The sequence below is a fragment of the Corvus moneduloides genome, chromosome 2 (genome assembly GCF_009650955.1).
Source record: "Corvus moneduloides isolate bCorMon1 chromosome 2, bCorMon1.pri, whole genome shotgun sequence".
NCBI classification, from domain to species: Eukaryota; Metazoa; Chordata; class Aves; order Passeriformes; family Corvidae; genus Corvus; species Corvus moneduloides.
Window position 1 is genome coordinate 88724069 of NC_045477.1, and position 130295 is coordinate 88854363.

General features: G+C 41.5%; 2 protein-coding genes, 1 long non-coding RNA gene and 1 other non-coding gene across 6 annotated transcripts; 2 read left to right on the top strand and 2 right to left on the bottom strand.

Moving 5' to 3' along the window:
- Nucleotides 1-1873: 1873 nt before the first annotated feature.
- SLC9A7 (solute carrier family 9 member A7) lies at nt 1874-82497 on the top strand. Of its 3 annotated transcripts, XM_032100250.1 has the most exons (17): nt 1886-2280; nt 34771-34970; nt 36270-36347; nt 37012-37088; nt 37613-37725; nt 39047-39152; nt 39424-39565; nt 42934-43039; nt 43389-43477; nt 43590-43703; nt 46052-46163; nt 47484-47637; nt 64283-64342; nt 69063-69126; nt 71625-71707; nt 74894-74999; nt 80731-82497. In XM_032100250.1, exons 1-17 carry the CDS (start codon nt 2007-2009, stop codon nt 80977-80979), a joined length of 2127 nt encoding a protein of 708 aa, XP_031956141.1. In that variant the 5' UTR covers nt 1886-2006; the 3' UTR covers nt 80980-82497. The 3 variants fall into 3 exon arrangements, with proteins under 3 accessions (XP_031956143.1, XP_031956141.1, XP_031956142.1); XM_032100252.1 differs by lacking the exons at nt 74894-74999; nt 80731-82497 and adding an exon at nt 74582-74862 and having other exon boundaries at nt 1874-2280; XM_032100251.1 differs by lacking the exon at nt 64283-64342 and having other exon boundaries at nt 1888-2280.
- On the bottom strand, nt 49478-60873 carry LOC116440026. The gene is made up of 2 exons (XR_004238378.1): nt 59131-60873; nt 49478-50090 (listed from the first exon to the last, which is right to left on the bottom strand). It is a non-coding gene; the product is annotated as an uncharacterized LOC116440026 (long non-coding RNA).
- LOC116440500 lies at nt 78646-78830 on the top strand. The gene has a single exon (XR_004238653.1). It is a non-coding gene; the product is annotated as a U2 spliceosomal RNA (small nuclear RNA).
- A 13388-nt stretch (nt 82498-95885) lies between the features above and the next one.
- Nucleotides 95886-103080, bottom strand: CHST7 (carbohydrate sulfotransferase 7). Its single transcript, XM_032100261.1, has one exon. It carries the CDS (start codon nt 102682-102684, stop codon nt 101281-101283), a length of 1404 nt encoding a protein of 467 aa, XP_031956152.1. The 5' UTR covers nt 102685-103080; the 3' UTR covers nt 95886-101280.
- Between the last annotated feature and the right edge of the window lie 27215 nt (nt 103081-130295).

The following is a 130295-nucleotide window of genomic DNA, read 5'->3' on the forward strand; positions in this document are numbered from 1 at the left end:
TTTGTCTATTATCATTAAGTATTAAAATAATTGCCTGGATATTTCTCATTGTTGCCTGGAGAGCAAGAGGCATAGTATGCAGAGAACTGTTGAAGAATAAAACACAGGTTACTGGTGGAAGGCTTTGCAGAAAGTAATTTAAGACCCTGACTGCAGCTCAGCTGAGAGGTGGATAAAATTACAATATACATGGAAACTGTCTCCTTAAAAAGAGGCATCACTTAGTGACAGACTTTGCCCAGCACTATGCAGCACATAAAAACCAGACCCAGAGGAGAGCCTGTTATTGCTACTCAGTTTTTAATTTTACAACTTTATTAGCATTACACATACTTAGCACGGTAGTGCAAAACTCTAGTCTGCTGTGAGGCCTGTAGGTTGTTATATCCTAAAGGTATATGTTACATTGTATGTAGATTGTATATCCTAAAGATACACAGTAAATATTTAGTGGCATAATGCTCTTATTGTACCAGAAATGTTAATTTTGAATGTGAGATTTAACATAAGTCAGTCTTGAGGCAGTAATTTTTAATGGTTCTCATAGGTTTAAGGTCTTCAAGGGAAATTACTGCTTTTCATCTCTAAGAGGTTTACAAATGATGGCACTATCAAAGTAAACTTTCAGCCCTGCACAATCAAATATTAAATATAATTGCACCTAATTACACTGGATTTTTAAGGTTTTTAAGAAGAGTTTGCGTAAATACCATATTTAAAAGGACTACATATAAATAGAAGTGTAGATTTACATAGCTGTCATCTTGAAATATATATAAAAGGGAATTCCTAAACAATAGCATATGACACAAAGACAATTTCAGATTCATTAGCAGGAGAAAAAAGTTTCTTGTAACTAGAGCACCCTAATAAACAACTACAGAAACATGGCAACGATGTTAAGAAAGAGCGCATCACTAAAGGAGATAAGACCTAGCATGTAACTAATTAAACACGTGGCCAAAGTAGTTGTGCTTTCTTTTTATGCAAAATAATGGATAAATACACGTTAGATGTTGTGACTGAAAGTAACAACTCTGGGAGAAACGCCCCAGGAGCAGAAATATCAGCATTGCTTACACCACCACTGGAAGCTGGGGGGTGTTCCTCTGGTAGCCAAAGGCAAAGCACCCTCCTGCCGAAGGTGATAAAACAAAAAACCAAAACCAACCAACCAACCCCCAAAACAAAAACAAACCCAGTTTTACAGCTGTTTGTATTTCTTTAAACCCAAACAATTTCATTACTCAGTATTTCATCTTTTAAAGGTGTTGCGATTCATTTAAGGAAAAAAAAAAAACTAAAGGAGAAAGTGTTGATTTGGGGTTGCTTGCAAAAAGTGACTTTTCTTTCCTTCCCTTAAATTGAGATTATTTTTAAAACAGTAAACATATGTTGTTTTTTACTGAAAAGAAAAAGATTTCAAGTGAAAATTGCTGACTAGCTCTCTATTCATTTCCTACAATTGTCTTGCCTTCTAAAAGCAAATGTCCAGTAGGATGTACCTGGATGAAAACCTTCAAGTTGGCAAGGTGGTCTCTGGGGTGATGATTTCCAACACCGCCCCGGTGTCAGAGCCGCTCACAGGTTCTACTTTCACCGCGGGGAGGGAGAGCGGCACCGGCACCGCAGCTCTGCCCGCGCCGCCGAGGCGGCACCTGGAGCTCCCGGAGCAAAACCAGCCCCGCGGGGGCGGGGGGGGAAATCCCACCCACCCCTTCACCTCCGCCGGGCGGGGCAGGCCGGGCCGGGAACTGGAGAAGCAGCGACACTGCGTCCTCACGGCGAACCAGCATTCGCTGCCCGGCCGAGGCGAGCGCCGGCGGGGCTGCGCCTTTAAGGGGCTGGGGGAGGCGGCGGCGGCGGCGGGCGGGCTCCTGCGCGCCGGGGTCGCCCCTCTCGCCGTCCTTCTTTCCTTCCCCCGCCAGCCAGGCGGGCGGTGGGCAGTGCCCGCGGGCCGCCGCCGGAGTGAGACGGGGCACCGCGACATCCCGGCTCCCGCAGCCATGGCCGAGTCCCTGCGCCGCCGGCTCCCGCTGCTCCTGCTGCTCCTGCTGGCGGCCGGGGGGCTGCGAGCGGCGGAGCGGAGCGGCGGCAGCAGCAGCAGCAGCGCCATGGAGGAGCTCGCCACCGAGAAGGAGGCGGAGGAGAGCCACCGGCAGGACAGCGTGAGCCTGCTCACCTTCATCCTGCTCCTCACCCTCACCATCCTCACCATCTGGCTCTTCAAGCACCGCCGCGTCCGCTTCCTCCACGAGACCGGCCTGGCCATGATCTACGGTGAGTCCCGCCGGGGCCGCGGCACCGCCCGCGCCTCAGCCCCAGGTCTCAGCCCCGGCAGGTGCCGGGAGGGGCCGGGGGTGGCGGCGGGCCCGGTACCGGCCGTGCCCCTCCGTGCCGCCGGAGGAGCACCGAGCCGCTGCGGCTGGCGGGCGGCAGCGCCCGGGTAGGCCAAGCCCCGGGCAGGGGGAGCCCCTCGCCGCAGAGCTCGACAGTCTCCGCCGGTGCTCCTGGGTCCCCTCCCCTCGCCGGTGCTTTTCCTGGGGCTGGGGACAGAAGGACACTGAGGGGGAACACGCGGTCCGCAGCCTCCCGTGCGGCAGCGGAGCGCTGTCCTGCGGGAAGGTGCGCCCCACCGCCGTGGCCGTGCTGCCGGGGACAGCACTCCAGTGACCCTTCCCGCTGCAGAAAGGCAGCTGGCCGGCAGTACACTTCAGCAGCATGGAGTGCGGAGCCGTGCAAGTCATCGCGGCGATGACTTTGGAAAGCGCCATCGCGCTGTCCTCGCCGTGCTGTGGCCGCACAGCGCGGAAAGGAGCGTGTTTAGCCTCCGGGTTTGGTCCCTGGCTGTCGGCGCCCTGCTGTCACTGGCGGCCCGCGTTTGCGGATCCTGGCTGACCGCAGTGCCACCAGACACCCCGACACTGTTCGCGGCTCATCCCGAGCCCTCCTCGTGGAACGAGGGCTGTACTGAGTTGAGTTCGCCCACTCCAGGCCCCTCTCCTCGGTGGATATGAGTAAAGGGACAGTAAATCCTTCAGGAGAAGTTGTCTGTCTCCCCTGCGATGTGGGGCTGATGGTCCAGAGGAGCCGGGTTCTGCTGGAAAATGTTAATGGTGCTGGTCTGCTCTCCCTGGTGCTGTGAATGCCTGGCGCAGAGGGCGGCAGGTGAGCCTGAACTGGGGACGCAGAGCCACGGTTGTATTCGCTGCGCAGTTTGCTACGCAGAGCGTAGTGGGTTGCGCTGAAGAGCAGCCATCCATTTGAAAAATTATTTGTCTGCTGGTGATTGGCTACTGCCACAAGTGCCGAGGGCACTTCTTCTCCTGCGCCAGCAGAATCTGTTCCTGCTGAATCATGTGAAACACCTGCCCGATGTTGATCGGGATAAGCATATTGAGTGTAAACATACATGAGAAATTCAGCACTCGAGGGGAGGGGGAAAGTGAAGCGTTTCCTCCGCGATGACTACTACTGCTCTTGAGAGCTATGTGACTGCTTGCAAAGCAGTGGAATTTTCCTCTGCTGATGCTTCTCTTAAACCATCCCAATTTGCTCTTAGTCACTGATCTCCTTGCTGCATTGCTGTGTACTTTACATATGCTCATTGCTGAAAACCAACAAATTAACAACTGGCATGTAAGTAAGTTATGCGTTGGCATGATAATGCTTAGCAGCTGAAGAGTGCCCAGGAGACAGTAGATTAACTGTCTGTATTGATTGGAAAAGAGACAGGGTAAGGTGGTATTGAAGGTGTTTAGGTATTACCCTAGTGTTGTCACCTTTGGAAACTTCATTTATGATGTTTTACGATCATTTCAGTGGCTTAGTTTATGCTGAAAATCTTGTGTATGTGGGTGTGCTAATGCATGCAATACAAGTGTCAGGGCATCAAGGGCATTTGGGTTTGTGTTTTGATGAGCTGCATGGGAAATGAGAAATTGTTCAACTGGAGGCATTCTGCCTCTTATTAAACTCAAATTAGTTTGCTTTAACACACAGTTCCTGATCTGTGAAAGGGGTGTTAGGTTCCCAGTTTGATGTACAAGTGCTGAAATTTTGTCTTAGGAAAGGCACTATGCTATGTCTTTTCAGCCCCACTGGCAGCATCCAAAAAAGAGTAATTGGCTCAAACTATTGCATTTTCTAGGTGTGCCCTCACTTAAATAATTTTGCTTTCATAGATCATTCCTCAATAATTTTGCTTTCATAGATCATTCCTCAATACACTTGCCTTCTAAATGAGTCCCCTTATTATATCAAAATACATGGTGTTCTGCCCCCAAACAAACTGACTCTTGCCTTGTCATGGCAAATATCCCAGGAAATGTATTTAGCGAGTTCAGTTCCTACCTAACATGATTCGCCTCCATTCTGGTAAAGCTCTGCTGAGACCTGGCTTCACTTAAGCATTTCGCAGACTTTCTCTAGAGGGAAAAGAATAACACAGCAAGTGCCATAGTAACTTTCTGTTATAGTTCTGATAACTGGGTTTAAGTCTCCTCTTCCTTCCTTGTTGCTTAAAAGACAGCAGTTAAACTGATAGATGGGTTTCTATTTTGCTGATAACTTGCTATCTAAGAAATGCACTTTTAAAAAAACTATATATGTATTTAAAGTGCATATGTTTGATTGGTCTGCCTTAAACACAAAATGATAAGGCAATATGCCAGTTTGTAGTCCTAAAAGCACAAGTATCTATTTAGCTTATAAAGTGCAAAATACAATTAAATTCTAGTGTTGAAACTACAACAAAGGTGCTGCTCTGTGGAAGTTAAATACTAGCAAATATCAGCTGCTCCAGCAACAGTATTGCTAATATTGCTAATGCAAGTTATTATGGAGCAATTAAAAAATCCAATACAATGCGAGCAAACACCAATCCACAAAAGAGAAATTAAGGAATTGAAACTTTGTTGACACATGTATTTCAACTTGTGATAATGACTGTGATGCTTGCTTTTCTTAGCATTGGTCTGAGTTGGAGGATGAAGTGTTCCGAGACATGTTTGTCCTGAAGAGGTTCACTGGCGACTTAGTTTTGCAGGCTTCTTGGTTCTCTGCTGAGAAGCATCACCGTGTGGTAGGAGCAACAGGACGTGATGGGCCGTGCACCTGGACAGCTCAGGGTGGACTTAAGGGTGGGAAGTGGTGGTGGCCCCTGGTACTCTGCTCCTTAGGAGGCAGCTGTCTGGATATGTAGATGTTTCCCAGCAGATCCAGTGGTATCACTGCCAGTAGGCAATTACTTTGTCCCTTTTCATAAGTGATAATTCAGGCAACTGGACACCCATGAATCAGCATAGGTGTCAGTCCCATCAGGTACCTGCTTGTCCGTGGGGTTGTTCTGGAATGTCGGGGGGCCACATGTGCTAGTGCTGCAGAGAAAAGTAAAAGCAAACTGAACCTGGGTACAGTGAAAGAAAAAGAATCTATGAAGAGGAATAGATTACCTTTTGTGGAACACAAATGAGAGAAAAGCTGTAACATTGTATCTGTTCTGGAATACTCTGTATCAGACTAAGTTTCTGTATCCACAGAGTAATATACAGAAAAGGTCTATTTTTAGTTCATCTGGCTGCAGTGCTCTCTGTTAGAATTCTAGTATCTATCTACTCATGCTAGAGATGACCTAACTCATCTCCACTGCCAGCAAAATAATGTTAGTCTTGGTTTTTAATAAGCCCCTTTGGCATAAGCCTCCTAATACTAGGTTTAGGATCATAACTGAGCACCCAGTTTTGAGAACATTATCCTTTCTCTGGCAACCTGCTTGTTCTTCCCGAATATTATTTTAAATCACTTTGTTACAGGCTTTTAAGGTAAGTATTGCTCAATTTTTTTGGCTGCTCAGTATGTTTTAATTGTAATACAAATCTTTTCTATGAGCTTGCTTTATGGCCCGTGACTGGGTGGAAAAACTATAAATTCTTCTTGTGAGAGAAATTTAGAAGAAATGCTATATAGCTTTTATTAACCTACATGTATTTCAAGTTTGCTCTTCAGGCAGGGGTAGTTGGATAGCTTATAAATTGCTGGTGTTTCTGAAATATCTTTGGAGTACAATTCATCTGTAGTCCTCATGACCGTGCATTTGGGTTGCTTTGTTTGTGTAGGTTAGGGTTTTGTTGTTGTTACTGTGGGTTTGGGGGTTTTGTTAATTTGTTTTTATAAGGGCAGTGTATTTAATTAAGATAAATTAGTTCATTTTTATGTTTGTTAACTTCATCTTCATGAGAAGTTCTATCAAACCAACACCAGAATACCATCTGATCATGGCATAAGCCAGAGAAGAGAGAAATGGCAACTTGGATTTCTTTTGTGTGAGGAAGCCTTTGGTGACATACCTGGCTGTTAAAGTTGGTACTGCTCTGAAGCACCGTGTAATTGTAGGAACCACACGGAGGCTGAAGGGGAAAGGTGTTCCTCTGCATGTACTGTAATTCTCATCTGAATTAGAAAGTTATCACAAACAGATGGCAGATCTGTAATACCACAGAGCTCACACGCCTGCCTGCCTTCTGCTCCTGCGTGAGTGCTCTGGTTGGGTTGGTTGGAGTGTGCTGAGCTGAGAGGAGGTAACCCATATGTGGTACACAAGCTTGTAGTCAGAGTGAGGTGGTTCCATGACAGGTTAGTGTTGCACTTATCTGGCCCTGTAGGAGCTTGAGGTTTTCCTTCTTCCCCTTCAAAATATTTCTCTTGGAACCACTTCCAGTTTTTCTTTGCTATTTTGCAATAGAAATATGTCTCTGTACAGGTCCTCCAATGATTCTCCCTGAAAGAACACAAGGACTGATCTGATCTGTAGATGCAGAGCATCTGCAGCTACTCTAGTAATTTCTGCTCTTGGCGCAAATGAGGAAATGGAAAAGGAGATGGTGAGGGAGTATACAAAAGCTATCAAGTCTAACAGGATGCCCAAAATTACTTCTCAGGTGCTGATGGTGTCCCCATCTTGGTGCTTCTTTACTTAGTCTTTGGCGTCTATGTTTTTGGGAAGAGGTTAATGGGAGAGATCAGGTCTGGATTTTCACCTGCCTCCTTTTTGTTTGGTAAAGTAGGGCTTTGTTTTAAAGATGGCCAGAGAAAAGTGACAGGGAAAGTTTCCTTGGCTGTGTTAAGAAAAATCTGTGTGGCAACTGGTGCGTAATCTTATCTCTGGATTTCACAATACTGCACTGTAAATTTTCTGTAATGAACTGTAATTGGTCATTCAAACAGCTTGAACAGTTCAGATACTGTTCTTTTAGATATTTAATTTAAAAGTATTGTGCTGAACAGAAGTGGTTATAGCTGTGTATTCCTTTGTAGTGTATCTTTAATAGTTCTTTCTCACTTCCTGTGCCATAGAAACATTAGAACACCTGAACGCTGAAATTGCCTTCACCCAAAGCAATTATCCACACAGCAGGAAGTTGCTTCTGGGTCACCTGTACCACCAGCTCTGGGCAGCATTTAGGTGTATCTGTGCAACCTTTCTTAAGTACTGTGTGTCCTGGGCTCACTAACAGAGTGACTAGAGAGAACTCTAGACTTCTGCTGTGTGTGCTCCTGACACAACTGGAAACAGATGTAAGCCTTGCCCCTGACTTACTCAAACTCTCCCTTCTCAGGGGATTGGCCTTTGACTGCAAGCCGGGATGGTTTCCTGCAGCGCACAAAGATAGCTCTGGGCTTGATTCCCTGTGACTGAAAATTGTCATGGTTCAGCTAGCTATGATCCTCTTGTGTCCTCAGTCCCCACAAATCTCACTTTGTTGTTGCATAGCAGCCCTTTCCCCACTCCTTCCTTCTGAAAGTTGGCCTCCCATACCAATTGGCTCTGCAGAGTAGTTCAAAATATCTTAGAGAGTTGGGTGAAACCTTTTCCTTGCTTCTGGTAGGGAGCTATTTCCACCCCCATCTGCTGCTATCTGTACAACCATTCTCTCCATTGGGTAGAGGTGGCAGCTTCACCCTCGACTGATTTAGAAACCAGATATGTGAAGCAGGAACCTCAGCTCCACCATTATTAGAAAAGAAAGAGGATGCAATTTGCAGTCCAGAACTATGTATCTCAGCCTATTAGGGGCCAAAAGTAAAATATTTTGCAGTTCCTATCTAGGTCTTTAACAGGTGTTGTGTACCACAGATGCTCTCTCCTTGCTTACGTGCTAAAATGCTCTGAGTCCAGCACAGGGCTGCTGAGCTGCCCCTGTGTGTTCAAGAGACAACCTCAGTATGTAACTCAAGTCTGTTGTTTCCATGCTGACAGCCATAAATACCAGCTTGTAGACTTACTTTTTTTTTTTTCCCCAGCACAGAGTACTTATTTGTGACTCAGGATTAAAGCTTTATCCCCATTAAATACTGAATATAGCCTTTCTCGCCCTGCTTTAGACTAAGTGGTGTCTACATTGAAATAATGTGATACAAGCAATTTTTTTAGAACAGTATTTATGTCGAAGGGTTTTTTACTAGTGTTGTAAAGAATACATAGTCATTCTCAGCAGTTCAGATCTTTTCTGTCTACCAGAGAGAGGTAATTTAGCTAAAATGCACTGCTTTTTTCTCCCCTGTTAAAAAGCACTTCAGCCTGCAATTAACTGTGTGAAGGGAGAAAAGCAAAATTGTAGGAAACAGTTGGTTTGTGGGTTTTTTTTACCATGTCCTGAAATCATACAATTCACTTTACTTTAGAAGTACCTTAAGGCCCTTGGGAGTTATAGTGGAAGAAACTGTTGCGGTTTTTTTTTCTTTTATTGGGGAGAAGGAGTTGAAGGCTCCCTCTAAATTAAAGTTGAGGAGATGAACTGTGTTCTTAGCCAGAGGAGATATGTGGTTTCTTGTGCTTTTTTCATGGCTTTGGTATTCCATGTTCATTTTCAAAGGCTGGGTGTAAGCTCTTCATTTCTCTTGATGCAGATGTGTGTGTGTGATACATGGAGAAAGATCACACCCCTCTCCTGGCAGAGCTCTTGTGGATGCAGTGCTGCTGCCAGGAGTGTCCGTGGGCTTGGCTACACTGCTACCCCTGATGGCTCAGCAATGGGGTAGATCTGCTGCCACAGGAGGGTCCTGGCCCTAATGCCACACTGGTGGGACTTGCAGGTCTGCTGTAGTCCGGGCTACTTTTCCACAGCTGCCACTTTCTCTGTTTGTAGCTTTTTTCAAAATGCCTCTTCCTTGTTGAAATAGGTCTGTAGTAGATGGCTTTAAAGGCAGCTGAAGGCACTCAGATACCTGTTGCATATTGTAAGTGCACACTATGAGCATATTACTGATTCCTCCTCTGTTACCTTGCAAGCTCCTTGAGGGGGGAGCTTGAACAGCAAAGCTGTGGGTCTTGGTGGGGTGGCTTTGTGGAAATATTTAAATAAAGTGGTCTGCTTAATCAGAATGCCATGTCTTTCCATAGCTGTCTTCACTTCTCCTTTAGACTTAAAAAAATAAGTTAGGATTGAGGAGATTTTTTAAAAAGTAAGTTTGACATGTTCACCTGCTCTTTTACTATGAAGTTGGGGGACTATTCTTAAAAAAAGGGGTGGAAACAAAGGAGCATGGTACAAATGTATTCTAAAATGCAATTAACTTGTCTATGCATAAGATGACAGTCTTCAATGTGCTGGCTGATTTTGGAAGCGTGGTGTGTGCACCTGCATGTCTTCCCATCAGTAGCTATCTGAAGAGAAAGCTGCTTGTGTGGCTTGGTGTCACCTTCGTGTGAGAGCCTTCCCTGTGTCAGCTCTGCAGCAGGACACGCCGTGTCCATGAGCAGTGCCAACACACTGTGAATGTAGTTATTGCTTCTGAGGCTTGGAGGCTGTTCCATTAATTCAAGAATTGGATTAAATATGAAAACTGCTGTTAACCTTTGCCATTGCTTTGAATATGAGATACTAACAGAAAGATGTTATAACTGATGATAGTTTAAAAATAGCAAGTGTCCCACATGGATATGACTAGCTTTTGGTTTTCACTCAGAATCCATTAGAATGAATGCTATCTGCTTCCACACCAATTCTAAGAAATTATTTCCCCCACACATACACTTCTTAGCACTTGATATCAAGTCCTTCAGTAGTGAAAGGGGGACCTGCATTTTAAATGCCATATGCCTCTCTGCTGTTGTTTTACTGCTGCACAATCCTTCCTATTTCTCATTCCTTTGTGTCAGTCTTCTTTGTACTTACTTATTGTGTAATGGCCTTACTCTGAAAAGATTTTCCTTATCCATGAGACAACTTGACTCTTCTTAAAATGCCTTCTTAGTGAGTGAATTGTTAATGTTTAGCCACAGAATCCACCCTCTGCTGCAGTTAGAGAACTTGCTTTACAGTCTTTGCTGAAGAAAACCTCACACTTGTCCCTTCCAAAACTCTGCTGAGTATGGAGATCATGTATTTACATTCCTTGTATACCCAGCACTGTTACTTGCAGTCTCAGGATCTGGCTGATTAAGTAGGTGAACTACAAACTCTACTTTTATCTAGTGTGAAGTATTAAAAATTACATTTGGAGAAGTAGAGGCTTCATATGGGCATCTTTGAAAGTGATCTGGATTGGCTTTTCCATGTAATGGCAATTCACCAAAGACTTACTTAGGTTCTGGCTTGCTGATACTGTGTTTGCTTCTCTGTGTAGGAGCAATGAAGCTGATAGCTTAAAGTGGTTGAGAGAGAATACAGTTCATGCTGTATTTGTGTTTGCTACTAGATGCTATATTTAAACTGGTTATTCATGGCTTGAAATACCAACTTATTTTAATTGGCTTTTAGCTTTGCTGTGTAATTGATGCTTTCAAAGTATCCTTTAGAAGTTAGGCTCCCTAGAGGAGTTCAAAGTAGCAAACACAGAGGGCTCCCTGGCTAGCTGGGAGGAAAGGGTATTCACAGGCGTGGAGTTGGCATCACGGGCTACACCGCAGTTTTGCACTGTCTGGAAAATACAAGAATAACACGGAAGAAGAAAACTGGTGTAAAGGTTTATTTCTGTTGGGGAAGTGCCACCTGATTGTTTCTCCTGGGTTATCTTTGGTATTTTAATTTATTATTATGTAATGTTACATATTAAGAGAAGAGGAGGCTGACTGTAAGTGACCTTCCACAAGACATGCCTGGCAGGGCTGGCTGTAGCATCCTCTCCTGGCTCACAAAATTCAAGCAGGCACTTCTGCTTGTTCAGTTTGTCTTGAAGACTTATACTTTGACAGTCACCTTTATACTGCTGCACAGCATAAAAGGTGTGGCTTTGTCATTCCTGTCTGCAATACTGGTGTCTTACAGGGAACGTATCCCCACCAGACACGGGTTACAATGAATCATTCTTGGAAGAAGATGGGTATTTTGAAGATGTGTTTTGTGTGAAATAATGTTAAATCTGGAATAGACTTTTATATAGGTAACTGAGTGCCAGGACACTGTTTCAGGTTAAGCTTTATTGCTTTTGGTCTCTGCACAGTAGTATGTCTGACTTGGCAAAAATTTGTTTATGAATTTCATTTTTATATCTGGAGACTTTTGACCTTCTTTCAACCATGTTCACTTGTGTTAAAGCAATGTGTATACACACACACAATCTCTTTCTGATTATCTTTTACAGAGATACGTAGATATAAAATTAATCTTTTCCTCAGCACTGCATGACTGAAGAGTTAGTGAGTGATTTCCTAATGATGATCTGCTTGTTAAGCTGCAGTAACAAAATATAATTGCAGCATACTCTGATTATACATGTGCCTGCACGAAACAGAAAATGTCAACATAGATATCTTGGTGATACTTAGTACTTGATTATGTCCCCCATTTCCTCAGGGAGCCATAAAAAGGGTTTATTGCTTTTGCTGGCAAATGCTTGAGTATACTTATTTCAGCATTTTCATTTTTTGATCCTAATGGCTTTGGGATCTCTTCCAAAGTACAAAAGATGGGACAGTGACATCTTTCTGTTCTCTGTACTTCAAACACAAATATCTAATCTCGTTGCATCAGGTGCTTATGATGTTAGATAGTGTTTTGTCAAACCTAATTATGGACAGGGGAAACTTTGCGTTAATTGTTGTTCATATAGATGACATAGCCCCTCTCCTAAAGACTGAAATTTGGGGCAGGAGGTATAAGCACAATCTGCTTTGCATTTATGATCACTTTATTCTTAGCCTGTGGAAGCTAAGGCCCCCTATCAGGCTCTCAACCTTCTAGGAACTGCTTAAACTTAGAGTTATATTCTTAAAACAAAAAACAGACAAACCTAAAATCTGTCTCTGAAGCATTAGGTTTGCTAAGCTCACTAGCCAAAGTCAGAGGTGGTCTTTACTTCTCTGTTAGCAGGCCACAAGTTGTTTTTCTGCATTAGGTACCTAATTAGGTAACTCTGCCTCAATTCTAAGAGGCAGTTGAGATTCCCACAACTTTTGGAGCATGGTGTCTATACAAATTTTGTTAGCCTCCTTTTGCTCTTCTTTCTTCATTCTCATGATGCTGGCACGTTAAGTCTTGCTCTCCAGTGGTTCCTGTGGGTATTACTATTGTCGTGTATTTTAGCTCTCCTAGAAATTGTATTATGCTGACTGCCTGCTTTTTTGTGGGAATCTCCTAACACTCTTTCCTTGTTACTTCACTTCTCCCCACAGTGCATCCAATAGCTTATTTTAAAGCTGACAGCCTGGATTCCTCTCCATACATCAGACCTACTTTTTTTTTTTTTTCTCCCAATCTAAACTAAAAAGCTTTGCTCACTTCCCTGCCTCATGGAAATGTGAGGATTGGCTCAAGATCAGAATGGCTGAAATAGCTTATCATTTCTATCTTCCTCCTGCAACCACATGAAGACATCACTGTGACTGATTCCCCCGACCACAGATGAAACTGTCTGTGCCTTGTCTTCGCCTATAAGCTGTGTAGGTCGAGGTAACATATGAGTAAAGTAGTGTCTCTCTACACATCTACAGTCCAGGCTTTCATTTCAACATTGGCTCCTTTGATGTTCTGGTTCTCAAGGCACAGGAGAATTTTGTTCAGATTAAACTTTTGCTGTTTGTGTTATAAGAAACTTTTTTCCTTAGCCTTCTCATGCTTTGTTGCTGTGTTCTCAGCTGTCCTCAGTAAAGTGAAAGATAAAGATGCCTCTCTCTCTGTGACCATTTAATCATAACAAGAATCAAACTAACATTTTTCAATTTGCTAATAGACTGTGTCCGGACCAAGACCTAGTTTTTAGTTCTTATACTTTAAAAAAATGCTTAAAGTTTGACTCATGAGCAACATATGGATGTCCCAGCTATGAGAAGAAAACTTGGACCATTGAGACTATTTACCACCAGGGTTATATTATAGAATTTTCCTTGACAGTCAGCAAGGAAATTTGAGGTAATTTGTAATGTTTATATTAAGTAACAAATTTGTAACAAGTTTGTAAAAAACCCCATCTCTCAGTGATCTAAAGCTTCCAAGCTCTTCAGAACCCTTAATTGTAGAAAAGGACAATGCATAAGAAAAATAATTTGAGCTTTTATAATTATGTCAAAGTGCCAGAATCCAAATGATGCAATACGTGCATGGCATTTTTGATCCTTGAACAGATCACATTTGACCCATGTGTGTGCACCCACACACAGCATGCACAGCTCAGAGTTGAATTGCTCACTTTCCAGAATAGCCTGTTCTTGTCTAATACTCTATCTGAGCACAGAGACAGATTTCTGATGCTTCACTTGATTGGAAACAGTGTTTTCTTGCATTTGATTTAGTATAGAGAATACACCATTTTACATGTGGATATGGTATTTTTTTAATGGCACCAGAAAAACTTGTCAGCTAAAACTCAGGTTCTTCTTTCTGTTGTCCTGATACATAAACTGAGTGTATGTTGTGTGGAGAATATAAAAAGTCTGTGAATCATATACTGAGATAAATATATGACTGATGGAAAGCTGATACACCTGAAGTTAATAGTTAGGTGTACTCCTAAATTTAACTGTTTTCATTGTAGGTTGTTTGCCTGTTACATTGTATTTGCCTTACTGGTTGAGAGACTTGAAACAGCAGCTTGTTGACAAATGCAGATTTATGGGAAGTTCCTGCTCAAACAGGGCAGCGGTTCCGAGGCGGTGGACTGGTGCAACAAGGAGGGTGTTCTAGAGCTGTTAAAAAGGTTTGGGAAGACATTATTTATTTCTGTTATCAGCCGTTTGCCAGAGGTCCATTCCATAATGCTGGGCTTCAAAGTTAAGGAAAATTAATTTGAAAACAATGCCCTATTTTTAAAATGTCTGAGATGTCTGGAACAAAGCTCATTTTCATACTGTAACTTGAACTGACCAAGTTCCTTGGAGTAGGAGTTACTACTGGGATGTCACATTTGCAGGACATGTTCTGTTAGACAAGTAGTTGTATTGGCCAGGAAAATTTATCTATGACTTAGGGTTTCATGGGCTTGAGGATGAAGCAGTCTTGTTGTAAGTTGCAGTGAGCAGGAGGTCAGCCAGTACCGAAGAAGTCACCTAACCTGGCCAGAAGTTGCAGAACATATTCCTGCAGCAACAGGTACCCCAAGGAGAAATGCTTGGCTGAACTGTGTCTGCAGAAGGAGATGTAGCCAAGGTGAAGGCAGAGGACTCAGTCAGGCTTATTGAAATGGACTGAGATGCTGGCTATGGGAAGACAGAAATATTTGGGGGGGGATATGGATTTTTTTTTAGGGGTGGAAAATCAATGGCTGAAAAACTAGAAGCATCTCTGCAAAGAACAAAATATTCTGATTTACTAGACTAGTTTTCCTTGCTATATTTCTGTGCTATTTGTTTGACCTTTATATTTGGTCTGTGGGTCACAGTCCAGTAACCTCAAACCTTTGAGGTAATAAATAGGAAATCCTGAAAAAGAACACTTTCTCTTAGGAATTTAACTGAGGAGGGGGCTCCTGGCTGTGAATGGGTTTAGGCTGTTGAGATATATAATGACAAAGGTCTTCAGAAGCCAATGTCAGTTGCACCATCTCTGAACCACCACAAGTAAATTGTTCAGCCCTCAAAAATATTTTTAGTCACCTGTTTATGCTGCTGCTTTTTTTCTTTGTACTTCTGCTTGCTTGGTACACCTACAGGAACAGCGTGATAGCAGGGAGTAGGGGAATAGTTGGGCTACTGATGTTCATCAGCCTGAAGTTAGAACCCAGTTTTTATAAAAAATTTTTATAAACTGCATGTTTATATGGGATGGAAAAACAGTTCCTGTGTGTATTTACAGCTCCATGAAATACGAAGTATCCAAGCATTGTAAAACCTTTTGATTTTAATTTTTGCCTTTCAAAGATGGAAAATTATACTAGATCTGAAGTGCAACAGGAAAGGTTTGCACAAGATCGCTTGGGAAACTCACAGCTGATTCAGATCGTGAGCTGTGATTCTGTCTTTACTCAGTGATTTCCATCAGCGTTGTCTTTACAGTTCCAGGAAAAGCGGAACCTCTACTCTGAAGCAGTCAATGCTGTGCATGCTCTTTGCTCTTAAGGATCACACAGGGCCCCAGCTAAACACGATCTGACTTTGCAGATCTACCTGTGCCTGCAACACGCCCATACTCTTTTCTTTATCGTCGCGATGCAAAGCGGGTAGGCTGCCATCTCTCTTCGGGGACAAGTGTGAATTAGAGAGCATGGGGCTGCTGGAGTGCCCTTCTCTGTGGCTGGGTCTTAACCTGGCACAGAGGAGAGGAGTGACTTCTTGTGGCCTTTTTTTCTAGTCAACAGTTATAAAAAGAGCTGACTAATTTTTTTTCTTTTCAAGGGTGTCTGAGTATTGGTAAAACAATTAATGGGGGGTTTCCTGGGTGCTGTGTGGGGTTTTTGGTGTTTGCCACAAGTGTCTTAATATTGGGCATTGTGTGCATTACTCGTGTTGCAAGATTCTCTCAGTCCTTTATTTCCATTTGATTTGGTGCAAATTTTTAGTTACTGTTATGGCAGAAAAATTGTGGTCCACCTTGTTAACTTTCAGTTGAATTTAATGGTGAATTTTCCACTTAGACTGCTGGAAAATATGATCTTTTACTCAGGGAGTAATCAAAACTGAATCCAGTCCTCAAAGGAAATATTTTAGTACTGACCAGTCATTATGCAGGATAATGAATATGTGGATTTTATATATGTAGTGATATTGTCTGCCATTTTTTTTTAATTGTTATGTTTGTGGTCTAAAACTTGGCAGCCTGACACTCTGAGTGTTTTCCCAAGGATCTGGCAGTTCAGTCTGTCAGTATTTAGCATGAGCAGTTGGGCGCACCTTTTGTCAATGCTTTGCTATTATAACAAATGTGACACTTTCTCCTGCACCCATCTGGATCTCATAGCCTAAAACGTTATGGTCGCAATGATAATGCTGTGCTCATCCCCAAAGTTCTATTGTTCCTTTTGAAATATTACAGCCATTTATTCCAGAAGAATATGGGAGGCTGAAGAGTCTATTTGCTTTCTCAGGATAATTATCTCCAATCCCAAAACTGGTTCTCTATACTTTCGTCTAATAGCTAGGTAACACTTCGCTGTAAGGAGCAGTTATCCAATTTGATCTCCCATTTATTGTTGCTTAACCTGCTCATATTTCATAACAATTCCTCTTGCTTAAATTGATACAGCTTGTTAAAAGCTTTGCAAAAAAAATATGTCTTTTTACTGGGTTGCATTTGCAATTGTGTAATATATTTTTAGAATTTGGGAGAAATTTTTTTGTTTGTGTTGGGTTCTAGCAAAAGCACGGTGAAGCTGGTTTTGCCTGCTGCTGAGGAAAGGCTCACTGAAGCAGTAATTCTCTTGAGGTCCTTGGCATGAATAGGCATTGCAGTAATAATTTTTCTTTTCTAAAGAACTATTTTAATTGCTGCAGCTTCAGAACACATCATTGTCAGGACCTGACATGAACATACTTTTGTACAGAAGCAACAGAAATCTCTGCAATACCTGCACCAATGTTTCAGCGTATCTGTAACCTCTTCTATATTTTTGTCATTCCTTCTTTCTGTGAGTTACTGATGCCTAAATAAAAAGGAGTGGGGAAAGGTAGCTTTTCTCTGTATTTGGGAGGGAAGGTACTGTGAAACAACTTTATTCATACAGAAGCACATGTGGTTTTTTAAATACAGCATTTAAATGCTGCAGTGCTTCATAAACCATTTTGACTCAATTTCCACCATTTTCCTGTTTTGTTTGTAATATGTATGTTTTCTAGCCGACAATTGTACAGATCAGCAAATCTTCAGTGCGTGCTCTGAAAGCTTGGATTTCCTTTGGATGGATTCTCATTATGGCCCTATTGCCATTCTTTACAATCTGAAGAAAGCCTGCATTCATAAGGATTACTGCATCTGCAAAGGATGAAGAATAAGTAGGAATGATGAACTCCAGCGGTCATGAATGGGCAGATTGTCCCAGGCATTTATTCAGTTGTCAGTATATCGTGGAGTATTTGGGCTGAAAAAAATGTTAGCATTGGGTGACATACTCATTTTATTAAAAGCATAGTAGAGTACTCAGAGAAGGTGTATAATCCAAGACACACTAGTACAGCACATGCTGTCTCTCTTCCTAAGTGTGATTGATTTGTTTATTTCTCACTGAAAGCTTGTAATTTTAGATTTTAATTCTACTTTCCATTGCTAGCTGTGCTTGTCTTATCAGACAAGTCTTATCAAAAAGGTGCTTGTAATTCTGAGTGGGATGCTGCACTGTGTTATGCCAGGAGCACTGAACAAGAAACACTTTGCTGTGCTGGCTGAAGATCAGAGTTGATTCTGGAGTCTGAAATGTTCCCTGTGTTTCTCAAATATAAATAGTACTGTGACCAAGAGCTGTGTGCCTTCAGATTCCAATTTGCCCTTGATGTTGTAGGTGTTGGTAAATGCAGATTTTTTTCCATCATGTTTGGATAAAGAACTTTAGCAATTTTATCCTCAGTAATAAAAGTCTCTTCTGCATAAGATATTAATCAGGAGTAAACGGTCACTGGGCAGTTGCTGTACTCTTACGTGGCATGCAGCACTTCCCAGTGCTCCGTTACCGGAGCAAGTCAAGGAATATCTCATGTTAACAGTCTGGTTCAACTACAACCAGCACTTCAAATAAATAAAACATAGGAAGATACTTAAAATAGAGAATTAAAGTGAAATTGTTTGGTAAATGTTTTGGAGACTATGTGTGAGTAGTGTGTCTGGCACAGGCATGTCTTGACTGCCTGGGGCTTCTGATTTCATTGGCAGTAGCTGGTTTAGCAACTGCACAAACCAAATATAACACCTGTTAATGCTGTAGAAAAATACAGCATTTCAGTGAGTGTCATTTATTACATACAGTATTAATATTCTGGTCTGAAAAAGGTTTCCTTGCCTTTGAGATTTCACTGTGGAATCTCGTCCGGTTGAGTCAACAAGTAAATATAGGGACTTTGATACAGCTACTGAAGTTGTCAACGTTAGTGGTGCTTTTTGAAGACAATCTTCTCTGAACAGTATTTTGCTACTGGTAGTTTGTTACTGACAACTCTTGCATGAAGGCCTTTGAATAGCAAACTAAGAACTTGAAAACAGCAGCTGTTTCAGAGAGAGGGAGAGAGAGGAAAGGAAGCAAGCCCTTTTCCCTTGATGAAGACACAGTACTAGATGAGACACCTAGGTGCATATTTTGAATACAGTTTTCTTCAGATTTTCAGTGAAATTATTTTGTATGCACTTGCCATTTTTAGGATCTTTGCTAGTACTAGACTTGAGCACACAGTGGTGTGCTTTTTTGCAGTTCTCTGCTAATGTACGTGTGTTCCCTGGTTTGACAGGAATTGGTGTGACTGCATTTCCTGATATCAGGACATCTGTGATTATTGCTCATAGATGTTGTTAATTGAATATTTGCACTTCTGTAGACATCAGTTGCCCAGCTGTTACCTGTCAGGCTGGATTTGTATTACCATAGCCATGTCACAGATAACATTTTTTTCATGTTCCTACTTGATGATTTTGACAGGTCACACTGAAGGACTGGACTGTATAGTATGTGTGTATCAACCAGCTTCCATGCTACTTCTGTCACAGAAAACTGAATAACAATGTCCAATATTACTATATCCCATGTTCATGTGGACTCCTAGGATATTTCACCAGGTCTTGGAATACTGTAAAAATAATGACTGTCCTACTCACACTCTGAAAGTGTACCAGATCAACCTGCGCACTGCTTCTGTCCATTCTGAGAAAATGCATCATTGTGTTCGTGCCACTGTGCCTCAACCATGTTTCAGCTGTACTAGTCTAACTTGTGCTTTATCTTGGACTCAAGGGTGTTGTGTTTCTAGCAGCAGTGAGGATCAGCTCCTAGATACTGTTGGAGATAGTGTATCCAAAATAGCAAATTACCTTGAAATTAGCAGCTGACTTGAAAGGTCTGCTTTACTCCTGGTGGTGTCTGTCAGCTTCTGGAAGAGAGTTTGAATGTGGTGTATATCAAGCTGTAACCATGTAACATGTGTCTCTGAAGGAGAAGTTTTCTTCCTTCCTTCTCCTATTCTTTGGGAATGTGATGGCTACTCCCGAGGTACCCATGAACATTAAACCCTGCAGTGTGTTTCCAGGGCAGTGCTATGACCTCACCTTGCAGGTGAGGTGTTGTGGCAAGGAACAAGATCTAAAGCATTCGCTGCATCTTTCAGTTGTTCCTTTCTGATGCCTGCAATTGGGATTTTCTTTTCTTATGCTCCCACATATGCTCTCATGTATCAGTGAAACTTGGAAAGCCCACTGCTCCTCTAAACCAAACCCCTAAATATTTATTTGTTCACGAATGCCAAGTCATGTCCCCTGGTGAAAAGGCGCTTGTGGTTGTTGGCCTTACCTGGTGGCTCCTATGGGTTCAAGATAGGAATCTAACTCTGCAGAGAGCATGGTTTTGCTTTAAGGCTTCGTCACTCTTGGAAGAGACCCACCTTGCTGATATCCTTAACAATTTTTAACAAACTGCACTAGGATCAAACAAATGATCCTAGTGCACAGAATCTTCTGTGAGGTGTAGCAAGGCTAATCTTAGAGCAAATCCAAGGCATGCATTGGAATGAGGCTGGGTTTTATGTTTGAGCTGTCTGACCCAGTGCAATGTTCTCATGTTCTGCCTGCTGATTCTGGGAGTGGAGACCAATTTTCTAAAACAAACTGAAATGAAGTTTATTGTGCTGTTTGTGCAGAGTGGAACACTTCAGTTTGCTTTAGAAAATTTCGTTCTGTGCAGAAACACACCACTAGAGTTAAAATAAAGCAATGGTACCAGTGATGGAGGGAAAAGAAAAGCCAGGGAATGTGGTTTTGGTTACAGCTTCTTTGCACTTTGCTTCTTGGGAAGCGTTTTTGTCTTTGTTTTGTTGTCAGTCAGCTTGCCATCACCCCCTTTTCCTCCCTCTCTGAGCTAGATCACAGTGCCATCCCTGCTCCAGCATCCATGTGTTTCCTGGTGTCCCTTGAGTCAGTGCTGTAGTTTTGATCAAGGTAAATGTGGAAGCCTAAATATACAGAGCTGTTTCTATTCTTTCATAACCAATGGCAGAATTGTGATGGAAGCCTCTTTGGAAATACTCATAATTTTGTTTGGATTTTTCTTCCTAGCATAGTAAGTGATTCTTTTAACAGCTAAAATACCTGCTCTCACTATTGCCACTTTCTGGTTTGTTTTTTAAAGAAGTCTTGACTTTCTTTTTTAAATCTCCTTTTAAAAATCTTTTATGGAGCTCTCTAGTTAAACTTTTACAGTTAATTTACTTTAAATCACAGGCATCAATGAGGCAGGACTAGAAGATATAAAATATAAATTTTATTTGACAGAACTTGCCCTGCTTTTATGAGACATTTCCTCAGAAACTGGAACTGTGAAATGTTGTTCTGACAGAAATATTTTTTACTCCTTGTCTAAAAAAAAAAAATCAAGTTACTTTTTGTGCAGTCATGCCTTTTGCAAAATCTACAGCAATATTAGATGAAGATACCACAGTGACTGCTCAGCCTGTCAGTATTGGATTGCAAAGTCTTGAGTCTTGTTGACATCTTTGCAATTTGTCTGGCCTTAATATTTAATAAGCCCCATACTCTGCAACCTCAGTGAAGGCAGTTCTTTTAAAAACCACCTTTTGCTTTTGCCAGAGTTCTCACCAGACTCTAAAGTTAGAGGTGTGCTTGCAACACCATGTCTGATGGGTAGAGCAGTAATCAATTTAATGGCTCCATGCTCCTGTTTTATTAAACCTTCAAGGAGTTTGCAGAATGAATACTTTGTATAGCACATCAAGACCTTGGGTTTGCTCCTGATCACTGGGGGCTGTGGCAAGGCTCAGGCTGCCATTTTAGGAGGATGAATATTAGGAGTGTTCAGGTAGTGCTGCAGCCTGTGTGTTCTGGTTGTCCTCTTGTTGCTGAGTGGCTCACTGGGACCTAGACTTTTCCAGAGGGAACACAGGAGATGAACGAGAGGGGCAACCCGTATCTGTCAGTGAAATGGCAACAGTGAAAGCAGCAGATAAAGGTCTGCTAATGCACTAGGAAAATGCAGCTGAGCCTGCTCCATAAAGACAAATTTTTGTATTTGTCTCCAGTAAAAAGCCATGGGGAATCTTGGAGAAATACAGTCTGAGTAAACTTGTTTAGGCAGCATCTGTGAACATAGGGGTTCTTTCATTCCAAACTTCTGATTTGAGCTCTGTTTTTGTCTTTGTATACACCGGAGTCAATTTTTAGGACTGCTAATCATCAGCAGGTTCCCACCAGTTGGACTTACTTGTCATAGTGGAAAGTGTTCATCCTTTGCATTATGAATGTAAATTTGCTAGCTTGACTTGGAGGCTGTTGTTGAAACTGTTGCCTCTTCTGGTTTTTGGGCAGTCTAAGTAAAGAATCTGACATCCTTCGTTCCGCAAACCCTTAGCCAGTAGGAAGTAATGCACAAATTAGAAGTATTTGTCATTACATTGGCATATTTCACCAAGGAAATCTGTGCTATAGTTGATAACATTTTGAATTACTTTTGTGTAAGAAGCTGGGTAGCTGAAATGGAAAAGCTCTTTATGTGGTTTGGGAGTTTTCTAAACTCTTCCAAAACATTTCAGTCTTTAAACCCATGGAAGTGGCTTCTTTTAGGTCTCAAAAGGTTTTTTAGGTTTTAGCAAGTGACATTCAGCGGACATCTAAAGTACAAAAAAAAGTAATTTATCCTTTTTTTTTCTTTTTTCCTGGAGTCTTGAGTAAATTTTTGGTCATTTCTTTTCCTCTGAAGTTATAACAGTTGCAAGTTGCAGATGCTTTGTCCTAATAGGTCTTTAAATTTTGTATCTGAGCTTGAACTTTTAGATTTGTTTGTCAGACTTAAGTCGGTACTAACTCTTCAAGACTGTAATTTGTTTTGTTTGCAGCTGCATACTCTTCTTTTTCCCCCCACCCAGCATGATGAACAGCCTGAAAGAGAAATGTGTGGGAGCTCTCACAAACTGCTAATGGCTTTTAAAAGGCAAATCGTTAAATCAGAACTCTCTTCAAGTGCACCAGGGATTTTGTGTCTGAAAAAAATGAACTTCATTTATTGCACATCTGTGGCTTTTTTAACACGAATTCCACAAAAGAGATTCAGTGTCTGCCTATGAGGTGTATGTGAACTCAACTGTAATACTTTGAGACATATTAAAACATATCTTCTGAGGTGTAAAAAGTATCATGTGCTGAAAATGCTCTGTTGAACTGGAAGCCTCAAGCAGAGGGCTGAAAGGAAAAGTTATTGCTCTTTTGACTTGGTGCTTTGAACGCCAATGGGAGAAATGGGAAATCCGAGGCTGACTTATCTTTGTTTTAACACTTGGCTGCTTGGAAGAGGAAGAGATGACAGCTGTTACCTGCTGGCTCTGGGCAAGAGCCATTCACCACTTCTAGTGGCTTCCCTAAATGTCAAGGTATACGGGGTGCTGGTACCAAAACTAAGCTTGGTGGAGGCAAAATAGAAGCTTGCAATGAGTTGCCCTAGATACTTTACCTCCACTGAAGTAAATCTGGGGTCTTTATGTGCTAGCTACTGGTCCAGCTTTTGTGCTGTGAGGATATTAATAAGTGCACACACACTGCCATTTAATTGCAAATTCACAAGGTAAAAAAATCTTGTAGTAAGTACTTTTTAAAGTTTTAAGAGGAGTTTCTCCAAGTATCTAATTAGTCATCTATCTCTTAACCATGTTTTCCAGCAGCAGTAGTACTAGCACGTAATTTTTAAAAACAAAAATCCAGTTGCATGTTCTCTGAGGTAGCTAGCTCTCTCCATGAGCAGTGTTGATGGATGTAGAAGGTCTCAGCACTTAGGGGAGGGTGGAGTAACCTTTTATCTATACATACCATTGTTTTGTGGTTTTTTTTTTTCTTCTGTCAGTTTCAACTACTTATCTGATACCAGGGCCCTAACAGGCACGTTGCTATTAAACGAGGTACTTTTTCTGTGGTTTGGGATGGCCGTTGCAGGCTGGGTAAAATGCATTATAAGGTATTACACGTTGCTGTCCCTGGCTCTTGTATTATTCTGTGATGCATTTTCTTAGTCTAAGAAAAGAGTATCTTTAGAGAAGTGAAATTGAATAGAAGCCAGAATTAGCTGATACTGTATTTTACTTGAAAAATCTAAATGGAAAAGTGAAAAGAAAAGGCTGTGAAGGTTACATCTGAGCAGTGATGTGGCACGTTACTTAAACTCATGGATACAAAAAAGGTGAAGGATGTGCATGGTGGGCAGCCGTGCTTGGTTTCCTGGCCTGCTACTCTCTGTGCTACCTCTTGAGTGTGGGTGCAAGTCCATCCCCTGTCCTCTAGTTTTATGTCAGGTGGGAGTTGTTCATACTTCTAGTGGCAAATGTATAAATTCACAGGCTTTTGTAATTATCATGTGCAGTTAATTATCTAAAGAGAAAGTTGACTGAAGCAATTTTCTAATTGAACTGGTTAAACATAGTTTTATTGATGAAAATGGATATTTTTGAATTCATATAAATCATGTCACAAGAAAAAACTTAGGGAAGTTTGGAGGGTATTTTGGTGATGCGTATCTGAAACAGCCCCGAAAGTGCTATGATATGAAAAAAGTGAAATGAATATCCTTCTTCTGGCTTGGTATCTTCCTGACAGGGCACTCATCTACCTTGGGATGCAAGAATTGCTTTATAGTGATTATTTTGCACATGTCCAAACCCAAAATTTTAGTGTAGGGCTGAGAGCTGTTGTGTTGAAACTGTGTGAGAAAACCTGCTGTCTCAACATGAGAACTTCTTATGTTTGATCTTGAGGTTCTTGATCTTGTTCAAGAGAATATGCAGGGGAGAGGAATGAATAGCCAAAAGGCAGCATAGATAAAAAAAATATGCTTTATGCACTTGAAATGGCTTGTTTAAGAGGAAGCTCGTGGGATCAGTCTTTGGAATGGAGTTTTACTACCTACCTTTTTCTGTCCTGCTGAGGGGTCTTGCACCAAATCCCTGTGGTGTCAGTGGCTGCCCTGGATGTCTGTGGATTACATTATTCTATGTAGCAGCAATTGGCTGCTCTTCACTTCTAGTAACTCTGATTTTATTAGCACTCATCTGACACCTTTGGCCTGGAGGAGACGTGAAATCATAGGTTCCCATCCTCTTCTGTGCCACTGGTGAGTCATGCTGGAGTTAGAGTTGAGGTGGAGTGCAGAGAAGAGATGAAATGGATGTGATTGCTTGGGCACCATGTTAGCACCACTGGTGATAAAAAAGGTGTAAGGCATAGCAGAAATGTCAGGCTGCAGCAGCACCTGGGATCTGTTTGGAGCAGGCAAGGAGGCATCGGTGTGCAGTGGGAACAGAAGAAGTTAGTGGCTAGGAACTGTAGGGTGAGCTCAGATGGAAAAAGGTAAAGCTTGTGCCAATTTAGGAGGAAAGAAGGAAGGTGGTAACAGGCTGTGAAGGGGGTTGGGAATTGCAGCTGTGGGACCTCTGGACAATTGTAAGCAGGCTGAGCTTTTTTGTTACAGCTCAAAGTGCATTTTCTTCTTCTCCAACTCATGTGAATCAGTCAGGAAGACAGAAGTGTCATGAAACTGCTCATGCACTGCAGGCCATGGCAGAAGTCATTTGCTGGCTTCTGCAGTTAGTACTAAAACAACTGCTTAAATTTCAAACTACAGAGGAAAACAAGTAATAGTAGATTTCTTTGCTCCTCTGGACAGCTGTCCATAAGGTTCTAGAGGAGCATTTGCCAGCTTTTTTTTTGGTTCAAAGCACATATAGTGGGATGGATGTTAGAGCAGCTGTACAGTGGGATTGAGAATTGTGGTGTGGTTGTGGGAAGGCCGTGGTCAATGAAGTGCCTGTGCTCAGAGCAGTCACCCAGAAAGGAGAAATAGGGGGAACATGTGGCTTATTGGCTCTGCTTTGGGAGATGTCTGTAAGGGGCAGGTTGCTCCTATGTGACAGGATAGATCTTCTGTTGGATTGTATATGTTTGGATGTTGTAATAACAAGGCTTCTATGGTCAGACATAATGATCACAGAAAGCCAGAGTCATCATCTTGCTGCTATTTCTGTCTTTTGGGTCAGTGCATTTCTCTGTAAGCCACAAACCATTTTATCTATAAGTGCTGGTTGGTTTTCTGCCCACAGTTACGGAACATGGAGCTTACCTCAGCAAAAAATTATTTTCCTTGAAAATTCAGTTAGCTTGAAACCTTTGTCTCTTCTACATGTAGAAGGTTATGTAACTAGAAAGGGCTTGGTGCAAAAAGATCTTTGGGAAGAGAGAAGTACTGGAATGTTTTCAGTTGTCTCAAGGAGAACTTTCCTGATACAAGTTTTATTTTGTTCACCTTGTTCAAATTTCTTTTTGTTCTTTTCTTCCTAAGACTTTGTTTTGGCCCCTGTCTTAATCAGAAGTTGCCAGAAATGGTTTTTAGGATGAAGGCCTCCCTACATATCTATTACTTTCTTCAAATGAGTGAGGGCCTGAGGCTGGGATGTCAAAATACTCCTAGTGAGAAAACAGAGTTAGCTGCACTCCTTGTAGCTATTGTGGGATCTCTGAACCCAAACCTGTACCAAGATGGATGTATTTCCTGCCCCTTCCCCCTTCCTCCTCTCCTTAAGTCAAACTTTCAAAATTAAATGACAGCATCAGCACAGAGATTGTTGCTGCTTAATGAGTTTCAATTGGGTTACAGATTGAAGCCTGACTCCTTGCAATGACAGATTAATAACTCCTTCTGCTGAAGCTTTAGGAGGGGGGATAATTATTTTCTGGGCTCTTTTTTTTTTTTTTTTTTTAGACTGGAAAGCTCATTTCTTGTTAGTGCCTGAGCCAGGTGCTATTACTCTAAATCTTTTTGTAACAAAAGGTTTGACAGTAATATTTTTCAGACTCTGAGGAACTTGTGGCCTCCTGTTTGAGATCTGCTGAGTGTTCTAGCATGCAAATGGGAGAAAAAACAGTAACAGAACACAAGGATTAAGCAGAAAGCTTTCTGTTATACACCATAAAACTCCTGCTGGTCCTGCTATTAGTTCTTCTTGGTGCCTGCCAGCATGGTCACTGATGAGCCCGGGGGAAAGAATCTCAGTGTTTGGGGTTTTACTCATCTGGCTTAGAAGTCTGTATTGAAAGAAATGCTTCAGCTCTGCTGCTGCTGCAGGGGATTGGGACCAGTTGCAGTTGGCACTCTGTTAGGGAGTCACTCCTGTGTGAGGGAAGGAAAGGGAGCCACAGTGGGGCAGAGGTTGGTGTCTTTGTGATGGCCCATTGCTGCTCATGCCTCTAGGAACCTATGTGGTATTAGTACGTGTATGGCTTTCACTACTTGTGTTTTATAAATAAGGAAGGAAACTTATATTTTTAAAAGTATAAAGGAGCTTTAAAAATTTCATTTATGAAGTATTTAACAGCAAATGCTTTGTTAAATCTGTGTTGCATGAAACAATGTTTATGTGGTAACTAAACTTGCCAACACCTGAGTTTAGTTGCAGACTCTGTAATCTCTGACAAATACCTGTGCCCTTTATAACTGTGATATTTTATTTCTAAGTTGAGACTGTCTCTTTAAATTGTCTTCTCTGGCCTGTCCAAGGTCTTTCACTGAGTCATTACTGAGGCTGGGATTTGGCTCAGAAGACTTGACTCATAGTCCCGTGCTTGGACCAGAGGCCACATGTGATTACCACAGGACAGCAGCTTCTTCTGGGGCCGACTGTCAGTTCAGGCTGTTTGACAGATTGTTGTTGGGTTGGGGTGTGTGTGTTTTGTGGGTTTAGGGGTTTTTTAATGCTTTTAAACTTTTTTTTTTGGTTTTTTTCTGGAATTTAGGTTCTAGGGGAGAATACAAGGAGCAATTTTTCCTACTAGCTATCATTTTGCCACATATTTGTGGTCATATTTCTGTGGTTGCTCTATTGCTAATATGGTCTACTTGTCCCTCCAAATTATTTGGAAAAAAAAATTCTGGGGTTATAGCTCTCCTGTGCAAATGTAAAGCTGTATGTGAAACTTAATAGTTCTTCAGAAACTAACTTTTGAAAAGCCAAAGCAATCTTCTGTTTAAATCTCTTGATAGTTGTATTTTTAAGTCACTCTTTTTCTTCCTTGAACCTGTTCTTTAACCCCATCATCAGTAAGAATGTGCATTACAGAATAAAGCATACCTGCCTGCCCCTGTAGTTCATAGGTTTTTTTACCATTTTGCTATACATGTAAGTATGTAAATCACACTAACATGACACAACATAAAAAAGAGCTAGATCCCTACACTCCTGCTAGTTCTTTGGAACCAAAAGCTTGCGATGAGGCATGAGTGCACAGTGCACACATGTCTGGCAGCACAGAGCCAGCAAGTTAATTTGACATTTGGTTCTGCACAGTGTGCCAATAACCTTTTTGTATAATCTGCTTATTTAAATTCAAAACTATGCTTAGTTTGGCTCATTTTAAAAGTGAATAAAATGCTTACTACAAAGATGCCCTTGATAGCATACTGCTATGTCTGCCTACAATGAGGAAGAACTACCCGCTTGTTTACTGTCTTTTAACTTCCCTATCTAAAATAGCCCTAAGGCAATGACAAAGCCTGACCTTGAATCTGTTATTCAGAATTTTAGGGTTTGGATAGCCTCAAAATTTCTTCCAGACTTCAATAATCGGCATCCTCTGCTTTCCTTCCCTGTTGAAAAATGCTGGGTTTAATTTTTTTTTTTTTTTTCTGAAACGTACTGAGAATTTGTCATGTGCTTACACTGCTGAACATAAACTGCTTCCCATTTTTCAAAGTTTGCATCTTCTGCAGTGATGTGACAAGCTGGTGAATGTCACACTGGCAACACTGCACCATTGAGAAAGTAGATAATAGATTGGCCATGCTGAGTGCAAGACAGAATCACAGAATCACAATTAGGTTGGAAAAGACCTCTGAGATTGAATCCAATTCAGGACCAAACACCACAGTGTCAAGAGACCATAGCACTGAGTGGCAGTTTTTTCTTAAACACCTCCAGGGATGGTGACTCCAGCACCTCCCTGGGAAGTCTGTTCCAATGTCTAATCAACCTTTCTGTGAACAAATTCCTCCTAATGTCCACTTTGAACCTTCCTTGGCACAACTTGAGGCCATTGCCTCTTGTCCTGCTGCTTGCCTGGGAGAAGAGGCCAACCCCCACCAGCTGTAGCCTCCTTTCAGGTGGTTGTAGAGAACGATAAGGTCTCCCCTGAGCCTCCTCTTCTCCAGGCTGAACAACCCCAGCTCCTTCAGCTGCTCCTCACAGAATGTGTGTTCCAGACCCTTCACCAGCTCCACTGCCCTCCTCTGGACTTGCTCCAGCACCTCAATAGTCTTCTTGAACTGAGGTGCCCAGAACTGGACACAGTACTCGAGGTGTGGCCTCACTGAGGCTGAGTACAGGGGAAGTGCAGATGCTATCAGAGGCCTGGAGTTCTGCAGAAACTTTCTTAACCCTTCCTCAAGGGGTTGTACAGTGGTGTTCTTCTGCCCTCCTGTACAGGGTAGTACATTGAATGGCAAGCAAATGGTAGAGAGAGTGAGTTGCTAGTGCTTCTGGAGATGGTATGTAACATGTGATCTCTTTTCTTTTTTAATATGCAACATTATTGGCTCAGTTCTGGATCAGAAAAAAATGCTTGAATTATTTTGTACAAGTGTTGAAACTTCCTCATAAATCACTGTGAAATTTAAAGGTGTGGACTGTGAGGTTCAAAGGCTGACGCTGTAATAGGAAAAATACTTTATCTGTTGGTGTTCAGGCTATTTAAAGTAAAGCTTCCCAAGTGTGGTATCTTGATGCACACAAACATCCAGTAGAAAAGTGATCTATGTGATAAACACTGTGTATCATTATTAGTCTTTCACCTTGAAAATACATACAGGGCTTTCTTTCATCCTTCTTGCCAAGTTTTTTTTTTCAGCTTTGTTTCTTTGTCCTCAAGCTGGTAAAAAGTTCAGTTCGGAAGTAGGGAAGAAAAATCTAGACTTTTAAATATAAGAAATCCTCTTTTTCATATTCTTTGTGTGTATTTTCAAAAGCAAACAGTATTTTACTCTCTATCACCAAAGAAGCTAGTGTTCAGGTACCTAAAATGTGCTATTCTGCCTCTGTGTGGGCTGCACTAAGGGAAGACAAACCTCTGCCAAGCGAAGACTGGCTTTCACCACTGAGAGTGTTGCCCAGCTTCACAAACCTGTCAGCGGTTTGCTGTAGTGTCCCTTCCAAAATATACTATTATTGCACTAAAAAAAAGAGAGAAGTATTAGTAACAAGTGCTTTATGTGATGTATCACAATAGCTGCTTTCCTGTACTTATGTGGAATTAGCTGAATATCTCCTGGTCACCCCTTTTGCCTGCTTTTGATAGGGTCAGTTGAAGCCCAAGGCAGGTGGCAAGTCAGGGTGGACTGAGGAAGTAAAAGCAGCCCCTTCCTAGTCTGCTGTATATTTTTGGCTTTTATGATAAGACTCATTGCTATTTCTTCTGCTCTGACTTAATGAGTTAGGAGTGTAGTCTGTCATTTAAACAAAATAAAAACTCAGCTCCAAAGCAACAGAAAACCCCAAGACCTGATCCAGAAATCAATTAAGTTGATTTTAAAGAAACTTTTGCAGTATAAAGTATCTGTCTGAGGGGTCCAAATGTTCATGGGAAAGATCTCGGGAGGTAGTCTTGTCCAGCCCTTTGCTCACACCGGGCTCCCACAGCTTGGGTTGTTCATGGCCGTACTCAAGGGAGTTTTGGCTATATGCAAGGAAGGAGATTATGCAGCCTTTGTGACAGCCTGTTCTGGTGCTTGGCCACTTCACTGTTTTAAAAAACCAACCTTGCCTAATTTTTTTCGCCTGTGCTGCAACAAGTTTGTTGCCTTCAGTCCTAATCACTGTGCACTTTCCAGAAGATTCTGTCTCTCTCTTCTCTGCCTCCCCAGAGAGTAGCTGCAAACAGCAGTAAAATCTCTACCGCGTCTCCTTCAGCTTGAAGATTGAAAAGGGAGGACCCTCAATATTCAGTGCCTGGCCCTTTACCAGAAGTGTACGAAAGAAACTGTATCTAAACAGGTTTGAGCTCACAGATTGATCCAGTCCACTGATTTACAGATCAAGTTGAATTCACTGATCAAACTGTGTGATGTGAAGGGTGAATGCCTCTGGTTCCTGCAGCCAGCTGCCAGCTGGCGCTCCCTGAAACCTCAGGGCTACTTCCGCAGAGAACTGGGCTGGAAATCACACAGACCACAGCTCTCACCAGAAAAAGGTACTCATGGTTGTTGTGTGTCTTTCTAAACTCATGTTCTCACTTCAGTGACTTCTGTACTCAAACAAAACCAAAAGTAAAGATGACATTTTAAATGGTGTATTGTTAGATTGGTGTTGCCCAATCCAGTTGCATCAAAGGAGGTTTGGATTGGATATTAGGATTGTTTTATTCACTGAAAGGGTGGTCAAGCATTGGAATTGCCCAGGAAGGTGGATGAGTAACTATCCCTGGAGGTGTTTATAAGATATGTAGGTGTGGCACTTAGGGACATGGTTTAGTGGTAGACTTGGCAGTGCCAGATTAGCAGCTGGACTCAGTGATCTTAGGTATTTTCCAACCTAAATGATTCTATGACTATGTCTGAAATCTAATATTTTTCATTATCAATAGTGATTTGTTTCAGAAGGGACAAAATATTCCCAGGTTTTAATGCTTCATTTCTAGTAAGATATTCTTTGTGTGCAACCTGCATGACCAGCATTGTACAGGCAAGCTGCTGGCATAAATATTCTCTCTGTTAAAAGTGAGAAAGCAAGTCATGCATACAGGGTATTAAGAATTAGTTTTTGAGCAATGATGTAAACTTGCCCTTGCAATAGTTACCATAACCCAAAATGTTGAAAGTAAGGCGCTTCTCAAATTTTGAAGTATTTGTATCCATTTATAGTTTTTCCTCCCTTGTGACAGTCTTCCAATAAAAGGCAGTGCTGGATTTATTTGGCCTAGAGGTTTTCTTTTTGAAGAGGTAGAGTGCTCTGAAGCAGTCAGAAAAATATTTGCGTTCTTGATCTAGGTTCTCCATAAACTCTTCAGCAGTGACCCCTCAGGCAGGAGTAATACAGAGTTTATGCACTGATTCTTCTATATCCGTTCCTAGATTCCAGCAACCGTTCCTTGCTTCCAAATAAACAACAGAGCTATATTGAATTTATGCTTATGTTAACAGCCTAGAAGTAAGTCTTAGTCTAGGCTTGTTCACTGAAAAATTCCGGGTATCTCTCTTTCTATTCTGTTTTTTTCCTCTTACCTGCAACTCTGATGTTTCAGAAATGGTTGAAATCAAGTATCCAGAGAGAATTACAGAGGATGCCCTGGCCCTAGAAGGACTTTCTGAGGCTATAAATCAGGCAGTTTGTTCTGCCTGAAAAGCATTTGGGGTTTTAGTTTTTTGTGATCTTGGAGGGCTGACCGAGCTGTCTGAGCTTCGTTAATGTTGTTTTATCAAGTGAGATGGGATGTAGAAAATCACATAACAAGTCCACTAAATTTTTATCATGTAAAAGTTGTGCTGTTCATTGGAAAACTGAAAATTCTTCCATATACTTTTCCACAAAGACTTCAAATTTATTTTTAGAAAAGCACTAATAACTTCTGCCAAACATGTGCTTTAATGTTTCTATTTAATGTTTAAAACCTGTTGGTTTGGAACTATATGATATATATATATATATATATATATATATATATATATATATATTTAGCGGTATGCCTATACCTTTGTAAAGTCAGGGAGATTTCCATTCTTCTAATTCATCTTTTGAACTAACAAATGTCCAATATTTTGCTAATGAAGTTGGCCATGGAATTTGTGTGTCTTCCTTGGGCCCCTTTTATTTACATACTTATTTCCTTTAATGACTGAGCTGTGGGTGGCTTTACCCACTTGACTGCTTCTGACAGCCTTTTGCCTCAACAAAGGCACCTGCTCCAGGTGCACCTGCTGCAAGACAGCACCCTGACTCCAGGGCCCACATGTTCCTAAACTGCATGGTGCTCAGTGCAAAAAACTAATCAATTTTGGTGTTTTATCAATAGGAGGTATATGAAAATTCCCTGTACCTGTGTTACTGGCCATAGGATAGTGAGGATATGGGGTAGAATGTTTTACTTCAAATGCTAAGTACTAGTTATAAATATAATTGGTATGTTTTATTATGGAGGAAAATGTATAAGTGGATTATATCCAGTTACACAGTGCAAACCCCTCCGGCTCTCAGGTTTCTCTTCGTAATGCTATAGTAATTGGGTTTCCCATCTGCTTTTGCAATGCATTCACTAAGGACAGTCTCTGACCCTAAGAATCTATTACATCTACCAGTGTCCCCCTCTCTATTCTCAGATGAGTAGCAATATAGAATTGGCTTTGTGCCACAGCTGTGTATAAGCTCATCTGTACAGTTTTCTTTCTGCATTCTGGTTTACTACAGAATTTCTGGCTGATGCTGGTTAGATCAGCTTTTACCACAATCAGTCTTCCTGATGTATTTTGTGACCATAGCTCTTCCTAGCTGTGAGCAGTGTGAGAGCAGCAGAAAGCTTAGGCTTCTTGCTGGGTTGGTGAAGGTGTCTGTAGCCGTAACTGGTAGTGCAAGTGGCTTGAAGGTGACTGGCTGTAACCTGTCACTTTGTGCAGAGCTGTGTTTCTGCCTCATCCATCATATGTAGCTGTAAAATGCTCCAGTGGTGCTAGGAGATGCTTCTATAAATCTGTGTTTTTAAATCATCAGCATTTGAAATTTCAGTAGATTTGTCTTGCTTAAGACATTTCTTCCCCTGTGTTCTGAGTATGTGCTTCCCTTTTCTAAATAAAACGTATCTTAATATTCCGATTATTTTGGAATGATCTTGTTGCTGCTCTCTTCTCTTGATATTAGAGAAGGAAGGCTGGAAATGAGCCTCCCACTAGTGCCACAGCTGCTACCTGCTGTGGCAGGTACCTTGCACTAAAACAGTTTTGTCACTATGGACTTGAAGAGAATGGGTTATGTTCCTTGGATTGGCTTTTTGGGGGCACAGTTTGCTTACTCTTTGCACTATGTCATAACAAAAAGTCTATTTGGCTTCTTTGTTGTGTGGGGTAGATTTTTGTTTTGTTTTGTTTTGTTTTACCTCATTCATTTTCTGGTTATTACCTGTCAGCTTCATTTACTATCTGGGGAAACTATGGGTGCAGAGGTGGGGTTTACAGGGAGCAAAAACAACGTTGACTACTGACTTGTCAACAAAAGCATCAAATATTCATCTTGCAGTTGTCCGGAGCAAGGATTAAATTGCCCATCATCCTAGGGCAACAGGGGAGCCTTTAGTAAGTGGGTATCAATTTGTTTACTTGCCAGACCAAAACCCATTTTGGCTGTTCTTATATATTCTCTCTGCAGAAGTTCTTTTCTTAGTACATTGTGACAGGAATGGTTCTCAATTAAAACTTTGTGCTCCTCCAGCCCCCTGGCATTAAGTTACAAATTATTTTTGTCACTGTCTCTGATGCATTTGTTATGGATAGTATCTTCTGGTTGGATTCTCTCTGCTGGCTAAGTATTATGTTCCTGAATCCTGGATCTCTTAGGATTGCTCATTTATACCTTATTGTATTTTTTAATGTGAAATGTGGAAAATGCTTGCAAATGACACGTAGTGGCTTCTTTGTGCATGTCATCTGACTTTTAGTTTTAAAGGTTGTGGAGTACACAGAAGATTGTGCAACAGGCATTTTTTACTTACCTAGAATTGTGAGACTAAAAACTGCATCCTTGCTGCACGCATAAAATAATATGGCAAACGTTACCATTCCAGATCAGTTACGGTCACATGTTTCCAGCAGTCATTGTTTTCTGGCAATAGTGTGTTTGCTCAGTTCTTTCCTAAGGCAAGTGAAACATATTTGATGTGTCCTAATGTTTGGCCTCTCATGTGACTGGGGGTTTACACTTTTGAGATGTGAATGAGGGTGAGGAAGACAAAAACTGAAATGGAACCTTTTGTTTGTCACTTCAGTCAGGTAGCAGATTCTTCAAATTCATTGGTGGTTTTGATGTGCTCAGGGCCTCTCTTTCTCTGCAGAAAACTGATAGTAACAATTCACTTCAACGTGTTTATGATGAACATATGCTTGTAAAGTCCATCCATGATCCCTTGGATGTTGTTTGAAAATTGTAAAGGTGCAGGAGTAGCAAATCAGCCTCCTGGATTTTTACCTCTCTTCCAGGACTCATAGTTGGGGTGATCTTGAGATACGGGACTCCCTCCACAAGTGGCCATGACAAACCATTCAGCTGCTCGCAGGAGGACAGGCCCTTCACCACCCTGCTGGTCAATGTCAGCGGCAAGTTCTTCGAGTATACGCTCAAAGGGGAAATAAGCCCTGGGAAGATCCACAACGTGGAGCAAAATGACATGTTGAGGAAGGTGAGGCTACACCATTTTTTGTGCTTGGCTGAGTGTTTCTCCTTCATCTCTGCTTCCCTCCCTCCTCCCTTCTCTATCCCGTTTGAACATTAGGTAGTGTCAAGTGTCAGTATTCGTGATAGTAACAGCACTTCAATGCTGAATTCAAAAGCACCTTATGAACTATATCACTGCTGGAGAAACTCTGCTCTGTTACATGTATGTAGTGCTTCCCTAAAGGCCTTGGTTTGAAGACTTAATGTATGTTTCTAACATCTGTAGAATTCACAGAGACCAGCTGAATTGAAAAAAAAGCCTAGCACTGTCTTGTATAAATGCAATATAAGGAAAAGTATAATTTCTTAGTGAAAAGTGATTGCTCCTTGTTGGTTTGGGTTTTTTTTCCGCTAAGGTTTTAAAATCTGTTTGTTGCCAGGAAATAGTTACTACTTCCACCCTCTAAACTACCAAATCAGACAGTCTGGTATTGGAAGTGAAATTCACCCATCAGCAGCTATTCAGATGTGTTATTTGCCTTTTTATTCAGTGTCAGGAATAAATCACCTTTTGTGTGTATCAAAGATAGGCTTTGAAGTATAGGATTGTGATCTAAAAATACTTCTTTCTGCAGACTATGAAGACAGCTTAGCTGTCTATGTGTATCTGTCTGCTGTAGGTATCTCAAGTTAGCTGAAATGAGCCCTACTCTAGGAGGGCACAGTTGTAGTGTTTGTCTTCTAACCTGTGCTTAGGCAGAGAGTGAAGAGAGCCTCGTTAGTCTCACACGTGTGAAGGTCTTCTGTTTGCATTTTAACTGTTGTTTTTTGTTCTTTAGTGCAGTGTAGTCCTTGGATATCTGGAACTCCTACTGAAATACATGGAAGAGGTGTATGATGCAAATTTCTGAAAAAGTCTTGTATCTGACTTGATTGTCTCACAATAACTATTCAGTGGCTAAACTTGCATAAAAAAGTAAACTAAAACAGCAGCTGTACCAATATCAGGTATCACAATAGGAGAGATCTTCTCCAGTATAATTTCTACCAGAAATTTGTAATTTAAAATAGAGGACTGTGTTTGGGACTGCTGCCAGATTATCACAGGTAATGGATATAATGCCTGTTCTTTCTAGATATTACTTACCAACAAGAACTGCAACTTTTTGCTGCTCTGTACAAATGGAGCTGGCCAATGTTTTAGAGGGTCAACTTATCTATATCAACAGCCAAAAATAGGGGTTGTCAGAAAATGAGCAAGGAAAAAGACCTAACAATTTGTGTATGTCTGTTTCTAATTGAAATTTCATATTTTATTTTTTAGGTAACATTTGACCCAGAAGTTTTTTTCAACATTCTATTGCCTCCTATAATTTTTCATGCTGGTTATAGCCTGAAGAAAGTAAGTGCAATAACTTCTGAGGAGAATAGGTCCTTTATTTTTCATGTGAGATTGCTGATTTGTTCAGGACTGTAGTCTCCTTTCAGACATTTGCTTACAGTAAGAAAAATCTTATTTCCTCCAGAGATGGTTAGGTCATATTGTTTTAAGAGAAAATACATATATTTTTGAGTATAAATGTATTAAACTCTAGTTAATTTTGCTGATTTGTTTTCCTTTGAACCTAGCCAGACATTAATGTCAGTTTCATTTAAAGTAAAAGATGTTTTATTACGAATTGTTTTGGTCCTTCTCAAATGTCCAAAATGCAGTAAATTATGCTGAGAAGCAGACCTAACCCTGAATCCCAGTGGAGCTGTGTCGGACCCTTAATGGCAGAAGGGCCCAGATTCTGATCTTGCTTGAAGACACCATGAATCAGTGCTGCTTTCTGTCAAAAAGCTTTCTGTCAATAAGTTACATGTAGGATCTAATGCATGGCACAGATCTGGTTTATTCAATTTCTTGAAGTTGGATTGAATTTACATAGCAGTAATTGAAATGTTTCTCTGGAATGGAGGTATGTTTCTGTGTATTGATGCAGGTGAAGTAGTGTGCTATATGGTTCTGAATGGGTGACATAAATTTTCTGAAAAAAGTATATAAACCTCTTTTTCCTACACAGAGACACTTCTTCAGGAATTTGGGGTCCATTTTGGCTTACGCCTTTTTAGGAACAGCAGTCTCTTGTTTTATTATTGGGTAAGTGAACTCTGATATCAGTTCCTCTCGACAGTAAAAGTTTAAGTTGATCAAGCATGCTCTCTCTTTGCCTGTATGTATATATTTTATGTATATATATACACACACAATTAGTTCCAGATAGCTGGTCATGTTGGTTTGCTTGCCTACAATCTCTTATGCTGCTCATATTACTGTGTCTTTTATACGAATATTCTGAGTAACAGAAATCCTGAATTGCATTGGTGACCTTGGCTTGTCTCTCAAAGAATTTCACTAGAGAAATAATCTGAAGACTATTCTTACCTCAGAGCTTTTGGCCTGTGTATTGTGTTGGGTGAAATAATACTGAGGGGAATTTTGAGCAGGGAAAATTTGGTGGAAAATGGAAGAAACATGTAGACTCTGTGCTAATTGTGTGAAGATTTCAGAATTTGCTTACTGGTTTTACATGATGTCTTCTGAATCACATATTGCTTTCCCTTGGCCTGTCTGAAATGCACCAGCTTGTTTGACTTGGAATGTTTTATCTTCTTTCTCTTCAGGAATCTCATGTATGGGGTTGTGAAACTAATGAAGTTGGTGGGTCAGCTGTCTGATAAATTCTATTACACAGACTGCCTCCTCTTTGGAGCCATAATATCTGCCACTGATCCAGGTAGCTTGATGAACATTTTTTAATAACCTTCTAAAATAACCCTATTGTTAGCATTTTCGGTTGCATATTAACAGGACTCTATTTTCAGTTATGCTTTATTAGTATATCTGAGCCTCTTCTGTGAAATGCATGCAAATTCTGAGTATTTTGAAAGCTGTTCTCTGCTGATTCGTGGCTGAACTGGTATGACATCATGGTATATTTGGAGAAAAGTGTAACTCTTCTGCTCAGATACTTAAATATGTTTTTGCCCAGTGGTTTCTTGTTAAGTGTGCATCAAGTTTAAGACTGCAAATAGATGAAATGATTACATTTTCTGGATAGCAGGACTTCCTTCTTCAGCTACATTGCTTGGGGCTGGGTAATTTAAGAGCAATATTTGAGGCTTTTAGGCTCTTTAGGTGGGGGATTTTTTTTTTTCCTCTTTGAAACGAACTTCATGTTTTACAAGTTTAAGCAGAAGAATGCTTTTCTGGCCAAGTAATTTCAGCTTTGCCCAAATAATGTCGCCTTCCTCCAGAGTCAAGCAGGCTCACATTGATATCTCCTCTTGATCAGTTTGTAGGGCTGTCAAAGGTCAGGGACCAGGGTAGGGAGTGCTGAAGTATGAAGCTTGACATTTAAAGCAGTTTATTTGAGATGCTTAGTGGTGCTTAGTGTGAAAATGGGAAGTAGCTCCTGTGATTGAGATGAGCTCTGAGCAGCTGGTGGTTGCATACAATTTATGCAAAAAATCACCATGTGATTTCTGAAGTATTTCTATGGGAACATCTTCAAGATCATGGTCTTTCATCTCAGACTGAATTTTCTCGAAAGAATGGTTAAAAATATTTAGCACTCTTGCCCTTTTTAAATTACGTGGAAATTCACACCCGTGGCATAGTGTATACTTTGGGGAACACTTAGGATTATTTGTACTGTTTTACAATGGCTGAAATAATCAAACTGTGTCAACAGACCATACAGCTTTTAAAAGCAGGAAGAGCTGCACAATGTTTTTTTGATTGTCTTACATGGAACATGTTCTGAAATATTATCAGGGCTTTGGTAGAAGGGCTTTGTCTGTCCCATGCCCCTTGATCATGGGGGCCTTGCTGTGAGCACTGTGCAGATCGGAGGACAACAGACCCACCTCCTAATGGAGCTGCCCTAAAACTGATGGAGGAATTTCTTACCTGTAGGTAAACATGACTACTTTTTCCCATTTTAGTTCTGATTCTGTATTTCAGTTCCTGGGTTTTGTTGCTTTAGCCAAACTGGAAAGTCTGTTCCACAGCTCATGCAGTCATTCCAGTGTTGTTTTTCTCTTTTCTTGCTGTAGTTACCGTGCTAGCAATATTTAATGAGCTGCATGCTGATGTTGATCTCTATGCCCTTCTGTTTGGAGAGAGCGTGTTGAATGATGCTGTTGCCATTGTATTATCCTCGTAAGTAACTATGTGAATTTCTACTCTGAAATGACTAAATTACTTTTGGCATTTGTCTAAAATAAATGGTTTTTTCTGAGAAACATTCTTTTGAGTTTAAATGGATTGCCTTTAACTGAATTGATAACCATTTGCCAAGACCCCTAATGCATACATAGGCCAGAATGACATATATGCCTTCAGTATGGGATAGTCTCCCTGTAGCTCAGGTAGTGTTGTTACAGAAAAAATCTTTTCTGATGCCACTTCTCATTGTGTTCTCTCTTTCTAGATCTATAGTTGCCTACCAGCCAACAGGTGAAAATACCCATGCTTTTGATGCTGCAGCATTTTTCAAGTCTGTTGGTGTTTTCCTGGGAATATTCAGTGGTTCTTTCATGATGGGAGCAGTGACAGGGGTTGTGACAGCTCTGATATCCTTTTTCATGTTTAGTTATTCCATCTGAGATGGCACATGTGGGTATTATCAGAGCTTTCCTGTTTCCAGTTATAGCAAAATTGACTCTAGCTATTTTAATTCTGAGTGTGAAGATTCATGTGATATTTTTTGAAGTATTCATGTGACATTTTTTCTATAGAAAGACATTATAGGTACCCACAAAAATCAGCTCTTGCCAATAAAATTGAGGCCATACCAGAAGTTTTACTGATGTTGCTGCAACAAGCCAAGGGAGGGCCTTAAACAGGCATGTCCTAATAATATTTCGTTTCTTTTTATGAAATTAGAAAACCTAGGTTTTATTATTAGTCTTGAAAGACATCTCCTATGATAATTGGCATTTGATTCTGTCTTCAGTAAAAGCTCTCAGTCGTTTCTGACCCCCACAGCACTCTTTGAGTCCTGCATTTAAACTTTTTGCCAGAAATCTGATGTCATACGTCTGGGATAAGATTGTATCTCTGTGAGACTTTACTTAATAACATTATGTGCCTTGCATGATCTATTCTGTTCTCTTGATGTTTTTTCCTGGTATTTGGTTAGATCTCTGAGGTGCTCAGCAAGCAGCTTGTGTGGGTTTTGTTTTAGACTCAGGCAGGAGACCTTCACCCTGAGCTGCTCCAGAACTCATGATGCTTCTTCAGGAAAAAAATTAGGTCTTTGCTTTCCGACTTGCTAGAATAACCATATCTGTACATAGCCCAGGCCGCTTTGATCTGCCTAGACTTCTGACTGCTGACCTGAAAGGGGTAAAAGGTGATGTTTTATACAATGATCAGGAACCTGTGACTCTTAAGCAGTAATGTCTCAACTGTATCTTATATACACACTGTGCAGATTTTCCTGATGTCTGCATAATGGAAACCTTTAAGTATAACGGGGAAGATGTGCTGTTGATGCTTTAATGTTCAGTCTCAGGTCCACTGATCTGCAATTGATGTGACCCAGAACCACGATTCTTACTCTGGCTTTTAGGCTACAAGCCATCCACAGCTCTCACTGCTTAAATGCAGTTGCTGTGGGTTTTGGCTTGCTGGTTGGCTACTAATTATGGCTGAAACACATTCAGATCCACTTTGTAAAATTATGCTTCTGAAGCAGCAACTGGTGCTTGCTTTTTCTAATGGTTGTGCTCAGGAAGGTGATGTGAGGCTGTTCAGAACAAAGCCTCTGTGGTGGCATTTTGTGCATGTGGTGGGTTTTTTTTCGTTTTGTTCTGTTTTGGTTTTAGTTTTTGGTGTTGTTCTTTTTCTTTGGTTGTTTAATTATACAACTATTTTCTTTTGGAAACATCCCTAATGTCATGCAATGTTGTAGAGGTAAACTAAATTTGCATTTTACTCTTCATAGCTGATTAGAGCCTGTAAGTTATGGATTAAGTTAATAGATTGTTGTTCCTATAGTGTGAAGTACCTATACCTGTACCTCTCTGAGTAAGAGGTTTCATGCAGTCAGGCATTTCATGCAGTCTCATTCCTTTGAGAATAGATAGAATACTTGGTTCCAAATGATGCAGATAATATCCAAGGACTTATTCTGGCTTTCAGCAAGCTGTCTGTGTTTTTTTAAAAACAGCTAAGGTATAATACCACATTGTATATTCTTTCTAAATTGCAGAATCTGACTGGTTGAAAAGATGTGAAACACAAGGTGATGTCTAAAAATAAAGAAGAGAGTTAAGAAAAAAGAAAAAATTTAGTTTCAGTTAACATTTCAATTTGATCGATTATATGGAATAATAAAATGTTTTTCTTTTCTTGTCTTTCTCTCACCTTCATCTTCCTCCAAAATGATGAGCACAGGTTTTAATTTCAGATTTAATGAAATATTTTGGTATGGTTACTTACAATAACAGCAAGGGGAATAAACAGTTTGATTCACAAAACTGCCAGAAAAGACCAGAAATAAGGAATTGGTTCTGACAAGAGCCCTTGCCTAACTTCAGGGGAACAAGGTTCAGCCTCTTCCTCTCCCATGGAGTGACTGTGGCTATCCAGTTTTCTTAGGCATCCATGAACATCCCTTGAGCCAGGCACTGGGATTATCTGAGTACTCTGTGGAGAAATGGGTTCCAGTTTTTGTAATGGTGGATGATGCTGCTTCAGAAGCATGATCTTAGAAAATAGATCTGTTTGGGCAAAGTGGTGGGAATGAATTCAGCTGAGCTCAAAGGTTTTTAGAGGTGGTTTCTGTGCAGAATTAACAGCTGCTTAAAAAGTATGTTGCGTTTTATATTTGGTGTAATGCCAACATGGAGTTTTTTGGTTGTTTTTTTTTTTTTTAATGATGCTCTGGGCTTTGTTTTGAGAGCAACCTTCTGAAAAAGTAAGGTCATGGCTGAAGGTGTGTCTGGAGTATATGCTTCCCCTGTCCAAGTCAGCAGAAAATGCCAGCAAGAAGTAGGCGTGAGTGGGGGATTGGTACTGATTGCATTCAAATGAACTGTGCGTAGCTGTTTGCACCTCAGATACAGTGTGCTGCTCAGTGTTCACCTGCTGCCAGAGTAGGGCTTAGGAAAAAAACACCAAAAGAATTCTATAAATATGTGAACAACGTTTTTTTGTAGTGTGCGAAGAGCTAAATTTAACACTACTGATATCCATTCCACTTCCTCAGTAGCTGTATGAATTGTTAATTCAGTGTGTGCTTTGATGTTCCTCAGGTTTTGCTCTCCTCTGCAAGATGAACTTGCTTTTTCTTTCCATTGAAAGACTGAGTTGCTCTGAGTTGGCTTTTTCTCTAAAACACATCAGCACAAGGAGAGGAAATACATTTTGTAGGCAGCAATTGTTTTGCCTTACAAGTACTGAAGTAGCCATGCTTGCTGGAAAAGACTTATTAACAAAGCTGAGCAGAAAAATTATTGTAAATATTACTGATCTTACGGGTTGCTGTATTCAAGAACAGCCCTGTGAATTAAATGCTTCTGAATGCATTTTATGCTTTATTTGAAGGTGGGAGTAGGAGTTGTAATTGAGGTGGCAGGGGGAACAAAACATCATTCCCCCACCAATCCCCTGAAAAACCAAGGCACATACAGTCTAAAAGGAACACCGGGTATATACCCCTTCCTTGCTAGCACTTCAAAGGGAAACATAGAATAAAATATTAAGAGATGGAGCCACACTTATGCCATGGATATGCAACAAAAATATCCAAAACTGATTGTTGCAAGTTAATTCTGAAGTTTGCATTTGTGTGTTGGAATTCGCATTTTTCAGCATCAGAAGTGTTTTGCTTTCCAACAAGCACTGGCTGTTAGTACATGAAAGTGTTTTTCGTAAACACTGGGAACAGAGAAGCCGAAGGATTTCTTTTTGATGCCTTAACAAGTGACTTAACGTGACAAAGTTTACCAAGTTGCACTGCTTCCCCCTGCTGGAAACGGCTCTCTTCTTCTTGATGTCCTGGAGCACTTTCTTGCTTGCAGAAGCTTGTGGATTTACTGGTGAGTTGTTGGGATTCAAGCACATAGAAGTCCTGTCCATCTCAGCAGCCATTTTTCCACTTTTTCACTAAAGCTTTTCAATGAGAAACACGTTTGTGCTTAAAATTGGGGTTTTTGTTTTGTGTCCTGTTCAGCACCGAAGCTGCAGCTCACTGTGTAACAAAGGCTTTTGAGAGCAGTGGTTTGGTTCAGACACAATCTCCCTAACCTGGTATCTCGCTCACTTGAATGGAAGGTTCATAAAATCCCAAGGTTAAGAAAGATGTATAAGTTTAAGGGAGCTTGTGAAGGGAAAGTGTGGTGAGCTGGCAGTAAACAGGCTGACTTTTACGTGTGGCTCTGTTCACAGGTGTGGTGGCTGTCCTCTTCTGTGGAATTACCCAGGCACATTATACATACAATAACTTGTCAGTTGAATCAAGAAGTCGCACTAAGCAGGCAAGGATGTCTTTTACATTTTTTATAATGCATTGCTGTAGTAGTCCATGTACTTTTGTTTTTACAGCATCTTTTTTACTTGGCCTTTAACATGTGATGGTTTTCTCCCTAGCTCTTTGAGGTATTGCACTTCCTGGCTGAGAACTTCATATTTTCTTACATGGGCTTGGCACTGTTTACTTTCCAGAAGCACATATTCAGCCCAGTTTTCATTATTGGAGCTTTTGTATCCTTTTTCACATCATGTGAGGTTTCTCTGTTGTCTTATGTGCCCGAAAACTTGTGATGTCTTTTGGCTTTACCAAACAGAGAATGGTGACTGGCCTAAGTTTCCCTAATGTCTTGCAGGCACAATAATTTTGAGAACAAGATTTGGCTACACCTTACATCAAAGCTAAAAGGCCTCTGTGCCACACAGTTGTTGGGTCTGTACCTCAATGTTAGAAGTCATATAATTTCACTAGATAAATAAATGAATACGCTTTACTGTGTGTTTTGGCCATGGACAGTCCACACCGTTTGTGTTGTTCTTGTATTTGAACTTTGGAGACCTAGAAAAGGATCCATTTTTCTCTTCACTTCCAGTGGCCCCTTGAGAAAGTAAGGGGCAAACTTAAAATACATAAAAAGGAATGTGGGGGAATAGATCACCTTTGAACAATGGCCCAGAGGTCAGCATCCTGGGTGATGGGAGGAGAAAGGAATTGAGCTGGGGTGCAGACCATGACATGAAGGGTACACAGTTAAAGGGTCTGCCATTGTCCCTGGTTGACTACTTTGTAGTAGTCACACTCATGTAAGCTCTGCATCCTGCTGCTGTTGCAATGAATTGTGATCTCTTCACTATATTCCTGGATGCTTGAAAATTCAGCACAATTGAAAGTGTGCATGAAGAAACTTGAGCTAATCTTCCTGTCTTGATTTCCCTCATCCTGCTGTATGAGTAGAGCTACTGGCAGTGGAGGCAAAACCCGGTAAAAGGGCATATAAAGATGGCTTTGTATGAGATGTACTTATTTTCTCTTCTTTCTACTTTTTTCTGTACTACTTCTCAGGATTTATCACACTTGTCTTTATTTTCCTTCAGCCATTTACTTTTTCCGAAATAGTAATACATTTTCTCCTGTGTCACCTCACATCCACTTTTCTGACCTAAGAAATGCTCCAGAGCCCTGTGGACATTGGATAAAGACATGAACAGAATAGTTGCAGCTGATATACTAAGCAATGCAATTTTTCATGCTTGGTGTGGCCTTCCATCTCCTCCCAAGTTGTGCTGTCTGCCCTGGGTTTGTTTTCAGCAGTTGTTTCTCTTCCTACTTGTCTTTTAATACATTTTCCACTTTTTTTCTACCACTGCACTTAACCTCTGTTGCCTCTTGAGTATTTTTCTACCTTTGTGAGGAGGGCAACTAGTACTAGCACCCATGTTCTCCCTCAACACCTATGGTTCCCATTGAGTTAGCAACTTGCAGGGGTGAAATGTAGAGGCATCACCAGTTGTTGAAAGTGAAAGGCTGGACTGCAAAGGCAGAGCTAGAGCCTCAGCATTCTTGGAAAAATCTTAGCTATTACTCCTACATACATTAGTCTTGATGGCTTCTGATGTCTGATTTCTGCAGCCCTCAAAAAGACTGGTTTTAAAGTTGCTTGGAATAGTTACTCGAGGGTTATTGTACAAAGTACTAATCAAAATCTGATTTTCCTAGAAACATTCCCTGCTGACAGAATTGCTTTACTTTAGCTATGGCAACAACCCAGTGCTGTCTAGAGCTCTTATATGGTTTTATTTCTTTTTCTTGGGAGATGCATTATTCTTCTAATGTTCCCATCCCAGCAGCAAATGATCAGTGTTTGTTGGGCTTCTGGCTGTGCTGGTGTTTTACAGGATTTCAGCCCACCACTCTAGTTTTTCCTGAAGTGTTCCTTATGCAGTGGAGAGTGTTTTCAGCTTTCTGCTTCTTCACAGGAACCACGGGATGTTTTGCACCACAGTAAGGGTGCTTACCACCTACTGTCATAAATTTCTGCAATACCCTTTCACTATTCTTTTTTGACTTAATTCTAGTGCTGAAAAATGGCTTTTGGATTTATATCCTTAGTAACTCTGTACTGTTAAGTGTTTGCTAGCCAACAGGAGATGTTTGCCTCTGCAGGAGCCATAATGGGGTGGCCACTTGCTGGTGTTAAGTTGCTTTCCCCTCTGTATACAGCACTGCGTTTCTGTTGTTCCAAAACCTCAAAGTGGAATGGTGGTTGCCATAATTGTTTAAAGCGTTAATTTTCGAAGAGAAGTCCTCATTTGTACAATTGGTCATTTTAATACTATGTATAATTTCACTGTGCATTTAAAAAGTTACTTGTATTACTAAAAATTTGCATTTTGTGCAATGACTTCTCTATGCACAAGTTGCATAAAATTGGGGGAAGTCTGCTTTAGATACACAGATATAGGAAGAACACTTGATATCATGATGTAAACCTCTCACTAAAACAAAAGCTTCATGTTAAAGCCAGGTACCCAAGACTGCACACCTCAGGAAAAAGAAATCCTTAACCCTCAGCTGTAAACAGGTTGCAATCTTTTTGGGCAGAGCTGCACACATCTACCCCCTCTCCTTCTTGTTGAATTTGGGCAGAAGGCATAAGATCAGCTGGAGCTTTCAGCACATGATGATGTTTTCAGGTAAGAGCAAAAATGCTGGGCAATGCAAAATGTCTTAATTTTAACTCATAAGCAATCGACAGTGCTTCCTCCTGCTTTTATGATCCGCATTCATGCATACATAAAGGCTTATTGATAATTGCAGTATGCCATCATGTATCTTTCAGCCTTTACAGAAGGTGCCTGGAATGAGTGAGATCTTGAAATGCTACCTGCTCGCAGCAGGCAGCACCTCATGTTGGGAATAGAGCATTTTCATTTGAAGTGCTTGTGAAGGGCATGGGAGATTTGGGGTGTACCTCTTCCAAAAGGTTATTTCTAGCTGAGATGAGGCTCATGTTGTGCAGAAACAGACACCTGCTGAGAAAATCGAGGTGTATTTATGGGTGCCTTTTCCAATTTAGTTGGGCAAAGGTATTTGACTTATCATTTCTGTCACACTGTTTAAGTTTGTCATTTAAGGCAAATTATGTATTGTGTGTCTAAACATGTGCATCCTCAAGAAGTTCCAGGGAACCCTCTGTACACAAGAGGATGTAAAGAGGATGGAGCCAGGCTATTTTCAGTGGTGCCCTGTGCCAGGCCCAGAGTTAATAGGCACAAACTGGAACATGTAAGGTTTTCTGTTTGAATATTGAAACCTTTTTTATTATGTCCAAGCATTGTCCAAGTTGTCCGGAGGGGTTGTGGCATCTCCATCCATGGAGATACTCAAAAGCCATCTGGATGTGGTCCTGTGCAACCTACTGCAGGTTGAGCAGGGGTTGTTCAAACAGGGGATTTGGACCAGATGAACTCCAGGGGTTCCTTAAAACCTTAACCATCCTGTGATTCCTCTACATAAGAAGTCTGCAGATGACCCCATGCCATGGCTCGTTCTTGCTAGTGAAGTCTCATAACTGGGAGCAAGGGAGAGGGGGAAATACATAGTTTGCCTGTGATCATGTTATTAACTAGAATATTTTTATAACTGATAAAAGTGTCATATCAAGAACTCACATTTCAATTATGGATTCAACTGGAAAAGTGAATTTTCATCTGTTTTGCTGTTGTCCACTACTTGTTTGTTTCTGTCTTCCTTTTCTGTTAGTTTCTGGAAGCATTTAACACCTTTTCATAGCACTTGTGGATTCTATAAGTTGCAGAAAACCAGGGGGGCACATTCTGTTGTAAATCATCCCAGGGCATAATTTATCAGGGTATCTAAGGAATTTAAAACTTGCTGGAGCCCAGTGCTTTCTGCCTGACACTTTGTGGCAGGGAGGGAGCAAGGAAAGATGCTGTGCTATCGACTGTCACAGCTGCACTTCTGAAGCTCTGTTATTTCATTCTTTTTGATAGGTCTCAGGGGAGCCATGGCATTTGCTCTGGCTATACGAGATACTGCTACCTACTCACACCAAATGATGTTCTCAACAACTCTGCTCATCGTGTTTTTCACTGTGTGGATTGTTGGTGGAGGTACAACCCCCATGCTGTCATGGCTGAACATCAGGTTGGTATGCAGCTGTGTGCTGGGGAAACTTTACTTTTCAAGAGGCAGCTGTGCTAATTTGGTGTAGTTCTACAAAATTTGTTTGATGCTTGCTAGAAGCATTTAGAACATGATATTTTATAAAGGAAGATGCTAGTGCTGTCTGGTGAAGAAAATGTACTGATGCTGCTGGGATTCAGCCTAAAGGTGCTCTGGTGCTCTGCAAGTAGGTATCTAGGTCCTTGTCAGTCCAGTAGGATATGGAATAGTGTTGCCTGATAAAGCAGCTCTATATTGAAAAGAAAGAATTAATCTAGTCCCCTATAAATTTCATATTATATTAAGACCATTCCCTGTCCTTTGGCTCTTTGTAATGGGCCTGTTAAGGTTTTTAACTTCAGTGGATTCTTTAATGGGTGATGCTAAGCCAAATACTTTAAACAAAATCTGATGCTATCTAAGCAACTGGGGTAAATGGGGTCCTGCTGGTCTTCTGGATGTGTTTCCTCCTGTTTTGAGGAGATCTGTGAAAATGGTAAGTTGAATGATTATAGATGTTTGACTATAAATCTTGCCTAATACTTAGTACTTTTTACTGCATGTACTTTCATACTTGAGCATACGTATCAAGAGATGTGCTAGAGAATCACAAATCAATCATTGTTGAAGATGATATGTATTAAAATTCTGGAAGTTTTGGCAGTTTGGGAGACAAACATAAATAGAGGGGAATTAAAACAATACATGTTGCACAAGCCCTTTAGTGCAATTTTTATGTGTAAACTATTCGTGCTCTTTGGCACTTGAAAATTTTCTTATTTTCTAATTGTGTTAATCAGAATGTGAAGCCCACTCTTGTGATAGGATAGGAAAAAACCATCCTAGGTAAAACTGGTTTCAGTCTTTAGAACTGATCATTCTCAGGGGCTGGTAACTGCTTTTGGAAAACTTCAGTGAGCTGCTTGTTGCAATAGGTAGCAGGTGCTTTCCAGTTTGGCAAATAAAAAGGGTAGGATTCCCATAAATTCTTATGAACTCTTCTCATGGAAGATAGCATACTTCCAGCAGAACATGGATGTTTCAGTATCTTGTCTCTGACTAACAGCAAACGTTGGGAAATTGGGTTTTTCACCAGAAAGAAGCAACACTTCATGCAGTCAGGCTCTCTGCAGGTCATAACATTAATGATAGGTAATGCAACATCTGGTGTGAAGTCAGAAATAAAGCCAGTGTCAGCATAGTTGTGTCATTAAAGGTTGTGAGATACCACACCCTGATGATGTGATAGTTCTAACAGCTAGCATCCTTCAAGCTTTTTGTCCTGTTGCCTGTACCTCTTTTGTTGAGGAAGCATGGCTGGGTATTTCCTTCAAACCTTGTCACCCAGCAAGGGACAGGTGTGCTGCTGATCAGCTAAGTGAAGAGGAATTGTGTTCAGTGTGCCTGTATCAGAAGGCAGCTTCTGGGTGCAATCAACCATTACCTCTGCCACAGGGCTCTTTCAGTCCTCAGCAGTAGGACAGGACTGAATTCTTCCATATGGCCCAGCTGTTGGCCAACTGCAAAATGGTTCTGAGGTTGCAACCTTTTTTCCTCCTATCCTCCTCCATCAAAACCACGAAGCATCCAGGATTATGCACTTACTCCTTTAGCTAATCTAGTTCAGTAGTGAGGCTCCATAAGCCTGGCTGATGAGCTGGTCCTGCAGGCAGAGAGGACTAACACCATATCTATTCTAGGCTTATCCCTCAAGGTGGCTAGACTTGCAAAAGTCATTAGTGTGACCAACAAGGCAGAACATCTGTAAAGGCTATTGATTCGTTAAATCCCAATATCCACGGGCAAAAGACCCTCTAACTAATTAAAGTTAGAAAGCGGTAGGTTTATTCAGGCACAGGCAGGCAGCATGGGAGTAGCCTCCTAAAGACATGCCAGCAAAGTGCAAGGTTCTTCATTCTCTATTTATTACACAAAGTTTTACATCTTCTACATATGTATGACCCCAGCACCCCCCATCCTCCGCTTCGTATTAAAATGAGATCATTGGTCTTTCATGCGTGCGCAGCTTCTCTCTTGAATTGGGTCGGTGGTCTTGAATTGGGTCAGTGGTCCTGAAAGATGAAGTCAGGAATGTCTTCCTCGTTCCTTCCTTTTTACCTTCTTGCTGTTGGCAGGCCTTCATGACCTCTTGGCACAGATCTCCTAGCACCAAGATCTCCTACTTTTGATTAATTATTATGAAACCCAGGTGTTGTTCTTAGTTCTATTGGTTTCAATTAGTTTCAATTTATTTTGATGACAGTTCATTTATTCTGTTTCCTTCTACAAACAAAACTTAAAACAAAATATAATGGCAAATAATACATCACTTAACTCTAGCTTAAGCATCTACTAATCATTAACTTATCTTTTGTTTCTTTACTCTGTATCTTAATTAATACAAATTTCTTCTAACTCTTAGCTAAAATTTTAACCTTTTAGAGCCTTGACTCATTTCCCCACTTCTTCTTTAGGATAAGTAAATTCTTTTACTTATGTATAGATTCTTCTTCTTCTATCCAGGTTGTACGGTAGGTGTCTTTTAAAATCATACCATCTGCCTTTGATGCTGAAGTCAAGGTTGCTATTTGTCATAGCACTCTCCAATTCCAAACAAATATTACAACAGACAAAATTAAACTTACACTAACTAAAGTAAGTAAAACAATAATTGGGTGAACCAAGGCATTAAGTAAACTTGTTGCTGTTGGTGACCATCCAAAAAGCACATCCCACCATTGATGAGATGAGTCTTTTTCTAATCTTTTAAGTACTCTCTGTATGGTCTCTGTGTCATGGTGTATTGTAATTAGAGTTTTCTTTCCTGCATTTTTAACTTCTTCAAGAATTTCTTTTAATTCATTATGTTTCAATAATTGTGTGACTAAAGTTAAGTTCATTCCTATAGGCACGGGCAATATTTCTTGCACAGCAATCAAATTTGCTTTTATCTGTTGGTGCAATATAACAGATGCTTGGTAGGAAAAGTCACAACCCTCAATTTTAATAAAATTACAAATGCACAGGTTAAACTGAGTTTCATTCACAGTGATTTCATTCACCATTAGAGTAGGACATGCTGTTCTAAGGCATACACAACCTTGCCCTGCATATACAAGCAGGGTTGTTTGGTTAACAGAATGCATTTCAAAGTGACAAATGCTCTGCTCTGTACCTAAACAAATATCTTTGTCATAATTTAAACTTCTTTCACATAGAAATCCTAATTTTTCTTTTGCGGAACAGGATTCTAAGTTAATAGTTTTCCACTTTCCGTCAACTTCTTGTGCCCACATCCTCTGTTCAGAAGGATATAATACGGTCCCCTCATGATTTAACCCTAGAGCAACAATTGGATGTATCAAGCTTACTGATGCATTGTGTATAGTCAAAACAAAAGCTGTTACCATGCTTGTCACAGGGTTATAGGTAAAATTGACTAAAACCAACCAGGATTGGAGTTCCTTTTCTAAATCTGAGGCGTTATCCCAAACAATTTTATGAATTTCGGCAGGGAATGTGCTTTCTCCTCCTTCTCAAATGACTGAAGCAGCTACTGATTGCATCCACAACTGTGCTATTGTGCATCTAAGGGCTAAGGAAATGTTTTCACTAGCTGTGCCTAGGGCATTAATGATTAATTTGTGGTCATGCTCTTCTATGTCCTCCCACTCTGGCAATATTTTGGACAATTTCCATTGGCTAGTGCCCAGTGCTAATAAGGAGGATTGTAAAGGTTGTTGTAATTTAACCATATTGCTCCCAATTGCTGTCAATTTGTTCATTAATATTTCTGAATCTATTGTGTTTAAAACTCCCAGTCCTGTCCCCAGTAATCCAGTAAAATCTCTCTTTTTTCTATACATGTGGGGCATATATTTTTGCAGCCAGGTGGTCCAATCCATAAAAGAGGTTTTAAGAAATGGGGTACACTCTGGTCGAATGGTGGAGGCGTTTACTTGCATTGCTACCTCTACCCGCTTCAACGACCATTCTGGATTAACTAACAACTTTTGAATCCCTGTCTTTTTAACAGCATAAGGCCCAATATTGGTAATTATGGGAACTATGGGTCCTAAAGCAATTTGAACTGAGGCAGTTGTGGTTTCTCTTAATTTGGTGGTGCTGGTTTATTTGCTTAATCTTCAGCCTTTTGAGAAGCAGTGCAAACTTGGGTTATGTTAAAGTCAATTTTAAAATCTTTAACTGCACATCCCTCTATTTTAAGTCTGAACTCAGAACAGCTAGTTAAACATTTGTCACAGCATTCTGGGCCAATTTGGATAAATTTCATGGGTTCTTGGTGAGCTTCATGGAATCCGTCTTGAACGAATGCATATTCACATCCCCAAACATTATTTCCTTCCCAAACAGTTGCATTTGTAACTCTTAACATCTGACTCAGAGACTGACGGGAGTGAGGGTCATAAGCTTTCCCTTGGCACTTATACACACCAGTCACCTTATATGTACGTGGTATTGCACTACCTACAACAGTGGTTATAGCAATAGTCAGAAAAAATATGACCCCCCAAATTGTACCTACTTGATTATTCATTTTAAAATGGTAAGCTATTCTAACACTTTACCCACACACACTATTTACTTTCCCAAGTAAGTTTTAATTTCAGTTCGTTGTCACCAGGGTTGACTTTCCAGAATTCTTCAGGAGCTTTCTTTACTTGGGTGTGATGAATCCAGGCACTCTCTTCCTTGATCTGGATTGAAGTGAAGGTGGTGAGGAGCACCTGGAATGGTCCTTCCCACTGCGGTTCCAGAGTTTTTTCTGCAAAAGACTTGACATACACATAATCCCCAGGTTGTATATCATGTACTGGCCCATCCAATTCTCTGCTTCGAGCCCCAGCCACATGTTTCTCAATTTCTCTAGGTTGTGTGTTTAAGGCCACCGTATATCTGTGTAGGGTTTCTTCTCCTACTTGAGTGGGAGTTGTCCCCTCTTGGACCCCGTATGGTCTTCCATACAATATTTCAAAAGAACTTAGTTTTACTTTTGTTCTTGATTTGATCTGAATTCGTAATAATGCTAATGGAAGAGCCTGAGGCCAAGGTAATTTTGCCTCTTGTCCTAATCTAATAATTTGTTGTTTAATCAAATGATTCATTTTCCCCACCTGGCCACTAGACTGAGGATGATATGGAGTGTGAAGTTCTCAGTCTATGCCTAGGTGACAGCTAATTTGCTGCACAATTCTCAAAATAGAGTGTGGCCCTCTATCTGAGGACATTGTGGCTGGGACCCCAAAACACGGTGTTATTTCCTGTAACAATACTTTTGTTACTTCTTGTGCTCTGGCAGTTCTGGTAGGGAAAGCTTCTGGCCATCCTGAAAAAGTATCTATTAACATCAATAGGTATCGATACTCTTCTTTCCTGGGCAGCTCTGAGAAATCAATTTGCTATGGCTGCCCAGGCCCATAGCCTTTCCCAATCTGTCCAAACTTTGGTTTAGGAATACTCTTGGGGTTAGTTTGGAGGCAAAGACTACATTGACAGGTTACTTGAATTACTGTAGCTTGCAAATTTCTGGCTACAATTCTGTCTTTAAGTAGTTATACAAAGCGTCTATTCCCCAATGCGTTTTCTCATGTTCTTCTTTCACTAATGACCATAACACGTAAGAGGGGATTACAAGCCTTCCTTTCTCTTCATCTGTGATAGCCCACCCTTCCTGGTTATAACTTCCATTTTCCTGTGCAATAAGTTTTTTATCTTTTTTATTATACCTCGCCTTACCTTCAATGGAAGTTTGTCCATCTGGGATTAAGGCTGCTTCTCCTGCCTCAATAGTTACCTCACTTTTAGCTGCTTCTTTTGCCTTCCTGTCCGCCAGCTCATTTCCTTCTTCCAATTCAGAGCTTGCTTTCTGGTGTGCTTTGATGTGCATGATGGCCACTTTTTCAGGTAGTTGAACTGCCTCCAATAATTTTATTATTTCTTGTGCATGTTTAATGCTTTTCCCTTGTGAGTTTAGCAGTCTTCTTTCTTTTCAAATGGCCCCATGTGCACTAACCACCCCAAATGCATACCTTGAGTCTGTATAAATATTGATTTTCTTTCCTTTTGCTAGTTCTAAAGCTTGGGTTAAGGCAATTACTTCAGCTTTCTGTGCAGAGGTGTTGGTTGATAATGGTCCAGAGTGGTAACTGCATACCCAGGATGTCTTTTCCTACTGATAACATAACTGCTTCCATCAGTGAACCAGGTCTCAGTGTCCTCGAGAGGAGTGTCCTTCAGATCCAGGCGGCTGGAGTAGGTGGCTTTGATGGTCTCCAGGCAATCATGGATCACTGGTTCTCCCAGACTACCACTGAGGAAAGAAGCTGGGTTCACAATATTAGTTACCAAAATTTCTACATCATCTTGTTCTACCATTATGGCCTGGTACTTAAGGAATCTCTGTGGGGAAAGCCAGTGTCTGCCTTTCGCCTCCAGGACTGCTGACACTGTGTGGGACACTAGCACAGTCATCTTCTGGCCCGGGGTGAATTTGCATGCCTCCTGGATGTTCACTGCCACTGCCACAACAGCTCTGAGGCACCCTGGCCATCCCTTGGCTGCTGCATCCAGCTGTTTAGAAAGGTAGGCTACTGCCCTGTGATACGGGCCCAGGTCTTGTGCTAGTATTCCCAATGCAATCCCCTGCTTTTTGTGGGGAAACAAAAAGAATGGCTTACTCACATCTGGAAGTCCCAGGGCTGGAGCTCACATGAGGGCCTTCTTTAGTTGGTCGAAGGCTCGTGTAGCTTCTTTTGTCCATTGTAGGTCTCTGTTTCCTTCCGCAACCAAGCATGTAAGGGTTTAACCAACAACCCATAATTATAAATCCACAGTCTACACCACCCTGTCATGCCCAGAAAAGTTCTCAGTTCCTTTATTGTTTGGGGTTTTGGGGTCCTTGCAATCCTTGCTTCCTAGCGATCCTGTCCAAAGGTTCTTTGTCCAGCACTTGTCATAGCCCAAGTACACAACTGTTTGCCTCACCATCTGGGCTTTCTTCCGGAATACTCGATATCCCTATAGACCCAAAAAGTTTAAGAGGCTTACCATCCACTCCGCACAAGTCTCTTGAGTTTTAGTAGCTATCAGGAGGTCGTCCACATATTGTAACAGCTGTCCTTCTCCCAATGGGGTTTCCCAGCATCCCAGATCTCTTGCAAGTTGCTCCCCAAGTATTGTGGGGGAGTTTTTAAATCCTTGGGGTAGCACAGACCATGTGAGCTGAGCTTTGCATCCAGTCTCGGGATTTTCCCATTCAAATGTAAAGATTTTCTGGCTAGCCTCATGGAGAGGAAGGCAAAAGAAAGCATCCTTCAAATCTAAAGTGCTAAACCAGGTTAGTTCAGGTGTTAAACAGGTTAATAAAGTATAGGGGTTGGCAACCACTGGGTATAAGTCCTCGGTTATTTTATTAACACCTCTTAAATCTTGTACTATTCAGTATGATCCATCAGGCTTTTTGACAGGTAAAATGGGAGTATTGAATTCAGATTTGCACTCTTTTGAAAGTCTTCTCTGCAAAAAGTTTTCAATTATTTTAATTGAATAATTAAATATTTAAAATAATTATTTTAATAGAAGTTTTCAGGCTAATTCCTTCCCTGTCTTCCTTTTTCAAAGGATATTGTTTAATTCTAACTGATTGTTTTCCTTCTTTAAGCTTAACTTGTACAGGGAGTGCATTCTTTGCTCTCCCTGGTATGTTAGAAGCCCATACCCCAGGGAATACTTGATCTATTATTTTCTTGTTAGTCTCTTCTTCATTTTCAATTTTGGTTTCATTTGCTATCAACATCAAACTTAACAATTTTATGTATGGTTGATCTTTAACCTCCAAAGTAACTTCCCCATTTTTAAATACTATTTTTGCCTCTAGTTGCTCCAGTAAATTTTTTTCCAAAAGTGCTGATGGAGCATTAGGCATGTATAAAAACTTATGAATTCCCCATTGTCTCCCGAGTTTATATTTCAATGGTTTGCAAGAGTATGCTCTTTCAGATTGACCAGTTGCTCCCCTCACTACAACATAATCATCTGTTATTGGCATTAAAGCTTTATTTAGCACTGAGTATATTGCCCCTGTGTCTATTAAAAATTCAATTTCTTTTTCTTGGTTCCCTAGTTTAATTATAAGCAGAGGGTGCCCTAGGGTGGGAACCTCCAGTCCCCTTCAGTCTTCTTTAGCACGAGCAGCCACCCCCTCCCTCTTTTGGTCTTCTCTTCTTTGATTATTGCCTTTTCTTCATTCTGGGCATTAGTTCTTCCAAGTTCCAATTTTCCTGCAAAAAGTGGGCTGATTTCTCCCTAACCGGGGTGGTCCTTGCCCATGTCCCCCTCCTTCTTTTTCTTTTACTGTTGCTATTAATTTCCTCATCCTTTCCCTTATGTCCTTCTTCTTTATAGCTAAAAACTTTCCATGCTTCTTCTAGCAAAGTCTCTAAATCTCATGCTGTTGGGCCCCGTATTTTCTGAAGTTTGTGTCGAACGTCCCCTGCAGATTGTCCTAAAAATAAGCTCACCAGGTGCTGCGTCCCTTCCTCAGATTCGGGGTCTCATGTTGTATGATGACGCATTGCATCTCGGAAATGTTCTGAAAACTCAGAGGGTGTTTCAGAGGGACCTTGCTTAATTGCATATAGGGCTGACCAGTTTATGGTTTTAGGAATTGCCCTCTCCGTCCCTTTGCTATGAAATCTTGGTAATCCTCTAATCTTTCCATGTCACTGTCATCATTAGGATCCCAATGCAGATATTGGAGAGGAAAAATATCCTTAACTCTCACTTGTGTCATTTTGCAAGCGTCCTCTGCTAAGCCCTCTGCTGCTTTCAAAACTAATCATCCTTCTGTCTCTGTAAGGGCATCTAACAACAGCTGAAGATCTAACCAGTCAGGTCTATGTTGCTTAACAATAAATCTAAATTTCTTTGCAACACCTATTGGGTTGCTTTGATAATGTTTAGCAATCTTTTTCCCAAGCCTCCAGATCTACTGTCGAAAAAGGGATTTTCACTAACATTGTTTTTCCCTCAGAACTTACTGCCTCTCTCAAAGGTGCTTGTATGATTTCTTTAGCTTGTTTCTGGGTCCGGGACACTACAGGGCCCTCTGGGGAAAGCAGCTCTTCCCCGTCACTGTCACTGCTGGGCAATAGTAAAGCTTTAGGGGTCTTTTTCCAAGAGGGTATGGGTGAAGTGGAAAATGAAGCAGAAGCTGAAGTTGGGACTGGAGTTGATTCAGCTGGAGCTGGAGGTGAAATGGTAATAGCTTTAATTGGAGTAGGGGATGGAACATAAGCTGGAGTTGGGATCGAGATCAAAGTGGGGGGTGAGATAGGAGCTGGGATAGGAGTTGGTCCCCTGGGAAATGAGGTGGGGGGTGATGTAGGAGTCAATTCCTCTCTTTTAGGAGGTGGTTTAAACAAATCCCCCAGCTCTTGCTCCAGTGAGTCAGCTGGATACACTTTATCAGGGTGTGTGCAGCATTGGTTCATTGAACAGGTACTGCAACACTGTTTAGGCTTCCTCTCATTAATTTCATTATCCTTTTCTAGGGCCAATACTAAGGGATTGGAAGGGGGCTTAATTCCACGGTCCCTCTGCCACTTGGGGTGGTTTCAGAGGGAGAAAAATAAATCAGTGTAGGTTGCCTCTTCCCATCTCTGCTCTTGTTTCAAAAAAAGCATAAACTGTAATAGGGTCTCATAATCTACATTTCCAGCTGGTGGCCATCTAACACCTTCTTCGAGCTTATAAAGTGGCCACCATTGTGTGCAAAACTTGATAAGAGTCTTTCTGTTTTCTGTACCACCACAACCCACTAATTCTTTCCAGTGTGTCAGAATACATCCTAAAGGACTAGTTTGAGGGATCTCTTTACTCTGGCTAGTTCCCATTACTTTCTCTTACAGCCCTTTCTGCATGGTCCACAGCTCAGGTTAAAATCAACTTAAAGGGCTGTCAATACTGGCTACACTTTCTGCACTGGGTTACAAAACAATAACAACGTCTGGTACAAAACTCACACTGCCATAATGTCCACACACAATGCTGGCTTCTAAATGTACTAAAAATTACAGAAATTTCTACAAACACAAGCTATTCCACTCACTTTTCAAATTCCTGTATTTTGCTACCAGTTGCTCCCAATCCAAAGCTACCGAGTTACCTCTCGGGGTTTGATATAGCTTTTAAATAAAATTTTCCATTCTCGAATTCTTAGGAGTCTAATTCAAACCGATTAGGTAAATGAATTTTTATTTATCTAGTCAGCCTAAAATGTATTTAAACTTACTTTTGCTTAGGCTGCAATTATAACTTTTGACATAGGATGGCGGTATTATCTTTAAAATACACCTCAGACAGCAAATGCTGTCTATTGCTTCTTAGGGTCCGAGCCCTTTTAGCGTGAACACCGGGTGTTACAGCCACTACCGTCGCCTCGTAACCAAATATACACCCCACAATTACAATAAAAATAAAATAAAACCACAGCACACAGCGTTTGCTTTCAAACATTCACCATACACTCTTTGTCTTTCTCCAGCCGCCTCCCTGCCTCGCCGCCGTGCCTCGCTGTGGCCTTTCGTGACCACGTGTACGCCATACAGGTCACTGTTCCACTGCTCCAGTATTTCCTTTAAACATACCGTGTTGTCTGGAGTTTTAGTAGTCCGGAGTCCTTCTCTGTTGCTGGATGAACAATCCAGGCAGCAGAGCCTTCTCTCCAGGAATATTCCGGGGGTGCCCCGAGTGGTCCACCAGACCGGGCTGGTCTCACAGCCCAGCAGAACTTCCTCCGGCCTGGCTCACCAGAATGATTCGTTAAATCCCAGTATCCACGGGCAAAAGACCCTCTAACTAATTAAAGTTAGAAAGCGGTAGGTTTATTCAGGCACAGGCAGGCAGCATGGGAGTAGCCTCCTAAAGACATGCCAGCAAAGTGCGAGGTTCTTCGTTCTCTATTTATTACACAAAGTTTTACATCTTCTACATATGTATGACCCCAGCACCCCCCATCCTCCGCTTCGTATTAAAATGAGATCATTGGTCTTTCACGCGTGCGCAGCTTCTCTCTTGAATTGGGTCGGTGGTCTTGAATTGGGTCAGTGGTCTTGAAAGATGAAGTCAGGAATGTCTTCCTCACGGTAACCTGTTTACCTTCTTGCTGTTGGCAGGCCTTCATGACCTCTTGGCACAGCCCAAGATCTCCTACTTTTGATTAATTACTACGAAACCCAGGTGTTGTTCTTAGTTCTATTGGTTTCAATTTATTTTGATGACAGTTCATTTATTCTGTTTCCTTCTACAAACAAGACTTAAACTAAAATATAATGGCAAATAATACATCACTTAACTCTAGCTTAAGCATCTACTAATCATTAACTTATCTTTTGTTTCTTTACTCTGTATCTTAATTAATACAAATTTCTTCTAACTCTTAGCTAAAATTTTAACCTTTTAGAGCCTTGACTCACTATGGTACCATTCATAGAGAAGTAACTGCCCAAAGGCAACTACTGAAGCAGTTTTGAGTGTTTAGCTGTAGTTTTGGGGGGAGATTTACCCACCCTTATGAGTAAGCAGTAATTTTAACTGTCACTTGTTTGGCATGGTTAACAGACAATTAAGGGGTAAATTTCCTGTTAAGGGAAGGATAACGAATATAATAAGGGAGCTCTACATAGGAAGCATTTTAGAGAACTGCGTGGGTCTGCCTACACCTGCCTGCACTGACTTGCCAGAGATGGAGTCTCCACTTTCTGGGACTACGTGAAATCAGATTTGTGCCAGGAGGTGGCGGCCGTGTGCAACTGTAGAGAATTAGAAACTCAGTGCTGGTGAGGTACCCTCAGTGGTTCGAACGTTTTCTACTGCAAAGAAAAGTCCTGATTTTACAGGTATTTTTTTGGTTTTTTTTTTAAGGGAAAAATTGTTTCCAGATGAATTTCAAAGTTATGCCAATTATCTGTTTTCCATCCCCTTCTACCCAGCGGAAGAGGTGAACAGGAGGAGATGAAGATGAGATAATGTCCCAGTGCCTCGCTCAGCAGCAGAGTGTATAGTGCTGATGCAGCCCTGAGGCTGTGCAGTAGGTAACTTGTCCCTAGGATGCCTTCTGAGCCTTGGCACTTGCCCATTAAGTTCCATTGCCAGAGGCTGGAAATAAGTAGTGGTCGCATACAGGATTATTTAGCAGAAAAGAGATTATAAGATAAAAGGTGGTTTGCTTCCTAGATAAAGCGAAGGGGTGTAGAAAATTAGTGCCATGTGTATGTTGGACTTAAATGTCAGGATTTGTGGGCACTCCTAAGAGTCCAGTTCTGATGTGAAGGTCATACCAGTTGTATCCTGGTTAATGGAAGGAAGGAAGGAAGGAAGCAAGGCAGGCAGGCAGGCTGACTAGTCAGCCATTACCAAGTCCTCATGAGGTAGTTGGCTTTTTTTCACTGGATGTAAATAGAAGGCCCATGTCTGGGTAAGTCAGAGGAGCCAAGACAGACATCAAACCCAAAGGGGCTTATTTAAGGTGGTACCTGCATGATTTAAGTAGAACTGTACCAGGGAGCTGACTCCAGCCAGGACTGTCAGCCTGGCCTGATACCACTGAGTTCATGGGGAAGCAGCTGTGTGCATGCAAGGGGCAACGCCTTGTAAGAGACGGTCCGAAGATCCCTCATCTGCCTCATGATCATTGCCAAGGACAGAGACTGAACACAGGAGTCCTGGCCTGGCTGAGGTGGGATGTCTGCCAAGTGTTGCCTACAGGTGTGCCTGCTGGGAGCTGGTACACATTCCTGAGGAAAATTAGTGCAGGTCGCAATGGACTGCGCCGTTCTTGCTGCCCAGGCGGGAAGGACTGCGCTGAAGCGGAAAGGAATGACCTGTCTCGTATGACCTGTCCTGTACCCATTTCCCAAAGCAATGGGCCTCATAACAACGGTTGTAGATTTCCCCACCTCTTGGCCAGTTGCCCCTCGCTGTTGAAAAGGACTATAAAGGGACTTTCTAAAATAACTGAGACGAGATCTCCCCACGGAAAGAAGACTAATCTTTTGGCAGAAGACCATGAGGACTTTGTCTCATCCATTGGTAGCTATTCCCCCCTTTTCTTCCTCTTTACCCTTTTACTTTGTTTTCTTTATCTGTCTCTTTTTCTCTCCTCTATTGCATTACCATGTTGTGGGCACTTAATAAAGGTGCACTGTTCTGATTAAAACTGAAATCCCCTGTGTCCTTTTGCACTCTGAGATCTATAAACGAACCATCACGACCCTCGCTTGTATTAGCGGATTGTGACAGGCCTGCACAAGGATCCAGAGTTGCTTTGCTGTGGCTTAGAGGAAGAGGCACATGCCTTCTGGCCACACTGTTAATTGTGTAGAATTTGGGATGTATGCTTTCTTACTGTAGGTCCCTTCCCTCCCATGATATGGAATATTAAAAGTAGGTAAAGGGTGGAGAGGCTAATATGAAAATTAAGTTTTGGTAAAGTAAAAAGCAGTATAAGGAAGGAAATGGGCAAAAATACTCTTTTCTTCCTCCTGCTGTTCTAAAAATCTCAGATATTCGGATGAGCAGGTATCTTTGCAGATAGGGTAGGTTACCAGGGACCACTGACCAGGCTTTCAGGTACATCTTAGCAAAGGACCTGTGGTTTGTAGCAGAGGCTTGACTTCAGTTTACTGCTCAACTGGTTGGAAAAGTGAGGTCACAACTTCAAAATCTGAGTAAAAAAATAACGGGATCTTTAGATGCTTTTGATTTCTGCCACTTCACGCTGGGAAAATTAAAAATTAACCGCAGAAACTGGAGTTAAAGCCATGATATAATGTGTTAGAGTTCCTTGGCTGACTATCAGTGCGGCGCTTACAAGCATTTGGGTGGTAAACAGCCATATTTTCTTAGTAGCAGATTTTTTTTCCTTAGAAACTAAAACATGACTTGGATATTAAAAATAAAGTCTCATCCTTTAAGACCTAAACAAAGAAACAATTTCCTGGCTGAAACTTTAACAGTCTCAGCAAACTTGAGAGCCATGTAAATCAAAACCACTGGCAAAATTCCTCTTTTCAAAAAAATAGCTGACTTCTTGTTTCATTTATCTGTCACAGGAAAAAAAGGAACTCCTAGCATTTGTATTGCAAAACAATGTGTTTTCCATTTTTCATTAGAGGTTAGTGACCTGGTTCTTTTCATGTTGAATGAAGCAACACATAGATTAATGCCTTCCTCTTCTCCATAACCTGCAGCAAATGCAGAAGTTATTGCTTATTTTAAGGAAGTAATTTTAGTTATACTTGGCAACCTTTTTATAAATCTCAAAGCATTATACCTTACACTTTAAAATACTTTAGGTTTCTTTTTACCATAAAGCTAAAGGTTGCACAGATAATGTCAGCTTAGATATTTAGTGCCTTATGTCTGATTTGCATACACAATCTTTCAAAGATCTTTCTATTTAGTGATTTTTTTTCTGTAAAACAGAAAATTGTAAAAGAAATCTGGAGACATTAGCTCTTAGCCAGTTGCTATGTGAACTACCTATCTGGGATGGTGGTGAAACTGTTGGTGTGGTGGCAGGCTCAGGTTATACTCCATTCTCTTACCCAGGGTGGGCCAGTGATAAAATGTGCATTTCTTACATAGCACGCCTTGGTGTGCTGGGTTGGCAGGAGGCGAGTGTTGACGCTGGGATCCAGCCTCATGCTGTGTTCCAGACTGGTGTGGGAGATGTCTGATAGGAGGTTATATTCTCCTGTTTTGCAGCCTGTTTCCATTATTGTATTACTTAGATCCTTCACTGCCTTTAGCCACTCTCTGCTGCCCTTGAAGGCAGATGCACAGACACAGGGGCTGTCCCTTGCCCTCTGTTCTGAGCTTTTTCCTTGCCCATCTCTTTCTGTACTGCTTCTTCCAGTTGTCTTTCCCTATCTAGTTTTTCTATTCTTCCTCCTTTCCCAGCCTCTAGTTTTTCATCAGTCTTGAATCTCTCTTAAGAGTGGCACAGTGCAGCCTCTGAGACCCAGCCTCACCCCTGTGGGCCTTTCCCTTAGTAGGAAAGAGATTACCTCTTCATCTGGAAGTCTGGTAATAAGCATGGGAGATATTTCCTGTTCTCTGTTCTTGTTCTCTGAAACACAGCAATTCACACTAGAGAGAAAAAGTGTGGGGAAGACACTGTAAGGAGTTGGGTTGAGACACATCTAGAGCACATGGATGATATGAGTTGAACTGCCAAGCTCTGGCAAGCCTCAGCCAGCAGTTTCAGAAGTCATTGTCTTGGTTAGGTGAAGTAAACAAATACCCAAAGACATCCTAAAAACAACCTGAGACAACTTTTTCTGATTCCAAGGGTTTTTAGTGATTGGGTTTTTATTTTTTAAAAACACGGTGGTGGGAGTTCTCTTCTTTCTCAGTCATCTTCTGAGAAAAAACGGAACTCTTCCAAAATAGCTAAAATTTTCCAAAAATGCTGCACTCATTACAGACATCTGGGAAAACTTTAGTATATGAACTTGGCAAAGATACAGCAAAGAGAAAGGAGTCATAGAAGGGAAGTTATTGGGTAGTTCTTAGTTTTAGATTTTGCTGCACATGCAGAACCATCTCAGTGATGGCCTTGGGGACCAGAGTACTCTGACCTGGAGTGTATGTTGGCATGGGAAAAGAACTATTGAACCTGGAATCCAAAACAAAGCTATCTAAAGTCTGCTATTTGCCTTGACATTCAAGGATTAGATGAGTACATGCTCTTCATATCACAAGATATGGCCTTAAATATTTGGTTAGTCAAGATGACAGCTTTCAACCAGGGTGTGTACACCTGCTTTTTCTAAAGTGAGACCTCTGTGGATTTCTGATCATCTGGGCTTTTATTTCACATAAGCAATATATAGTTCTTGACACATGTCTTTGTGGAAAAATATTGGGGAAAAAACCCCACTGGCTGCTAAGGAATGTATGTGAAAAATACTGGAAGCCAAAATGCTTTCATTTGTACCTAAAACCCCTCCACAAACACAAATGAAAAAGAAAAAGCAAGGAATAAAAACTGCTGTGACTGGAGATTAAATCAAATATTGATAGTCAATTGTGAGTTAAACCAGTGGAGTGATTTAGTTCTTGTTACCAGCTGGTTTGGAGTGCTCTGAAACCCGGCAGTACTGGTGACCCCTCTCATACCTTTATCCTTCCCATGGCTACTTCCTCGGATGACTCTTTCTCTTTCAGACCACGTGCAGGTCTGAAGTGGTAGGAATTGTCTTAGATTGGCTCTGTCTGTGTGCAGCACCAAAGAGAGCTACTGAATGGGGTTTTCTGGGGGATGTAGTCTGTCATTAATACAGATGCTTTGCCAGTTGGGATCTGAATGAATGAAGAATATTGCTGGATATGATTATGCCAATCATAAATTGCTGCTGTTGCTAATTTTGTTTTTTTTGGTCACTTTGTCATTGCTCTGCCATTGTTGTTCATGTATCTTTTGTCTTTTTTTGATTGGGTGGGAGGTTTTTTTGTTGGTTTGCTTTGTTTTGCTGAAGAGCTCTGCAGAGCCCCTATCCCATGAGCATTTTGTTACTCACATTGCATTCTTGTACTGTACCAGAGTTGGTGACCATGTTCCATCGGTGGAAGAGATGAGTGAAAGCCACTGGCTGTATTTCAGGTGACACTGTGCTTTCCTTGATGCCACGTTAACCTGGTGCTTGGCTTTTTTTCATCTTTGTAACACTGAGTGTGTGCTCTTTTTCTATACTGTGGCATGGTGCTGCTGCTTCTTTGCTGAGAGTGCTGTACATGTTCCTCAACTCTGAGTCTATTCACTTATTCTGAGCTGTGGACATCACATCTTTAGTCTAAAAAAACCGAAACTATAAACCACCACGTTCTTTAACTCTGTCTGTAGATATTTAATAAAGCAAAACTAGAACCTCTGGCCTTGGAAGACTTGAGAGCTGAAAATCATGGATTTGATCTTATGACTTTTAATCACAAAGGTATTATTAAGCATTGCTTGAGGTTAATTCCTATAACTCTTCAGGTTGGAAGGAATTTCATAGATGATTTAGCCTGGCCTCTTTGGGGATGTATTTTTAAAAACAGAGATACATCAACAAGAAAACATCAGGATTCTGGCTTTTTTTTTTAGAACAGATAACATGGTTATAGAGAGAATTTAAAGTAAGATAAATCTCTAACTGACGTCTATAGGGGGATGTGTGTATATATATATGTGTGTGTGTACATATATAAAAACATACAGAATATTCATGTAAAGAAAGCTCTTTGGGATGAGGCAATGAAAAGTTTTCCATGTACCTTGTCACATTTGAAGGTTTCCAGCAAACTAGATTTTCCAGAGATATAATGTGTTAGTTTGTACAGACAATCTGAGAACTATTATCTTCAATACTCGTTCTTGGCTGTTGCCATAGTAATTACATATGCTAAATGTAATAATCCCTGGTATTTTGGTAACTTGTCATCTATGTGTTGTAGGGCCTTGGAAAAGTTTCTGAAGTATCAGAAGAAATGATGCCACACATTTTAAAATGATGTAGTAGAGAACTTGATGTAGTTCAAAATGCCTTTTTACCATTCATTTCCATCCACTTAGTTCAGTTTTGTGTGTCAGCCACTTTCTCCCACACTGTTTAAATTACTGAATTATACATAAGCCTAATGTTTGAGAGATCAAATCTAAGTAGCTGCTCTCCTACATGTGATGCTGGAGTTGTAGTTGTGGGAGAAGGACCAAGAAGGCCAGGAGGCAGTTAAGAAATGCAGTGCTTTGGTGTTGGGCATTAGGAGCTCAAGACTAGTCCCTTTGCTATTACAGAGATATTAAAGCATGAAAAGCCTTTTTTGCCTTAAAAATATATTTTCATTAGGGAGGAGTAAAGAAATACACTTAAATTGGATTAATTTTTACTATAGCATACTCTCATCTACAGATTCCCATGACCTTCCCAAGGCTGAAATAAAGGTGTCTGAATTTTACATACTAATAATTGTCTGTACTGAAGGAATAAGGTGTCTATCACATACTGAAGTGATTCAAATGGGGGAAATAAATGGATTTTTCACCAATTTTGAAACATATATGCACTGTTACTCTGAAAACACTGCTCATATTCTTCATCTGAAATCTTCTTTTTATTACTGTACTTATTTGGACACCCTTGGGGAATCCCCACACAGCTGCTGCAAAGGGCTCTCAGAAAGGGTGGAAGGGAAAACAAAGATACTTGCTGGCATCTGCACTACCTTGGCCTTGGCTGTGCCACAGCTGCTGTGCCCCTCAGTCCTCATCACAGAGGTTGTGCCTCTTCAGTAAAACACTGTTTTCACCCAGCACTTGCTCACCTGCCTTTCTGCTATGGGGTTTGAGCAAAACAGCCCAGCCTTTAGCAAGGCTGCCCTCTCTGTGCCACTGACCTCCGGGAGGGGATCTGTGTAAATCCATCCAGTAACAGTTAAATTTATAAAACAGGTTAAATAAATGAGAGCTGATACTGACCTGTACTGCACATTTAAATTACAGGAAGCTTTTAAAATATATTGAGCATGTGAAATGGATTTTTTTCTCTTCACCACAAGAAGAATATCAATGTTGAAGACATACATGCATCAGCTTTACTCATACTTTTAATTATTGAAGTAGTTAAGCAAGGATGAAGTAACTTAAGTGTTTTGGGTGCTTCTCTTCACTGTAAAGGAGGTTGGGAGAGACTTGCCTGGGTTTTGGTGCTGGTTTTTTTTCAGGTGATATAGGTGAGACTTCCTTAGAATTCTGGAGGCTGGGCCTGCAAAAAACTGTGATGCATGTCATGACATCAGGGTATATAAACCTTGAAACTTAAACAGGCAGTCTTGCTGCCAAAAAATAAAGTTTCCTATACAATTGATGCCAGAGTAGAGGATAAGAGCATATTGTTTCAAAGATACAAAAAGTAGTTGTGAGAATTCAAAATAGAAATGTATTTGGTGTTAATCTCTGAACTGAGGAACAGGCTTTGAGAGTAAAATTTTTAAAAAGTGATTTATGGAAAAGAGTGAATTATAAATATTCAAAACATAAATTCATCTGAATAATAACTTGGAAAAAAATTTAAATGAACAACTCTGTGGACATACTATTTCAATATTGAAAAGAACACCTGTAGTAAAAGGTTTTTCCTAAAACTTGAGCTATTTTAATATAGAAAAGTTCTCTTTTCCTCTTCAGCGCAACAGCGAACCCAAATACCTGGCCAGTGATACACTGTGACTTTTCACTGAACAGTGTGGTTATCCTGCTTTGGTCCTCCATTAAGCCCCATTCCCCTGGCTAAGGGCAGTTAAAATCCTCAAAACAGATGCACAGCCTTGTAAGTCAAGATGCTGAATTGTTTGGTGTTCTTATGTAGTGTGAAGTGAATAGGTAACCCAGGGAGTAAAAACTATTTGAGGAATGCAAGCTATGTTCATCGTTTGGAATGAGCTTCTTGATCTCCCCATTCACATGGTCAGCTACACAGCCAACGTGAGCCTGGCTGCTATGCATAGCACATTGAACCTTCCTCCATGTGCAGCTGGAGTTTGGAAAGCCACAAATATTTTTCTGTTATTTTCATGTGTACTTATAAAGGAATGTGAAATCTTATATATATGTGTATATATATATATATATATATATATATAGCCATACTGGGTCGGTTTCCTGGTGTTGCTTGTCAGCTTTCTGCATTAGATAACCAGTTTCCCTACCCAAAACCCCTTCTCATGTAGTGATAGCCAAAGCAGTAACATCTCAGCCCTTGTAACTTCTCAGAGCTCTCGTGTGTGGTGTTTTATTTTAGCGTGTGTTACAATCCAGTACTCAATCCATCTAACCAGTGTTCCCTTAAACTGGTGAAGATTTCTGAGGCTGGTCAGCGCCAATGGATTTCCAGGCTAAATGTGACTAAAGTTCAAGATGACTGTATATAGGAAAAGGAAGTGATGAGGAAAGAACAAGAAGCTCAGAAAAAAAAAAAATCCAAGCAAAGGACTGGGTCAGCACTAGTTTTATATGAGGCTGCAGAGCAGCCTTCTGGATTTTCCCTGAACTACATTAACTAATGTGAGGCCTTGAGCTGGCTGTGAGTTCACAAGGATGAAACTTCTCTTCTTCTATTGTACCAAAAAACGCTGCCCTGGAAGCTATTTGAAAGTGTTGTCTTTTTATTTGATCCAAGCATGGTGTCCCTGGGACACACAAGTGATATGGTCTGGCCAGCAAGGTTCCCTTGGTCTCTGGTGATCCTTAGGGCTGTTGCATAAACACCAGGGCTATAATTAGCTGACAAAAAATCTAAGTAACAAGGAAATTGCATTAAACCAGCTCAGTCTCTTCTAAGAGAGGAGAAGTGATGACATTAACAAAATCTTATTGTCTGGAATGGCTGTTGCAGGTGTTTTCCCACACTTACAATGTAACATGGTGGAACTGAAACAACACATTTGAGACTGAGAATCTTATCCAACTTTTGAGGTTGGAGGTTTAAGTTCTACAAGAGATGACAGAGATCAAGACATGAATAGGATATAAAATAGACAAGTCCAGTCTTAACAAATAGCTACCCCCAAAACAGACCAGAAAAACCTGAACATAATTACAAGGATTAAATGCCAATCTTGGATAGGAGCCCTATGTGCAAGGATGGTTCAGTAATAAGATGCTTTCTAACTAAGCAAAAGTGAGTAGACAGTTTCTTCTTAACATATTATTCTGTCAACATCCATCATCTCATTGCACAAACCCTGCCTCACTCAGATGGAAGGCTGGACTACAGGCCACTTGTTAGTCTGCTGTGGCTGTGCTGTGTTAGGTGAATGAAACTTGCAGAAAATTAATGTTGTGATTCTTTATAAAATATTTTCTGTGCTTCACATAGTGCATTAAAATTGGAGTGTGCGTGTCTTTCCAAAATAATGTATTTCAGCCATTCTCAGGTTTATCTGGAAGTTATTTGCTGTGGGAGATATTTAGGCTGGACTTTATCCTTAGTTTCTGGTTTCTTCCTGCGGGACATGAGGGATACCCTCCACTGAAGAGGATGTCATCCACTTTTAAAGGCAAAAATAGTATTTTCCAGTGTTCAAAAAAAATTGGCAGCAAAGGTAAGCAGTTAAAGTTGGTGGTGAGATGGAGTTAAAGCAGTTTCTTGAATGAAAAAGTATCTTGTTTACAGCTGTGTAACTACAGGGGAGTAATGGACAGCTCTTCCTCAATCTATTCTTATAACATCTCTGATGCAGCTTTGCCGGGTGCTTAAAGTGCTTTTAAAATGCGTTCTGCCAAACTTGCAGCATTTGCAACCCTCAGTAACACCACTTGCTTTGTTTTCCTAATGTTTCTGTAGGGTTGGGGTTGACCCAGATCAGGATCCTCCACCTACTAATGACAGCTTTCAAGTCTTACAAGGAGTAAGTAATTATATAACTTCTCTATTAGGCTGATCTTATTTTATAACTAAGACAATAAAGAACTGCAGAATGTATGCATGGATAAAACTTTTCTCTCCTAGCTGGCAAGTCAATAGGGGATTTTGCTTTATAATATTGAAGTAATGCCCACTGAAAAACATTCAGTGATGTTGGATGTAATGCTGTCATGTTCACGTTTTTGTGTATACTTAAGGCATCACAAACCTTCCCAAATCTACTAATACACTCTATATAACAGTGTGCTCTCCTCTTCCCCCACCTACCCAACATGCTTGCTTTTAGCATGCTACTGCATAGATAGTTCTTCTCAGTTCAGAGGTAATACTCTTGGCTCCTCTTCCTTAACTGATACCAAATTTTGGCCCTTGGACTTGCTTAGAATCCAAGATTAAGTTTGCTAATCTGATCTCGACTCTTGCATACCAAACCACAAGCCAGCTGGATCCTGCCTTGACTACCTATCACGTGAGTGAAGCAGAAGAAGCTCTGGAAAATTGCCATTTGTGTTCAGCAAACTGTTGCTGTGAATATTTAGCAAAGCTTTCCATGCATCAGTAACACCCCAAGAGTTGACTTTTTTCCCTAAAATATGCTATTGGCAAACAAGATCATTGGAAAAATGTTGTTCATAGCAGAATTTTCAGTTTTGCTCATCTATAAACTGAGTTGGTTCACAGGAGGAGTGAAAGATCTGGAAAAAAACAAAACAGCTCAAAAATTCCTCAGGCTTAAATTGGAGTTTCCTCTGTCCAGACCTTGGTTTGCACTCTTCCAGAGTTCTGCTTGACACTGATTGCTCAGCAGCAGAGCTGGTTGCTTATGTAGGAACCTACTAGTCGCAGTTGAATGACAGGTAACTTTGGATCTAGAGGATGCTTAGGGAGCAAGTGCTGTATGATGATAATGGTGTTCAGGCTGATTGGAGATAGATTCATGTATTTGGGATTAGCTTTCTCAGTGGTTTCTCCTATTTTTTGGTTTTTTTATCCTTTCTTTTTCTTTCCCTGTTACATGTTGTAGAGGTAAGAGTTATTTGCTCAGGAAGCATCTCTTTCATTGAAGAAACTGCACTTTGGCATCTCTGTGTTCTTTGTAAAAGCCTGTGTCCAGCACAAAAAATAGATGCTGAAATGGTGGAGCTGGCTACCAGTAAGGGTGAATTTTGTTTTGGAACTGTCTGGAAGCAACCAGAAATCCAGGCCTCAAAACACCTTTTACAGTGAAGGCCACAATTATTGCATAAAACCATGGTTAGGAAGTAGTATTGTGGTAAGATGGCTTTGGCCAGTTCAGACTGAGCTTGTCAGTAACTGAGGAATTGCTTTAACGGGAAACAGAGCATGGGTAGTCTGTTCTCATTCAGTGTCTGCTGTGGAAATACCTTGTTTGCTTTTTTCCCATGTAAACATAAAGAACTTACCCATTTGTTTCCCTCTTTAGCTGTGCATTGCATTGCTAATGTAGTCCATTAGCCAGTTCCCTCTGGATTCATCTTTCTTTCACCAAGCCAAGATCAGCAGTATGTCACAGTTAAAGAAAATACATCATTCGGGATGGGGAGGGAGTGAAAATGTACTAAGCTTTAACTCTTGGTGGATTATGGATTTTTTGCAGGTCAGAAGTACACAGTATAATCCTTCTTGTTCTTTTCTAGTAGTTTGGAAGATGATTCACACAAGGCATTCTTCTGTTTTCCTATGTTTAACTCTGGCCTCTGGCCACAAACACCCCCCCACCTGAACAACAAACAACAAAATAAAAACATAAAGCAAAACATTCAAACCCTAAACAGTAACAAAAGTAAAAACAAATGCAGCTGCAGATCAGCTGGTGTGATGATTTGCAGCACAGCTAGTTAAGAGATTATGTTTAGCACTATTAGCCCTTTCAAGGTTGATCCAGAATTTCTGAGATTTGCATGACCTCCCTCAATCATGATCTTTATATGGATTCTCTGTTAAGCTCGTTTCTTTTAAATGTGATATATTTCACCAAGTTTCTGAGAATTTATCAGATATGGTAATTTCCCTTGTTCTTCCAAGGAAGCATCAGACTTAAGAAAAAACCATCAAACCTAGAGTTAGACTTAGAGTTAAGGAAGCAAACCAAGCAATGAATAGGAATTAGTCTTGGAATATCAATGAGGCTTATTTGTCAGTTTGGAAGTTATTTCTATTTCCATTCCTATACTAACAGTGAGATAAGGTTTTAGGTTTTGGTGGTAGAGGACTTGGTAACTTGAGGTAACTTGAGTGCAATGAAGACAGCTCGGTTCGCTGCAGTTGTTTCTGGTCTTTTTAAGGAAAGTAAACTCAGTATAAAGCAAATCTCCAAACAGCTTTCTTCTGCATTCCCAGTACAGTATTGAAGTAATTTGTCTTTTCTTTTGACAGGACATTATAATATGAATTATTGGAGTGTATAATTTTTGGTTTTTCTGCCTGGAGTAATTGAATATGTTTTTATCTTACTTTTAGGATGGCCAAGATTCTGCGCGAAGGAACAGGACGAAGCAGGAAAGTGCTTGGCTTTTCAGGCTGTGGTATAGCTTTGACCACAAGTATCCTTTTGAACACACAGCTTAGTTTCAAGGCATGAAGTGTTCACTTTTTTCCTTTCTATGTACCCATGTGTAGCCTTAAGCACTTGATCTTTCTGCTGTTTGACTCTCTCAAGTATTTGACAGGCTCAAGGCACAGAACCAAAGCTTGAACTCACTGGCTCAACAGTCAGACCTTTCCTTTCCCTAATGCATGGTGTGTGACACTTGCTGGAGGACAGAAATCAGTCAGTTCCAGGAGATGAAGTACCTTCCTAAACAATAAGACAGACAATTAACTATTTCAGGTCCTCTGATTTGTTCTATTTATTTGTTCTCATTTTCACTGGTGCTCATAGCACAAACTAGTTTTCCAGTTCATTGTATATGTCTAAGCCTCGACTCATTGCTCTGCAGAGCCATCTGCTTTTGTGATGAAGTCCCAAAATCTATGGTTGATTTCGAAAGAGGAAGTTCTGGAACTAAAAAAACTACATGAGATCCAGCTCATCTCCTTAAGTATATCCAGAAATTACTATGGGTGTTAAAGCAGAGTGTCTCTGAGTGTATATAGTACTGTACAACCTTGCTGAAGATATTATTATCTTATTTAGATCACCTTGTTTAAGATTCTGAGCAATTTTTGTGTAGCTGTCCTGTATTTCCTGCTTGTGGGTTTGGGTTTGGGTTTTTTTTTTAATCTACTTAATCAGTATGTCATACAGCTGCTCTTCCTCAACAGCGTACAGTCACTTAGCAGAATAAGGCAAAGAAAATCTTGTGGCCACAGCAAGTCACTTATACCTAGAAACTCAAAGAAATTTCAATACTGAATTCCTAGTAAATTCTGGGGCAGCTAAATATATGCAATGACCTGTGATAGGTGCCTAATGTTCTTGCAGCTTGCATATGAGTCTTTTCACTGGGGTCTTGGCCTTTGATTGATGAGAGACTGCTGGGCTGGTTGGAGCACAGTAGTTTCTTTCCACGCCTTGTGCATGAGGCTTTCCCACCCAGGTAGCATGTTGAAAACATTTGGATCCTAATAGCCCTTGCCTTTTTGGGATAAAATCTATTTGTGACCAATGCTTTCAGATGCAGTAGTACTGACCCAAAGCCCAGAAGGGAGTGTATGTGCTACTTGAAATATTCATAGATGTTCGTAATTCCAAGTTAACTCTTTGAGTTCTAGTGACTGGCCTCGAAGTGCCTCAAGGTCAATTTTTATTATTAAAAGAAAAAAAAAAAGAAAAGAGAGAGACTTTGGTGTTAAAAGCGTGAAGGTATCTGACTGTGGCTGACTGCTTCTTTTTTGCCTTTTTAAGAAGGAAGCAGAGCTGGCCTCTTCCCCTTGCCTTTACAAAAGGGATGTGCCTGATGAAAGGAGTAGTTGGCAATGCTGACTTCCCTCAGCTGATGCTTACAGAGAACAGTCCCTCTCCAGCAGCTGCAGCAAGGGCAGGGGGAGTGCTTGGAGAAAATTACAGCCTAACTACCTGTTTCACAGAAACTTAAAGGATCCTGATAGTGCATTCCTTTTTTTTTTTTCAGTGGTAACTAGCAATATTTAGGAAAAGTTTCTGTGAAGTTTGTGCCAAGGAAATTAAGTGGCAGAACTGTCTTACTGTATGTTAGAGATAAAAGCCTGCTCCTTCTCCTAGAAGAAGGCATTCAGATAAGCACTGGTTAGGTGGGCTTAAATTGTACAGATTGGATGATCTTTAGAATTGAAACCTCTATATCCATGGCTAAATGTCAAAATATTTTTTGCCATGCATCCACTTGGTTTCTGGGTAGAAAGGCAGACTGTCTCCAAATTCACTCTTTGCAAGAGAGCTTAACTTGAAGAAGATGTGAGTAAGTGATGGACAAGTGTGTTCCAAAGCTCACTATTGCCTGCAGAGCTCTGTACACACGGATAAGTGGGAACTTCATTCCTGTGGAATGCAGAGTTCATTTAATGTTGTGGGCTGTTCCCTGGGTTCACCCACAACTGTTAAACATGGAGAAAACTGCAGCTGTGATGAAGTAGCAGATATCTTTAACTGGGTTTGCTTTTTCATGGCTGAGTTGCTGCTTGTCTGGCACAGGATAGCGTGGAGCCTGGGTTAGTGCAAGGGCGAAGAGCTCGTTTCTTTCCAGGAATGGGTGTAACCTCACCCTTAGTGAAGGAGGAAAGGAGGAAGCATAACTCTGCTCGAGTAAACAGCTATGCCAGGCTCTGCTACAGGGAAGGGATAGCTCTCTGCTAAAACAGCCCCCTTTTTAACCCCCACTTTGCCCTAAGCATCTTAAAGGGGTTGGGAGGGAAACTGTTCTATTTGCAAATGGACTTGATTCTCTGTGTGCTTAGAGGCCTAAGACAGTAACTAGAATGCCTGCAACTTACATATTTGTATTTAAAATAATCAGATTGATTCATGTGCTAGTGAAGATCAACATGCTGCTCTTTAACAGACACCCTGCCAGTGGGTATTTTTTTCAGGCATATCATCAGTGTGGAGTACTCATGAAAAGTATGGATTTACCTGAGAGCAGACCTGTAAAAGGGGTGTAAAGACACTTTCCTTTCTCACCCACATGTCCCCTCAGTGTAATCTAGGTAGCACTGCTTTCCTTCCACACTGTGGTACATGGTTCTTGCACACAGTTTTCCCTTTGCCCTTCTGAGACTCTATGTGGTACATGCATGTGCCCTGCAGAAATGTCTGTGAGCATTACCAGAGTAGTATCTCTGGTCACACCTCTGTGGCTCAGTAACCAGCAGATCAAGTGGCTATACTGCTTTGAGGATGTTGAATGAACAGAATTTTTTATTTCCCTATGTTGAACCACATAGGAATGTCACCTTACTACCTCTAGCTTGCAACCTTGACACCATGCTCCATTCTTCAGAGCAGAAATACCCTTGGACCTTTCAATACTAAACCACCTTTGCTTACTCCTTTTTACTCGGCAGCACAGAAGCTGGAAACATTGCAACTGTTTGAAACTCGTAAGAAGAAAGTTAGATAGTTGTCCTTGCAGAAAATGAGTGAGTAAAGAAACTGCTCTTGAAACAATCAAGGGGAAAATGTTAGGAGGGTGCTTTATGCATGCAATTATTGTATATCACAGTTCAAAGGCAGAATCCCATTTATGTACAATTGTCTCTTTATTTTCAATAGCGGTTTTTGAGCACTGGTGTGTTTTCCTTAACTACTTAAGTTATTTAAAGCCAATTCTCACTCACAGTGGCCCTCCGTTGACCACAACGCTACCCAGCTGGTGTGGCCTGATAGCCCACTGTCTGACAAGTCCCCAGGTTTATGATGTAAGTAGAACAATTCAATACTGCTTTGTTTTGTTTTTTATTTCTTAAACTTCAGCAAATGAGTGTTTTTTCTTTTTAGGTAATATCCTGGTTTCAGCTGGTCTGATAGACACACTGCAAGAAAGTGCTGGTTTTCCTAGGCAGAAAAGATTTAAGATGCTCTCCCCTGAGGCAAAAGCTTCTGTTGTTTGAGATCAGGAATTAACTTATTGTTCAAATATTATGTTAGAAAAATAACATTTAAGAATATGGGGAAATTACAGGCCTAGTCAATAACCCAGTTCAGTGAATCTCTTCAAAATATTCAATCCCTTCTCAAGAATTTGGACAAGATTCTTTGCCTGTTACTGCTAAACTTCGAGGTCCCCTTAGAGATGTCATTGACACATTTACCCAGCTGGAAAAAAACCTGGTAGCACTTCCCTTCATTGTTTCCACTGTGAAATTTAAGATCAGATTTCAGAAACTGTTAATCAGTCACTTATCTCAGTCTAGCAGGTCACTACAGTGTCTTTACAGCCATGTCTTGCAATAATTAATGCTCTATTCTCCTATTACTCTTGCAGGATCCTGATACTTGGCATTCCTATCTGTACAGTGCTTCTGAAATCTACAACTTTTCATGAGCTGCTTGTAAATAAAACCATAGTACTATGTGGGATATCTCAAATTTGCAGGTTCTCTGGGATATTAATATCTCTATGGTCAAGTTGTCTTGGACCAGTTGTCTATTAATCCTTTCCTAGAGAGTTGTGAATTCTAATTGCAGTTTTGAAATCTTTCCCTACATTTCTTTGTGGGTATCATTAGCATCTTACTTGTACCTGATAGAAAAATTCCAAAGAACTTTGAGATACCTGTTGCCCATTTGGAGCTATTAGTAATGCAAGAAATTGGCCTTGTTCCCATCTTTGCAATGGCACTGGAGGTCTTAAAACATGTCTAGATTAGAAGGCATCCTAGACCAATTAATCCTACTTGTGCATTACCCATATGTCTGTCTGTGTATGATCTTAGGAGAGCAATTGTCCAGTAACTGAGGATCTAACCAGAATGAACATGCAAGCTTTGACTTTCATTTTCTCTAATAGTTGAGCTCATCTTTGTTTTCTTTGCCCTGCCCCCCCTCCCCCCCCCCCCCCCCCCCCCCCTCATTACTCATCATTTTTGGCTACTACCAGATGTGGAAACTTATTATTTAATGGATTGGCTCAGTGATACACACACAACATTAACTTCATTAAAAATGTTTGTAAGGTTGTATACTTTGTTAAGGTGTATAATGTGGAGCTTTCATATTGTTCTCTTTTCTGTTCCTATTTCAGTGCAGTGCTGCATTTGTCTTAGGAAAGAATATAATTTTGAAGTTTAATTTGTAGCTTTTTTTCAGGATTTCTGAACCCTGCAGTTGCTTTGTGTCTTTTTGTTTCTTTACATGGCTGGCTTTGCTACAACACTTGGTTATCACATTTCATTACTAGTTAAAAAGCTGTGGAATATTTTTGCCTTTCTATTAAATGCAGGTGAAGCAACAGAGGCAGCCATGTCTTTGTGGGGACAGAAACTGATTAGAATAGTGCTTTTGTGAGGTATTTCCAGGAAAATTAAATGGTACACCTGTGAGAATTAAAGACTGAAGATTTTCAGTTAAACAAGCAAAAAACAAAAAAGTCTGTAAATAATAAAGTATAACATAGCTGCAAAATATATTTCCCAAACAAGTATGAAATCCTGGATCTCATTCTAGGTGCATGTCTGAGCTATGCTATCTATATAGAGAAGAAAGCAATAAGTATGTGGCTATGCTAACTGTATATTTGTATATTGTTTTTAGCTTTTGTTGTTTTGTTTTTCTCCTCTGACTTTATCGCAACCTTACTTAGAATTCACTTTCACTTCCACAAGTGGGAGTAGGTCTTGTTAATTAAATGCCAAAGGGCAGTTCGAAAGTCTGAAAGTCAAATAATCCTGCAATGAAGCCCACCCACCACTTACTCTTTAGCATGAGATCGTGTCCTCTAAGCTTCAGTTTGCATGGATATGTGTAAGGCTCTGAGTCAGCCCACAGGGGTGAGGTGCAGTGGATTTTTTCCAGAGATGATGTTACTGTTCATCGCTGATGTTCTCCCACTGCTTTTAAGGCTGTGCCATAGTCTGTTTCCAACCCAGACAGACAAGTTAGAATTGAAAGCATGAAAAGTTGCTGCAGTTAGCAGTTGAATTTTGAAAATTATCATTTTAAACACCAGTTTCTCTTCTGGTGTTATCTTCAGTGCATGACCAGTTGGCAGGGCTTTCCAGCTTATCCCAAACTGATGTAGGTCAGTTATTTTGCCTTTCCTTTTAAAATGTCCTTTGAAACTTTTAGTAATTCTCTGTTCTATCAGTCACTTATCCCAACTGAAAGAAGCACTTCTGGGGATGCTTTTTTGTTGTTGTTAGTTTTGAGGTGTGTTTTGTCTTCCACACTTAGGTATATATCTTGCACATACATGGTATGACAACTTGGTATGAAACTAGAAGGAATTGAAGTTAATTTATAAATCTGCAAGCCCAGTGAAGAAACTTAATTTGCAATCTTTGGACGAGATAACTCTCAAAATGGATAAGAAAACTGTTCAGCCAGGCTTCCCTCTTCCCCCTCCTTAATGGTTCTAGCTTCATAGCAAAAATTGCTTAGTTCCTTGGTGAATTAAATTTACCTGAGAAAGAGAGAAACTAAATGGAGCATCAGATTTAAGTTGGAATATATTTTGCGTGCATGGTACTTGATGCTTTCATTTTGGAACATGAGATAAGTAACTTCTGATGCAAGTTTTGTTATCTGTGGTGCCTGTGTTGTGTTCAGCACCAGCATTTGTGACGACTGCCAGCACTTCACACATGCATTGTACTTTGCTTGTGTTTCTTTTTACATTGTCTTAGGAGGCAATAAAGACTGGCTTTGTAAGCAGTAACTCATTTTAAATAAGCTTTAATAATAAAAAAACATCTCCAGCATGCATTCTTAGGAGCATGAACAGCTTTTACCACAAACAGGATAGACTGCAGGGAGGTCCCTCAAGGTTATGATCAGCACACCAAAGCAGAATTCAGGCTTTTGCAGAGTTTTGGATTCAGGTCTTTAGCCATTCCAGTGTGTCAGTTTAAGCAGTGAAGTTCAGACCTGTGTTATTCAGAGTGGATTGAAGCTTTTCCTACAGAACCGTAGGGGATTGCAGAGGCCTGTTTAGGGTTATTCTTGGGAGTACTTCAAGTCTCTGTGGATCTATTTGGATACATTTCCTGTCTTTCTTGAAAGACTTGCTCACACTGCATGAAGCACGATAGGTTTACTCACCATCCTCTTTGTTTGCAAACATAGTAAATCTGTATAGTACATAAGATTTTTTGTGGGTATTCTCTGGGGAAATATATGAAATAAAATGCATGCTCCTTGCAATACTATTCAGAATGGAAAAAATTAAGTGGAACTTGGCTTGTACAAGGCAATGTTTGTTCACTACCTTGAGAGAAAGCTCAGTGTTTCTCTCGAACTGATCATGTTTATGTAAATGTAAATGTAGCCTGGGACAACCCAGTGAAGACTGAGGTAGGACTTGCCATGTAGTATAAAGCCTGTGACCCTCTCAGTATCGTGCTTCCAAGAGCTTCTCAGCCTTTGGGGAAGCTCAAGTGTAGTGTGTTCTTACCAGTTTCTTATCTGACAGGTGGCTGCAAGGATTTGCTGTTCTATAGCATTGTGGAGACAGGAGGTGCTTTGGCAGCTTGCTGCAGCCACTTCACATGTGGCCCTGGTACAGCAGTACCTTCTGGTGCTCTGTTAGCCCTGCCTTCCCCTCCTTGGTGCTTCTCTAGAAGGGCAAACACATGAAAGGGAAACCTGTGATAGACCTTTGCAGCTTCTTCGACTTTTAAAAACATAATCAGTCAAGAGTCACAAACTGCTTGCTTCTTGCTCATTTTCTGATTTTCATCCCTATTATGAATGTCCTCTTCTTCAAAGCAATATATATCCAGATACCAGATTTTCTTAAACTGATTATTTTGTGACCCTTTAAATAATTTTGGTCTTGTACCTCAAGCTTTTACTTTTTTTTTGCAACTAAAAGATTGCAAAGGCTGTTTCTGCCAATTATAGCTGAAACCTTTAATTTCTGCCCTTTTTTTTCTATTTAAGATGGTGCCAGTAGTTCAGTGTTTTCTTTGCAAACAAAGAAAGCAAGTGTCCTAAGCTGTATTGCTCTTTGAGAACAGTGCTCTCTATCAGACTAACCCTGTCACAAAAAAGCAATGATAAATTTGGATGCCATGAAGGTTCTGAGGAATTAGCATTCCTTCGAAGTAGGGCTTGTCTTGCACCCTACACTGAACTGCAACCCTTTATTTCGTTGATTTTGGCAAAACTCCTGACACCTCTTCTACTCCTTGTTAGTTTAAATATTCTGTATCGTCTAGAGGCTTCTGCTGCTTTATGTTGTCTGATTATCTTCTGACATAATGACGGAAGCTTTCCAGAAGTTTTATTTAGCCAGGAGCTGCATTTTTCATCATGGGCAGGTTAATCAGCATTTTCAATCTCCAGTGCCCTGAACTCCTGTTCTGCAGTAGAGGCAGGGCTTTCTGCTCACACTGATCACAGACATCCCATCTCACAAGGCCCATGCCCCCCTTCCTTTGCCGGCGTGGAAGAAAATAATGTATTTTGAGAACTTAGCCTGATTGGTGTCCAGCCTACTGAGGGAACAGCAATACACACACATTTCAGCTCCTGCTAAGCCATTCACGTGGGGAAATAATTGCTTTCAGTTGCAAGAAAGCAAGTTTATAGTACTGATTCAAATTTCCTTCCAATATGAAGAAAGCCCATTTTCTGACCAACTCAGCTATTTTTCGTTTTACCATGTTAAACAGCAGTGGGAAACACGGTACAATTGCTTGTTGTTGTATTATGCTGTGATAGAGAAATTAAGTGTTTCATTACACTTCAGCAATTTCTATTCTCTGACTATATATTTCGTTCCATCTCTGCCAAAAAAAATCACAGGGTTTTGTGAGCCACTTTCTTAAATGATTTTGAAAAGAAAACACATCGGAACTAGTTACAAAACTATGAAGCAAGCACTTTCTTGTATCCAACCTTTATGGCTCAGGAGTATTCCCAAGAACTAGGTCAGGTAATTCTTTATTTAGTAACAGGTAAAAGTAAGGGGACAGTTTGAAAGAATATTGTTAGTTCTTGATGTACAACAAAAGAATGTTGAGGAATCCTTGAATATAGAGATTTTGGGCCTTATGAGTTCCTATCAGTTTGCATGAAAAGTTTACTAATGACTTTGACTAATTAGCAGCAGATGCAACTCTATCTGGAGTGACTCAACTATTCTTGATCTCCAGTCTTTGTCCTGTACTGCCTTCTAAATTGTCATGCAAAACCCAATATGTACCACTCATCTCTTGTACTTTTGGTGTACTTACAGTGCTACTAAATCCCGGGTTACCCGTTCCATAACCTAGTTCTTGGCTTCAGCTCCCTCTCATCTCTCCCCATCAGCAGTAGTTATACAGGGAACAGTAAGCTGATTTGCAAACACTGGGTTCAAGGTTATTTTTAACATTTCTTAAGGTGGAACCTTATCTCTTCTGTATTGACATATAGGTAAATCCTTTAGTTACGTTCTGGGCAAATAAAAGTGCTGTATAAAGATTTTTCTTTTTTTCTTTTTTTCAGAATCAGGAACAGCTTAGAGAAGAGGATTCTGATTTTATTCTGAATGATGGTGACCTTACCGTGACATATGGTGATACAACAATAACTGCAAATGGTTCTTCTGGGCCCCATACAGCTACCACTAACCTTGACAGCAGGAGAACAAAAAGTAGTTCAGAGGAAGCACTGGAACGTGATTTGGGAGCAGCAGATCATGAAGTTACAAGCAGGGGTACCCGGCTAGTATTTCCTCTGGAATACAATGCATGATTACTGACTCAGTAAAAATAACTCTTGCTCTGTGAATGGATCAAGGAAGACTGCAGGCCACTGTGTCACTTGAGGTGGGGGTGTTTATTTAAACAAGTTAACATGCATAAGTGGTTTTACTAGGGTCTGAAGATGTCACCTATTTTTTACTCAAGATGCTGACAGTGGGGTTTTCTATATGTCTGAAAATAGACAAATGAGAAAACTGGTTATTCTCCTCTTTCCAACTGCTTATCAAATCCAAGTATAACTAGCATGCTGCAATTGTCTTGTTCAGCTGCAGCAGCTCTCTCTGAAGAGAGGTACATGAAAACATTGTCATAGAACTGAGCTTGTCTTGGCTTAGCTTGAGAATGTGAAAGGACAACTATAAACTTGATAATAATTAAGAGACAAAGACGATTGTGTGTGTATCTGAATGTGGAGAGATCCATTGTTAACTTCTCTTGTGAGGCTGAGGAAACTCAAGTGAAATGGGACAGTAAACATTGGGACTACAGATGCATGAATGAAAAACTGGGGAATCTGTTACTGCAAACTGTACTTAATCTATTTCAGGGAAAAAAAAGGGAAAAGAAGATTTCTTCACTGGCCAGCTGTTTAAATAGGAAGGCAATGAGAGCTACTTGTCCCTTGAGCTTTGGGCAACTTGACTATTACTCTTAGCCTAACTTCTAGTGCCTCAAAAGAAAAAACATCCAGCTTCCTGTGGTCTAAGATGTACCTGAAGCCGACATGAGCCTGGAGCCAGGCTCTCTCGGGTAGCAGTGACGAAGTAAAACTTTCTTGCATATGAAGATATTTGGAAACTTGGGCTGGGGAAAACAGCAGATAGGAGAAGGGGAGAAAAAAAGAGAGAGACAGAGGCAGTATTGAACTTGCATGGAACCAAGAGGTTTCATATTGCTCAGAAGAATCCATGGACTCTGCTTACAGTTCTTGTGTGTGATAAACAGCAAACATCAAATTCAACAAACAAATACTACTGTTTTTACCATTTGTGACCATCCTAAAAGAAAGCTGTTTACCCTTGTTCTCTTTCGCAGAGTAGATGTGAAACTTCAGTGGGGCATTGCACAACAGCACATAAGCTACAGAAGTGATGAACTGTAGTATCATCCTAAATGTGAAAAGGGAAAAATCTCTGACTAGTTTTTAGCCCACTTACACGTAGGCTAGCTTTAACTTATTGCTAAATGCTTTTTAATTTCCAGATGAGAAGATAATCATTGTCGTTGCAATAGCTGAAAAATGTATGCTTTGAAGAGCCTTTCAGCTATTTAAAGCATGCTAAAATGTGATTTCATTCTCATGTCTCAAAAGATTTATTTTTGTAAAGACTTCTGTGGCCCACTAATGTGATGTAATATCAGTTTATCCAAAAAGTGTGTTTTTCTTGCTGCCATTTCAGTTGTTCCTCTCATAAAATTATGTGTGAGTAAATACCCACTCTGTTTTTCCTTAACTATTAAACTTATTGGGCTAACCTCAGTACAAGAACTTCCTGCTGCAGAGAAACTTTGCAGTTGTGTCTGCTTTCTTTCAAATGTGTTCTCTAATGAGTGCTCTACCTCCCTGTCTGTCCCTCCAAGGTAAATTTATAAAGGGTATTGATCTGTAATGACTGTCTCACATTATTAAGAGATGACACACGAGGAAACCAGGAGTCTTTTTGTGGAAAAATTGTAAGACCAATATAGAATCGCAGAATATTCACAGTTGGAAGAGACCCACAAGGATCATCAAAGTCCAGCTCCTGGCCCTGCACAGCACCATCCCCAAGTGTCACACCATGTGCCCAAGAGCATTGTCCAAACACTTCTGGAACTCTGTCAGGCTGATGCTGTGATCACTGCCCTGGGGAGCCTGTTCCAGTGCCCAACCATCCTCTGGGGGAAGAACCTTTTTCTAATATCCAACCTAAACTTCCCCTCACACAATTTCAAGCCATTCCCTGGGCCCTGTCAGTGGTCACTACAGAGAAGAGATCAGTGCTCCTCCTGTTCCCCTCATGACGAAGTCACAGACTTCGACGAGGGAACTTTGTTGGTAAATGATGCAGAGTAACAAACCCTGATGAGGATTGCTGAGCAGAACAACTCCTTTTCAGGCTGCACGTGTCTTGCAGAAAAATGCCAATTCTCTTCATTTCCCTGGGAGCACAGGCAGTTTATCAGTTAAAGCTGAGGGGCCATGTGCAGATCCTGTGACTGCCAAGAGCACTGCTACAAACAGGGGCACGACTCTGGAATTTTCAGGGTGCTTTCCGTGAGAGGTGTTCCAAGCACTGCTGATGCTGGCTCCAGGAGTAGCTCTGCTGCTCTGTCTCCAGCTATCGGGAAGGAGGAACACTATGACAAGTGTGTTTACACTGTGTGTTACATGTCTACTATGCACTGTAAGCTGGCTTTTCTGATAAGCCTGAGCAAGGGTGAAGTATCACATACTTGGTACTTGACCAAGTCTACCCCTACTCCAAGGATGCATGTTTTCTGGCCTATGAAAAGACAAAAAAAATATTGTATTTACTTTTACAATGAAGGAATTGCCTTTGGGGAAAGGACTGCAGGAATTTTAACTGGATGAGAGAAAAAAATTCTTTTTTGGCTGAACTTCCGAAGAGCTGATCTGAAGCAAGCAAATAGCAAAGGTTAAAATTACATCTATTATTAATGAAATTATGGCTACTATGTTTTACTCCTGGGGGGGAGGGAAAGATCTCACAGTAGGGATTCTAGCAACCTTAACAGATATTGCGAGCTGCTCATGCTACTTAGGAGGCCAGATTCTGTGCTTTTTGTCTTTGTTAATCAGATTGGCATGGTCCTTCTTGTATAATATCAACTTAACTCTAATTGCAGTCTTTGTTTAGACAGTATTGGTCAGAAGAGTGTCTTTTAGTCTTATCCTGGACAGTAAACCCCTAGGAACTAATATGCTTCACATGCCTTTCAAAGAAAGGTTCAGTGTTTCTTTTAACTCCGAAGCAGCTCCCTGGAATAACATGCTTGACCTCAGCCTTGGCAGACATGGTGTCTGCTTCTGCACAAGTGTGGGAATGGAATTTGGATACTCTCAAGCCTCAATTTCATATGCTTTTCTTTAACGTTTGGAGGAGGACCTTTTTGGGGGAGAAACCAGAGAAGTTACAGATGCATCAGCAGGGAGTATTCCTCTCCAAAATTACTGAACTCATAACCCACTGAAACTTTAGAAGAAAGGGAAGACAACCCATGACCAGGAGACGCAGACCATCCAGGAGAAAAGCAGCCAGTAACTACCCTGGACTGGCTATGAACAATCTTGGTCATAATTGGACTTGCAGAAAAGTAGGACAAAGCTGCTGAATAGGTTGAACACATTACTCAGTCGAAATCATGTAGGATTAACAAATTCAAATATCCCTGTATTGGAAAATGGTTTTTGTAAGAAGCAGCCCATGCTAACCTTATTTTCAATGCAGAAGCAGAGTCTTGCTTCCCAAGGTTCAGGGGGAAATCTTAACATGGTGCAGTGAAAAACCACAGATACTTCTTGGTCTGGAATTTTGGGGAGTGCCATTCTAAAAAATAACTTCCAGGAGAAATAAGCCTGCAAAGTGAAAGAGGAGGAAAGTGTGGAGGAAACAGTGAATTACAAAGCCAGGAAATGGTTTAAACAGGCAGCTCTACTGTGGGAACAGCACTGTAAACAATTGCTATTCTTAATCTTGCAGTCCTAAATGCTGAGAAGTTATGTTGGCTTCTGCATAACTTACCTAAAAACAAGGGCAGTGGGATAATACAAAGTAACAAACCCACCCCATCTTAACTGATCACAAAATCAAAGGCTTTACAGAGCAGCACTGACTTGCTTTTACTCCAGAGCAAGGAAAGTAACTTGGAACAATTTTTTTTAAAGTAACCTTGCATCATTACTATGTTTTTCATTGATTCTAAAATGCCTTTAGTAATTTTGAGAGCAGTTCTATGGTAACATTAGTGTGAATAAACATGGATGTGCCTTATGAAACATGCACACATACAAACAGGATGCAAATGCTTGTCTAATATTTGAATCTGTGTTGCAGACTCAAATGACATTTCATATCTTCATTTCATACTTGCAACTTATATAAGTTTTTGTTATGGAAATTAAACACTCGCAACAAAGCAACTGAATATTAGAATCAGTTCAGATTTTCAGGTAATAAAATGATCTATCTGGTTTGGCTGCTGTATTCACTCTTCCTCTGGTACTTTCTTGATAATAATTTATTTTGCACTGCCCCACATGGACTTGCTGACATCCAAAATGCCAGTGGGTTTGAAGCTTTATCTAGGGGCTGAATGTTAACTGGGAGAGACAGCTCATTAAAATTTATATTGGAATATAAGACTTTATTTGTCGCCTGCACTGTCTCTGTCAGGAAACTTGCTGGTGGCGAAAGGTATCTGCAGGGAGGGAGAGAAGTCCTGACTTATTGAACACCTGCCTAAGCTGCCATGGATAAAGCCAGTTCTCCTCTCAGGTTCTTCTGCAGTAGTACAGAGCCAGAAAGGATTTCTATTGGTGCATGCAAGGGAGCAGCAATCTTTGTCCTAGGAAAATTAAAAATATTTGGGTTAGTTCTAACTTTTATTAACATAATACTTTTAAATTTAATTTTCTGAATCCCCATTTCCAGCAGTTTTTTAACCTTTTGGAGCTTGAAAATGTCACATATAAACACATTGGATATAGATTTTAAAAAAGGAGGGAGGGAGGCAGAATAGTCAGACTTCACTTTAGTGCCTGAGTACAATTTCAAAGCTATGCCACATTGCTAACTTATGCAAATTTGATTATTAAATGGCAATAAATTGAAATGCTGCAATTAAAGGTTGCTTTCCCACTTCTAATTGAGAAACCTTCCAGATTTGCATTCCCTTGGAGAAAGTGAATGCCCAACTTAAAAGGGTTTTGCTGCAATGTTAAAAATACTTAACTTTAGGCTATGAGAAATAAATTGGATTTATTTTTTAACTAGTTAAATCTCTGAAGTTGTTATTTCTGAGGCAGGGGAGAAGTAGGTCATGCAGTTCCATATTTATGACTTTTGTTTCGAGATTTTAGTTTAATCAGGGAGGTTATCCTCCACTGCCTGATTTTGAATTTCAGTCCTAAATTGCTTGGCTTGAATGTCTTGATGTTGACACAGATTAATACCAGAAAGCAGAATACCAGAAGACATTCTGTTGGATCGCATCAGCCGATTAGTAATAGCTGTTGTGAAATAACAGCTTCCAGCACACGGGGTCACTTGAGGTAAGTTTGTCCGATTTGAGTTTGGGATATAAGAAGTAAAGAAAGAGCGGTAGAATCACATGACTCATAGCTGGTTCTGGTGGAGCAAGGAGAATGTAAGCCATCTAAGGATGTCCCAAATTTGCCTCCTTCCTTTTAAGGGAGGCAGGCTGCTGTGCTTTGCCTTTGCAGTTACAGGCTAGATGCTTCTCTGGTTTCCTGTTAATTAGTTTTGGTCTGTTCATAATGCTCAAAATCACAAGGAGCATTTAACCTGAATTTTCAGTTTACCATTCTTGTAGCTCTTACCCTCTTGTCCTTAAGATATATTTATATCACTAAGGTTTCAGGAGGTGTCTAAGAGTTATTTCAAACATAAAAATGCACTAGGTATCCTAAGCATGCTGTCCTGACTAAGACTGCTGTGGTAGATGATGTGTCCAAAACTTTTGGCGCTTCAGTTCCCTTGAGGCACCCAAAGCCTGCATGGTATGATAGGTTCAAGCTGGGGGCGGTCCAACTGCTGTCACGGAGGGCTGTAATACATCTTAAGTCCTATCCTTCCAGGACATAAACACGGCTTCTTGTGTGCAAGAAACTGGGTGCTACTGCACCAAATGTCTTTTAACAATGGTGAAGAAATTTCTGTAAGCAGAGGTTAGTAGAACTGGAATGTAGTACTGTATCCCCTGACACATCCTCTTTGTCGTGTTGACAGCTGCACAACAACAGTCCTTTCAATATGTGCACTTGAAGCAGTGAGGATGTAAGGAGACCAGCAACTCTCTGCAGTACCAGGACTTGATTTCTTGGTCTTCAGCACATCAATGGTGTGCAGGTCTCTGAGTCCTAGTTTGGAAGCTCAGTATCCTAAAGAGGTTAAATGGCAAGGGGTTATCATTTAAATACAACAGTGGGTGGGGAGGAGAGAGAAAGCAAAATATTGTGAAAGCTCTCCATGTTGTGGGAGGATGTTCTCCATAGTAGTAGTGGAGGATGGGGAATAAACACCTGCTGGGCTTTCTGCCACTGGCTGGCTCGTGTACAAGCTCGGTTAAACATTCATTCATGTGGACAAAATACTACAGTAACTTCAGCTTTGAGCCTCTTGATTGATGCTTCATCCAAGCATTCTTTTCTCAAGAGAAGAAATTTTAGTGCTACTTGGAACTCCTGCTCTGTCAACAAGTTTCAGGTTAGATATGAAGATGATGTTGCTGTTCTAGGTCAGCATCATCTTTCCATTTCTTATTACTTCCTTACTTCAAATAGACCTTGGAGTCACTGGGAAGTAGCAGGTATAAGGTGGTGGTAGCTTTGGTGGAGTTCATTGTTTCACACTGAGTTACACCACTGGCTGCACTAGAACAAATAATCATAGTTGTCATTTGTAGTCAAGTCAGCAGTATGTCTTCTCATATGCCTGATAGTAATGCAAAACTCACTGTAGCTTGACACATTTGTGATACATATAAACTTTGTATTTTATTTCAGAAGTGAAAAAGGCTGATACTGTCAGGTCTTAAAGCAAAACCTTGAGCAATTTGGCCCTCTTCTCACAGTACAGAACTGATTTGGAGTTGCCTTCCTTAAAATCAAATTAATGGTTCCCACCTTGGAGCATCCAACAGTTGCTTTGATACCCTTTTCTTTTAGGAAAGGTGGCAAGGTACAATAAAAAGTAAGCATTATTATGTGGAGAAATAAAATATAGATTTACATCAACATGGCTGGGACAGAGAAGTGTTATAACTTCTAAATCTGTTCTTAGAAAGAGTGAATGATCATGCAGACAAAGGAGGTCTGGATGATATACTTCATTTTATAAGATATTTGGAAAGTTCTTTCTCAAGAAGCCTTGGCTCATTGCTGTCTTAATCACTGTCAGAAGATGAATCTCTGAGGATTAATAACTGACTATTTATTCTCTGTTCTTCTTAACTTTCTTAACTTTTCACCACTTTTCACCATGGAGAGAAGTTACTAGCACTGTCATCCAGAGATTTCTAGGGCTGGGTCTAGAGAAGGGAGTCATAGCAAAGTGAAAAATGTGGGGGATATTCAGTTAATTTTGGAACCCAAGGTTGATTGTAAAATGGGGCATTGTGCTTAGTGAAAAGCATCTCCAAGGCATGTGCATCTACAAGTGCAACGGCCTATAAAACAGCTGCTTGTCTGTAAGAAAGAGCTTGGAACCATCCTGGTTGGTGTTCAGAAGACAGCAGGAGTGATTCAAAAGTCAATGCTGAGAACTGAAGCCAAACTCACAAAACATCTCTTGCACTATAAATCCAGTGCAGGAGCTGCTCGCTGGTGCTGTCCAGAGCAGTGATATGTGGGTGGCTTTGCTGGTTGTCTGAGAGGATGGGAGGTGGAGCCTTGGCAGAATGTCAGCTCCTGTGTGAGATACCACAGGAGAGTCACCTTCATTTTGCATTATCCTATCATCTGTAGCCAGTAATTTTTCAGTATGCTAACATCAGCTGAATATTTGAACTGGATCACATAAGGGAGGAGTGGAAATAATGAAAAGAGATGGTGATGAGAATTTAACTCTGCTTGAAGAGCTACAGACGTTCTGCACACTGACTTTCTTTCCCCAGCCATTCTTTATTTTCTTAAACATACTTAATAAAGGATATTTGTCAATCTAACATTGCTTCTGTTCAAAGACTAGGGCACCTCTGCTACGACTGAGTTCAATATTCTCAAAACAATTGAATTTTGTTCATCCAGGTATCTATTATTTTTCCTAACCAAGAGTGAGTTCACAAAGTAAAAACTATTCCTGCTAAACTAATCCACAGTCCAAGACAAAGTGATTTCTGAGAAGCACTTAAAATAAAATAAGCCATGTGTGTTTTTGAAGTTAGGAGCTGTTTTCTTTTTCTTTTAAGAAGAATTTTAAGAAGAATAAAAAGTGACAGCTTACATTCAGATTTTGTGTAGGGTAACACTTGAAAAACATGTGTCCTGCGACATGCAATCAATGAAATAAAATAATCAAATCCATCCCTATGAAAAATCTTAAAACCATGTCTGCTCTCTTGTTATGGGACAAGAAATAGAATTTAAATACTAAATGATTACATAAAATCTGAAAAAGGGAATTATAACCTGAGGTAAATGTACAGCTATCTTGAAAGCATCTTTTATTTGGGAAAGGATGAGTAATTAAACACGTGCCACAGCTATAGAGAGAAACTTGGTTTATGGCATGAAATTTTCTGTAACAATTGCAGTACTGAAACACACCTGTCTTTTGCTAGAACTCCCAGCCTCATCTGCCCAGCAGTGCTTTTAGTTTTTACACTACAATGAGGAGAAATCACTTCTCCATGGTTTGCTGTGCCCCACTTCTCTCTGTACATTGGTCATCCTGTGCAGAAAATTGTTTCTGTGCTGTTGCAGCAGTGAGTTTGTCTTGTGTGGTAGGTTTTAAAACAGCAAACAGAAGTTGCAGTTAGTAGGAAGCAGAGCTTTCCTGGTGCCCTCCACTGCACGGGAGGTAGCCAGCTCCCAGACATTGGACCAGACGGATGCTGTGGGGTTGGATGCAGCTGTGGAGCTCCAGCCACCTGCTCCCACCCAGGTTCCTCGGTACTCAGACCTTGATAGACCAAGTGCCAGCTGAGTTAACTGAAGAGTGGGATTTGAACTGTGTTTATGCATGGTCAGTGACGTGGTTTAACCCCAGCCAGCAACTAAGGCCACGCAGCCACCTGCTCACTCATCACCAGTGGGATGGGGGAGGGAACCGCAAGGACAAAAGGGAGAAAACTTGTGGGTTGAGATAAAGACAGTTTAACAGAGAAAGCAAAAGCTGTGCACACAAGCAAAGCAGAACAAGGAAGTCATTCACTATTTCCCATGGGCAGACAGGTGTTCAGCCATCTCCAGGAGAGCACAGCCCCATCATACATAACAGTGACTTGGGAAGACAAACACCATCACTCCAAACGTCTCCCACTTCCTTTTTCTGCCCCCAGGTTTATATGCCAAGCATGAGGCCACATCGTCTGGGATATCCCTGTGGCCAGCTGGGGTCAGCTGTCCTTACTGTGTCCGTTCCCAACTTCTTGTTCACCCCCAGTCTCCTCACTAGTGGGTGAGGAGCAGAAAAGTCCTTGACTCTGTGCAAGCACTGCTCAGCAATAAAGAAAATATCCCTGTGTTATCAACAGCAGCACAAATCCAAAACACAGCCCCACACTAGCTGCTCTGAACAAAATTTACTACGCCAGCCAAAACCAGCTCAGTTGGCTTTTCAGCCAACAGCAGGAAGACTGCAGAGAAACAGCGGTGTTGAGCAGCTTCAGGCAGTGAAAGACAGGGGACCCCAAGGTGCATAGTGCACTTTCATCAAATGGATTGTGGGAGAAAGTCTCTTCAAGCACAAGAAACACCCTCATTGGTAAAACCCTACTGGAAAAATAAACGGGGCAAGATGTGATCTACCCTGGACACTGGTATTTAGAAAGGGAGGAGAAGGGAATTCCAGCAAATTTCCACAGATCTCCCTTCACTAGGAAGGAATTAACTGTTACAACACTATGGTCAAATGTAAAAAGAACTACCCTCAGGTTACTATAAGCTACCCTTAGCTGCATCCTTCAGTACAGATGCTATACCTGCGTGGGGCAGAGACAGCAGTAAGTAAAAAAAAAAAAAAAAAAATCCAGAAAGCTTCTAAAAAGGAAGGTGGTCCATTACTGGGCCTTTACTAACAAAATCTGAAAAGATGGATGTGCATTTTTTTCTTGTAGAATTTCACACTTTATTTGGAGGATAATACTATGCTTGTATGAAAGCACTTGGTTACAAAAATCAACCTGATTTTACCTTTTGGCAATTATTCCAAAGCTTGACTGTCAAGTCAGGATGTAAAGGATTTCAAAGGATGCAAACTTCACTCTGTATTAATTGTACTTATGATACTACAGGTATTCCAATTACTGCTTACAGTTAGATACTTCTAATACTACAGCTGCTTTAGATTAAGGAGTAACTATCACCTTTCCTAGATGCTTTTTACCTTCACTAGTTTAAAACTGCTCAATATTGGAATGAACTTTTCATGAGTAGAGCAGTGATGAAGCCCTGCAGGCATTTAGAAATAAGTCCCAGGAATTATTCTGTAGGGCCCTAGACTACTTGTGCATTCCCCAGATCAAAGCATCGTTAGAAGATGAAAAAGTTTTATTAGTTAAATGTCTAGCTCAAAATTATTCTAGCTATTCTGTAACAGATCACAAGAGACTTCTCTCCCACTTATCCCTGGACCTTTTCTTTCATGCATTAGTAAAGCTTTTTAATATAATGTTTATTAAAGGCACAGCCTAACTCTTCTGAAGGACAGGGTTTTTCCCGTGAGGACTGGGGCATCAGTAGCCAGTAAAGGAGTTTTACTCTCTGCATACTGAGGAGTGCTCCAAGGTCAACCCTCAGGAGCTCAGTGTCTCAGAACTGGAATCCTTCCTGGCAGGAATCTGTGAAGCTTTGAGTACAGGCATGACCAGACACACTTTGACAGCTCCAAGCAACATGAAATTCAGTTTAGAAATAAGCCAAGTTTATGCAGTCTCGAAATTGCTGACTGGCTGCCTCCTTCAGGGAAGCACTGCCAGTTTACAAGCAACATGTGAACCTACAGTAGAGAGCTAAAAGCAGCAGGAGAGTCATTTTCTAGGGCAGAACTATCAAGGCAGCTACACATAACCTATATTACTTGTCAAGATTTTAACTCCTTTCCCATTAAGGAACTAAGTTTTAGAAATCCTAGCTAGGTGGTGTTGTTATTATTGTTATAATCCAATCTGAATGTAACTGCTTTAATTGTAAGTTCTTAGAAGAGTCAACTAGCAAATATTTTAATAAGAATTTACAGAGAACCAATAGGAAGATATTGTTTCCAATTTACAATTTAAGGATGCAAAATGAAATTCATGCTAAAGCAACTCCTCATTTGCTGTAATAATTTGAGGCTGGGTCCTGATTTCTAGCAGTTTCTACAACTTAGACATTAAAAACGTTGTGAACAGCCAAAACCAATTTTCAGGTAAGCAAAAGCACCTCTTTTCATGCAAGAAATTGATGTTATATAAATGACTGAAATATTTATCTGGTTATCTGATTTGGGGGTATCAAGGCAGAACTGGGACTTGAAAGTTAATCAATATGCAAGAATAAACAAACCAAAGTGCTTTATTGAAACAAAAATTGTAGAATGGAGAAATGAATTAGAAATAAACAAGCTTGAAAGCTGAGTATTGGGGGGAGGGGGAGGGTTGTTGTTGTGTAAAAAAATAATCCTATAATTACGTGCTTGTGACAAGAACAAGTTAGTACAGAGCAATGGTAGAAGGCTGTTTTCTGCATCCAGTAAGAGAAGTAACAGGCTTAAACTGAATCAAAAATGATTCAAACAGATGATTGAGTGCAGTTTTTAACAGTGGGCATACAGACATAATGCAGTAAATGGCTGCTGGATGAAGTCGTCATCGTTAATGATTTTAAAACCAGCTTGGAACAGGTGACAAATGTCCCATCCTCTCATCTCTAAATCCATTTGAGAAAGAGTTAAGTATCACTAATTGTTCTTAAACTGGTTTTATTAAAAAAAGGGAAAAAAATAAGAGAGGGGAGTGAATACTCATAACAATTCACTCAAATGACCCCTGCTCAAGCAGCAGCTGAAATGGCTGTGAAAAGCCAAGGAAAGGTTTTCAAATCTTCTATCAGAGAGGACTCTGCTGTACTTGGATTGATCTCCCACAGCCCTTTCCCATTATTTTAACAAGTGCTGCACTTCAGATGCTAGCCAGAGCACACCTGAAACTAGTTTCATGCCTGTGCATAAATAAACAAGGGCCTAATCATTTCACAGCTGTATGGCACAGCACTAAAGACAGCTCAGCCACAGTGAGGGCAGTGCTAGGGCTGGGTGGTCCCACATCCTGCACTTGCTGGCACAGCTGGGATTTCTACCCACGGCAAGTGAGCAACCACACAGTCTTTGCTTACACAAACACACTCCACCTTTCCTTTCCCTTCAGCTCCTCTCAAGAAAAATAGGGCAAAACCTACTGGGTTAATGGTGTGTGGTTTGTGCTCCTCTTGATTTATTGTACAGCTCCAATATATTTTATTCAAATACTGGCAGAGGTGCAATTACCAGATTTCCTCATAGGAAATGTTATGAGACACTAACTTATTGCAGAGTTCTCCAGAACAAATTATTTAAAAACATTTCCATGAAAGTCAGCATTGCCTCCTTTTCACAGAGTACAAGCAGAATGTACAAAGCATCTTTAAACTAGGGCTCTGGTCTTTTTGTACATTAAAGCTGACTTTTCAGGACACTTCAGCACTCTGTGCAGTACTTCCTATGGATCACAGGGCTTCTGGACCACCAGCTTCATATCTTGTCATAACATGGCAGTCTACCATAACACTTCCTTTCTATTTCTAAATTATAGAAGTTGTCTTTTAAAATGAGTTGTCTCTTCTTTTCCATCCCTTCCTGCCATGCTGTTCTCATGGTCAAAAAACCCCCACCTTCTTCCAACTTCCAGGCTGAAATGATTCATTGCTGATATACAAAAGTCTGTTCTCATGCCAGTATTGTTCATAGCCTGATTACCTCTCTCCCACGCTTCTGTTCACACTGCTGTGCACTGCAGTCCTCTTTCAACCTTGACTTTGAGACTAAATAAACCACACAGCTTGGTCCTCTCCAAGAAGTTATTTCACTTGACATTTCTCTGTATCATGTATTAAAAATATTAATTCATCCCGTTGGGGCTCGGGTGCCTATGACAAAGAACGTGTTAATGCCACCATACATTTGCCCTTTTCACAACTAGCTCACTCAGGGGTTCGGAGTCACCCCTTGAGCCACCAATGTCCCCTGACCAGGCACACATGAACACAGACTGCTACAGCAGTTCTGCAAAGCCAGCTCCAGCATACCAAAGGTGTCACTCAGCTTCTGCTTGATACGGACTTGGCCTCTTCAGAAAATCTAACTTATTTGTCTAACATCTCACAGACACTGTGGCACCAGGGACTGAGTCCAGCTCCTCTGAGAGCGTTTAAACACGTCAGCCATGAGATGCTGCCTCCATCCTTTTCATCTCCTTCAGTCTCCTACCAGATTCCTGCACACTTTCTAACCTCTGGCACAGACCAGGAGGTGCTCATGGTGCCAGATGTGTTGCATGATCCATTCCTGCCCCAGGTGTGTCCAACCTTGAGTGTTGATCAAGTGCTGCAGTGGAGAAAAAACAACCACTTGTGATACATGACTGATAAGAAGCATGAAAGGGGAGGCAGCAGACACTGAGTCTGACTCCTTCAGTGCTTGACTTTGCAGCACAGACACTGAACGCCTCTGTAACAGTGTGCATAGACAAGAGGTTTCCTGGCATTTTTGGAAAAGCTCATACTGAAAACAATAGATGTCAGTGATATGCACATGAGTCACTGCTAGAACTGGGACTTTTAAATCCAGTGCACAAATATCTGTCACTCGAACCAAGGACACGGACAAGGACCTCCTCCAGACTCCTCTGTTCTGATGGCTCGTGGTAATGCCCACTGCAGAAGCGACTGCAAAGGCACTCCCAAATGGAGCTCAGGCAAAGGCAGCTGGGTGACACAGCTCTCACATCCTCCCTTGTACTCACAAACTGAGCCAGACAGTAGCAGAAGGTGGGCAAAGTCTTTATTTTTACAAATTTGAGCTTTAAAACTTCAGTTTTGCAGGAGAGCACTTCTTCCCATGCATCCTACCCCAATGCTGCTAGGAGAGTAGGGGGGCAGTTAATAAATTCCTTATGCAGAGGGAATGAGAGGAGTCTGGTTTGCAGGAGAAATGTGTTTATATGGTCTGAGAAAAGTATAGGGGAAGGCAAGTCACCATTACCCTATGGACCAGCTCTCCACCCAGGGGCTGGTCCACTGCCAGTTGTCCGCACAGCCACTTGAACAGAGCCATGGCTAGAGCTGATGTTGAACCATTCCCAGTTTCCCCCTGCAAATCAGACTCAGACTCACCCTGTTCTCCATATCCTCCCCCTTCCCCTCCACCCCAAGCTTTCCTCCTCTATCTCCTTCAAACAATAGACTTGGGGCAATTCCCAGTTCTTGACCCCTGCTTCTCCTAGCTTGCTCTCTCCATCTTCCTTCCTTCCTTCACACATACTCCTAGCCAACTTTTCCAGTTAAAGCAGTCACAACTTCCTGCCTCTCCTCATCAAATCCCAGTCCCTCATTCCTCTCACACCCAAGTCCTTTGCCCAACAAATCCCACTATCCTCAACTAAAAGTGAATTCCTTTCCCCATTCCCTCATGTTTACCCCATCTGTCATCAATGTCTTCTCCCTCTCACCTATAGTCCTTTCCATTATTAAGCATTGGAAAGCTGAACACTGGATTTGGGGGTCTTCCTCAGGAACAACTGCAACAGGGAAAGAGGGGATAGGGAAGAAGGCATCAGTGAGAACCAGGAATGGCAGACTCCTCCCTGCTCAGCCCAGTGATGCAGCCCCTGCCATAGTTACATGGTTTTGATTCCCACTGTGTATCTTGTACCACACTGAGTTTTCTATGGGAAAGAAAGAGGTTTGCACAGTCTCACTGGAGATAAAACCAATGCAGCTTTTATTTGGTGTAAAATAAAGATACACACACATACCAAAACCACTTTTACTGAACACGTGCTATCCATTTTATACAAACATTAATACATTTGGCCAAATCAGAATAGAAAGCAGAGGTAAAAAAAAACCACAGGGAACATCCTCTACACAGAGGTCATTTCCCCTACCCAAACTGGAGTTCCTATCCCGAAAGTCACTGAAGTGACAAATGATTTCAAAGAAATATCTTTGAGAATATTTGAACACAGGCAAAAGACCACCACATTCTAAGATCAAAAGAATATGCACTGTTTTGACTGAAATTCCCTCAAGAGACGTAAACCTTATGCCCATGATGGAAAAGCTTCAGCCTATGTACAGTTGAAGTTGGCAAAAACTGGACATTTAGAAACGGGCAAAAAGTTTGGAAAAACTTTTTTTTTTTTTTAAATCCAGGGAAAGACTGGATTCCCACTTAACAGCAACAAGAATGGCACTGCAGATGCCCTAAGTTAGCAGCAGAATTTAACATCTCAGTGCTGGAAGCAAGAATTTCACAGTACTCAATATCTAGACTGCAAGTTCTAAAATGTTAATCAGCTTCCAGCCTGTTGTTCAGGAGCTGAGAACTGCCAGATATGTGTCTCACCAACAAACAACAGGCCCCTTCATCACTGAAACCCACCACCTCAATGTATCTGGATCTCGCATTCATCTCTTTAAACCACAGCCAAGAGAAGGACAGCCTGGGACCTGGCCCATCACTCACACACACACACTGCCAGTGGGGTGCTGAAAACTGCTAATGCAAGGTTTGACAAATCATATTTCTCCCATGTCATTCTTCATGGTCGTAGGAGTCATGTCAAGTTAAATAGGAAAGACAAAACAACATCTAAGGTAGTGCCAGTGCTGCATGGATTGCATGGTGACTCTGAGAAATGACATGCACCATCAGAGAGTACCAGTGACAGCTTTCTGTGTTCAAGAAAGGAACAGAACATGCTGTCGGGCTTGCTGGCTCACAGAGTTTCAGTTGTTTAATTCTGTTACCATAACAAACCCAGAAACTCTGCAGTTTTTTTTATCATTGAGCTTTACTGAAAGTGGTGATACTGAGAACTTAATGCAGAAACTCAGGACTTTTCTTGATGCCCAGACTGATGGGGGGAGGGGGCTAAAATGACTCATGCAATACTTAAGTTGTGAAATAAGTAACTCTACAACCATTCTAACACTTCTGTTAGATACTGCAACTGATACTAAGCTATTTTCTATTGTACCTGCAGTATGCAAGTACGTACCGTGGATATCTACAAGGACTCCATCAGTAATATCCTAAGGAGTAAAAATAAGGCAGGGGCTAAGTATTTCTTGGCCCTGGATTTTGATCATTTCCCACAAGTATGTCACTACAGTTTGCCTCCCTGAAAGAAACCATTTAAATACAGATATGATGTTGTAAAAGACCAATTAACAATTACGGCATGGAAATATCCCAGCCTTTTATGAATAACTACAGTACTCAAGCTTCTACCTCCCTTAAGTCGGACGTGTGACAACAGAAATGTCCTGTGAGCATCTGTCAGTTTTATACCCATTTCCCACTACGACTTTTTAATAAATTAAACTTGTTAATTCATTGTATGTAATGTAGCACAAGTAGGTAATTTTCACCAATCTCAGTCTGAAATACTAAAACTCTACGGATCAGCCCTGCACTCTAAGCCTTCCAAGTTCAGGTTGGCTGTAAGAATGTGTTTACTGTTTCCCTTGCTTACCATGCCATGCCCTGCTCTAAAACAGCAGTTACAGTTCAATTTTCTACATCAGCCAGTAGAAAAGTGACTTCACTTCAAAATGCCCAAGCCATAAATTCCAGCTGCTCTCAAAATTGCAGTCTAACTATGGGTGGCCTGCTTACAGCGAAGTTCTGGTTTGCTTCCAAAGATCTCTGCCACTGAAACTCCATGCTGGTTATCCTAATCAGGCCTGTTTCTGTCTTTTCAGGTAAATACCAACAGCAACATTTGACAGTACATTTGCTTTTTCTTTAAGGCCTGAGTTTCAAGACCAAATACATGCTGTAAGCACCCTGAATGATGCTGTCCAATGCCACCAAAACACCCTGAAGAGAAAAATGGGATGCATTTGTTGGTGAGCCTTAGTTGTCCCCCTTGGGCAGGAGAATTTTGGAAAACCTTCTAGTGACTGAAGTGCACATGTCACACCATCAGTAATTAAGCAATGGCCATCCAGCCTTATATGCTCTTGCACATCCTGTTCTAAAGTGTCCACTCCGGGCTAACTTGCTCCTTTCTCAGCTTTGGATATTCCCTATGCTTTTTTAGAAGAGTTTTATAATGAACTCAGGTGCACTGAATACAAACCACAAATTGCACTTGCTATATTTTGTACACTTTGCCCAGTGGAGCCCTTTTCACATTATACAAAAATTAAAAAATTAAAATAATCACTTACGGGGAGCAATCAGGCTAGTGAACAACTTTTGTTGACAGAAATAATTATTGATACAGAAAATGCATCTATCGTAGAATATCCTGAGTTGGAAGAGACCCACAAGGATCATCAAAGTCCAACTCCTGGCCCTGCACAGGACAGCCCCAAGAATCACACAATGTGCCCAGAGCATTTTCCAAAAACTTCTTGAGCTCTATCAGGCTGGTGCCGTGACCACTTCCCTGAGGAGCTGTTCCAGTGCCCAACCACCCTCTGAGTGAAGAACCTTTTCCTAATATCCAACCTGAACCTCCCCGGACTTCAGGCCAGTCCCTTGGGTCCTGTCACTGGTCACCACAGAGAAGAGATCACTGCCTGTCCCTCCACTTCAGCTCATCAGGAAGCTGTAGACTGCAATGAGGTCTCCCCTCAGTCTCCTCCAGATTGAACAAACCAAGTGCCCTCAGATGCTCCTCACACAGCTTCCCCTCTAGGCCTTTCAGCACTCTGCAGCTCAAACATGGAAACAGCTTCAGAAAAGACTAAATAATTTCCGGTAAGTGGATTTCCTCCCAGCTATAAGAATCAAGTTAAGCTAGATGTCAACACTTCTTTTCTCATCATGATGAACCATTTAAGTGAAACTATGTGTGGATTTTGAAAAATGTATGAAAGATATTTACCACCTGAAACAGCATGATGAGATTCCCTGTCAAGGTGAGGAGAATGCTTAACAGTTGCATCAGACAATTCTGTGACTGCAACTTGCTAAGAACAAATAAACAGGATATACTGGATTTTAATCTCCCATCTGATTTAAGAAAATAAGTACCGTATCATCTTTTGGTATGCACAAAAATCTTATTTTCTTTCCAAACCTGTCGGTACAAGCCAGGCTGGGTGTAGTCCCAGAAAAGCCTTCCAAAATAGGTTACCTGACATAGGTTATCAAGGCATTAGTACAGGTATTGTCTATCTCTACAAATACCATTATTAAATGCCACTGGAATACCCAGAGACAAATTTTGGTGTCACAGACACTGTGAGAGAATGCAGAAATATCCTTAGATAATACACAAGGTTGTTCCAGCACAAAATGAGACCCTGTAATTCTTACTTCAAGCAGAAGCCCAAGGATGCAAAACTGTATGAAGTGTGCTACTGGGAAATGAATAGATTTGTTCCAAAACATTTTTATGACTACATTTTCCTGTCAGATAATGAAAGAAACCTGCTTCTTGTGCCAACATACTCTCAGATGGGAAGATAAAGGGAAAAAAAAAGAGCTAAAATAAATGAAGGTTCATCCTAACTTACTGACATGCTGTACAGCATAACACTCAGAGCACAAAAATGTACAGTGCAATTCAAACACCTCCTCCATGATAACATCTTTGAACTGCCTTTATTTTCAGCACTTTATATAAATACCACTTTCTTCCTGATCCTGGATTATCCTCAATTTGAAACTCATATTCTGGGTTTGTATTTGAGGACTGCATGTAAACATCCCTATAATCCTGTACACTCTTGTGGGGCCATTTAAAGACTACCAGACTGTAATGGATTCAAAAGCAGTCTCCATGAAGTTATGAAACTGCATCCCTAAATTACAACTGAACCTTCTATCCCCACATCAAGAAATTAAGAAACAAAGGTACTCGCAGATACATACACACCCTCTTCTCACATAAGTTGCAGGATATCTGCAGGAACATGTAATTTTAAAATCCAAAATAAAACTTCAGGGGTTTTTTTTGTTTGTTTCATTTGTTTGTTTGTTTTTTAAGAAAAGGTTTTATTTGGGAACTTCATTATTAATTTGTCTTAGCCTCTTAGGAAACATTTGCTTTTTTTCCAGGAGTTGCCAGCTGAGAGGATGTTATTGTTTGGAAGGGATGTGATCAGGAGGACCCTGTGCACGGCACAGTGTGTCAAGCCCGGAAGCGAGGGAAGAAAAGTGACACAGAAAACAAAACAGAAATACCAAGCATTTGCCTTCCAGTTTCATTCATCCCTACATGTGTTCCAAAGAAATATATTAGTCACCTGTATCTTACATGAGTATCACCAAAGTGTATCAATACATGTACATTAAAAAAAATCCTACTTTCAAAACAATTACAGATTTCTTTAGAAAAGCAGATTTCTGCCACAAACATCTTCAAAACACATAAGCAGGTGAATGCTTACCCTCTCTGCACGACTGCTTACCCTGCTGCTCTGAACGATGGACACGGTTCCCCTTCCCTCAGCCCCCTCCCTACAGCACCAGCAACCAACACGGGCAGAGACCCTGCAGAGCAGGTTTGGAGCAGGAGAGCTGAGTCCTGCCCTGCAGCAGGCACCGTCCTGGCTGGTCACTGACCTCTGCAGAGACTTCACAGAAGCCTCTTGTGTTTCAGTAGCAGTAGGACAGAGGCCAGCATGCTTCAGACCTCCAGAAGGGCAATGCTCTCACAGGAGCACCTTCCAGGCCCTCTAGTTCCTTGCTGCGAGGCTTCACCTGGGGGATTTTAAAATTTTCATGCAGTTTGTTTGTAGCATACCTGTGCTTTGTACACAAATCATGGTTTCACGCTGAAAGGGCTCCAAGAGTGATGCCGTACTTGGAGGACACCTCTCACCAAACCCTTCTCGTAAATAAAACATCCCGCCTGCCCTCTCCACGCAGCCCAGAAGGAACACAGCCACACTGAAGCCGCAGTGGGCCGGGGGGCCTGGACCCTGCCGCGCTGCCTGTACCCGAGGCGAGGCGGGTGTCCCTCAGCCGGGGCTGCCCCCGAGGGAGCGCCCGGCCCACCAAGTGGGCGCCTACCATGCCAGCGGTGACCCCCGCGCTCAGCTCTGCCCGACGGCGCCCGCCCGTCCCTCCGTCCGTCCGTCCGTCTGTCCGTCTGCCCTCGGGCCCGTCCGGGACGCGGGGCTCGGGCTCTACCGGGCGTCGCCGGCGCTGAGGGGGTAGGCGAGAATGCTCATGGCCTCTCCGCACGCCGCCTCAACCTGCCGCACCTGCTGGCGGCTCAGGCGCTCCCGCCAGGCGTGGACGGCCTCCCGCGCGTCGCGGGCGGAGATGAGGAAGGGCCGGTCGGAGGAGTAGGCGGCGCCGCGGGTCATGTTGAGCACGAAGTTCTCCAGGGCGGGCGGCACCGTCAGCCCGGCGAACCGCAGCAGGCGGCGCAGCTCGGCGCGGGGCTCTCGCACCAGGTCCTCGTAGCGCAGCTGCGTGTAGCGGCGGCGGAGCCAGCCCGGGGCGCGCCGGGCCAGGAGGAGATCGCGGAGCCAAGCCTGGCAGATCACCTCCAGCGCGCCGCCGAGGAAGAACTCGGCGCGGTGCTGCGGCTGCGGCGCCCGCCCGCCGCCCAGCAGCCCGGGCGGCAGCAGGAGATGCTGCTGCTGGTGGCGGGCCGGGCCCCGCGGCTCGGCGCGGTGGCGGCTGCGCAGCACCTGGACGCTCTCCCGCAGCAGCGCCTGCCGCGCCTTCAGCCGGGAGTTGTGGACGGCGCGGGGGTCGCGGAAGAGCTGCACCACCCGCAGGTTGAGGCCGGGCTCCCGCAGCAGCGGCAGCAGCGCGCCCAGCTCCAGCAGCCGCACGTCCTTGATGACCACCACCGGGTACTTGCGGCACTCGGCCTCCAGCTCCCGCAGCGCCCGCGGCGGACACGTCTCCTCGCAGGCGGCGCCGTCGACGAGCCCGATCTCCCCGCGGGGCCGCGGGGCGGCGGGGCAGAGCGGCGGCGAGCAGATCACCTTGTTGGTCCGCCAGCCGAAGATGCTGGCCGTGGTGAGGTTGGCGGCGGCGGGCGGGGCGGGGGCCAGCGGGTCGCGGGGGCCGGACGGGGCGGCGTAGAGGCGCAGGACGGAGAAGTCGCATCGGAAGAGGGCGCGCAGCATGTCGCGGAGGGCTCCCTGTAGGCTCAGCGCGTCCCCCGGGTAGAGCGCCTGCCAAAGGTGCCACATGGGCTCGTACAGGTAGAAGACGTCGGGGTGCTGATTGAAGAGCTCCCCGAGGAAAGAGGAGCCCGTTCGCCAGGTAGCGTGCAGGTAGATGTGCCGCTTCCCCGTCGTCCCCGCGCTGCCGTTACCCGCCGCCCCGGCCGTGCCCGCCTCATCCTCCTCCTCTTCCTCGTCCAGCGGCGGCCGCTGCTCCCAGCCCCACTCACTCAGCGCCTCCTCCAGGCTTGGGCAGCGCCGCAGCAGCGGCTCCTCGTCTGTTCGCCCGCGCCTGGTCCCGTAGTCCAGCGCGTAGGGCACCAGCAGGAGCAGCAGCAGCGTGTACAGCACCAGCACCGCTGCGAAGCGGCGATGTTCGCCTCGCCACCGTCGCCGGCCCTTCATCGCGGGGGCCGGCTCGGACCCCGGCTCCGCCGACCCTCTGTCTGCCGGAGGGTGGCTCTTTGCGGACAAGCAAAGTTAGCGGCGACGGCGGTGGGGATGTGGGCGGCGGGCGGTCCTCCCCGCCGGGGAGCACGCCCACGGGCACGCCGGCCCGGCTCCGAGCCGCTGGCCGCGCCGCCCGCCCGCTCTCGCCGCCGCCTCCTCCTTCTCCTCCTGCTCTTCCTCGCAGCGCGACGCGGAAGCGCCCGCACCTGCCTCCGCCGCCGCTTGAGCAGCCGCCGGCGGCGGGGCGCGGGCTGCTGCTGCTCCCGGTGCCGCTGCGCCGGGCTCCGGGCCGCCCCTCGCCCGGCCTCCCTCCCTCCCTTCCTCCCTCCCCCCGAGCAGGGCCGGAGGGGCGGGTTCGGTACGGCGGCACTCACCCCCGCCCGGGAAGGGGCGCAGCGAAGAGGAGGTGTGTTAGTCGGGACAGGTACCGAGCAGCTGAGGATGTCCCGAGGAGGAGTGGTTGGTCCTGCTCTTCACCAGAGCTCCGGAGAAAGAACACGCAAGACGCTACAGTAAAGAGAAGAGGTGCAAATGTATTTTTAGGGTAAATGGCAGCTATTAAAATCTGCAGTGAGTTTCAGAAATGCTGCAGTTCGGCGCTGTAGAGAGCTGCGGGGTTTCTCAGCCACATTTTTGTCTACGTGTGTGTGCTGCTGCGATGCGGACATCTCGATAGTGACTCATTGTTCCAGTTCTTACACCTCTGAGTTCCGTATCTGTCTGAGCGGGTCACCCTTTGCAGCTGGTAGGAAGAAATGGGCACCCACTGAGGGACATCTGTATCATGGATGTCTTCCTGATAGCTCTCTTTATTAACTACAGTAGGAGCATAAACTTACCAGTTCAAACTTAGACTTCTAGTTTTTTAGATGTCTAAGATTAGTTGAAATCTCCTTGGGGGTGGAAAGTCAACAAGATGTTGACTTCGGGTGTTTAAAGTAAAATGTACAGTCTCAAAATCTCCAGCCCAGCCCCTGCCTGGCATCGGAAGATGCTCACATAAGGAGATGGACCATGATCCCATGTTCCTGGTTGAGGCATCCAGCTGTCAGGAAAGTGAGCTCCCTGTCCTGCTGATGGTGTAGTGGGAGCTGCTGACTGTCCTGACCTCTAGGCAATAGGTGGCATCCTCTGTAAAACACTACTAATATTTGAGTATGGTGTGCAGGGTGAAATTCAGAGAGGATAACACAATTCTTGCCCTTGGCGTGTGACACTTTGACTCCCAGAGGAGTCTGTGTGGTATATATGCACCTGTGGTTAGACACATGACACAGCCTTTGTCAATGACACCACATGCAACAGAGAGCAGAAACAACCCACTATTACATGGGTTCTAAAAATGCTCCATCTGTAGTACAGATATATAGATACACACTCTGAAGATGCTGCACATATGTCTAGTTATTAAATAATAATCTAATTTTGAATTTGTCAGGCAAAGTACAAGGAGCAGAAATCAATGTGAGAGAGAAAAAGCATGCTTCTCTTCTGTCCAAGTGGTGAGCCAGTAGTCTGCTTGCTAATGCTTTACTTGCCCCGTGTTAATAAGTGTTAAAGACTGGGCTTCCTGCCCTTTATAGCGTGCTGAGTGAGTAGATGGTGCCAAACAAGATTTGTGAGCTCCTGAGCAGAAGAATGTCGAAATTATAGCATTGGAAAGGAAATTCTGCCTCAACATACATTTCACTGCTTGTATGTTTAAACGCCAAGATACATCAGTATCTCACACTCACCGATGTAAGTTTCACCTCTGACCCAGTAATACCAGGATTTCATCCAGATCCTTAAAAGGAGGATGGCAGAATAAAAACACACAAAAATCAGGTTACAGTTCTTGCCAAAAAAAACCCCTTCCCCATCCAAAACCCATGCATACTTAGTATTTTGAGACTCTCCAGAGTAGCTGACTTATGTGGCATCATGCAAAATAGTAATTTGGGTAGATTTACCAAGGTGGGATCCTGAGAAGTGCTGATGAGAATGGATAACTCTGAGATGCCAGGATTTTCCCTCTGTAAGGAGTTGGCAGTAGCATCAGCACCACTGATGGACAGGGAGCCATGCCGCGAGACATGTTACTTTAAACTAATTTGTACTGGTTTCTATGAACAATTACCTAGGTCTGAGTAACTTAGAAATCAAGGTCTTAAACTTGCCTAACGGAAGTAGAACGCTGTCCTTGCCAAGAATGAAACATCTCACAGAGTAATACAGGACTGTCAGACAACAGGTGAACCCATAGAAAGAAAACTACTGTACATCTTACGCTGTATTTTTTTTTCAGGGAACAATGGGATCTACAAACTTCTGTGGCCAAACGTGTTCTAGAAAAAATGAAAGATGCAAGTAACTTTACCACAGGCTACATATTTTAGTAAAGGTAAAACCATTAGTTTGTGAAAAGATTATCAAATCAAAAAAGACATGACTGTAAATGTTTTGTTCTGTACCTTCGTAACGGTTCCCCTACTGCAAGAGGATTAGGCTGTTACTTTAGTTGTTTGGGTTAGGGCTTTTTTGGCCAAGGAGATTTCAGCAAAGCCGGTATTCATTTTGCACCCAGCAGGTGCCTGAGCTAGCCTTGTAATCGTTGAGCTCCAACCTTCCTGAAGGAAGTACCTACTTCACAAGAAGTACCTAATTTGAGCGTTGGGGAGAGGACTGCTGGTCTGAATAGAGTGGGAAGAGATCAGCTTTCTCTTTTCTCGATTTTCAGTTCTGTACTGTGTTCTCTCTTCAGCACAGATAAGGGGGATGATTTTCCCCGACTTAGGCGTTTTCTGTAAACCATAAAGATACACCACTTATACAAATGATCTGCATCTCTTCTGAGGATCAGGACAGTTCTGTGCCCAAGGGAGACAGCCAGCTTCTTCTCATTGATCTGTGAAGTAGTCTGGCCATTTGTGCATCTAGCTCCTGCCATTTTTTTGGTGATAATTCTATGCCTAATATTGTTTTGTAAAGAGAGGGGGAAAGAATATAGGTATAACATGTTCTGCATAGTTTAGTATTGCAGTATTTCCTTTCTAGTTTCCAAGCTTGCCACTGTAAGTACTGGCTGTTTTTAATATAACATAACATTGGCTTCCTGTGTATTATCTCTCTAACTTATTTTTTTTTCTTCTGTCTCCCACGGTGCTTCTACTGTCAAGAGAGACAGTAAATGCTGGAATGCAGCATTTCAGCCTCAATAATTTTTATCTTCTCAGCAGAGGCTTCAAAATAGAAATAGTTGCCTCTATATCTCGCAATCTTTCAGCTCTCGCATGCTCTTGTCGTTTTCACAGAGTACTTTGTGACTAAAAATAGCTTGATTTGCTGATAAAATTAAATATGCTTTGCACAAGAAGCACCACCCTCAAACATCCTGACTGTTAATGAGCTCTCTGCTTGCACATGTTGTCACTCACAGGCTTCAGCCAAGAGGAAGTCCGTGGTTAGTAGCAGCTTAAAAACCTTCCAGAAGCCAAGAAGCTGGGACAAATGTCCTTATTTTTGAAGTTACTTTGTCATCAGATGTTCCAACATGTGCAACACAACATGTTCTGCATATGGGACCAGACTTAGTAGCTCACATTTCAGAAAGGAAACATTGAGAATAAAGGGAGGGAGAAGCTGGTCCAGGTGAGATGGCTGATGCAGAAGGGACTTTTTGCAGTATAGTTTTCCCCCAAAGTGGAACAGAGATTGAGGACCTGTAAAAGGTCAAAAATGCCACAGAAATTCTGAGAGACTCAGTGGAAATTTAGAGGATCTGAAGAAAGTGTAAAGTAAGACAAAAGCAGAGTAGACTTCTAATCCAGGGCTGGCAAGCAGTAGGGTTGAAGCAGCTTCAGATGCAAAGCCACATTCAGAAGGTAGCAATTCAACTTTCTGCATGTACACCTGATGTCACTCTTGAGCACCTGCAAGGAAAACAAAAAAAATTATGCAGGAGAACTGTGAGGTTCTTAACTACCTTGTCTATGTACTCCTGATCATTACACTGGCACAAGTCCAAACCTCTGAGTTTCTCTGTGGGCTGATTTGAGAGAAGCCAGGTGTACAGTTATTGGTCACAGCCAGCACGGCTTCATGAGAGGAAAGTCCTGCTTATCAAACCTGATTTCCTTTTATGACAAGGTAACCCACCCAGTTGATCAAGGGAAGCCAGCTGATGTAATCTTTTTGGATTTCAGTAAAACTTTTGCTACTGTCTCTCACAGTATCCTTCTGGACAGAATGTCCAGCACACAGCTGGATAGACACATCATGGGATGGGTGAGCAACTGGCTCACGGGTCAGGCAGAAAGGGTTACAGTGAATAGGGTGACATGAGACTGGTGACCTGTCACTAGTGGGGTTCTGCAGGGCTCTACCTTAGGTCCTGTGCTCTTCAACATCTTCATAAAGGGCTTGGATGCAGGACTGGAAGGGATACTGAGCAGGTTCACGGACAATACAAAACTGGGAGCAGCTGTTGCCTCCCTCAAAGACAGGGAGGCCCTGCAGAGAGACTTCAACAAATCAGAGGGCTGAGCAATCACCTACAGTATGAAGTTCAACAAGTGAAAGTGCCAGATTCTGCGCCTGGGATGGGGCAGAATGTATGGACAGACTGAGGAATGAGATGCTGGAAAGCAGCACCATGGAAAGGGACCTGGAGGTCCTGACCAAGTTGAACATGAGCCATCAGTGTGCCCTGGCAGCCAGGAGGGCCAACTACGTCCTGGGGAGCATCAGGCACAGCATCACCAACCAGGCAAGGGAGGGGATTGTCCTGCTCTGCTCTGCACTGGGGTGGCCTCACCTTGAATGTTGTGTGTAGTTTTGGGTGCTGCAATATAAGAAAGATATTAAAATATTAGAGAGCATCCAAAGGAGGGCAACAAAGATGGTGAAGGGCCTTGAGGGGATGCCATATGAGGAGTGGCTAAGAGCACTTGGTCTGTTCAGCCTGAAGAAGAGGAGACTGGGGAGGCCTCATGGCAGTCTACAACTTCCTCATGAGGTGAAGAGGAGGAGCAGGCACTGATCTCTTCTCTGTGGTGAACAGTGACACAGCCTGAGGGAACGGCCTGAAGTGGTGCCATGGGAGGTTTAGTTTAGATATTAGAAAAAGGTTCTTCACCCAGAGGGTGGTTGGGCACTGGAACAGCTCCCCAGGGAAGTTGTCACAGCACCAGCCTGACAGAGTTCAAGAACCATTTGGACAACACTCTCAGGCACATGATGGGACTCTTGGGGATGGTGCTGTGCAGGGCCAGGAGCTGGACTCAATGATCCTTGAGGGTCCCTTCCAGCTCAGCATATTCTGTGATTCTGTACAGTGTCAGGTTTTGGTTAATACAATCCCATACTCACCATGCAGCTCATACCACCCAATGTCTCTGCAAAAGAGCAGGGGCAGCAGAAAGGCTGAGATTCCTCTGTACCCCTCAGACTGAGGGGAGCTGGCAGTCGAGTTTGGGCATATGTGGAGTTGGAAGGGAGGGGATGCATTGCTCCCTTCTCTCCCAAATTTCTCCAGTTATTCCTAAGAACTGGTAAAGATGGAAAGTTAGGCATGCTGCTGCTCTCTGCTTCCTGACATAAGAGCTGGACACAGAGAGTGAGCTGAGAAGGTGTTCAGATTAAGCCAAATTCAGCACTGCAGCCTGTGTTTGGGCTAAGGGATGCTTGATAGCCCAGTTCAGTATTGCTGAACCAGCTGCAGCCTGATGGGTACCTAGCTAGGGGAGCTCTTCTGCACCCAAGAGAAGCAGAGATGTTTTATTTCTGCTTTTGATTTATTTAAAAATTAAGAGATAACTAATATACTACACTGTAATTGTCAGAGTAGGGATTGTCTGTGTCTTCCCAAGAATGTGAGACCTGAGTATTGAAATGGGAAAAAAAAAAAAAAAAAAAGGAAGCAGGAAGGTTTGGGGTTTTTTTAAATTTAAAACATGTCATCAGTGATCTTGTGAGCTCCTCTAACTTCCTCTAAGAAAGGAAGCTAATGCCATCATTGAAGATGATAGAAAATGCTACTAGAAAATGTAATAAGAAAGTGCAGGAGGTGGAAGGCAGAGCAAAGCAAGCTTATGAATTTTTTGAGGTTCAAGAGGAAGCTCAGAAGGAAGTCTGTTATTTACAACAGTGTAAATTCAGATAAATCAGCAGCAATGAAAGAAAGAAGCATCTATTCCGTGATCCAACTCAGTGCTAATATAACTCGAGTCTTCCTAAATGCCGCCAAGGATGACTCTAATCTGGAGACTTTAAACCTCTCCCCTGTGGAGTGGGCTCTGTTGTCCCATTAGCAGAAAGACAGTTCTTTCACAGCCCAGAAACACTTAACTACACCAACAGCCAGCACCTCCATCACACTGCCTGGCAATTAACAGTAGCTACCAGAGTAAAAGTATTCCTATGGTAATGTGTTTGGGGTCTCACAGTTTTGAGTACAAGAACTGCCTCTATACTAAAATGTGTGGGAAATAATAGTTTTTAATGGCAGGGACTGTGAATCTTTTTCTGTTTTCTCTCATTGTCACAGGCTTACTATTACTGCATTAGAGATGCTGATTAACAGCGAGCTTTTGCAACTCAACAAGTTAAGCCATTGTGTTGGCATAATTAGGGAACTAATTCTTTCACAGTTCACTCAAGCGAAGAAATGAACTAGAAAATTTAAGACCTATTTTTAACAGGGTTTTTTTTTTCCCCGAAGTAACCACACTGATAGCTATTGTAACAAAATACTTGCAATTCTCCTGCAGCTTCCTAAGGCAATGCTTTCATGTACAGAATATAATTTTTAGATTGAGTATCTATCTGTCTTTTTATTCACTTCAGTCATATGTGCAAATATGTACTGGCATATGCAAACGAAAATGCTGAGTGCTCAATCATTGCACCTACTTTATAAATATGTCCCATCAAGTTTTCTAAAGATAATTTTCCAAGTTCAGAATTTCTGAATAATTTCTTCAAATTATTCGCAGGAGACATTACTGTGCCTGTATGGAAGAAAGACAAATGCCAGAATGTATAATTCACTTGAAAATTACTCTTGTATATGCTTGTGCCAGTTTATTTAACTTTCACGAGGAAAATGTTAGCAGGCAAAAAGGTATTGATTATGGGAAATTCCTGTGTTCCTAGAACTTCTGGCAACCAGTTTAACTCTCTGCCTGTCATTACTGGTTATTAATGAAGAAGTCCTCTCTGGGCTTGTCATGCTGTTAATTAGGGGTTTCTGACTGGAATGGTAGTCAGCAGTCCACAATTTCTTTTTTCAGCTGTCTAATGAGTGCAGCAGATTTGAAAATTGGTGTTAGTCTCTTGCTTTGGGCCTTCACTACAAGCTTTACAAAACTTCTCCAAAGCACAGTCACAGCACAATTATGCACCTGCAGCACACCATTTATTTAGTGAGGCATCCCTATGCCTGTATGCTTTAAACACTGGATGAAAAACATTTTGGTTTGACTGTAAACCTCTGTCAACAAAGAACTTGTATGCTGCTTAAGTTTTCTCTGGGCAGTTTTTGCTATGCAAATGTTAATTGTCAGGCTCTTTGTTACTTTAGCTACATAGACAATTCAATGCTGTTTCAGGTTTTATATGACTGTGAAAATTGCCTCACAAAATTTACTAAAGCTCTAGCACAGAAATCATCTGCTCTTCAGTAGCTTCACTCTCATTATTGCCATTAGAAAAACGAAGAGAAAACACACAAGCCTAGCTCATGAAACAAGCAGGTGAACAGAAAAAAAGCACATAGCAAAAGGTCATTACAGGATATAGAGGCTGATTTAATAAGGAGAGATAACTGTTTTTCTAGCTGAACAAAAATAAAAAAAGTTACATGCAATTGCAGATCTGCTGCAAAAATTTATTTCAACTATGCATCTTGGACAGAAAATATTCAAATACATCCTGAAAACTTCAAGCTGATTTCAGCACAGTTTCTACAATACTCCTCAGGTTCTCTCAGAAGAACTGGGCTGACTATGGAAATGTTCTGGGAAAACCTGATCCTCTGTCCAAACAGATTTCACACATCATTTATTAGCTGCTGGACTTTGCTGTATGGAGAAGAGCATGCAGGCATTGCTGGTCGTCAAATCAGGCTGCTCCAGCTTGCTGGCCATGAGGAATGGCCATGGCTGGAGCATGTATTTGAACTCCCTATACCTCTGCTCTGCCTACAGGAAACTTTATCCTAGTTTCTTTTGCTGTCGTACTTGTCAGTGGTGGTTGATTTTTCCTTTATCCTTCCTTCACTGTCTTCAGTCCTCTTACCTATGGGCTTTTTTTTGTTTATCCTCTTGTTGGATGGTCCTGTCACCCAGCCTCCAAGGAAAAGTATTGATCCATTTGAAGCTGAAGCAGCTGCCTAGGCAGGATCTACAGAGGACTGTTCATGTTTGTTTTGGTACTGTGGTGAAATGCCCCTACTTTGCATCTTGTTTTGAGAAATAGTCATACTTTGTGGTTTTACCGGGTGGAGATTTTTATTTGTGATTTCTCCTCCAACCTACCATTGGGAAATACCCCCTGAAAACACTGCAAGACTACTGGCAAAGCAGGAGGAAAGTTTTACTAAATTTTCTAATATTTTAAGTATTTGAAATTGTTGCCACAGCTGCCTCCATCTGAGTTCTGAGGAAGGTAAGTTTCCTCAAGCAAGCTTACTCTAATGGGGACCTTACCTGACTGATAGGTACAGGCTGGGCTGAAATGGGATCCTTGACCATGGGAGGGTAGGGGAGCCCCATGGGATTTGACAGGGACAGTGGGTGCCCTCAGGGGCTCAACATTTTGTAACTGACAGTTTTCTGCACCTTTGGCTTTCATTTCTGCCAAGAGTCACTTTGCTGACACCCACCTACATCTGAGCTGAGTTGCTGCTGAAAGGGGCCAGGCTTTCCCACTTGTACTCATCCAGAGTTGCTAAAAAAGTAGACACATACTAGCAGGTTATTGTCTGTATATCCCCTTGAAAATGTAACACAAAAATGGCAAGGATCTGTCTTCTCTTCTTGATCCATACACATCTGTTTTGCAAAGGGGTTGAGGACTGAGTCAAATAACTTCACCATGAAGAGTCATGCCTGCTTCCAAACTTAGCTGAACTAGGGAGCTAAACGGTTGCTTTACATTTTAGTTTTTTGGGAGTTTTGTCTACTTGGTGATGGTGATAAGCTTCCAAAGAGGTTCACCCAAGTTCATGGTCTATAGAAGGACTTGAAATAAAGGCATTTCTTAGCAGTGTTATGACCTTGCCTCTTGAGTAACTCAGCCATAGCAGACTTTCATCTGTGGAACACTGAGGACCTTCCTTGAGGCTCTGATTTAAGTCATCTCCTGAGGGATACCTCCTAAGAGCACAGACTTGGTCAGGAGTACATGGCACTCATCCAGCTCTCCTGGACCCTGACATTGTGACTTACTGATAGTTATCAAGGTTATCAGTCAATTGAGCCATGCCTGGTACTTCGAAAAACTCTTTAATGTTAGTTCCTTCATTCTTGATGCTTCTTGTTTCTTGCTCTTATAAAATTGGGTTTTTTTTTTCCCCTTTTCAGTATGAACTACCTTTATTCAAGAGTATCTTGGGCTTTGATGTACTGCACCTTATAGTACCATCAAAAGGGTTTTGTAGAAAAATCTAAATCACCACTTCTCACAGTAGTTTGGCTTTACTGACTTCAAGGGTTCAGATGAAGCCTAGGGATTTCTCAGTGCCATCCTTCTTCCTCTGGGGAATACTGACAGTTATTCTGCAAGGAAGTCAAATAGATCAGTTTGCTTAAATGTTTTGTCTGGGATCTAAGATGCTCTGTGTCTATTTACTTCATTAACTTACCTTTATACTGTGAGAGTCCTAAAAAATTGAGTTTCTCTTTAAAGGGGTCCTGCAAAAACAATTAAAGTAATTATCGCTGTTTGTGTTAAGAGACCTGTTTTCCTTCCCTACATGGCCCAAATAAGAGCTTCCTGTGATCCGAGTTCCAGCCTGGCATGTTGCAGGATGGAGTTCTACTGCTTCAACCACAATTCCTTCTGTCCAACAACATACTCTAGTAAAAAGCATTTAATATCTTTTCTGATTTAATTAGTGATGCCTCCAAATGTCTTCTGATGAGTATCAACACCAAAGTTGTGGCTTCGCTGAATGCTGTCTCAATTTCTGCTGCCACTGAATGGGAAGACTATAAAGAATTTTAAAATAACTTGATACATTTAGTAATTATAGTGACAAATCTCAATTTTTCAAATGATGGATATGTGTCAGTCATCAGTACCCTCAGCAGTCAGTAGGTAATTAAGTATCTTCTCAGCTACAAAAATACATAGGTTTTCACTGTAATCCAAAAAGCTTTGAACAGTATTTATAGAAAATGGAAAGCAGAAAAGGATTGTAAAATTAAAAATACGTTTCTCTATTTATGTTTGGAAAAAAAAAAAACAAAACAAATGAAAGAACATATGGCTAATGTTTCAATCTCAATTGATTTGCCAATCAAATTGAACTGCTGTCTTTCTATTATCATTTTAAGATGTGTAATTTTGAAGTTCAGGAATCCAAAAGGATTCATTTTCTCCGTGTCTCTTTGAACAATATAAGTTTTATAGCAGACTAAACCAAATTACTTAAAACCAGAAAGGGTATTTCCTGTCTGCACCTTGCAGTTTTCGTGCTTGTATTAACTCTGTCTGCTCTTTTCCCTTTCTTTGTCAGCCTGCATCAGTCCTGAAGCAACATCCTTGGAAGGGTGTGCTGCTGGATCCAAAGTCTGGATGTGGCTGCAAGAGTCGTAAGCGTAATAACAGGCTATAGTTTCATTTTGATAGAGTGGCATACTCATCTGTTACCTATTGACAGAAATGCAACTTATTGCCTATTTCTGATGTAAAAAGATGTATTTAGTGGTTGAAACATGATAAAATTAAATCAGTTACAGATCTCCCTTTAGTTTCTGTTATGCAGATGGGATTATTCCTGTTGGTCTCACATTACTATCACAGAGCCTTTATAATATAAACATGAGAAAAGTAGTTTCAGTAGGTCTTGTAACAAACATTAATTAAACAAAAGCACACAAAAGTCTCAAATCTCTAGGTTATTTTAGATGCAAAGAATCATTCACAGATTCTATTTAAGAAAATGTTTAGGATCATGTTAAATCTGGGGAAAAATTTCTCACCTACACTCTCCTGCCTTACTGACAGTTTGGTTTTTTTTTTTTTCCCTCCCCCAGCATTCAACTCTAAAAATCATTCAATGCAGCTGGGGACCTTCCTGCAGCTCTGGCTGGAGTGCTGCTGATATACTCTCAGTTTCTGCAGTCTTTGAACTTCTGGTGGCCAACCCTGTTGCCTTTCCAGCCATGCTGGACAAACTTAAAATGGTTGGTTGGACATACTCAGACCAATTGCAGGAGCCCAGCTGATCAGCATGTTCCCAGCAAATTTGACATGTCTGAAAGATGCTGAGATTTTGGGGCAAATCTTTTTGGCTGTGTCTCTTTGGTTGCTGATGTTGTCTGGGCTGTGTATAGACATAGGCATCCTACACCTGGCACATGCAAAACTTTCAGTGCCCTTGCTGTAAAAAAAAAAGAGTAAGAACATGGCTATGGATGTCCCTTTGGCAATGATAATAAATGACTGAAAATAAAAGGTGGGAAAAGCTGGGGTTCACAGACTTTCCCCAGCACCTGGGATTCTGGAAGGGCAGAGTCTGGCACTGCAGGCAATGAGCTCATCACATAAAATGTTGTTTTCTCACCGCTTCAAGGTGAACTGGAGAGAATCTGGGAGGCTTAGCTGTTGACAATGAGATGTTTTCATGTGATTTTCCGTTTTGAGGAGTCTGGAAAGTCAGTCTGTCCTCAAATATCAGATGTCTCAGGCTCAACTGAGTATTTTTTAGGGGTTTTGCACAATCCAAACTCCAAGATTTACAGATCAATCAGGTATGAGAATCATGGCCACTTAAGTTTGAAGCTGGGCACTAAAAATGCAGTTATTTTTATGCAAGCAACTGAAAAAGCTCTCACAATTTTCAACATTATAGACTGCTATTATGATATATTTCTTCAGAAAATTAGTATGACACATACAAACAGCTTTTTGATTTCTCAGCACAGCCTTATCACACTGAACGGTCTTAAAACCACATTGCCTTTGTTTTAGTAGAAGTCACTACAGAAATTACTGTTAGGAAAAAACCTCTAACACAACAAAGCTTGCTGTTCAAACATCAATTCATTTAAAACTTATGACAAAGAACTAATGATTTATTCAATCAACTCTGCTTTTCTTTAGTTGTACTTAAAGTCAAAAGACTACACATGCTCACAGTAGCATAGCAAGTTGGGGTTACCTTCCTGTTCAAAACTGGGTCATATATCACCTGACTCACTTCTGAAATCTCAATAGAGGAAAACTGCATAAAACCTTACCAGAAGGAAACCATATCACAGATAAACCTATTCCTAGGACAGGTTTTGTCTTTTCACATGAGCCTGTGCCTCAGCAGCTGCAGGTGACATACCACCACCCTACAGTGGTACTCACTAGCCCGCTGCTTTTACAGCTGGTGCAGGCTGATTGTCATTGGGATTTTGCACCTGAGGCAAGTCTGACTTGGCCATGTAGCTTGTAAGCCCACAGAGGGGTTTAAGGGTGTTATATTTAAGAGAATCACTAAATTAAAATCCCACTGCTCAATTTGTAAAATCCCCTGTGCCAGCAGGTTTCTAATTTGTTCAGGCACTTTGGCAGAAAACATCTTCTGGAAGTAGCTGGCATGATTGAAGGAGGGTATCAGAGCAGACTGTAAAATGTCACCTGCTACAGCAGGGTGGTCTTTTTCATATTTAAAAATACATGAATGTGCCAGTGTGTCTCATTGCTATTCTGATATGTCCCTGTATTTGAGTTTCAGCTATGAAATGCAAATGATGACAACAATTTTCTGGTTATTTAAGTGCCAAAGGCCTCGCAGTGATATTTCTAATTGAGACCTGTGCGTGGTCTCAATGTGTGCCTGATTCTCTTTGTTGTCAGTGCTATGCACAGCGTATGTAATATTGCAAATGGCTTCATCCTGCACAAGGCTGAACCCTCTCACCTCTCAGTTTCTGCTGAGAGTGAAACATGGTCCTGCTGTGCCAGAAGAATTTAGATTATATTCTGTTGGACTAAACTTTATATTATTCTACTTTAGTTGCTTTTATTTTAAGTGCAGTGGTGTACTTATACAGCTATGCAGTCTTATTTAAAAAAGTAAAAGTAGGCTCCATTTAAGAGAATAAAAGCTTGGAATGCTGTCTTTGTTAATTAATTGAAGTTCGTTGTGAGGAATATTTAGGATTTAAATGTCCAAATATGAAGTGCTAATTTAAAGGATGTTTAAGTGACAGCCACATAGCACATAGTGTGTTGTTACAGATAAGGCATGAAGGTAGGATTTGGGCTATCTGGATGCCACTGCCTTTTCTTTTATACTGAATTACTGCATGGCTTGGGACCAATCTGATCCTCTCAGCATTTGTTTGTGTTGATCTTGACTGGGAATACCACTGTAATGAATGAAATACATAGTTCTTTGCAAGAATTGAAAACAGTATTATCATTCAAAGGACAAAACACAAATATCCAGGTTTCAGGGTAAATTGGAAATTCAGTGCTCCTCTAGCCACACCATCTGCTCAGGCCTACAGGCAGAGCAGACTGGTGTAGTATCCAGAGATAAAACAATTTGTAGCACAAGGGAATAAAAGTATCTCTGCAGTGGACAGATTAAGCTGCTTTTTTTTTTTTTGCATTCTAATCTGTTAATCATGCACAGGGCTTAAGTATAGCTCAAGGCAGAGCAGACCTTGAATGATTTAATTTTGTGCTATTTATTGAACTGGATTTAATTTGAAGATATGTTGTTACCCACTACTCAGCACTTTTTAAAAAAAATGAATGTCCATAATGAGATTTCTGCCATGAATCAGGGATTGTGTGTTTAAAATGGGTCATGGGGCTGGTCTTTCCAGGCTCCTGTGACAGCAGCTGCACTTAGAACAGTCATGCAGGTTAACCTTTGCAGGATTCACTTGAGGGGCAGATCTGGGGGCACTCCATTTAAAGCAGCACCTACGACCCTTGTTTTTTTCATTTTTCATTTGCTTAAAGCAACTGCAGTCAGCAGAGAAAGCAGAGAATGAAAATTAAAAGAGGGAGTAATGTTTGGAGGTGAGGGGATGGAGTAGGAAATCTGAACTAGGCCACTGAAGATGGAAGTGGTGGTTCTGCCATCCCAGGAGAGAGTCCACAGAAATCCCTGATGAGAAGGGCACAGGCCCCAATTTCAGAAGCTGCAGAGGGCTAGGATATGAGAATACATAAATGTGGTCTAGCATTTGTAATGCTTTTTTTGCCTAGCATTTGTAACTGCTGACAACATCACAAAAAATCTGAGAGGGAAAGAAACAACCAAACATTTAAATATGCTTTGGGATGAGATTGAAAACCAGCTAAATAATGGAGACTATTAAAGTGTGCTGAAAAGAAGTATCTATAAATTTAAAAAATTCTGCTTTTCTAGTTTCTGGGGGGCTGTGGGCTCCTCCTGCAATGCTTTTACCAGAAAAGCATTACTTGATGATTTTTTTCCACTGTCTGTTTGTGTGAGTGACTTTAGAGTTGAGTGCATCAAATACCAGAAAATTCACTGGCCAGGCCTGGAGATGCTGCACTTGTTCAAGGTAGAGTCAGACAGGAGGCATTGCAAGATCTGGGACAAAGTGATTTCAAAGTGATTGGTGTCCGCACCATGTCCTTGCTGATGTAGTGTGCAGGAGTCCATGTTTATGAGATTTACTCCTAGTTTGCATCGATCATGCTGTGACATCTGCCGCTGTTCCTTAACTCATCTCATACATGGGACTTGGAGGTGCTGACCAGCAGCAAAGCCTGTCTGCTCCTTCAGGACAGCGATTGTTGGCAGTTGTGAATGTGGCATGTTCCTTTGGGTAGGAACATGAGGAAATAATTCTGCGAGGAACGTAAAAACTAAGCAGGACTATACTCAAATATTAAATACACCTGTTAGATCATCTGCTTCCTTGCCACATAAGACAGTTTGCTTCATTTAGCACAGTAAAAGATACAGGTGTTACCTTTCATGATTACCTGATTTCAAACTGGATAGCAAAGTGAGGAATCAGATCCCTCGTGAACTGACCATATCAGGAAAGGAAGAAAGAGGTTGAGTATAAAATTGCCAATGACAACCTAATGCATTCCTTCTTCTCTATCTGTTTTGGAGTCAGACAAGGAGTAGTTTCAATAGTCACCAAGAATTCTGACATTTTGTTTTTTCCTTCTTCTCCTTCTCTCCTTAATTTTCTCTTTGTCATGATCCTGGCTTTCTTAACAAAATTCATTTGTCTAGTAAATGTACATTTTTGATATTGTCACTGTACACCCAAGTATTTTTCTTGGATTTACTCATAAAATCCTCAAGGCTGAAAGTGCTGAAAAGAGAAAGGGCACATAAAGTAATATAAACCTTTTCTTCTGAACAGCCATTAGTCCAATACAGCTGCCATGGAAGTCCAATTGTCCAAGTTACTTGCTATTACTTAGCAGTGTTTTGGACAAGTGAGAAAGGTTATTTCTGGTTGGATTTTTTTTGTTTGATTTTTTTTATTTGTTTGTTTTTTTTTGGTTTGGTTTTTCTTTCCCAAATTCATTAAAAGAATGGAGGAATTTTAAGGGATTTTTTGGGGTGGGAATTATGGCCATCACAAGTCAAGATGCTCCTGGAGGACCTAGACAATTTCATTAAAACAAACACCTAAAGAATACTGAAATCCAAATCCTAGGATGATTACAAAATGTATTACATTTCCTCTGTAATGCAATCAGCCTATGGGCAGTTGGATGCTGTATTTGACAGCAGTCGCAGAGGAGCATTTTCTTTTCCTCACATCTCCATATTTCTTCACACCCCACCAACCTACTTTAATCTCAGACTCATAAATGGCTTGGAGATGATTATACTTACTCCTCTGAGTTGATCTATTTCCAGAAACTAGTGGCAGAATGAGGCTTTCAGGAAAATAAGGTGATCTTTTCCAAGTTAGTTCCTTCTTTGGCCATCATAGTCTCCTCAGAAACATGCCATTTTTGTTGTTCCCTTTTCCTATGGCAGTTGCACATTTATTTCCTCCAGTCCAAGGCACTTTATATTCCTCAGGAGCTTGGACATCAGTTCAGCGTCCGTTTCTCTGGTTACAAAGGATAAAAAAAATATTATTTAGTAATTGATTAAGTTTCAGAATATAAAAAGTTGTTTATTCTGTTCCCAAGAGTCACAGTTTCAGTTGATCTCTTTTTAAAAATGGCTAATGGCACACAGATCAATATCTTAAGAAAATTAAGGCTGTCAGTAACAAGACAGACACTTCAGTGAGTCTTCTTTTGCTTTTATGATAATCACTTTATGAGCCTCTGCACACACTCTCTTGTCAAAGTTTGCATTTTTTCACCCAGATGAGTAAATTAAGGGATAATATGTCTGACCCCTCATGCCCATCCTGTTTTCACTTCAAATGCTGGGCAAGACTAGACTTACAGCTAATTTGAGTGACCTGAGGGGCAGTTGCCTTTGGCTGCTCCAATTTTACATGTTGGCACTTGGCCTAAGCTTCACAGAATGGTTGAGGCTGGAAGGAAACTCTGTAAATCTTCTGGTCCAACACCACTTAATCTTCTAACTTGTTTTTGTGCATCTATGTAGGAAGCATTTGCAGCTGAGCTGATTACCCTGTCTACCCTCCTCAGTCACTGGAGAGAAAGTGGCAATCTCAAGGTGCTGTTTGTTTGCACAAGTACCAAGTTTTGACTGCAGAGAGAGCCCTATGCCAAAGCAGATGTCTGCACTGGGAATGTCAAATTGCAGCAGATTTGTCCTCTCTCATCTTTGTATTTACCTTTTAAACTCTCCTGACACAGCTCTATGAACCCTTTGTGTTCAGCTTACTGCTGAACTAGAACATTTCACCCATGAAGACTGGGTTGAATCTGCATTGCCCTGTCTGAACTAGTTCACATTTTATAAATGTTTTGAAATTCCAGCTAAGTGATGATGGCAGACTTTGGCCATGCATCTTCAGATCTAGTGCTTTCTTACGAGGAGTCCTTAAAGAAATCAAAAAGGCATTTCCATACATGTCAGAGAGGACAAATATAGTCCAAGAAATCTCTTGGTGGGCAGAGTGGAAATGGGATACTATCACACTTTTGGTATGTCCATCCCTACTTACACTCAGGTGTACCTTCAGTAATTTACTTGCCTCTTTCAGCCAAGTCATTTTTTTCTGACTCATGAAAGACAGAGTCCAGTGCTTCTTCCTTCTTCACCACCCTTTAAAAAAGAGCAATCTGTTTCTATTTGTATTACCTTGAAATAACTTAATTTGCCAAATACACTGAGCAATATCCCCATCCCAGATGTAGCTTGTGCACTTAACCCAAGTAATTGCAGCCTTCTCTAAGAATCTGCTCTGTCTTTGCCAAAGAGAGAGCATATTTCCTGTTCATGTGAGGAAGTTTCCAGTATTTTTAACTAAAAGTGTCCTACTGGGTTCATACCCTTAGACTGGAGGAGGCAAAATCCTCTTCCTGCCCCCAGGCAGGCTCTCTCTGACTCCTGCCACACGCAGAGCAGATTGAGTATGAGGTGCATGTCTCGGCCTGTGCAGCGTGAGCTGGGCTCCTGCTGGTTTATGCCGGAGACCCACCTTCAGCAAAGCAAAGCACTCTCCGTGCTTTTTCCACTCTCTTCTGTAGTTGTAGTATCAATTTCCTTGTGTTTTGTATGCAATAATTAAATTTCAGCATTTGTTTAAATGACCAACTTGAACTTTTTTGATAAGAACTTCTTTCAAGTACCTGAATATTTGCCTGCCTTCAGGTATCAGATCATCATATTTCATGGTGTTGAGCTTCCTTATCTTAGTTCTAGGATTCTTAGAAGCTGCCCCAATTTATTGCCATCTGCTTTTTGGTCAACAACTTCATTGCACTGCTGACTGATTTTCTTGCTCTTTGTTACAGTTTTTCAATTTTCATCTCTTCCTCCTTTTTTTTTTTTTTTTGCATTGACATTTCATGTTTTATCTAGCCAGTATTAAGCTGGCCTCTCTCCTAGTTTGACTTGCTTAGAAGGCATCTCTTCTTTTATAGCTTCTCCTTGCACAACTTCCTTCCAGAAGGTAGCAGGAGAGTCTAATTTAAGCATGTGTGGCTTAATGCCTAGGTGCAATTTAGTGGATATTTGTTATATTGCTCTCCTTTGAAGTCAGGCCACCTGAACTATTGCCAGCTTCTGCTGAAAGTATTTACCAAGCCAGGTGACAGCTGCCAGATGACCGGATGAAAAGCAAAATAAATTAAGAAACTAGAAAGTAGATACAGAAAACAAAAATAAACAAAGCAACCCCAAACTTTATTGGCTATCTGTGTTTAAGGAGATTCCCAAGGTCCTCTTTTTGTTTTGTTCAACCAGGAGCTGCCAGGACATGTCTGCAGCTGGCTGGAGGCAGGAGCTGATTACTTTGACAAGCTGTGTGCTCTGGCACTATCCCCTGAGCTACAACCTGCTGTTTACAGCAAAGCTTTTCCAATGAATTTTTTTGGCACACTGGTGATTCAGCTGAATATAAACACACTTCTGGAGACATCCTGTATCCCACGGTCATGACACTTCAGTTCTAAACACAGTCGTAATTTATGGCTGCCCAATTTGTGAAACACTATCTCAGATAGCATTAGCTTGTGATCTGCCACTGTGCTTTGGAGAGTCCAGGCTGGCCACCTGGCCTGCCCTCTGTTAGTATCAACTTACCAATAGATGGGTCAATTACCTTGTGCAATTACCTTGTACCTCTTCTGACAAAGAGGCTAACCAGGACCTGAATTTATGAGAATCTAAGCACATAATATTTCTATATTGCAGGCCTCAACAGCTACTTATTTTACGATGGTTTCAATGAGAACAAGAAACACAGCTTGTAACTAGCTTTAGACAGTGAGTAATTACTATAAGTTGGGGATTGTTACCACTACAGCTTGCACCGTCCCTTTTTTGCTAACAGGAAGATGACAAGTTTGAAGGGGCTTGTGAATTTGAAAGTGATAAAATGAGGTGCTCTTCCTTAAAAGGATTAGAGTTCCATTTTAGTGTTATAAAGAAGAACTAAGTCCAATTAAATTACCCAGGTGTGCCAGCCTCAGAAGAAAATTCATGTATTTACAACCAGGCAGGGCAGGAATGACTTGTCTTCAGACAAGTTAAGTACTTGTGGGACCTATAGGAATACAAATTACTAAAGTATACATAATTATAAGAACAACCTACAACATACTCTGGAACCCACAACCTTTTTACAGCTTTTCTGCTGTTTGTGGCAGTGAAAAATATGTTTCAAAATTGTTAGGATATATCACGACAAATGATGGCAGCTCCAGACAGTTTAAAACCTTTCTCTGAAACCTTGCAGAACTAAACATTTGCTCCCCCAAAGCCCTTAATTCTCAGAACTTCTCCACCCATAAGCATGCTAAGATTATGAGGATTTTTATTATATAAAAAATAATCACAGCTAGGAACTTGCACAAAAAATAGAAGGAAAAAAATAGAGAATAACTTTGACAGAAGCTCATCCATATCTAACTCCTTTCTGTGTTTTCCAGATGGCATCCATATTATCACTTGTTATGGAAGTCATATTGATGATGTCCTAAATCTGTCTTTCAATTGTCTTGCTGTGCTTGATGCTGATGTGGGCTTGTCCTAGTTAAAATTCTTGATATTGTAAGAAGAGTATTCTCTGAGGATTTCCTCGGATCATTTACTTTGGAATAAATCAGTCTTTCTTAATAGACACCCTAGTGGTTTTCCGTTCCGTGTCCCCTCACCGAAAAAGTATGAAGTCTGCACTGAAAGCATCTATTTCTGAGAGAGACATTCTTAATTTATGAAGGTGATTTGTTGCTTAGACAGTAATTTCTCATTGCCTATCTAGATAAGTGACTACTTTTTTCTTGCTGTTCCTGTAATACTATGCATTCAGGTGTTCTGGAATGCATCTAGCATATATTTTGATTTCTTTTCTTGAAGAACAAATTTTTTATTTGCATTGAGTAATATTTTTGACAGATCAGGGCATTCACAATAATTAAGATAATCCAAAGAAGTCCATCTGCTTACTACAGTCACCCTCTTCATGGCTAGCAGTGTGGAAACAATACTGCAGTTAGGGTGAGGTGCATCACACTCCTAATTCTGGAAAAGTTAGCACTGGCAGGTGCCACGCTCTGTGAGTGCAGCCTGTGCCCAAGCTAGTAAGGCCTACTAGCACCCAAACTGCCACACAGAGCTCACTACTTTAGGCAGTATGGAGACAGTCCGTAAGTGGAAGGGCATCACGGAATCGTGCATGTCATCTCTACAAAGAAGCACTTCAGTGTTGTATTTCTGGGCTCCTTACAGCACTGTGCTCCTCAGTGCAGCTGGAGTGTGTTCTAGACACATCTGGGTGAGTTATGTGTAGAAACCTATTTGAACCTGATGGGTTCCTGTCATTCACTTGAGGTCAGAGTCATGGAAAAGTGTCTGCATTGTCTCTGGACTCGGATTCCCAGAGCAGTGTAGCTACATTCCTGTCTGGTACCCAAGCTGGTAAGACATGCATGAAACCAACCTGTACATCCCTGCACCTGCAGAACTCTTCTGTGTCAGACAGTAGAAAGGGGCAAGCACACTGTGGACCTTCCAGCCACTCCTGGTAGCCTGCTTAGTGGCTTTGTACAGAGCTCAGGACATTTTTAAGAAACTGCTTGTCTCTTCACTTGTTTTGCTTTCATGAAGCTTGCTTCAGTCTTCTTTCTTCTGCTGCTTCCTGCTAAGCAGTTTTGCTCTTGCTGTTATTCTCCCAGCTTTATCAGTAGTTCTCTCATGTTTTTACATATTTTCATTTTCACAGCTGCTGTTATGAAACTGAAGCAGCTCTTCAGATGCTGAAACACTGAGTATTTCTGTCTTTTATGCTGAAACATTGAGTATTTTTTTCTTTTACTGGTGGGCTACTAAAAAGGTGTCTATTGCTCCTCTCCATTTCAGTGAGTTTCCACCAACATGCCAGTGTTATGACTACGTTTGCCAGCCAATGGTGCACGTACATTTGCCAGTAATTGTTAGATTTTCCTCAAGTGTCTTTTTGCAGCACACTCTGGAGAGTTTCAAGGCATCTTATGTATCTGTAAGTAGAACTCCATGAACCAACAGTGTATTCACACAGCAACATCCGACTTAATCATTCACCATTTTTATTAGACTCACAGCCAGTCCAAACATGCCCAAGAGTTTAACATCATTGTTATTTTGCATTAAAATTGTTACCTAGGCACTATATGTCATCTCTAAAGACTGCAAGGAACACATGCTGTAGCAAGCTATAACAAGAACCTTCACCTTTACTATTTTTAAAATAGGTTTTCAATATTGTATGTTTGCTTTTTATTTTCCTGGTGTAGAAATAAACTCTAGTAGTTCTTAAACTGCGTGGTTCTCCCTGCATCCATTCTGCTTCTGTTTCCAACAGCACTGAGACAGCACTGCCAGATTTCTGTCACTAAAATTCTGGAAGTTGATGACAGTGATTTTTGATGTATAATTTGCTCAAACTGGGCCACCTGCTAATAGTAATTTTAAGGATATTAAAAGTTCTCTATTTTACCAGAATATTTGTCAGTTTCTCTCATTAATTTCACACTATTCAATTAAATTTTCATTACTGGTATTATCTACAGGACTTTTCAGGGCCTTGTTTTCTTCTGTGGTTTGCACAAGGCCATTGCATTCTCCAGATTAAGCTGACCTCTTGCTGAGGCCAGCTTGGCTCCCAATAGTTTTTTCCTCAGTGAGACTTGTTTTATGCAATGGAACATCCTCTGAGCATAGAGGTGATTGGGTAGAGATGAAAATATAATGCTCTCTAGCCACAGAGCTACCTGGGGTTTATCTCTTGAGAATGATGTGCTAAAAAACATGATTATCATTTCTCAAATCCTCTCTCTTGATTGTGTCTTTTTTGGGAATGCTGTAAGAGGTCATGGTGGGCAAATTCTGGTCTCATAACCCTCATGTGAAAATGTTTAAGTAACATTCCTCCCCTGCTGCTCCCCAAACGATATCCTTTATATACTTTATGTATCTCATAGATCAGCTGGATTGTGCTGAGTTTAGCTGGGACAGAGCCTGAATTTGCTTCAGAGCAGCCAGTTTGGGGCTGTGTTTTGGATTTGTACAGGAAACAGTGCTGATTACTCAGGGATGTTTTCATTATCTCTCAGCAGTGCTTACACAGGCCTTTTCTGCCTCTCACCCTACCCCACGAGTGAGGAGTATGAGGGTGCAAAAGGAGTTGGGAGGGGACACCAGGACAGCTGACCCTAACTGACCACAGGGATATCCCATATCATATGGAGTCATGCTTAGCATATAAAGCTGGAGGAAGAAGAAGAGGAGGTTGTTTGGAGTGATGGTGCTTGTCATCCCAAGTCACTGTGATGTATGATGGAGCCCAGTTTCCTGGAGATGGCTGAACACCTGCTTGATGATGGGAAGCAGTGAATTAATTCTTTGTATTACTTTGCTTGTGTGCATGGCTTTTGCTTTCCCTAATACGCTGTGTTCATCCCAACCCACGCGTTTTCTCACTTTTACACTTCCAATTCTCTCCCCCATCCCACCAGGGGAAAGTGAGCAAGCAGCTAAGTGGGGCTTAGCTGCTGGGTAGAGTTAAACCACGACATAGATGAAGATTCCTAGTTCCCTGATCATCTAGAGAAAAGGACTAGTAAAACCTTCATAATTTGTAGAGTTTATCCTAGTTTAGCATCTCCAGAGGGATGTATTTGCTAAATTCAGCAAAATGCAAAAGCCAGCTGTATTGTACGGCATAAAGCAAATGCTAATTAGTCTGTAAAACTGCAGTTATGATCTAATGCAAATACTGCTTTTTCTGTAGTGATGTGCTACCTGCACAAGTTGTGTAACTAAACTGCATGCAGGCATCAATTTCATCCCCACTCAGGCAAAAGGTTTGTGCGATATGTAAGCGTGGGATTTGATGCAGATTATTTGATTTTAAAAGGAAAACTCAAGAAGGATCTTAGTCTTCAGTGCTGTTCTTTGTACCAAAAAGGAAGCTCAGAATTCTGCTTTCTTGAACATACAGAGAATCAGAAAAATTGACAATTTTTGTCATCAAGCTCCTTCTCGCCAAGCACCTCACAAATAGCTCTTCTCAGGGTTGTATGGTTAAGTCTGTTTAGACTGTTCTGAGGTCTGCCTACCTCTTTCATCACCTGGACTATCTCATCCTTCCAAATGTCACTGGACCAAAACAGTTCTTAGATGTCCATGGTAATTCCTGAGAAACTTCTGAGCATCTGTAATTTTTCTTCCTTTTAGGCAGAGATATTTACCAGGGGTAGAAAGCTACCTTAGTCTCTGCTGCCAGCACAGGTAAAGGAACTTGCGGTTTTCATGCAATTATCTCAAATGAAAAATGAAGGATTCTTCCAAATATTTCAACTTGTTTTCCAAAATCACTGAATATGCTGAGCTGGAAGGGATCCACAAGGACCATCAAGTCCAACTCCTGGCCCTGCACAGCACCATCCCCAAGAATCACACCATGTGCCTGAGAATGTTGTTCAAATGCTCCTTGAACTATTGTCAGGCTGGTGCTGTGACCACATCCCTGGGGAGCTGTTCCAGTGCCCAACCACCCTCTGGGTGAAGAACGTTTCTTCTAATATTCAGCCTAAACTTCCCCTGACACAGTTTCAGGCCATTCCCTTGGGTCCTGTCACTGGGCACTTGTAATCATACTAAATTACCAGGTTTCCAACAAGTTAGCCTATTATATACCAATTATGTCACTTGCTCTATGTTCATTAGAAATTTGCAGCTCAAGGACAAGCTAAATTAATTTTTTGTACTTCATTTTTTCTTGAATGTCATCCGTACACTGTTTTGTCTACTTCACAGTGCAGCTGACAAAACCAAGCAACCATACCACTACACAAGTTGTATCATTTCTGAAAATAGGAAAAGAATAACAACACACTTCCAGAATGATCTGTCATGGGTGAAAACTTAAGCCAGTGCACTTAAAATGAAGGGGAAAATCAAGACAGTTCTAGAAGAGCAATATATTTTCAGTTGGAAAGGCTACAATGAAAGAAGAAAGCATCTACTCTTTTTCTGGTTTTGGAAAAGAATAAAGTAGTGTCTGGTAAAACTGTCTAGAGGAGTTAAATGGGTGGGGAAAATGAAGAAATCAGAATCAGAATATAAATAGCTGTGACAAACTCCACAAACTGAAACGCTACCATTTGTGGAGGTCAAGCTCACTTCCCACAAGGGTTTAAAAGAATGGTTCCTCAGCCTAATTTACAAACAGGTAAGAAGACCTGGGACCAGGGCAACTCCACTCGCCTTTTGCAATTATATTACTGAAGGAAAATGTACTAGATCAAATTTAAAAGTCAGAGCAAAGCATCATCATTTCGGCAAAGAGGAGAAGATCCAGTTTCACTAAGCTACAGCCTGACAGCTGAAGTGTAACTATGCAGTAACACAAGAGATCATAGAATATCCTGAGTTGGAAGGCACCCACAAGGACCATCAAAATCCAACTCTTGGCCCTGCACAGGACAGTCCAGGAAGCACATCATGTATCTGAGAGCATTGTCCAAACAGTTCTTGAACTCTGGCAGATATTTCAATATTCTAACAATCTGCTGTTCAGGGGGAGATAGTGATAGTTGGGATACAACATGATTTCTGTGTCCTGTGACTGGGTCTTCCGTGACACCAAACACAAGGTATTACAGCTACACTACTGCCCCGACGGGATGGATCACATAAACCTAAGCTGAACCTTATACCAAATCTTTATCAGTCTTGCACAAAAATGTTTTGGATTTACAATTAATGATACTCTAAACTAAGGCCCTGAAATGTCTATTTACACATACATCCAACTAACAGGAAGTGCAAACCATTATAAAATGCAGACATAGCATCAGTCTCAGCATTTTTTAAAATCTGCCCTACATTCAGTTGAGAAACTCCATCAGATGAAGAATTGAGAGTAAGAAGCTATAGTCCTCTTCAAAGGTGCTGTAGTAGAAAGTTATCAGATTCCTTCCTTCCTGTTAAGGATAAAGATCAGGTACACCATCTTCCTGTTGCTTTTCAGAGGCAATTTTGTATGAGTTCTGGTGTAAACCATGAGCCAATAGCCTCCTCTAGTATTCAGTCACCTGGACTGATTTTTGCATGAACATAAAAAGGCACCTCAGCATATCAGTCTTGTATATCCTAAAGATGGTGTTAAAATGAAGTAAAGCCACAAGAGTGTTCTGTAACCCTCCTAGCTAATTATTAAGTAACTGTTTCTATAGATTCACTGAAAAATTACACCCCCATCCATAAAATCTTAAGTATTTCTTCAGATACAGTGTTTTAAATATACTGTCCATCTGTTCTGTGGAATTCACCCAAAGCTTTGTTGGTAACAGAAGTGACCAGGAACAGTGATGGGAGCTCTGATTGTCTCATGCATGGAGCATGAACTCCTGTGGCTGGCTTGTCGAATGGTCCCCTGCAACCTGATGTGTTTCAACTCATGCATTCCTTCACCTACCTTAGAATCCTGCTTAACCAATTGGCTCGTAAGTTGGGATTGAAAAGCAGAGGAGAGGTTGACTGCTCAGAGCAGTTTCTCTAAAGGACACACAGTCCACCAAAAGATTTGCATTGTAATTCCTCCTCCAACATGTGACTAGACACAGGTGACATATTGTAATATGACATTACAAAAAGGGACACATCTCCCAAATATGATCTAGTCCTATGAGATTGAAATACTTCTAATTCATAGCAGTGTGACGTGGAAGGACAGTTGGGTGGGAAGAGAGAGCTACCACATGAAAATAAAGGAATAATAAAGTAAACTATTAAGCTTCCTACTATTAAATCTTTCTTAAAAACCCAGTTTAAATCTACTTTCAGAGCAGGCCTTCATGCCTTCTTCCTGCCCAGTGCTCCCTCTCCCACCTGAAATCAAATACCAAGCCTTGCTACTGTAAACTGGTAAAACAAAAATAGAAATGAGGCTTGTGATGAGAGAAAAAAGGAGAAGATTTGTAGCATTAAAGCCTTTTACGACTGAGGCAGCACAGATGTTATACATTTGCCCCAGCCCTTGTATCCTGTTTTGAAAACCAGCAACAGATTTCTGATTCACCAATCACAAAGGGTGTATTTTCATTGCCTGAGGCTTTCCACTGCCTGGGAGTGTGGTTCTTCTCTCACTTTTTGACATTTCCAAATGAATGGATCAGTGAATTGATCAGGGTTAAAACTCCCAGCAAAACAGAAACAAGACTGTTTTTAACTTATTCCCTTATTCATTTCACTATGCTGCTCCACAGACAGCACAGCTGAGGGTGTGGTGTGAGGGGAAATGGACTTGTATGAGGAAGTTGGGAAGCAGGAAATCTTTCAGACAACGCTGTCATTAAAGCCCATGTTTCATGATACTCAGCTTGTCTTGAGGCAGCTGTTAAGATTTGGAATCCTTCTCACTGTGAAAACATCACTATTTCTTTTGTGATAGGGTGCTGAAATAGGTGGCTGCTACACTCCTCTCACCACTAAGGGCACAGGTGACACACACATGGTCTTGTTGTGCTGCAAAGCCTGGAACTTCACCTCTGTGCAGTGATTGCAGGGGTAGCACAGGTATGCTTGAATACATAGGAGTTAAGTGATCACCACAGTTACATTGTATAAAAAACACTAGAAGTCTTAGAATATAAAAATTTTGTTTAAAAGCCAATCACAGTATCCTAATTATTAATTACTACTGGTCCGACCATTGGAGTGTCTATCAACTGTGAAGACCATATCTTAACATGTAGGACAACAAATTATGGCTCAAAACATTGTTTGGCTACATCAACTAAAGGGTAAAAAAAAAAGACTGCTGCTAATCTAAAGTAGAAAACACGGGCAACGTCAAGAGGAGATTGAGGAACCAGTAAAGTTTGAGAGACTTTTCCTTTGAATGTTCATTAAGTTAAGGCTTTATAAGAAAGGCCCTGGAGCAGAGAACCTCTGAGCTCATGTTCATGCTGAGCATCCTGCCTGCAGGTGCACTGAGGCTACCATTTCCTTGCCGTTCTGCATCTCAACCCAAAGGTAGGATGTAGCCTACCCAGATAAAAAAATGCTAGTGTTTCTTAATACACCATAACTTATAAGAATTTGGGTGTTATTTTTTACTAGCCACTACATTTTTATATATTTCTTCACATTATGAGAGTACATTAAACATATTTTAACTTTATTAGGGCATTTCTGAGGCCTTCTTCTTCCTACCACTCCTCCTGATCCACTACTGGCTGCTCCTTTCACTGTGCCAGTATATTTCTTAATG

Coding starts and splice junctions, on each gene's coding strand:
- SLC9A7 (XM_032100250.1), top strand. CDS start 2,007: ATGGCCGAGTCCCTGCGCCGCCGGCTCCCGCTGCTCCTGCTGCTCCTG. Junction 46,164..47,483: donor GCACATGATGATGTTTTCAG/GTAAGAGCAAAA, acceptor TCTTTTTGATAG/GTCTCAGGGGAGCCATGGCA. Junction 75,000..80,730: donor CAAGTCCCCAGGTTTATGAT/GTAAGTAGAACA, acceptor TCTTTTTTTCAG/AATCAGGAACAGCTTAGAGA.
- CHST7 (XM_032100261.1), bottom strand. CDS start 102,684: ATGAAGGGCCGGCGACGGTGGCGAGGCGAACATCGCCGCTTCGCAGCG.